Source organism: Odontesthes bonariensis, chromosome 19 (genome assembly GCF_027942865.1).
Source record: "Odontesthes bonariensis isolate fOdoBon6 chromosome 19, fOdoBon6.hap1, whole genome shotgun sequence".
Lineage (NCBI taxonomy): Eukaryota > Metazoa > Chordata > Actinopteri > Atheriniformes > Atherinopsidae > Odontesthes > Odontesthes bonariensis.
This window is the reverse complement of record NC_134524.1, coordinates 24,711,450-24,854,788: the sequence shown is the minus strand read 5'-3', so window position 1 is coordinate 24,854,788 and position 143,339 is coordinate 24,711,450. Positions and strand designations below refer to the sequence as shown.

General features: G+C 44.0%; 2 protein-coding genes and 1 long non-coding RNA gene across 4 annotated transcripts; all 3 read left to right on the top strand.

The window, feature by feature from the left end:
• The first annotated feature begins 54,141 nt into the window (after window positions 1-54,141).
• On the top strand, window positions 54,142-57,570 carry LOC142368742 (uncharacterized). The gene is made up of 11 exons (XM_075450924.1): window positions 54,142-54,224; window positions 54,301-54,456; window positions 54,551-54,830; window positions 54,932-55,065; window positions 55,205-55,324; window positions 55,404-55,451; window positions 55,555-55,632; window positions 56,806-56,850; window positions 56,957-57,021; window positions 57,110-57,206; window positions 57,403-57,570. The coding sequence occupies exons 2-11, from the start codon at window positions 54,331-54,333 to the stop codon at window positions 57,568-57,570; spliced, it is 1,161 nt and encodes a 386-aa protein (XP_075307039.1). The 5' UTR covers window positions 54,142-54,224; window positions 54,301-54,330.
• A 13,657-nt stretch (window positions 57,571-71,227) lies between these two features.
• LOC142369300 (uncharacterized) lies at window positions 71,228-134,527 on the top strand. Its single transcript, XM_075451638.1, has 3 exons — window positions 71,228-71,481; window positions 111,029-111,249; window positions 133,559-134,527. The coding sequence occupies exons 1-3, from the start codon at window positions 71,310-71,312 to the stop codon at window positions 134,174-134,176; spliced, it is 1,011 nt and encodes a 336-aa protein (XP_075307753.1). The 5' UTR covers window positions 71,228-71,309; the 3' UTR covers window positions 134,177-134,527.
• On the top strand, window positions 100,018-102,227 carry LOC142369311 (uncharacterized). 2 transcript variants are annotated; one of them, XR_012767573.1, is made up of 4 exons: window positions 100,018-100,415; window positions 101,226-101,916; window positions 102,005-102,046; window positions 102,134-102,227. It is a non-coding gene; the product is annotated as an uncharacterized LOC142369311 (long non-coding RNA). The 2 variants fall into 2 exon arrangements; XR_012767572.1 differs by lacking the exon at window positions 100,018-100,415 and having other exon boundaries at window positions 101,024-101,916.
• Window positions 134,528-143,339: the final 8,812 nt, after the last annotated feature.

Genomic DNA, 143,339 nt, shown 5'->3' with positions numbered 1-143,339 from the left:
TGATTTGATAAAACACTCACCAGGTGCGAGGCTGTAACAGACAAATGGTAATCGTGATTCGCAGGATAAAAATCTCCATCTTCCTGATTTATCCACTGATGTAACACCACATATGACTGTCATTGACTGGATAAGGTTTAGAGCATCGTCCCACTCGCTGAATAGGAACCTGCTCCTATCAGACCAATAAAAATTTGGATCTCTAAATAGACCAATCCATGTCGATGCTGCACTTGGTAACACGCTGCTGACTATCTGGTTCTCTGTGGAGTTCCTCACAGTGGCCAGGTCTACGTGGTTCTCCCTGCAGTACCTCTGAGCACTGGTCCAGTTCATTCTCTCATTTACAAAAATAAATACAGGATCCAGCTGTGTTCCTGCAAGTGATAGGACATATGCTGAGATCACCTTCTTTTTCTGTTTAAAAAAATAGGCTTTTCTAAACTTAATGAAATAAATCTTGCTTGATAGTCTTACCTTTGTAGCAAATGAAGGGGTAGGATGTCATGCAGTCATAATCAATCCACATTCCATAATCTTTCGTTACCACACAAAACTGGTTTGCTGACTTAAAGTTGGGCTCATTAACAGAAGTGTACCAGTTCCTGTACTGAGCCCCACTCCCTGTGAACCCATCAGACCACCTCCAGTCGATTTTACTGTAAAGACCAAGCCACACGTTAGAGTAGTGACCAGCAGATGAAACCGTGTTGATAAGTTGTTTCAGTTCTTCAGAGTTTTCAATGGTGGCCAGGTCTGTGTGTGTCTGTCTGCAGTAGGTCTGAGCTTCAGTCCAAGTCAAAGGTTGATTGACAAAGTGGTACTGACGGAGGACGCAGCTGCAGAGGACGAGCCATTCTGAGAGGAAAAACACGACAAAGCAACATCTCAGAATAGGTCAACATCTCATACATTACAATATCACACAAGAGAATGCTCTGCCAAAGGTTAACAAAGGATTCTACCCGAGAGAAACAAGACACCCAATAAGATCCTCGCCATCAGGATGCTGCTCTGTGAAGGCTGAGGAACACTTTCCTTATGGAAAAAAAATGCTTAAGTACATGAGAACTCCTCCTCCTCTTTCCCTTTATGTAAAAAGCGATGAATGACTTCATGCTCCTTATGGAAATTAAAGGGGAAGTTGTTTTTTTTAAAACCTAATTCCATGAAGAAAACACTGTTTCTATTCAATTCAATTCAATTCAGTTTTATTTATATAGCGCCAAATACAACAAATGTCATCTCAAGGCACTTAGATAATAAAGTTCAATTCAAACCAATTGGAATTCAATTCATTGTATTCATAACTATTTATAAAATAATCCAATTCATTCATATAGAGCCAATTCAAAAACAATTTCCTAGCTAAGGAAACCAACAGATTGCACTGAAACTTGTCTTCAGTCCAATCTCCCGTCCTGAGCGTGCCTGAGGCGACTGTTGAGAGGAACGACTCCCTTTTAACAGGAAGAAACCTCTGGCAGAACCAGACTCAGGAAGGGTGGCCATCCGTCTCCACCAGCTGGGGTTTGAGAGGACATAAAAGAGGGGAAAAAAACCACTGTAACACCATTCAAAGGATATCTGTTGGAACAGGGAAGCACCAGTTAATGACCACAATAATGTCACATGTAAATCATATAATTTGAGAAATTGAAGAGGGGAAAAAGAGAGTAAAGTGAGGAAAGGTGTGACAGATGAGCTCCCCCAGCAGTCTGGGCCTATAGCAGCTTAACTATGGGATGTTTCAGGATCACCTGAGCCATCCCTAACTATAAGCTTTATCAAAAAGGAAAGTTTTAAGCCTGGTCTTAAAAGTGGAAAGGGTGTCTGCTTCCCGGACATTTACTGGCAGCTTATTCCACAAGAGAGGGGCCTGATAACTGAAGGCTCTGCCTCCCATTCTACTTTTAGAAACTCTGGGAACCTCAAGTAAACCTGCAGTTTGGGAGCAAAGTGCTCTGTTAGGAAAATATCTTATGATGAGATAGTAAAGATATGATGGAGCTCGGTCATTAAGAGCTTTATATATGAGGAGAAGAATCTTAAATTCTATTCTGAATTTAACAGGGAGCCAATGAAGAGAAGCTAAAACTGGAGAAATATGATCTCTCCTGTTAGTTCTCATCAGAACTCTGGCTGCAGCATTTTGGATCAGCAAGGCTTTTCAGAGAATATGTGGGACAGGCCAATAATAAAGAATTACAGTAGTCCAATCTTGAAGTCACAAATGCATGGACTAGTTTTTCTGCATCACTCTGAGACAAGATGTTCCTGATTTTAACAATATTACGAAGACGAAAGAAGCACAGAAAAAAAAGATGCTGGAGCCTGATGTGTACACATGATGGCCCCTTCAGATTTCTGACTGCCCCCTCATATATGTCGGCCTAGAACCGGCCCTGCTGAGCCCCACTCCCTGTGAACCCATCAGACACACCTTAGAGTTGTGACCAGCAGATGAAACTGTTCTTCAGAGTTTTCAATGGTGGCCAGGTCTGCGTGTGTCTGTCTGACCTTCAGTCAAAGTCAAATTTTGAATAACAAAGCTGTACTGACGGAGGATGCACCTTCCTTCCGTCAGTACCACTTTGTTATTCAAAATTCGACTCGGTGCAGAGGATGAGCCATTCTGAGAGGAAAAACAAGACAAAGGAACATCTAAGAATATGTACATACATTACAATATCACACAAGAGAATGCTCTGCCAAAGGTTAACAATGGATCCTACCCGAGAGAAACAAGACACCCAGTAAGATCCTCGCCATCATGATGCTGCTCCGTGGACTGCTGAGGAACACTTTCCTTGTGAAAAATTTGCTTTAAAGGGATAGTTCGCCTCTTTTGACATGAAGCTGTATGACATCCCATATTAGCCACATCATTTATGAACATTGACTTACCCCCTGCTGCGTCCTGTGAGCCGAGTTCCAGCCTCGTTTTGGCGTTGACGAAGGTAGTCCGGCAAGTTGGCTGGGGTCCCGAAAATAAAGCGTTTTGCTTCTCATAACAATATGCGTTCAAAAGAGTAATACATTTGCCTCACAAAATCGTTAGCCAGAAAAAGTCAGACCTCACAATCGCTTGGCGCTATTTTTGCCTCCCTTCATATCAATGCGTTCAGCCACCTAGCGATAGCCGCACCTGTTACGTGTTTACTGCTCGGAAGCAGGGGACTGCTCGGTCTGCACTTCGGTCTGCAAGGTTTACACAGCCCGTAGTGATACGAAGGGAGAGAGAAATAGTGCCAAGCGATGAACTTGAAAACTAAAGCTTAATTTATGGTCGTCACCATAGGCTACGGAGAGCCCTTTCCGTCGTCCCTCACGGAGACGCTCTCTGTCGCTTGCGTGCGTCGGCCAAAATTCCTAGAACGCAAGGGTTGTGATTGGTCGGCTAACAACATCATTTCCAGAATCACTTTTCCGGTTTTGCTCCTTCCAGTCACAACAACACCGCCATTTTTGAAAAAGTTTACTGTGTTCCGGTCAACATTTGGTAAAAATTATTTGCATTTCAAAATCAATAAGCTCCAACTCCAACAACAGTTTTTCTCTCTCGGTCGCTATCGTTCACTGTGAGGAGTGGAACGGAGCCGGAAGGTAAACAATCAATCTACGACTTTCACCTTATACATCGCGAGAATAGGTCGTCTAGCGTAGCGACAAAGCGTACTGATCGGGAGGTGAATTGCCTTGTGTATCCGACGGAGAACTTCGAAAGGTTTAATAGCCTCTGCCTGACCATGGAGTCGGATTGACAGATAGCGACGGAGAAGCATACCGAGGCCTTAAGACATGACAAAACTAAAACATGGCAAAACTAAGAACTAAACATGAACTTGAAAGCTAAGACATGATCAAACTAAACAAGAACTAAAAACATGAGGAAAACCTCCTGGATGTGACAGCCACTTCCACGATCTGAGCTTGCTGTCTCTCTCTTCTCTTTACTTCTATTTGACTGTAGCTGTTAATTCAGTGTTAAAATTTAAGATTCTTTAACTTTCTTTCCCTCCACAATGAATTAGTTCCCATGAAAATTACTGTTACACCCATCATTTGTTGTTTATCTTTTACAGAGGTGTCAAGTCAGGGCCGGGGTGGGCCATTTTCTCAGTCCGGGAATTTAAGTCAAATTCAGGCCACTCTGATATGGAGTGCATTCTCCTTCAGACTGCACCTGATCCTCTGAGGCTACAGAAAATGTTCATTAAGAGTTGTCTATGTTGCTGGAAAACATGACACACTTTATTTATCCTTTCATTCACTGATTAATTCATTTATTTATTTAATTGTGGTTGTGTTAAATGATTTGCATGATTTAGTCTACCACCCTACCACCTTATGGTTTTCTTCTCTATGCCAATATTTTACACCACAAATCTCTATCTTGACTAACTACAGCATCTTCCTCTACCTGGCCTTTCAGTAGTCGTGCCCTCCTTGGGATCATCAGTAGCACTGGAAGTGGTCTGCTGATCTGATGCTAGAAAGGCTTGAACATGAAACATGATGCTGATTCCCGCGGATAGAACGCGCGTGCAGACTCTCCAGTAATTAAAAAAGGCAACTAAACACCCCAACGTGCTCGCGCTGCCCCTGCCCATGCTGCCCCTGTCCCTGCGCACGCGAACCATGTACAATATTTGCATACAGCCCTTCTAAATAATTATATTTCTTTTAATTGCATGTTTGAGATGCATTTAATAACAAATATCAACAACAAATGTGATCGCCCCTATTTAATATTGCGTTAGTAACCACATGTGCGCTCCTGTGGGAATGCAGGCTACAGTTGATGAGGAGATAAAGCGTGATAAAGCGTTAAGCAATTATTCATCAGAACTGGAATGTAAAGAAAGTGTTTGGTTCTTCTTTGAATATAGGAATACACTTCTAAATCATATAAATTGTGAGATTTTACATATTTAACAACAAAAGCTGTCAGATGACAGTTGAGTTGACATTGCAAACGTTCGCCACGTTATAGCCTATTTGATCAAATTCACAACCAGGCCTATTATCCATATCTCTCAGTAACCTACCAGCTTGTCTTGAGAAAATATCTGTCAATTTGGCACATTTGGGTGCCACCTCCTGTCTTTTTTTGAGCTTAGCCCTCTCTGTTCCACTTGGCCTCTTTCTACCCTCCATCACTGACGCGCTCTGTTTCGCACCATTGTTGTTTAAAAGACGAGCCATGGGCCAAACCATCTGAAACATTTGGGAGGAGAGAATTCCCTTACATGGTAGAACCTATGTAATCTGCTGTGATGCAGCAGGCGGCTGCGTTCCAATGGTGAAGTTATGCAGACGACAGTTGAATTGATATTAATGCAAGAATAAGATAAGTGACAAAAATGAGTTACAACTATTTTCCCCATGGGCCAAGCAGCCCAGGTCGATGGTTTGGGCCGGGATAGGTCCCGGATAATACCAAACCGGCATTGTGTCAAGTAACGAAGTACAAATACTTCGTTACTGTACTTAAGTACACTTTTTAGGGATCTGTACTTTACTCCATTACTTATTTTTCTGCCTACTTCTGACTTCTACTCATTACATTTCACACAAGTATCTGTACTTTCTATTCCTTACATTTTCAAAACAAACAGCCTCGTTACTTTTTTTTTTAACTCTTGGCTTCAGTTTAATGTTTATGTATTTCACGTCATGTGTGCCAGCCAATACAGATCAGTGGCACCATCCACACCTCGTGAGAACGAGTGTAATTGGATGAATCATATGATGCAAACACTCATCGGTTAGGCTATTCATCAAATTTGTGCTGACACACAAGGAAATCGTCATTCGTCAGAAGCAAGCAGGTGTTCTACAAACTGCAAACGCGAAGCTGCGCGAAGCGTCTAACACAATCTTAGTATTGTTGCACTCTCCTACTCCGTGCCATTTTCAGACCGTTTTAGGTGCTCTATATGTAGTGATAAAGAGCTCATTTTCGTTTCAGTTTTTGTCTTGACTGTCAGCTATGACAAAGGGAGAACGTGCGTGTGTATATCTTTTTTCTTTGAATTTTTCAGGCAGTAAGACTTTTTTTTTGTTTTTTTGATGGGACGAACATGAATACCTCTGGACCTACCTCTTGAATACTACATCACGTGTAATTGAACTCCAATAAAGTTTGAGAAAGAACATGCTTGAGTGACTTTGTCTTTGAGAGTAATGGATTCATGATTGTTGTCTTGGGCCACATGTAGAACTAATAAGTTTTCAAATTAAGCTTGCAATTCATATAGTGGCATCTACCTTTTTGTGTTTTTTTTGTTTTTTTAATTTTTTAATTCATTTAAAGGTTACTTTATACTTTTATACTTTAAGTAGGTTTTGGAGCACATACTTTTTCACTTTTACTTGAGTAAAGAGGTCAAGTTGATACTTCAACTTTTACCAGAGTGTTTTTAAACTGCAGTATCTATACTTCTACTTAAGTAACAAATGTGTGTACTTTTGACACCACTGCTGGTGTCCTTCACTGCGAGGGGAAATTGAGGGTCAGACCTGGAACTGAATGATTCTGCTACAGCTGAAATTACAAAACATTTGTCATATTCACTCATCGCTTGGCAGATCAAATCGTTTTTACAGGTTTCTTTTAATTACAGATCTTGAAGCTAAAGGGCGTTCGACTTAATGAGCTCTGTGACACCTGGTGGTTCACTCACTGTCACACATTTTCAGTCAGGTCACTGTGCATCAAGGGTACTAATAATGCTACAATATATTTGTGAGAAGGGCTGGAGTAAATTTGATCTTTTTTCCAACATGGTGAAATAAAAATAAAAAGTTCTGATATGTCAATGGACGTACATTTTTCCCCCTTTTTTAATGGCAGTTTATAACAAAGGAAATACACTAACTGAGACGGCTTATAAATGTTCTAATTGTAAATGGTAACACACATTACAATTCCCCTTCAAATGAAATTACAGAGCCATAACACCAATAATACACACACAATGTACCAAACAACACCCAATATTTGTACCCATAACCTGGTTTCCCTCCGAGGTCACCATAGATGTCACCACTAGCAACTTGCCGCTTCCTGTGATAGGCATAGCTTAGTGACGGGACTTCCAAGATGTTTGTCTTCAGAGCGTACCAGAACCTTTTTGTGGGGGAAAGTTACCACAACTCTGCCAAGAAGCCAAGATCCACGCGGAGCAGCAGAATCCATCACGGCAGATGCTGTTTGACTGCTTTTACCACAGCGTGTGCTTTTTTTCGGTGAGAACGTTTACAGGCAACGTTTGATATACCGTCATCAGGATGTACCACATCAACAACATTTTCATTATTTCTCAACCATTGTTTAACATCATCAATGAAAACATTTTCAATCAACATTTTTTTTTGCAGCAAACCATATATTTTGTTTCTCACTTTCTTCAGTGGGCTTTAAAGGCACCAGAGAATAATGAGCATTTTTTGCTTCTTCACAAACAAATGATTTTTTCCAGCGCGCCTTTTACCTCTGCAACTCTGCTTTTATGCATATACTCTGTCATACTCTGTATACCATCTCATCCTGGACTCCACCCTTTAATTTCGGTCCCACATCAAGAGTATCACTAAATCTGCCTTTTTTCACCTCAGAAACATTTCAATACTCCGGCCCTCATTATCCGACTCAGTAACAGAGACCCTCATCCACTCATTTATCACTACTGCAATGGTGTCCTGTCGTATTTTTTTTGTTTTTTAATTTTTTTATTTATTTAAAGGTTACTTTGTACTTTTATACTTTAAGTAGGTTTTGGAGCACATACTTTTTCACTTTTACTTGAGTAAAGAGGTCAAGTTGATACTTCAACTTTTACCAGAGTGTTTTTAAACTGCAGTATCTATACGTCTACTTAAGTAACAAATGTGTGTACTTTTGACACCACTGATCTTTTATATATTGTTACTTTTGTTGTGAATCGGTATGATGCTTACTAACCCTACCCCAGTACTAAACTAACTTACTAATTGAGACCATCTGTAGATGCAGTCTTATAATTTATTCTTATTGTTGATTATTTCATTATAATATTATCATGTAAATACTATATTTGTCTTTTGTGACCGCACTATTGCTTGCTGCTGTGACAAAGCAATTTCCTTCGTGGGATCAATAAAACATCTATCTATCTATCTATGAGTAAGCCTTTATACTAGAGGCAGGAAGAATTTGTGTGTAGGAACCTTTAAACCTTGAAAAAAAGTGTTTGTTTCTTTGTTTTGGCACTCCTGTCGCCCCAAAGTGATATCTTTTATGCAGGTGAGAAGAGAAATTGCTCTGTGGTTTTTGTGCCACAGTCTTATTTAACCACGCACAGAAGAGGAAATGCAGCCCGTGCAGTTCAAACCAAATACCAGTTCAACAAGAAGAATGCAACAGATTAAAGCTGCAGTCTGCAAGATTTGTTGTTGTCATACGTAAAGTCCTACTTTTTGGCATTTTAAGAGTTTACATGATCTATCAGAACGCTTGAAGTTGAAAACGGTGACCTCCGTAGTCGCAAAATGCAAGAAATGCTTATTTTTTAACCGAAAAATAAAAAGTTATTCAACTTCCTGTCCCGCCCCTTCAAAACACATGAGAACTCGTGCACGTAGACGTGCACGCCAGATGCGCCTACACGACTCCTCATTCATCAACTCACCTGTCATTTGCGATCATGGAAGACACAGTAAGTAGACTAGCCCGTAATGAAGTTCAATAGTCCAGATAAATAAGCGTGGGGACGAGCCTACCTTGTATCGCGCGTGCACAATCGGTGATTGACAGGCAACAGAGCCCAGCTCGTAACCTGATTGGTTACCTTTTACCGGTCCGGTCTGCAATTTTGTAAACAAACCTGCTGGCTTTGGAGGGACCTAGCGGGACATATAGGGGACCTAGAGAACTCTTTTTTTTTTTGTATTGGGGTATTTAATGTACTACTTTCAGAATCCCCGGACAGTTCCAGGCATTATGCTTGAAAAAGAGTTGCAGACTGCAGCTTTAAGCATTAATAATTAGAACTCTGCTGCAGTTTATGATCCTAAAGGAGGAATATTTAGGACCACGTTTGCAACAACAATCTTTTTTTCTTTAAGCAAAAAATAATTCATTTGTTTCTGCAGTAGTTGGACAGGAAGTGGTCTGTTTCACCAACAGCCTGCTGGGCTGTGAGGTGTTTTTAGAAGGAGAAGGAAGCAGCCTTTGACTAAACTCAAGTGAAGAGGTCCTGAACGACACCTGATCTCATATCAAAGTCAAATGTAACTTTCCACTCGCAGTCGGGTTTCTCTTCATGGTGCTGCTGTTTCGGGGTTCACTGAAATATTTCTCAAAAGCAGAGGGATACATCACCAGGACTGGATGTGGGGGATGGGGCCCACTTTGGCTCTGTGGTTATTCGGTAAGTGCATCACCTTGTCTGTTTCAATTGTTCAGGGGAAGGAAAATGGAACAATGAGAAGAACAAAATGTTCAAGCTTGATAAGAGCGGGTTTGTGGCTAAATTTGCAACTTTTTTTTTTTTAATTGAATTTTTAGTGTCTGTTTGATGATATTTGATGAAGTATCCCTCTTCATTGTAGTGCTGAATAGGCGACTGAACAACTTTCATTCCTTACTGTTATCCATTACCTATCAGAAACTATGTTTTAAATATATCATGATTATTGCAATATTGAGACATAATTACATTGGATATATTTATATCCACAACACTGACACAGTTTTTGGCCCTGAAATAGATATTTTTAAAAACTCCATTTGGCTGAAGAGAAATAAAAACTCAGTGTTGTCAGGTGGACAGGGCATATCTTGAGACTTTGGCTATTATAGGCTGAAAACAATGAAATTGTATTGTATTTGTGAAGCAATGGTTCACTTTTGAGTAGGGCTGGGCGCGTTAACTCGTTATTATCGCGTTAACTTGTTAATTATTTAACGCCGATAAATATTTTATCATCACATTCACACAGTTACAGCAAACACCACGAAGCATGGAGTAATAAAATAACAATAAACTAGCAGGTAACATCACCATTACAGGTGCTCCTCGGTCTCTTTGTGAAGCTCACGGAGCTAACCGGCGCTACTTCCTGTTTTACTTGTTTCAACATAAAAGCATGTATTTCAAAATAAAATTTTAAAAAAACTCCTGCATTTACAGCCAAGTTGAATTGTCTTATCACCGTAGTGCAGGGCTACCCAAATCCGGTCCTCGAGGGCCGACGTCCTGCAGGTTTCAGATGTTTCCCTGCTTCAACACAGCTGATTCAGATGAAATGGAGCTCTTCAAAAGGTTGTTAAACCAGCTGATGAAGCATCGATCTGAATCAGGTGTGATGGAGCAGGGAAACATCCAAAACCTGCAGGACGTCGGCCCTCGAGGACCGGATATGGGTAGCCCTGCCGTAGTAGTTCCAGTCTAAAATATCCCTTCAAGGCAAAACACACAACTGATAGCAGCAAGTCATTCAAGGAAACAGACAGTGGAGCGAGGCTTCTACATAAAAACCACATAAAAATGCTGATGTTAGAAGTGTGTTTGCACAACAAATGTTATGGCACTTTCATTCATATGGCAGCACATTTAAAATAAAACTAAATGCTAAAGGCTACACACTACTTTTGAATAAATTTTTGGATTTTGCGTACGAATGCGATTAATCATGATTAATCAGGGAAATCATGTGATTAATTAGATAAAAAATTGTAATCGTCGCCCAGGCCTACTTTTGAGAGAAAAGTGGAGGAGCCAAACTTACAAGGGGCCTGTGCCTCAATACCTTTTGATATGTTTCCACTTTATTGACTGTCACGCCCATGGACTCATTTTTAGTTTTCATGTTTTAGGTTATGCTTTTGTTTTCAGTCCATGTTTAGTTTTGCCTTAGTTTCCCTTCACTCTGTTCATTAGTTCACTCACGTCACCTGTGTTTTTTCCTCAGCTGCACTCACTCTCCAATCACTCCCAGCCCTCTATTTAGTTTCCTGCCTCCCCTGTCAGTTTGCCAGATCTTTGTTTAATGTCAGTTTGTATACCCATGCCAGGATTCCTGCTTCCCATGATTACCACGTTTTCCAAGTTTTCCAAGCTAAGTATTTATTTTTCCATGCCGTGTGAAGTTCCTTGTTTTTGTTTTCAACTACGTTTTTTCCAGCTCAGCCGTGTTTTATGTTGATACTTTGTTTTTCTTAGTTATAAATCTACCTTTTTTGAAAGTCCGCATCCGTGTCCTACCTTCCACCCACAAAACCTGACAAAAAGATCCGGCCACAATGGACGCGGCGGATTTAGAAGCTGCTTTGCGGCTGGCCGACGACCTCTGTTCCTGCTTGGAGCAGAACAGCTCCTCCTGGAAGAAACTGGACGTGGCCAATAATATCATTCAGACCTGGGCTGTGGACCTGTCTCGCGTCTGGGGGAAGGCGAGGACTGTGCAGCGAGCTGCAACGCTGGACATCTTTGGCATGGAGCCACAGCAGGTAGCTGCACTGTACTCCTCCCCCCTCACCTGTTCAACCTCTCAGTCCACAGTGTCCAGAGACCCAGCAGCCACAGTGTCCAGAGACGGCCTCAGCCGTCCCAGAGCTGGCCTCACCCGACCAAGAGGCCTCCGGGCCTGACCCCGAACCCGACCAAGAGGCCTCCGGGCCTGACCCCGAACCCGACCAAGAGGCCTCCGGGCCTGACCCCGAACCCGACCAAGAGGCCTCCGGGCCTGACCCCGAACCCGACCAAGAGGCCTCCGGGCCTGACCCCGAACCCGACCAAGAGGCCTCCGGGCCTGACAAAGAGGCGGCAGGGCCGGACAAAGCCTCAGAGCCCATGCAGTCCCGGCCCATGGACTCACCTGTTCGAGCCCCTCCCTCCCACCCCCAGACGTTGGGGAAGTCTGGGATCCATCCCTTGAAGGGGGGGCTCCCCCCCTGCCGGATGTCTGGTCAACCGTGGGACGGTCCCCGGCTCCTCCTCCCGCCACGCAGATGGAAGTCTGGGTGCCAACCAGACCACCGCCTGCTGCCACATCATCGGGGGTCCGGGTGTCTGCCGGGCCACCTCCTCCCGCCACGCAGATGGAAGTCTGGGTGCCAACCGGACCACCGCCTGCTACCCCGTCTGCGGTCTGGGCGTCCGCCGGACCACCGCCTGCTACCCCGTCTGCGGTCTGGGCGTCCGCCAGACCACCGCCTGCTCCTGCTACCCCGTCTGCGGTCTGGGCGTCCACCAGACCACCGCCTGTCACGCTGTCTGCGGTCTGGGCGTCCGCCAGACCACCGCCTGCTCCTGCCAACCAGTCTGCGGTCTGGGCGTCCGCCAGACCACCGTCTCCTGCCACCACGCCGACGGAAGTCTGGGCGTCCGCCAGACCACCGCCTGCTCCTGTCACGCTGTCAGAGGTCTGGGCGTCCACCAGACCACCGCCTGTCACGCTGTCTGCGGTCTGGGCGTCCGCCAGACCACCGCCTGCTCCTGCTACCCCGTCTGGGCGTCCACCAGACCACCGCCTGCCACCCCGTCTGCAGTCTGGGCGTCCGCCAGACCACCGTCTCCTGCCACCACGCTGACGGAAGTCTGGGCGTCCGCCAGACCACCGCCGGTTCCTGTCACGCTGTCATAGGTCTGGGCGTCCGCCAGACCACCGCCTGCTCCTGCTACCCCGTCTGCGGTCTGGGCGTCCACCAGACCACCGCCTGTCACGCTGTCAGAGGTCTGGGCGTCCACCAGACCACCGCCTGCTCCTGCTACCCCGTCTGCGGTCTGGGCGTCCACCAGACCACCGCCTGTCACGCTGTCAGAGGTCTGGGCGTCCGCCAGACCACCGCCGGTTCCTGTCACGCTGTCATAGGTCTGGGCGTCCGCCAGACCACCGCCTGCTCCTGCTACCCCGTCTGCGGTCTGGGCGTCCACCAGACCACCGCCTGTCACGCTGTCAGAGGTCTGGGCGTCCGCCAGACCACCGCCTGCTCCTGCTACCCCGTCTGCGGTCTGGGCGTCCACCAGACCACCGCCTGTCACGCTGTCAGAGGTCTGGGCGTCCGCCAGACCACCGCCGGTTCCTGTCACGCTGTCATAGGTCTGGGCGTCCGCCAGACCACCGCCTGCTCCTGCTACCCCGTCTGCGGTCTGGGCGTCCACCAGACCACCGCCTGTCACGCTGTCAGAGGTCTGGGCGTCCGCCAGACCACCGCCTGCTCCTGCTACCCCGTCTGCGGTCTGGGCGTCCACCAGACCACCGCCTGTCACGCTGTCAGAGGTCTGGGCGTCCGCCAGACCACCGCCGGTTCCTGTCACGCTGTCATAGGTCTGGGCGTCCGCCAGACCACCGCCTGTTCCTGTCACGCTGTCATAGGTCTGGGCGTCCGCCAGACCACCGCCTGTTCCTGTCACGCTGTCATAGGTCTGGGCGTCCGCCAGACCACCGCCGGTTCCTGTCACGCTGTCAGAGGTCTGGGCGTCCGCCAGACCACCGCCTGTTCCTGTCACGCTGTCAGAGGTCTGGGCGTCCGCCAGACCACCGCCTGTTCCTGTCACGCTGTCAGAGGTCTGGGCGTCCGCCAGACCACCGCCTGTTCCTGTCACGCTGTCAGAGGTCTGGGCGTCCGCCAGACTACTGCCTCCTGCTGCCCGAAGCCGGTACCACATACCCGTTTCTGGTAACCAGCCTGACCGGCTTCGAGCCCCTCCCTCCCACCCTCGGATTTCTTAAGGGTTGTCTGGGATCCACCCCTTTGGGGGGGGCTCTGTCACGCCCATGGACTCATTTTTAGTTTTCATGTTTTAGGTTATGCTTTTGTTTTCAGTCCATGTTTAGTTTTGCCTTAGTTTCCCTTCACTCTGTTCATTAGTTCACTCACGTCACCTGTGTTTTTTCCTCAGCTGCACTCACTCTCCAATCACTCCCAGCCCTCTATTTAGTTTCCTGCCTCCCCTGTCAGTTTGCCAGATCTTTGTTTAATGTCAGTTTGTATACCCATGCCAGGATTCCTGCTTCCCATGATTACCACGTTTTCCAAGCTAAGTATTTATTTTTCCATGCCGTGTTAAGTTCCTTGTTTTCAACTACGTTTTTTTCCTGCTCAGCCGTGTTTTATGTTGATACTTTGTTTTTCTTAGTAATAAATCTACCTTTTTTGTAAGTCCGCATCCGTGTCCTACCTTCCCCTTCACACAACCTGACATTGACCGCTTTATGGGATTCTAGTGTGGATGTTAGGACTTTTGTCTTTTGACTTTTGTCTGAAAATTTGTCTTAGAAGAGATTAAGCATATTTTGAAGATGTAGTGAATAGTGATGATCAAAAACCTGAAAGATTTTGAATGACACTTTACTTTGTTATAAGTCCATTGTCAAAAAAAAGTTGTAAATATAAATAAATCAGAATGCAGTGATTTGTAAATCTCAAATCAATATTTTATTTTAAAAGTTTTTTAAAGTACGGGGCAAGAGGCAACTAAAGACTGTAAAAGTAACTAGTTGTAACAAACAGTGGGAGGAACATTTTTGCAACGCAGGATGATTGACAATATGTGAGTCATGGAGCTGGTTATAAAAGAACTCTTTAGAGAGGTAGAGTCTCTCAGAAGTAAAGCAGAGAGCAGAGGTTCAGTAATTCGCAAAACACTGTCTAAAATTGTGAAATCCCATCATCTACAGTAATGTTATCAAGTCAAAAGATTCAGTGAATCTAGGAACATCTGTGTGCAGGGAACACAGCTAAAAATCAATATTGGATGGCCACCATCTTTGGATCCCCAGGCAGCACTGCATCAAAAACAGGCAGAATTCTGTCAATGAAATCCCTGCATGGACTCAGGAACACTTCAAGAAATGATTGCCTGTGAATACAATTCCCTGTGCAGTCCACAAATGCATGTTAAAGCTCTGCCGTGTTCAGAAAAATGATGATGAATTGGAATTTGAACATCTTTTTCAAAGTCATGGACGCCATGTCCTCTAGACTAAAGAGAACAGGGAGCATCCAGCTCATTATCAGCACTCAGTTCAAAAGCCTGCATCTCTGACGGTATGGGGATGCATTGCTGCCTATGGGACTGCAGTCCAGACCTTTTACAAAATATGACAAAGAAGACCTAGAACTGTTGAGCAGCTAGAATCATGTATTTGGATTTGAATAGGGAGAAAATATGGAGGATTGAAATATAATCCGAAATGCCTGAGGTGGCTCAGTGTTAGCCTCTTAGTGTTGTTAGCAGCCTACATTGTTGTTCAAACTATATAAACAACTGATATTTTTTAAGCAAACCACTTAGAACGTAAGAGAGAACCCGCTTTTGTACCGGAAGTACCATGTTTTTCCACTCTCTGTTTCAGGCGCCATCCGACAATCCTTCAATAGCTGAAAAGCTGAGCCCAATCAGAAAAAGCGCTCCCTCATTTGCATCACGAGGCAGAAATGCATATCGAAATGTAAAACAGACATATGGAAATAGATTGGCTGGGGAACAAAACAAATCAGAATTCATTTTAAAAGTAAATGGTGAAATCAAAATGAAATAAAGAATTAATACTGAAAAAAATACAGGAACACCAAATTAACAAAGAAAGAAATTAAATATATTCCAAATTAAAAAAAAATTGAAAATTGACTGTCAAAATAAACAATTAGTAGCCATATGTGTGGCCCTGTGATGGACTGGCGGCCTGTCAAGGGTGTACCCCGCCTCTTGCCCGATGACTGCTGGGATAGGCTCCAGCCCCCCCGCGACCCGGCCGACGGATTCAGCGGGTATAGAAAATGGAGGGATGGATTTTTTCACATTTATTTCCTATTATAGCAGTTTGACTTCTACGTACGAAATGATGGAATCACACACACACAAAAAAACATTAATACTTTGTTAAACCTTCTCTTGCTTGAATTCTTTAAGAAATTCAATGAAGTAACACAATATTCTTTATCAATCAGGTTCCAACTCTCTTGTATAACAGTTGATGGGTCAGGTTTACAGGATAACATCTCGACATAAGAATTGATTTTCAATTTCCTCTGGTAATTAGTCAATTAGTTTGCTGGTAATGTCATTGAGTTGATATGTCTTTATTGAAGAGAAGTTTGAACACTCTTTGCTCTGGAGCAAGATGTACCATCACCTTGAAAAATAACCTCAACATCACCAATCCTCCTTTTGATTAATGGAATGAGGAAAAAATGTCCAAATGTAGATCTATAGTTGAGTCATGACTGCTATCTTCTTTTGTCCTTTACCTGACATCAACTATACATCAGTGACTGTGGAAATATGCCGGTTTTCTTTAAAGCAGTTGTCAGGTTGGGTGGGTGGTGCGAGGCGTGGAAGGATACGGATGCACATACTTCAAAAGAAAACTTGATTTATTTTCAAGGAGAAGGTCAACATAAAGCGCGGCTGAGCCGGATAACAAAACTAAACTGTGGCAAAACAAAAGACTAGACTAGACTTAAACTTTACTTGACTTGGCTTAAAGCTGCCGTCAGCAGGTTTTCAAAATTCTGAGTCTAAAGTCGGAATATTTGAACCGATACAACTTTCAGGTCCCTCCCCCTCTGTGGATGAGGTTGTGCACGTGAGTTCACACCAGTGTGCGCGCACACAAGCTGGGGGCAGACTCACGCTCAGCATGGAAGACGTGGTTGGTGACTGTTCTGCTCAGATAATAGATCAATAATAAACCAAACGTGATTGGTTAAAAACAGCCGGGAGCGCTCGATTTTTGCAAGCACGAATACAGGCTTCAGAGGGAGCTACAGAATTTGGGATTTTTCCTAAACAGCCTATTTAATATTCTACTTCCAGAATCCCATGACAGTTCAAGCTAATATGACTAAAAAAAAGTTGCCGACGGCAGCTTTAACTTACTGGGACAGTGACGGGTAGGATCTGGCAAAGAGAGTGAGGAAACCTGGAAACTAAATACTTACGGAGTGATAGGCGAGTGAGTGCAGCTGAGGGGACAAACACAGGTGGCGTGCATGAAGGTGATGGCAGAGCAACAGAAACTATGGGGAAAACATGTCAAAACTAAATACTGGATCTGGACTAGAAAACTAAGGCATGAGAAAAAACTAAAACATGGCAAAACTAAAAACCAAGGCATGAACCCACAGACATGACAGCAGTCATCTTTATGTGTTTCATTGGACCTGCGTCACACTTAAGTTTCAGCATCATCTCCTTGTCCAATGTAGATCTGTGATTCATCACTGAATATCACTTTTCACCTCCACAGTCCATGACTGCTTCTCTTTAGCCACCTGTGACCTTGTTTTACTCTGTTTAGCTGTCAGTGATGGTTTACGCTTTTCTGGATGTAAATCCCATTCTACCTCAGCCGGTTTCTTACAGGTTTCTCGTAGATATTGACTCCTGTTTCTGCCCATTTGTTTTTCGTTTCTTTTGTTGAGCATTTTTGATTTTCCGGGCACAGTACTATGAGTTTTCCGTCCTGATGCTTTTATGTCTTCCATAGACCACCTGTGTGTTTCCCTTTTGCTACCGTCCCATTTTGTTTGTACACCAAATTTTAGACACAGCTGACTGGTAAAATCCCACATCGTTTGCCACACTCCATGTAGAATTTTCTTTTTGAAGGAGTTTTTTTTTATTTTTCTCCATTATTTCCATTGACACCTCTCTTGTTGGGCCATGTGACCTGCAAATCAGCCAGGTGCAGCAGCTCCTGCAAAAACTCTTTCAACTGCAGACTAATTTCCATATTTAGACTTGTGCAGGCATTCGTTTTAAAAATGCAAATTACAGTGATTCCATACTTCTTTCTTTTTCGTCTGATTCATGCCACAACATTTTTTCTTATATTTAATCTGAAGAAAACTTAAAGAAGAAACATTAAAACAATTCTATGGCATTTTTTTGTATGTTTTAAAAAGCTAGAATGCTCAGATATTAAGTACAATTGTTTTCTGTTATACCTCTTCCCAAGAACTAATAGTTCGAGATAAGATGAACTTCATTTAACCCTTTTGGCATTTTGTTTTTTTATTGAAAATTCTTGAACATGAGTAGTTTCAAACAGGCCTGTTGTGAGTCTGCATCCCAGCTGGCCTGAGATGTACAAAGGGGAGTCAGTCACCATCAGATGTGAGATCCATGGAGATGTCGAGTGGGAGTACGAATGGACAACAACCAGCTCATATAAACCCCCAAAACAAAATGAGTACAGGATCCATTCTGTTCACTCGTATCACAGTGGAAACTACAGATGTAAGGGCAGAATGAGAAGTGCAACGCTTAATACAACAGAGTGGAGTGCTCAGGTCACACTGACAGTTTCTGGCAGTAAGTCGAATCAAACTCAGACAAACTAATAGAAATATCATGTTAGTATTTTTTTCAGATTTTAGGTTTTGAAATTTTTTTATTTTTTTTATTTCTAATACAGAAGAGGCACCCCTGCCTGTCCTCGCTGTGTCTCCATCATGGGTGAGTCCTGGAGCCTCAGTAACTCTGAGCTGTCCGGTTAAACATCTGTCTGCAGGTTGGAGCTTCTACTGGTACAGAGCAGTCCCTGATCTGATATCACACGCCCAACGGCCTTACAACGTCAAGCCATTACCACATATCTCCAGCGCCACTGCACAGGGCAGCCACGTCATTCCTGGGGGGACGCACACCGCAGGATATGTGTGCAGAGCTGGAAGAGGAGACCCAGTGTATTTCACAGATTATAGTGAACCGACGTTTGTCTGGTCTTCAGGTCAGTTCTGCTGGTTTCTGACGTTTCACAAAGCAGATGCTAGAATGTCCCCTTGCTTAATGCGCTTATCGTTTTATGTTGACAATTACTTTGTGATTCATGCTCCCTGAATATACAATAAGAACTGAAATGAGCTTTTCTCTTGTTCACTTAACCTGATTAAGAAAAAAGGTAAAGAAGCAAGATATAAGAAGAAAGCACTGCTTAGGTGAAGCCAGGGCTGTAGCGATAAACGAATCTCACGATACGATTCGATACACTTACATCTTACATCAAAGAGCTATGCACTTTATATAACATTTTTCTGAACTAATTTATCACTGTTTTGTAGAATGTGACCCCCTGGCAATGTTCCCTCTAATTTTTCATGTGTCTGGGCATACACACAAGCTCCCTGAGCACACTGAGGAGCACTGTGAGCAACATCAGATGTGCACGCTGTGGCCACACACCAGTATCACACCTGTTTAAAACCTTGGATCATAGCAAGTTACATGGCTTATTAAAAGAATCAAATCACAGCAGCAATTTTCATTAGTTTACTTTTAATATAAGCGATTTGGCCCACTTAAAATGAAAAAGACAAAAAAATTGTTGTTCATGAGATGTGTAGTATGTTATATGTTATATGTGAGAGTCAGGCTTGCAAGCCTGCAGGCAGCCTGCCTGTTTTGCAGAATAGACCTTTCTCACTCCTCGCCCATTGACCGCTGGGATAGGCTCCAAGCCCCCCCGCGACCCGACCGACGGATTCAGCGGTATAGAAAATGGATGGATGGATGGACCTTTCTCACTCGAAAAAGAAAAAATCTGACCCAGTTTCACCTCTTGTTCTTCTATTTGCACATACTCAGACAGCCATTCCATCCTAAAAGAACCACATTTCTTTTTTTCTTTGGCTTGCTGAGTGGATGTGTCGCTGGCGCTGCCCGTTCGTTTCGCCATGATAAGGGGTTGCGTCTCACTGTTGTTGGCTAGCTAACCTGCCCAGCGCGAATGGGCAGGTCACATATGCAAGCACTATCAATGCTCTGAGGCTGCATAGCGTTAGTAAACCGTATCAGACATTCTCAGACATTAAACACCTGTCACTCACTGCGTTACATTGAAAAATGGTACAGAAAAACACATTATTGGTCTAATTAATTAGATTAGATTAGGTCTAGTATTAGATATTAATTAATACGTTTATGGTGAATTTTATTTTATGCGCTGCATAGATTTTCTTGTGCGCTGAGATTGCGCAGGCGCGCAGCTTAGAGGGAACATTGTATTGTATTATATTAATGTTCTGTGTTGTCACTAATTGGAACGTCTGACTTTTCAATAAAGTTTGCTTTAAAATAAATAAATAAAAAATTTGAAAAAATTTAATAAAAAAAAATCGATACTCGTGGCTGAAAAATTGATACTTTATCGGGAAACAAAATATTGATATATATCGCAGTATCGATAAAATTGCTCAGCCCTAGATGAAGCAGTGAAATACTGATAAATAAAGATGGCAGGTAGTTTAGAGCAATTAAAAAAAACTGAAATATACTGAAACGATCTCAGTAAATACATCATGTGTTCCAAAACATTGATCATCGTTGTTGAAATGTTTGCTCTGGTCTTCAGCAGCAAAACAATTGAAGCCAAGAGGCATTTGCACAGTGGAGGCTTAACGTTAATAACTGTGTGTTTTAACTTCTTGCCACGTGTTGAATTTCAGATTTTCACTCAGCAGCATCGCTCACAGTGGCTCCCAACAGCGTGCAGCACCACATCTCTGACACTGTCTCGCTAAACTGTGAGGGAAACTCTGAGCGGAGACTGAGCAGGTTCAATCATATAGGCTACCTGTCACACTACTACTGCATGGGGACAGGAACTGGATCCACATGCAATATGAACAGTCAGTGGCCCCAGAATTCAGTGTACTGGTGTGAATCTGGTCTGGAGACTTCAGGTGGGAATGTCTAACGGAGTCATCATTTTCTGTTGCTTCACCATCAACTCGGTTATTGTATTCTGACGAGTCATAACACTGCAGAGTGTTTCAACTGCATGGTCATCTGCTACAGGTGTAGCCGTAGGCTGCCGTGTGCCAGTAAGCTGAGGCTGCTGTGCACCAATGGGACTGAATCTGTTGTGCAGCAATAGGCTGAGGCTGCTGTGGCATGAATTGACCATGAGTACTTGTATTGTCAGTGACTGGATTTCGACTTACAGGCAGTTGAATATATCCAGACTCACTTGTTACTGAATTGCGTGATGAATGGCGTGATGCATGGCGTGATGCTTGGCTCACTTGAGAAGAGCATTCATTTTCATAATATTTCAAAATTTGTATTTTTGCCTCCGAAGCTGCAATGAGCGTTTGCAAATCCAATTGTTCTTTTTTAGCCTTTATTTCAGCTTCCTGGCGTTTTAAATCCGCTTCTAATTGTTCCTTTTAAGCTTTTAATTCAACTTCTTGCAACTGTAAATCTTGTTTTTGTTGCAAAGTCGTTGCCTGTGCAAGCAATGTAGCTTTCTCCATCTCTGCTTTAAGCTTAAGCTTTGAGGAAGTAGTGGACAATGGTTACATGTTGCCATTCTGACATACCGACATTCCGACATTGACGTTCAATTGTCGGAATAGTGACATTTTTTTAAGAAATGAAATGTCCCGTCATTCCGAATTTCATTTTTTCTTTTGTCGGAATGGCGGTATGATTTTTTCTTTTCAACATACCACCATTCCGACACGCGATTTCAGCACCACACGCGTGGACAGCTCGCCATGCAATAATAGGGCTGCACCAGCTACAAATGCCCGAGAGAGAGACATTCCAACACGCAAGTCAAGCAAGACTGATCGCACCCACTCAGATATTTATTGATGATGAGGGCTGACGAGGGGCTCGTTGTGTAGCCAATATTTCATTTGGCAGTGTAAAACGGATGCTATTTGTTTTTGTGACAATTGCCTCAATTTATTTTACCTTAAACCACTGAGAATGCTGTCAAAGTGAAGCCTCAAAACAGCTGGTAGGCTAGATCTTTATCAGGACAATGGACACTTGGGTTCACCGGCAGATAAAATGTCTTAAATGTCGCCAATTTTCGAAGAGTGGCATTAAATTTCATCTGGGCGGAATGAAATAAAGATATGTCTGGAGAGAGCTTTTGTGTGTGCGCGAGTACTTCCGGTGAAAACTTCCGGTGATTTGACAGCTAGGGCGTCAGGTTAGGGCCAGTGGCCGTAAACAAAGGTTATAGCCGAGAAGAAAGATGATAATATAACGTAGCTAAAAAGACTAGCTTTCTTCAGTAGCCTAATGCTTACCGATTTAGCAAGCCTAGCAGCCTCGTTGCTAATGCTAGCCGCCATAACGTTACCAACCATACCCGACGTCAAGGAGTTGGCTGAGCAGGGGCAAGAGTATGGGGCTGGCAGAGTTAACTTCATAATGGGTGAGTGCAGGTTTCATTCACTTGTTTTCATTCTTTCACAGGATTGATTCATTTCATTGGTTTATCCGATTGCTGGCCGCCGAGCCATTATGTGTCTGGGTTTGTGTAGGTTACTGATAATTGTTAGCAGTCGATAGTCAGGTTGTGTGATGTGTGTGTATTTTTTCTATGGGTACATGCCATTGACTGAGCGGTCTGTGCTCGTTTTTTATTTTTATTTAATTAGATTGGAGATACTAATTAATACTGGGGGGGGGCTGGTCCCGGGGAAAATTGCCAGGGACGATTTTTTTTTCCCAGTCCGACCCTGACAGCTCCCAACAAGTGTCGGAATGGTGGTATCAAAGTGTCGGAATGGTGGTACCAAACTGTCGGTATGGCGGGATGTCGCAGTGGCGTCATGTCTGAGTGACGGGATGTCGGAATGCCGGTTGCATACCGTGGACAATCTGCTTCCAACTACTGTAGCCCTCTACTCCTCCTGCTCGAGGCAACCGATACAGAGGATGCACTGTCTGAAGGACGAATTTCAGCGTCACAGCGTCTTGCTTGTTCAGCGCGGGCCGCCGCTGCTTTAATCCATATTTCCACATGTTCAATGAACCCCTGCATTCGGCTAGCATTTTGGTCCCTCTCGTACTCTTCCTCATCCATTAATTGTTGCAGACCATCATTTATCTTGCACAACTCTTCAAATGAATCTTGAAAATCTACACGCAATTTCTGTTTAACTGTGTCCACGTTATTATCGAATTCCATCAGCGTTTCAATCCGGTTAACTTGGCTAGTTAGATGGCCTAGCTTAGCTTTCCTTGACTGTGTTAAACGATGTAGCTTGTCTTCAACGGCTTTCTCGGTCATTTTCGATTCTCTTTTTCCACTAGTTAATTGTTCAGTAACTTCATCCATAATGGCAAACTTCCGAAAGAGCAAAACAAGTTGCAGCTTACCAGAATGATCATCCACTCGTCTCGTGGCTAGTCACCTTCCATCCAGTGTTCACAGATAATCTTCTGACCTTGATAAACGTTGTCCACGGTTCCACGAGTCCTTCCAATTCCTTTTCCACACAAAGCAGAAGGTTTTCTGACTAAATGTAGGGTATTTTCAAAAAACTAAACCAAATTCTTAATAGGTTGGAGCTTTGTGGCTGACGCGTGTTCCAGGATCCAAAGAAAAAAGATAACTTATCTTCCACCGAAGTCACGTTTTGTATTTTTTATTTTAAAACAAATAAAACAACATAAATGAATACAAACGAAAATATGGTTTCTAAACTTTTACAAATCTAAATCTAAGGCTCCACAGACCACGCACGGTAACGGCACGGTCAGAAAACCGTGAGGAACCAACCTTCCACCTGCCGTGTCAATCTAATAATGCCTACCGTCCCAGGCAGTAGACAGTCCAACCCTTTTTATCCACAGCCCCATTTATTTGTTCAATTGCAAATAAATAATTGGATTAAAAATTCACTGTATTGTGTATTTATTTACATTTTACTCAACATGTAACACTGTGAATATGTTTGATCTCAGGATGTTGAGAGACTTTAGTTAAATCTAGATTACAGCAGATTATCAGAAATGATTCAGCTGAACTCCAACACAAACAGCTGACAGCTACAGAAGATCCCGTCTGAGAAAAGCAGATGTATTTCAGTTCTATACTGATTTATTTATGCTTTACATGCAGGTTTTATGATAATAACATGTTTCCATCTGCGTGCTTTCATCCTTTTACAAACTTTTGTAAACAGCAACATGCAAAGAGCTCGTGGGCTCTCAGAGTCGTTATAAATGACTAAATGAAATTAGTTTTAATGGACTTCTGAACACTTTGAGGGCTTATGAAGGTGTCCCTTTAGAGGTGGACATCCTTTAATCATTTTAAACGCAGGTTAAACAGTCATAAAAATAACCTTTTGTCTGTTCCTCTTGACCTCATTGATAAATGCTGCGGGGTTAAAGAAAGATGAAATTCATTTATAATACAGCTGTGATGTGGCTCTGCAGCTCTGACTCGACAGATGTTTTAAAGATACTCCATAAAAAGTGTGTCAGGGGCTTTGGATAATTCACCGTATACAGGCCACCATCAGGAGTTATTAAAGATCCGATCATGATCAGGGCCTGTTGTTCCACATGATAAAGAAAAAGATAAAAACCTTTACGGATGCTGTCAGAGGCTCCTCACACATTAAATCAGTGAGTTTGGCAGCACGACGACAGAAGTATGTTACTTTAAAATGTGTGGGACAGACTCATGGTCACGATGATGCTCGGCTGTGCTGGTGCCGTGGTTTCTGGGCCTCAGGTGGAGCTAGGAATAAAAGTCCACATGGAAAGGTGGTTATTTCAGGCTCTGTCTTGTGACTCTCTGCATAGGGACAGCCACCCCTCACCTCCATAACACATCTGATGTCGATACTCTTTAAGAAAGACACACGTGATGACCACATGCCAATTATTGTTGTGGCTGCTTAACCTTAAAGGAGAACTGCGGTATTTTCAACATTAAGCCTCTTTTCTGAGTCGTCTGCAATGTTTTAGAACCCCCTCACCGCTTTTTTGATGTTTACTGCTGTCTCCGGTATTTGCCTAATTTTGATTCATCTCAACCTGCTTCAGAATGGCAAGTACGGTGCATGTCCTAAAAGTTCCGTAAAAGCACCATGTTAGGGACATATAGGTTTAAATTTGAGGAGCACAATAAGTTTGAGTGTGTGTGTTGCAGAGGGGGTGGTTCATATGGGAGTGGGCGTGTGTGCGTGCGGAGGTGTGTGTGCGTAAAGGTGTGGACTCACCTGTGACACAGATGATAGAGAGTCAGGGTTGGGAGTAGCCATAATTTTGTTGACCGCTACGCCTCGCCACGCCACATTTATTCACTCATCACCTTATGTATCCGTTTAATCCGCTGGTTTTCATCTTTACAACAATTCATCCTTGCTGCGCTGTGATAACTCTGTGCGGTTTGTTAAATAAAAGCAACAAAAGCATATCTTGGATCTCAGCGTATCTCTTGCAATAAACCAGTAGCGCGTCACAAATAAAGGAACCTAAGGACCCAACCTCAAACTCTGAGCGGCTAAAAGGTTTGTGTTGGAAGCCGCACCATTTGTCAACAAAAACTGGCGTAAAAGAAAAAAGTGAAAATCATCAAGCCGCTCCAAGGAACCAAGGAACCAAGTCACCACGCGCCGACAAGCCAAACAAGAGTCACAGCTAAGTGCCACACCACGCCATCCATTCACCTGGGAACAGGTAGGCCTGAACCTGTTAATTGTTTGTGGATTAAGGAATCCGCTTCGATTGGAATGCATTGTGTGAAATGAGGACAATGTATTAAATGGATGTTACGCTGGTTGCAAGACGCATTGATGCTGGCGCAACTTCTCCGTGCTCGATTGGATTTTGATGTCGGGACTTGGTTGCATAAGTGGCGGCTGATGTTGTCTAAAGGAAGGCCAATTGCTTGTTGAAATTGCTTGGATCGAATCTGCACTGTCAATGAATTTAAAATGCAATGTCTATGGATGGATTTGAATACGCTCTTGAATGAATTGTGATTGTTGTTGCTTCATACAAAATACAATCTAAAGGAAATGAGTCAAATAAACGCTGTTGCTGAAAGTTCCAACATGGAACGTGAAAAAAGGGAAAGCAAACTGACGGTCAAAGCTTTGGAAAATAAAATCGCACAGTTGCAGCATGAGCGCAAAAGTGCCGTTAATAAAATCAAGGAGCTTATCCCGCAAATAAAAGCGAACATGAACTCAAAAGAAAATGTAACCGGAATCTCCTCACAACTGAATAACTTGACTGCACTGTGTAAAAAGGCTACACAACTGCACAACGAATTATTGCCACTACTTCCTGATGATGAAGATAAAAAACAAAATGAGTGGTTTTCAAGTATTATGGATTACAGTGATGCATTCAAGGAACAAGTGGAAAAATGGATAAAGGAAAATCCGCATGAAAAATCAAATGAATTACCACTACAGACAAATACTTCTGAACAACCAACAAAGGAAATAAACCATGCAGTACAAATTCCTGTCGAAAAAAGCAAGGATTTGTCTGTTTCTGATCCTCAAGATGAACTACAGCCCTGTGACAGCATCTCAAATGCAACCAAGAAATCACGCTCATCTGTTCGCTTAACAATGGAAACAAATCTTGCAGTTTTGGCAGCAAAACAAAAGGCATTAAAGGAAAAGCATGCATTGGATGAAGAGGAGTTAAAGCTACGCAAAAGAAGAGAACAATTTGTATTGGAAAATGAAATTGCTGAGGAAATGGCAAAAATAAGTGTTATAAAATCACAAAGCGGCGTTGGCAGTAAAGCAAAGTCAAAGGTTTCGGATGGGATGAACTCATACTATGAAAGGACATGCTCAAAACAACAGCTTAATGTCAAAGCCACTGAATTTGTTCCATCACTGCCAGTTAAACCAAAACCCATTGCAATTGAAACCACACAGATAGCTGTGAAGCCTAAAGTCACTCATTTACCTGAAATAAAAGATCTCCCAGGTCCTTCGTACATGCTCCAACGATATCTAATGGCTCCTGAAGATCCTATGACCAATGTTACACAAACTGATGCATCCCAAAATGACAGTGTGCTGGACATAATGAGGAAACAAAATTAAATCTCAACACTTTTAATGCAACAACAATGCCTTTCAGCACTTCCAAAAAGGGAAATTACCATTTTTGATGGTAACCCACTCAAGTATCATTCGTTTATTAAAGCTTTTGAAAATGGAGTTGAGCGAAACACCAATAACAACTGTGACAGACTCTACTTCCTTGAACAGCACACCAAAGGGCATGCAAAAGGGCTAGTGAGGAGCTGTCAGCACATTGAGTCGGGCAGAGGTTATGTGAAGGCAAAGGCTCTCCTGAAAGAGCACTATGGTAATGAGCAAAAGGTGGCAGCAGCGTACATGGAGAGAGCCTTGTCATGGCCCACTATTAAAATGGAAGATGTGAAGGCCCTCCAGGAGTACGGCCTCTTTCTGCATGGATGCTGTAATGCTATGGAGGATGTGCAGTATTTAAATGATCTGGACACACCCACAAACATGTTGGAAATCATCAGAAAACTACCGTACAAACTCAGAGACCGCTGGAGGTGCCACGCATGTGACCTGCAGGAAAGTCACAACAGAAATTTATGGATATTGCCAACCTTGTTGGAAAACAGGTGAAAATTCTGACTGACCCTGTGTTTGGAAACATTCAGGACACTGTTATAACAACTAAACAAATGAAACACAAACCTCACCCTTGCTCCAGCATCAGAGGAACCAGCTTCGCTACCACAGTGAATCGTGTGGAGACACATGTGAATAAAGCTACAGACATGCAACCACCAGCCAAGAAGATTTGTCCCTGCTGCACTGGAGGACACACATTGGATGTGTGTGCGCGGTTGGAAAAAATGGCACACAAAGAGAAAATTGACTTCCTAAAGGAAAATGGTGCTTGTTTTCGCTGCCTGTGTATAGGACACATCAGCAGAAATTGCCAAAGGAAGATTTCCTGCTCAAAGTGCGGCCAAAGACATCCAACTGTGCTCCATAAGGACAGTGTCACTGCAGAACCGTCTGAGAGAAGCACCAAGATTACAGTGGATGACACCTTGGTTTCCAGTGGGCTTACAGGGGCTGGTGAGATGGATTGCAAGCTTCCTATTGTGCCAATCCAGGTGAAGGCGAAGAAGGGCAATAAAATCATTCTCACATATGCCTTTTTGGACCAGGGAAGTACTGCAGTGTTCTGTACTGAGAGTCTGAAGCAGAAGCTCAATTTGTCTGGGAAGAGAGCCAACATTCTTCTCAGGACCATGGGACAGGAAAAGGTGGTCAGTAGCTACATCGTACCAGAGCTGGAGGTGGCAGCACTTGAAGAGGACAGCTTCATTGAGTTGCCAAAAGCATACACTCAGTTATCAATGCCAGTACACAAAGCAAACATACCCACAAATAAGGATCTGACAAGGTGGCTATATTTAAAACACATCTGCTTACCACAGATTGAGGCTGGAATCGAGTTGCTGATTGGAACGAATGTCCCACGAGCCATGGAACCGCTGGAAGTCATCCGCAGTGAGCATAATGGACCCTACGCTATAAGGACAGTGCTGGGCTGGACGGTAAATGGACCACTGACAGGAAACGGTGGAGGGGCCAATTACTGTGAGCAGTCAGTAACTGTGAACCGTGTGTCCATTGTGAATTTGGATGAACTGTGGCAACAGCAATTTAAGATGGACTTTCCAGAATCAGCTGTGGAGGAACAAGTGGGTCCGTCCAGGGAAGACCTGAGGTTCATGGACATGGTCACAAAGTCAGCCAAACACCTCAATGGTCATTACCAGGTCGCCTTGCCGTTGAAAAATTCAAACCTCAGCATGCCAAATAACAGAAAAGTGGTGGAACAGCGTCAAAACCATCTGAAGAGGAGGCTCCAGAGGGATCCAGCATTTTACAGGGAGTATAACACTTTTATTGAGGATCTACTTGGCATTCCCGCTTATCTTACCTCTTTTGTTTCTCCCCCTACCCGAACCAGGGTTTGCATCCCCACCCCGCTGTGACTGGTGTGCAGTTGGTGAGAGGCTGAGGTAACTTGTGGCTGTAAAAAGATGGTTGTTGTGGTGTGAGGAGCAGATCTATATAGGGAGTATAGGGAATTACTCACTGAGTCTGGTCCTTTATTTATTTATTTTTTCGTTAGCACAAGTTTCTTGTGTTTACCTTGAATAGGGATGGCTCAGGTAATCCTGAAACATCCCATAGTTAAGCTGCTATAGGCCTAGACTGCTGGGGGGCCTCATCTGTCACACCTTTCCTCACTTTACTCTCTTTATGTATATGTGATATTATTGTGGTCATTAACTCGTGTTTCCCTGTTCCAACAGATATCCTTTGAATGGTGTCACAGTGCCGCCGCCGCCGCCCCCTTCCCCCCCCCCCCCCCCCCTTTCTGTCTTCTCAAACCCCAGCTGGTCGAGGCGGATGGCCACCCTTCCTGAGTCTGGTTCTGCCAGAGGTTTCTTCCTGTTAAAAGGGAGTCGTTTCTCTCCACAGTCGCCTCAGGCACGTCGCTCAGGCTGGGAGATTGGACCGAAAAACAAAAAGTTTTCAGTGCAATCTGTTGGTTTTCTTAGCTAGGAAATTGTTTTTGAATTGGCTCTATATGAACGAATTGGATTATTTTATAGAACATAGATTGACCGGTAAATCGAGAGCTTCGCCTTCTGGCTCAGCTCCTTCTTCACCACGACGGGCCGGTGCAGAGCCCGCATCACTGCAGACGCCGCACCGATCCGTCTGTCAATCTCCTGTTCCATTCGTCCCTCACTCGTGAACAAGACCCCGAGATACTTGAACTCCTCCACTTGGGGAAGGATCTCATTCCCGACCCGGAGAGGGCATTCCACCCTTTTCCTGTCGAAGACCATGGTCTCGGATTTGGAGGTGCTGATTCTCATCCCAGCCGCTTCACATTCGGCTGCGAACCGCTCCAGTGAGAGCTGAAGGTCACGGCCTGAGGACGCCAACAGAACCACATCGTCCGCAAAGAGCAGAGACCCGATTCTGAGATCGCCAAACCGGACCCCCTCAACGCCCTGGCTGCGCCTAGAAATTCTGTCCATAAAAATTAGGAACATAGGTTCCTACCCTCACCTATGGTCACGAGCTGTGGGTAGTGACCGAAAGAACGAGATCGCGAATACAAGCGGCCGAAATGAGTTTCCTCCGCAGGGTGTCTGGGCTCTCCCTTAGAGATAGGGTGAGAAGCTCGGTCATCCGGGAGAGGCTCGGAGTAGAACCGCTGCTCCTCCGCATCGAGAGGAGTCAGATGAGGTGGCTCGGGCATCTAGTGAGAATGCCTCCTGGACGCCTCCCCGGTGAGGTGTTCCGGGCCCGTCCCACTGGGAGGAGGCCCCGGGGAAGACCCAGGACACGTTGGAGAGACTATGTCTCTCGGCTGGCCTGGGAACGCCTCGGGGTCCCCCCAGAAGAGCTGGAGGAAGTGGCCGGGGACAGGGACGTCTGGGTCTCTTTGCTCAAGCTGCTGCCCCCGCGACCCGATCCCCGGACCAGCGGAAGATGATGGATGGATGGATGGATGGATTATTTTATGAATTATGACTATTATTAATTAATTGAATTCCAATTGGCTTGAATTGGACTTACTATCTAAGTGCCTTGAGATGACATTTGTTGCATTTGGCGCTATATAAATAAAAATGAATTGAATTGAAAATTGAAAGGCTATGCTGAAAGAGTTCCTGATTCAGAGCTGGAAAGAAATGATGGCAGAGTCTGGTATATACCACACCATGGTGTTTACCACCCAACAAAGAAAAAACTCAGAGTTGTGTTTGATTGTGGGGCCAGTTACAAAGGACAATCTCTGAATGAAGAGCTGTTGCAAGGACCCGATCTAACCAGCTCACTAATTGAAGTTGTGACCAGGTTCAGGAGGGAACCTGTGGTCATCATGGCTGATATAGAAACTATGTTTCACCAAGTGCAAGTGCCCCCAGATGATGCTGATCTGCTGCGATTCCTCTGGTGGCCACAAGGAGACTTGAACCAAGCACCATGTGAATTTAGGATGAAGGTACACCTTTTCGGAGCTACATCCTCTCCTAGCTGCGCCAACTTTGCCCTCAGGAAATGTGCAGAGGATTTTGGTCATGAGCATGAGGAGGAGGCGGTAGACAAGCTGCAGCACTGCTTTTATGTGGATGATTGTTTGGTGGCAGTGGCAACAGAGGAGGAAGCACTGACCCTCAGTCATGAGCTCATGTCTCTGTGCGCTAAAGGGGGATTCTGTTTGACCAAGTGGAACAGCAACAGATCTGAAGTGCTCAAGGCCATCCCAGAACCCCGCAGAGCTGAAAGCGTGGAGCAGTTGGACCTGGACCGGGAGTTTGTGCCCATGGAAAGAGTGCTGGGTGTAGAGTGGTGCATCAAGTCAGACACCTTCAAATTCAAAATTGTATGGAAGGACAGACCACTTAACCGTAGAGGCATCCTTTCAACTGTAAGTTCTATTTATGACCCTCTGGGCATGTTAAGTCCCCTTGTTCTTACAGCAAAAAGGATCTTGAGGGATTTGTGCAGAAGAGGAGTTGATTGGAATGACCCCATACCAGAGACTGTCTCCAATGAGTGGCTTAAGTGGGTGCAAGGGCTTTACCTTTTGGACAACTTTGAGCTACCCAGATGTCTAAAACCTCTGGGGTTTGGAGATGTTATTACTGCGCAACTACACCATTTCTGCGATGCTTCTGAGGAAGGCTATGGTACAGTCACTTACCTGCTTTTACAGAATGAGCACCTCCAAATGCACAGTGCTTTCATTATGGGAAAGGCTCGTGTTGCCCCACTGAAGACCGTTACAATTCCAAGAATGGAACTGATTGCTGCAACAATGGCCAGCCGCATGAATATCCTGTGGGAGAAAGAGCTACACATGAGTCTTAAGGAATCTGTATTTTGGACTGATAGTGCTTCTGTGCTGAAATACATTAACAACGAAAGCTCCAGGTTCAAGGTGTTTGTTGCTAATCGTGTTTCGGAGATACTGAAATCATCTCGCCCTGCCCAGTGGAGGTACGTGGATACAGCTTCAAATCCAGCAGACGCAGCATCCAGAGGTGTCAAAGTGGAGGCATTTCTGAAGGACAGACTCTGGTTAACGGGACCTCCGTTTCTTTGCCAACCTGAAACAGAATGGCCTGTGAACCCCGAGCCTGTGAGCCATCTCCCCCAGGAAGATCCAGAGGTGAAGAAAAGTGCTCTTGTCAATGCTGTACAAGCTGGAGAGGATCCCACTACTCACCTGATCCATCATTATTCCTCATGGATCCAATTAAAGAAAGCTGTGGCGTGGTGGCTGAAATACAAGGAATGGTTGTGGTCCTGTAGGAAGAGAAAAGGCCTGATAGTCAATCACAGTGAAGAGAGCATGCGGCAACAGAGAATAATGGAGAAGGAAAGGAGCAAAAGCACAGCTGTCCTGGGAGCTCTTACAGTGGAGGACATTGACAAGGCTGAGCTGGCCATAATTCAGTTTTGCCAGAGGAGAAAGTTTTTGGACGAGCTTTCGTGTCTGGAAAAGGGACAAAATGTCAAGAAAAGTAGTCACCTGTACAAGTTGTGTCCAAGGCTGGAGGATGGAGTCTTGCGTGTGGGAGGACGACTTAGTAAAGCAGCACTGCCTTTGGAGTCTAAGCATCCTATTATTCTCTCAAAAGACCTTCATATTTCTACCCTGCTGCTGAGAAATATACATCAAGAGGTAGGACACAGCGGCCTCAACCACATGTTGTCCAAGCTCAGGGAGAAATACTGGATGACAGGAGTAAGCACTGCCATTAGGAGAGTTCTGTCCAAATGCACCATCTGCAGAAGACTTAATGCTACTCCAGTTTACCAGCAGATGGCAGATTTGCCCACAGACCGGCTCAAGCCTGACGAACCCCCATTCACTTGCGTGGGAGTTGATTATTTTGGACAAATTTTGTGGGTGCAGAACGTGAGCTAAAAACAGCAATTGCGCAGTGGAACCAGGCACAGGTGCATGATGTGTTACTCCAAAAGGGCATTAAGTGGACGTTCAACCCCCCTGCTGGATCACATCATGGAGGAGTGTGGGAAAGGCTGATAAGATCGGTGAGGAAAGTCCTGAACTCCACCCTAAAGGTACAGCGCTTGGATGAGGAGGGACTCCACACAGTTCTATGTGAAGTGGAAGCCATTATTAACAGCAGGCCCATCACCAAGGCCTTTACGGATCCTAACGACCTGGAAGCACTGACACCGAACCATCTGTTACTGCTTAAAACCCGGCCTTCATTACCACCTGGAGAGTTCCAAGCAGCAGACCTGTATTCACAGAGAAGATGGAGACAAGTCCAGTACATATCTGATCTGTTCTGGAAGCGCTGGACAAAGGAGTACCTGCCTCTGTTACAGGAACGACAGAGATGGACTGGGGTCCAGAGAAACCTTGTCGCAGGAGATCTAGTTTTGCTAATGGACAGTACAGCACCTCGTAATTCTTGGATTATGGGACATGTTTTGCAAACCTTTCCGGATCGAAAGGGGTTTGTGCGTCAAATTCGGATTAAGACAAGAACCAGTTGCTTGGACAGACCAATATCCAAGGTGTGTCTGTTGCTGGAGAAGGAGGAGGCAGCATGAGGATGTTGGTGACCTCTATGGATTTTGTGTTTTCCGGACTTGAAATGGACTTTGTACTAATCGGTCATAGAAATGACCAGAAGAAGGAATATTTTGTGATGGCTTATTCATGGACTTGAGCAATTTATTTGTCATTTTTTGCATTTTCTGAAAATGATGTGATTTATTATGTCCCCTATTGTGTTTGAAATGGGAATTATTATGTGTGACCTAATAATTCGGGGCTGGTGTGTTAGGGACATATAGGTTTAAATTTGAGGAGCACAATAAGTTTGAGTGTGTGTGTTGCAGAGGGGGTGGTTCATATGGGAGTGGGCGTGTGTGCGTGCGGAAGTGTGTGTGCGTAAAGGTGTGGACTCACCTGTGACACAGATGATAGAGAGTCAGGGTTGGGAGTAGCCATAATTTTGTTGACGCCTCGCCACGCCACATTTATTCACTCATCACCTTATGTATCCGTTTAATCCGCTGGTTTTCATCTTTACAACAATTCATCATTGCTGCGCTGTGATAACTCACATGCGGTTTGTTAAATAAAAGCAACAAAAGCATATCTTGGATCTCAGCGTATCTCTTGCAATAAACCAGTAGCGCGTCACAAATAAAGGAACCTAAGGACCCAACCTCAAACTCTGAGCGGCTAAAAGGTTTGTGTTGGAAGCCGCAACACACCATAAACGTCCGTTTTCAAAATCATCAACTCACCGGAGTGGTTACTGGTGTGTACTGGTAATCCATATAAAATTTCGTTGCAAAAAGTTGCTTCTGTCGTGTTTTATTTGGCAGCTCGTTCATGCTCGAACTATTTTCTTAGCGGTGGCGGAGTAATATCAACGAACATCCAGTACAAAATATCTTTCCATCATTTATTCCTTCCTGGACGACCCGACACTCATATGTTCCTCTGTCCTCAGTCGTCACTTCAGAATCAGAGACACGTCTCCATCCTTCATCTGTCTGTCCTGCAGATCCACCCGCTTCTTAAAAGATGGATGCTGGCCTTCTGATAACGGCTGACCATCCCTGTAGACAAGAGCATATTCTTTACCCCAATCAGTTCTGCTCCAGTCTATAACTAATACCGCAGTTCCCTTTAAATGGAAGATGTTTTTGAAGCCTCGAGCCGGATCGTCTCTCCTCTCCAGAGCAGCTGAAGGTCAACAGAACCAGATGGAACCCTGAGGTTCCCAAAGCAGATGCCTCCTCCCCCCGACTACACATCCAGATCCTGTCCATGTAAACCACAAACAGGGTCGGAGACGAGGGGCAGAACTGGTGGAGTCTCCGTAAACCAGAACCACTTCCGAACCAGAATGCAGACACAGCTATGACTGCTCTGACTGCGTTATCCTGTAAAAGTGACTTCTGCGGCACCCCCCCACAGACTCCCTGGGGGTCCAGAGTCCAGAAAACACATGTAACACAACCCTAAAGGCTGATTTATTGTCGGAAACCAGGTCATCTGCGTGTGTGTCGCAGTTAACGCAGACATGCCCCGGCGTTACGGTAAAAGGATACAAAATAAAAGTAACTGTAATCCGTTACAGTACAAGCAAAAACGATGTACTCAGATTACAGTTACATTCAGTGAGAATGGGGGTTACTTAACAGGATTACAATTTGTGCGAGATTGCAGTGACAGAGGTACAGAGCGGCAGGGTCGGACTGGGGAAAAAAAAAAAAAAAATCGGCCCTGGCAATTTTCCCCGGGACCAGCCCCCCTCAGTATTAATTAGTATCTCCAATCTAATTAAATAAAAATAAAAAAAACGAGCACAGACAGCTCATACAGTCAATGGCATGTACCCATAGAAAAAATACACACTCACACACACATCACACAACCTGACTATCGACTGCTAACAATTATCAGTAACCTACACAAACCCAGACACATAATGGCTCGGCGGCGAGCAATCGGATAAACCAACGAAGTGAATCAATCCTGTGAAAGAATGAAAACAAGTGAATGAAACCTGCACTCACCCATTATGAAGTTAACTCTGCCAGCCCCATAATCTTGCCCCTGCTCAGCCAACTCCTTGACGTCGGGTATGGTTGGTAACGTTACGGTGGCTAGCATTAGCAACGAGGCTGCTAGGCTTGCTAAATCGGTAAGCATTAGGCTACTGAAGAAAGCTAGTCTTTTTAGCTACGTTATATTATCATCTTTCTTCTCGGCTATAAGTTCACCTTTGTTTACGGCCACTGGCCCTAACCTGACGCGCTAGCTGTCAAATCACCTGTAAATTTTCACCGGAAGTACTGGCACACACACACAAGCAAGGGTGTGCAAAGAAAAATAAAATGTGATGTAAAAGTCTTACTTTGCTTATTTATTACTAAAGTAGAGCACTTCATTGTCATTGCACATGTATTAATGAAATGCAGTTTGGCATCTTATCAAGTGTAACGCGTGCAGATTGTACAGCATGCAGTATTTAGAGATAAAATGCAGTTATTTACAGCTAGTGTAAGGAAAGATGGTTAATAGATATGTGCAGAATAGATCAATTACCTAGGGAAATGCATGTATGTGCAGAGAATGTATAATGTAGTTATGGCAGTACAATGAAAAGAAAAATAGCATGGTATAAATAAATGTGATAAATACAGATGGAATCATACAGATAATATACAGATTATCCTATACCATAAATAGGTAAAAGTAATCCAAAAGTAATTAGTTACATTACTTTTTTAAGTAATCCAAAAAGTTACACTACAATTACATTTTAAACAAGGTAACTTGTAACTGTAACGGATTACATTTTTAAAGTAACTTACCCAACACTGATCCCTACAGTAACTATGTGAGGGTAAAGATCTGGTCCACTGTTCCATGACCGGAACACCTTTCTCTTCCTGAAAGGTTTAATAACCAATCAGAGCCCCCTCTTCAGCTTGTCTCTGCGAGTCAAATAAATGGAAAAACATGAGTTAGAACGGTAAAGAAACTGGTTAATCTGCTGCACTCAGTAAAAACGCTGAACAGGGTTTCGGGCAGGGAACAGAAAGGACAGACATTAACAACACTACGATGAAACTTTGACAAAAAGGCGTTGGTCGCGATGGCGCCATGGAGAATTCTCCACTGGAGATCCCCTGTCCTCTTTTTTAGAGGTGGTTTGTAGAGGACCCTCCATTGTGGCCTCAGCCCACCCAGCCTCCCGGTCCACACACACACCGGCCTGTCGCACAGGCCCCTCTGGTGGATGGCTTTAACGCAGTGTGCGTACAGGGCCTTCTTATCCGCCGAGTGCAGGCTCAGCTGTACCGCGCTGCAGGACTGTAGCAGAGGCCCGCTCAGCTCCGCCAACACAGGCCTCAAGTGGACGTCGGGGTACGGGTCCCTGGGGTCAGGTTCCGCCTCACCCCTGCCGAATGCGAGGAGAAGGCCTCTCTCCTTCTCCGTCAGCCTCCCCCTCCACAGCTCCAGGCACTTCTCCACCAGGCGGAGGGAGCGCACTCCCAAAGCGGAGCCCAGAGCCCGGCTGTCCGCGAGCGCCGGTCCAGCAGCACTCACCAGCTGATGCAGGCGGACGACCTTGGAGCTGCACAGCGCCCCCTGCAGACCGGGCACAGCGCTGCAGCAGACGTCCAGCCTGGCACCGCAGACCAGAGGCTCCTGTAACAGCCAGTGCAGAGAGTTACACGTAGCACTTCTTTGAGTGTGGAACAGCGCCCAGGACTTAAAAGCACCACGATAAAAAGGAGGCAACCCACTTAACTTTAGAGAATTAAAATCAGTTAAAAACAGAGCAGCATCCAGCCCCAGGTTATTAACACGCCTGAGAATGCAGCTGGCCGCGTCCCGCCACACCAGATCCTCCGGTCCAGTCAGATACCTCTGAAAGAACCGGAGTCTGAAGGTGGCAGTTTTACTGGCCAGGTGGACCAGGCCCTGGCCCCCCTCGTCTCTGGATAAAAACAACACAGACTGAGGCACCCAATGGAACTTGTCCCAGAAAAAGGAGACCATCTTAGCCTGAATCTGGGCTAGCAGGTCAGGCGGAGGGTCCAGACAGGCCAACCGGTGCCACAACAAGGAGGCCACCAGGTTATTCAAAACCAGGACCCTCCCCCTGAAGTACATCTGGGAGCGGAGCCACCGCCACTTAGCTAGCTTGCTCTCAACCTGGTCTAAAACAGCATCCCAATTCCTACGGACAATGTCGTTGTTCCCCAAATAAACACCCAGATACTTGAAGCCGTCCCGTGTCCAGGTCAGGCTTTGGGGGAGAACAGGGAGGCCTTCGCGCCACTCGCCAACAGCCAGGGCTTCGCTCTTCCTCCAGTTCACCCTCGCAGAAGAAACAAGGGAGAACTTGGAGATGATGGAGGTTAAAACGCACACATCCTGTTGGTCTTTAATAAAAACAACGACATCGTCGGCGTAAGCCGATAAAACTACACTGCTGTTAAAACCAGGTAAAAACAGGCCTCGGACAGACGAGCGTAACATGTTTAGGAGGGGCTCCAGGGAGAGCGCATAGAGCATCCCAGACAGGGCGCAGCCCTGCCGGACGCCTCTATGCACCCTAAAAGGAGCACACAGGCTACCGTTAACCTTCAGCACACTCTCAATGTCACTGTACAGCACCTTGATCTTGGCTATGAAACCAGCGCTGAACCCAAACCTCTCCATGACCTTCCAGAGGAAGTCGTGTTCAACGCGGTCAAAAGCCTTTTCTTGATCCAGTGAGACCAATCCCGTGTTCAAGCCTAATGAACTGGAGACCTCCAAAACGTCCCGAATGAGGTAGATGTTATCTACCATAGACCTGCCGGGCACACAGTACGTCTGGTCCCGGTGGAGAGCCTGCTCCATGGCTCCTCTCAGCCTATTGGCTAAGACCTTGGACAGGAGCTTATAGTCGGTGCAGAGCAGAGACACAGGACGCCAGTTCCGCACGTCCTGCAGGTTGCCTTTCTTAGGTAACAGAGTGATGACGGCTCTCCGGCACGAGACGGGCAGTGACCCAGTCGTCAGGCTCTCGTTAAAGACATCTAATAGATCGTGGGCAAAGATGTCCCAGAAAGCCTTGTAAAACTCGGCCGTGAGCCCGTCTATGCCCGGAGCTTTCCTCCCCTGCATGCTTTGCAGAGCTGCCTGCAGCTCCTGAGGAGCCAGAGGCCTGTCCAGCAGGGAGTTGAGCTCCTCAGACAGCTGAGGGAGGCCAGCACAGACCTCGTCCATCAGCGCGTCATTTTCTTTAAAATCACTCTGATACAGTGAGGCGTAAAACCCAGCAGCCCTCTCTCTGATTGGGCCGGGCTCTGTCAGCACCTGCCCCGTCTCAGAGGGCAGGGAGTGGATCTGTCTGCTCTGCCCTTTTTTCTTCTCCAGCCCGAAGAAGTAGCTCGTCGGAGCGTCCATCTCCGTGATGGCCTGGAGCCGGGACCGGACCAGCGCACCCTGTACTTTAGTGTCCAGCAGGTTGGCCAAAGCCATCTTTTTAGATTTGAGGATTTCAATATATCCTCGATTTCCTGTGGACTCAGTTGCACACTCGAGATCCACAATATCAGTCTCCAGATCCCTGACAGATCTGGTGATGTCACGTGTGACATTGAGCGTGTGCTGTTGACATAAAAGTTTGATTTGCACTTTGCCATGGTCCCACCACTGTCTCAAGCTGACAAACTCGTGTTTCCTCCGTCTAAAATCACTCCAGAAGAAACTAAAAGCCTCCCTGAAAGATTTGTCGACAGCTAAAACCGAGTTAAAATGCCAATAGGCGCTTTTGGGTAAAATGTTATTAATAAAAACCTTACATAAAACCAAAGAGTGGTCAGTAAAACCTACAGGTAAAAATCACGCACTGTTTTAAAACACCAACTCTATGCTTAAAAATATAAAAGCGATCGAGTCTAGCTGAGGAGATTCTGTTCTCACAGAGGTGGGACCATGTGTACTGTCGGCAGCCCGGGTGCATCCTTCTCCACACGTCCACCAGGCCATGGGAGCAGACCAGCTGCCCCAAGGCGCGCTGGGATGCTGGATGAGGCTCTGCATGGTTTCGGTCTAAAACTTCATTAACAGTACAGCTAAAATCCCCCCCCCATGAATAAAAAATCTTCCTGGCTGCAGCCATTTAAAATGTCATTCATGTTCTCAAAGAAGTGTTTTCTCTCTGCACCGTTGTTCGGAGCGTAGATGTTGATAAAAACCACCTTAAAATGCTCAAAGTGAGCTGTGACCGAGAGGCACCTCCCCGCCACAACATGCTGAACATCCAGGTGAGTAGGAGTGAAGCCTCTGGAGAACAGCAACCCTACTCCACCACTGCGGGTGGTGTTGTGGCTCAGCAGCAGCTCCCCACCCCACCCGGTCCATCTGCCCCACCTAACTTACCTCCCATGTTATAAGCTCCACTCACCTGTCCAGAACCCTCACCTGACACACCCGTGGCACCTGGTACCCCCACATCCTCCACCAGTGTACCTGCTGACTCACCTGAGGTGTTACTACACATCTCACCTGCTTCTCCTTCCACCTTCTCCCTCTCACCGGGTACCTCAGTGGTCTCTGCAGCCCGGCTCTGCACCTCGTCAGCCTGCCGCTTCCCTGTAGCTCCTGTGTCCCTCTCCTTCTGTGCTGCACCGGCTTTTCCAGCAGCGACCGCCGCCCACGACCCCGCGGTGGCCGCCACCTGCGGCCCCGCAGCCGGCTCAGCGGCGGTAATGGCCTCCGCCCGCCGCTCCGCGGGTGCGCCCGGCTCAGCGGTGGCCTCCGCCGGAGCAGCGCGGCTGGGACAGGCTTTAATTAAGTGCCCCTCTTCCCCACAACCAAAACACTTCACAGTGGACGACGATGCAAACAGAATGTATTCAAAGTCGTCCACACGGACACGGAAGCGGTAGTCAAACTCTTCGGTCTTATTATTGAGGATCATGAACAGCTGCCTGCGGTGAGACACCACGTGTCTCAGCAGCGGGGACTTACAGCCCGACATCACCTTCCTAATGGGCGACACCACCTTACCGTGCCTGGACAGCTCTTTCACCAGGAACTCATCGGTGATGAAGGGAGGCACGTTGGAGAGGGTGACCTTTGTGGCCGGCTGCGTTAGCGGCATGACCGGCTCAAACCTCCCGTTCACCGTGATGCCCGCCTCCACCCAGGCTGTGCACCTGCTCCACCTTTGCCAAAAATAAAACGACCGCGCTGTTCATACGGGCAGCGGACTTTACCGACCCGTGCCCGATAACCTGCCCCACGGCCAGTGCTACTTCCTCCACGCTGCACGGAGAGCCGGCACCAACTCGGATGCCGTGCTTCCGGGACAGCATGGAGAAGCCGCCAGACGCCATTGCGGCCGGGAAGCGCACCAAACAATTAAGAAAAAAACGTCGAAATTAACCTAACAAGACTACACAAAGTACGCAAAACTAACACAACTAATGAAACATTAACCAGAGAAAACAAGGATAGCGAATAAAGGTTAGAAAAAACACTTTTACACTTATCCTTTTACTCAGCTCTTCCACTCACACTCCTCTCACGCAAAGAAGAAGAAGAGTTGTGGACTAAAACAACGTGAGCAGCGCGACTGAGAGCATCTGAGATTACAGCAGAATGTCTGTTTGGTAAATCTGCTCAGTACCTGATTGTGTGAGTAACTGAGCAGTTGTAGAAGCAACAAACAGATCAGTTCAGTTTTCTCGTGTTAAACGGTTCAATTCAAAGTACCGTTAGCCTGCATAGCTGCCTTTTCCCTCAGTGCAGCCATGACGTTTGGACTAAAATCCGTTCACACATCTGATTCAAACACAACAGACATTTGAAAGAGTTTCACAGCTTGAAGTTGAGCCTCGTGCCCTTTTAGTGTTGGAACAGCCTTAACTTTCAGCTTCAGTCATGAGCATCATACAGCTGTCTGGGAAGTACAGGGAACAACTCCAAACCTTTTTCAGACTGCGTTAAAGATTTCTGGGTCTTTGGGGAAGATGATAAGGGTCAACTTTCCCTCGTAACCAAACACACATTTTCTTCAAAAATATCTGTGTAGCAAGAACATGAAAAGCATGAGAAAAGTTAACATCTGACCTTTAATGAAATGCAGAACAATGAAATACAGACGAGTGTAAAGCTCGACTTCAAATCAAACTGAAATGATATATTGCTTCTTCAGATGTTTACATAAATACCCACAGCTGGTGCAAAGCTACTTTGTGGATCTTAACTTTAAACAAAACAAATATGTTCAGTATAACAGAATAAACATGTTTCTACTTTCAAACAGACTGCATTTTGTTCTGTCCATCAACTCACAATTGATGCCATGTTTGTCTTGAACGTCGGGAGATCCGTCCCCAGTTAAAGCAATCCCAACAAATTATAAAGCAGTTTCAATGGTTCTTCAAACATGTGCTCCCCACAGAACATTCAGAACTAAAGTCCTGACAAGAGAAGATGGTAATCCACAAAGAAGATTTTTAATCTGAACAAAGGCAAGGCTTCTGATTGGTAGTTCCTGCTGCTGCTCCCAGGTGAATGTTTGCTTTAGAGTTCTCAACGGGCCTGAAAATTACAACCCGACCCGACCCGGCCCGTGGCTTTCAAAGCCCAAGCCCGATGTAACCCGACACATCAATATGAATTATCTACCCGAACCCGGCCCGACGCCGGGGGTCGAGTTTTCCCATGTTATCCTATGGAGACTGACGGGCTGTGGGTCGTTACGGCACTTCTGTGCAGTGGCCTAACCCACGTAAAAACCTAGTGAAACGATATGAAACTTACTGTTCTATTTTGGGCCATGAACTTCGTCATTGGCTGCTTCTGCGTCGTGGCGGTGGCCGAATGCCCACAGCTTACTGTATGGCGGCTCAGGCTCCCTGCTTTTTTGCTGTCATATTTTAACAGCACCTTGATAGATAGATAGATAGATAGATAGATAGATAGATAGATAGATAGATAGATAGATAGATAGATAGATAGATAGATAGATAGATAGATAGATAGATAGATAGATAGATAGATAGATAGATAGATAGATAGATAGATAGATAGATAGATAGATAGATTTTTCGGGCCGACCCGACGCGAACTATAGTTTGCTTATCTGCCGTAAAACTTGTTGATGATTTATGCCAATCATTTCTCTGCAGTGTGACTACGTTGGTGTCTCTTTAGACTATCTAATCGAGTGAAAGCTGCCCCACACTGACCACAGATTAAACGTTTCTGTCCTGAGTGACTACGTTGGTGTGTCTTTAGATTAGATAAATGAGTGAAAGCTGCCCCACACTGACCACAGATATAAGGCTTCTCTCCTGAGTGAATACGTTGGTGTCTCTTTAGACTAGATAATTCAGTGAAAGCTGCCCCACACTGACCACAGATATAAGGCTTCTCTCCTGAGTGAATACGTTGGTGTTTCTTTAGATCAGATAATTGAGTGAAAGCTGCCCCACACTGACCACAGCTGTATGGCTTCTCTCCTGAGTGAATACGTTGGTGTCTCTTTAGACTACCTAATTCAGTGAAAGCTGCCCCACACTGACCACAGATATAAGGCTTCTCTCCTGAGTGAATACGTTGGTGTGTCTTTAGACTAGATAATTGAGTGAAAGTTGCCCCACACTGACCACAGATGAAAGGTTTCTCTCCTGTGTGACTACGTTGGTGTTTCTTTAGATGACCTAATTGAGTGAAAGTTGCCCCACACTGACCACAGATGAAAGGTTTCTCTCCTGAGTGAATACGTTGGTGTGTCTTTAGATCAGATAATCTAGTGAAAGCTGCCCCACACTGACCACAGATGAAAGGTTTCTCTCCTGTGTGAATACGTTGGTGCGTCTTTAGACTAGATAATGCAGTGAAAGCTGCCCCACACTGGTCACAGCTGTATGGCTTCTCTCCAGTATGAAGCCTCTGATGATACCTCAGATTTGATCGTTTGATAACTTTCCCACAGTCCTTACAGTAGTGCCATCTGGATCCCTCTTGGGCTCCATGTTTCTGCAATGACAGAGAGGAAGAAGACTTAGATCCTTTTGAAGTTCACACAAAAGATTTCTTTAAGCTAACCTATGCTAACCAACATATTCTAACTGGACCTGGACAGACCGAGCCACACAGTTCTCAATATCTCAGCTCAAACGTGAACGCTGAGGGTGCGTTTATAAGCACCCTCAGCACTATATCAGCACTGTGCTCTGATGTGTTCTGCACACGTTCAACTTTTTAAGCAGTAAACTCTTGCTTTTTGCTCTTTTACTAATTATTTTTGTCATGATGAAACTGAAAAGGAACTTGAGCTACAATATTTCTAAATGATGGAAGGAACCAGAGTCTTGTCCAAGTTGTTCACTTAAACACCATGTAGAGGTTGGGCTGAAAAAGGTTGATGACCGCTGGTTTAAAGGAATAAAAGCAACAGTGGTGGTAATACATGACATTCTTTACACTAACCCTCTGTTCCAGCTTACAACTCAGAGGTCTGCAGCCATTCAGCTCAACAGCCATCAGGGAAACACAGTCCGTTATAACTCAACCTTTGTTTCTCTTTGTTAAAACAACTCTACAAACCTGTCATCTAACCATTAAAGACCCAGAATATTACCACCACCAGGTTTAATTCATGTAACCAAGAGACTTTAAACAAAAATAATGAAGATTAGCTCCTGAACCTCTCAAATCTGCAGACTGAGAGCCAGAAAACGTCCCACCACAACAATCTGCCCACTGATTTTCTTCCAGCAGATCATTCAGCCTGCAGCACATGTTGAGTCTAAGCACATCTGGATCTGCAGCTCAGAGAGAGGAGATGAAACCAGGAAACACTTTGTTGTTTTTAACCAGGAAAAACACAAACTGAGCAAATGGAACATTTAATAACCCCTTAACGTTTTTATGTCCCGCCGGCGGGACGTTGCACACTTCAGCGCAAAACCAGAGATTTCCTCAGCCCGCCTTTATATGTACCTACATGTTATATACCGTTGGAAAGCTAAGGGTCTTGTGATTCCAATGGTGTATCCAGGATACAATCAGAAGTGTGGACACAGTAAACACTTATGTAAAACCAGTCGCAAAAACATAAAAGTATCAAAGTCACCTATAAAGCCTCACAGTATTCTAAGAAAAGATACAATTCCAATAAAAACAGTCCTGTCACGTTGGCAAGGGTCCAATTAATGTACTCCAGTGAAATAGTTAGTCTACAACAAGTATTTCACCCACAAACACACAAAGTCTGCGGCGGCTAACTTTCAGAATTTCTGTCAGAAGCATATTTTTCCGCACATTCTTGATCATAACTTGAGTTAGCATGCATGTATTAGCCCCAACGTCATACCGAAACAGCTCTGGTCTTTTAGCTTTTGAATGACATCTTACTTGTTCCAATAGATGACTGTTTACCCTGTCTGCTGGGGCACAATAGTCAATTACTCACTGATGTGTCAAAAGTATCTGCACTACTTGTTTTGTGTGCGGCTCGAACCAGTTTACTTTGGAGTGGCGCATTGAATAGCAAATGACATTCTGAAAAAAACAGCATGACGCGCAATGGGTGGGATTTCTCCCATAAACAGCCACAGGTGTGCGCAAACATTTCCTGTGCAAGTAGTCGCTGATTTCAGGAGTTGCAAATTACGCATCGATGTGCGTAATTCGAAATTCTGCAGTTATTCGTCTTCTTGTGTCTACAAAATGGCTAAACGGACTTGGAAAACTAAATACACTATGGAGGAAGCCTTGGAGGTTTGTCTACGGCGGGACAGTGATGCTTCTGACGAGTGTGTGTCAGAGGAAGACAGTGAAGTGTCGTTCATTGACTCTGAAGAAGAAGAAGAAGAAGCATTTTCTGACGACGGAAACGTTACACTTGACAAGTAAGTATCATTTACATTTTATTGTTATTTTATTTAATATTATTGTACTCATAGATAGACAGTTAGATACTTAATTGTTACCGAAGGAAATTGTGACTCAGTGTTATCACTCAGCAGCATTCTCATTAGTAAAGCAAACATCCAAAAAGAGCCCAAGATCATGATTGAAGGGTTCAGGAATGGCAGCCTTTTTTCACAAGGCTCTCCAAATAGCACAGCTTTGGCACAGCTTTGGCACAGCTTCGGCACAGCTTCGGCACAGCTTTGGAAAAAACTGTACAAAATACTAATTTTTTGTTGTATTACAGTCACATTTGAAGTGGGAATGGGTAAGACTTCAGGCTGTAGTCCCATTGTGTTTTTCAGTCCGCAGCCCTATGCTAAAGTCACTTTTAAGACACATATTTGGGAAGAAAAAATTTGGCAGGCATAAAAATCCGTCTCTTTCACTGTATTCAAGCTCATATAACTTTGTGTCAATAGCACTTCTGACTGTTGTAGGTGACAATTCAGAGTGTTTTCTTTCAAAAGAGACCTTAACCAGCCCTCTACTCCAAGTGGTTCATGTACAGCTTTCAATTTATTTTGGGTATGCATTTTTTAGGAGTTGCAGGCAAAAATTGCCCACCTGTTAAGGGGTTAAGTGACTCTAATATTGATATACTTGGAATATGTGAAAGTTGGTTGACATATTCATCATCATCTACAGCAGCTACCAGCATTCCAGGACATAATGTATTTGGAAAGGCTAGAGAAGCAGGGCGAGGTGGGGGAGTATTAATCTATGTCAGAGAGAAGTTTCAACATGAACTAATAAGGTGGGCTAAAGACGTTAACGCTGAGTGTATTGCAGGGCTCCAGAGTAACTTTTTACACTGGTGCGCCTAACTTTTTTTCTTAGGTGCACCAGCACAAAAATTAGGTGCACCCAAATTTTCAACCACATTGCATTTAACACTGCAGTTTTACAGGTTCACTTTATTTATTTTTAAAATCGCTGTCCATATATGTCTATTAACTAGCAATCTGGTGAAAAATAAAGTTCTTTATTTGTAGCACAATTCTACAAACTTACTGAACTTAACTTACTAACTACTTACTGAAACTTACTGAAAAAGTGTTGGTGCTTAAAGTGCTTCTCTGGCCTGAAATTTAAACTTAAAACGTCTCGAGATAAATGAAATAAAAAGAAAATCTAAATTAAAATTGCAAGTGTTTTAAAGGCTTCAAACTGAACATCTCATGGCTCAATGTCTTATGGATTATCCTCCATTGCAGTCACATGCCCCTCGGATGGCCAACTCCTGTAGTTGGGTTAAATCAGTATATTCACCGGTCTTCCTCTCCTCAAGATACGGCCGTACACACTGACGCATTCCTGAACGATCAGGTGCTTTCAGCTGCTGCCTGCCGCTGAAAGGCAGCAGGGAGAGGGGACACTGAGCAGATGCGTTGTGCTTTTTCAGCGTTTCAATTCGAAATGTATTAGAACCAGTCACAAATGCACTATTGCCACACTTTACAGTACACACAGTGCATTATATTATCGGCTTTACTGCATCTTAGCCAGGGAAACTGCTCAAGGCACTCTCTTACAAATGTATACACTTTACCCCTTTTAATTTCAGTTGGTTCTGGCTCAGAGTCGATCGTATGTTGCTCATTATCTGATGCTAGCTCCGGATGCTAGCTCTGGACCTGTGCCTGACATAACGTGGGAGGTTGATGGCTCCGTGTCAGAGCATTGGTTGTGATTATTTTCGGACGAATCAGGCCTTAACTTAACCAAAAAGTTGTCAATCGTTCTTTTCATCTTATCACCTGCGGCCAGCGTCGGAAATTAGCGAGGGCCACGGGCCATTTGGCCCCCAATTTAGCCTAAAATGCCCCCAAAAATCATGCTCGAGGGGCCAAAATTGCCCCCAAGTTTTTGAAACAAATATTTGTACATTATTATAATGTCACATTAAACTACAATTTTTATTTTCATTAATTTACCGTCGCGTCTCTTTATTCTCCTGATGGAATGAAAATAAACGATTATTAAGCGAGCGGCGGGAGTAGTTGGGTTTCCATCCAAGTCGTATCGAATTTAAGAGCGTATTTTGTGAAAATGCTCAAAAAGCAAAGGTCAAAAAAACCAATGCACACCGTCACCAGACTACGAAACGCCACCGTTTCGCTTATGGTAAGTGACAACAGACGCTAACTTTTAAGACTTCATCACATCTTTTGTGTGGCTCGTTAGCTAAGGTGTCGAGTTGATAGCTATGGTCACCGTCTACATCCTGCAGCAACATACGGCTCTTAGGCAAACACTGAGAGCCGTATGTTGCTGCAGGATGTAGACAGTGACCTTAGCGTCAGGCTAGCATCAACTCGACACCATAGTTGAGTTGTGTAGTTTGGACTGTGTCACTTCTCGTGTTCCTCGTGCAGAATGTGCAAAAAAAAAAAAAACGACCTGTACTCTCGCTTTGTCATGCACATTATATCCTGCTCCGCTCCCGAGTTTTAGCTCTGGTTTTAGTAGTAGGCTATTCATGGGAAACACATGAATGGCACGTTAAGGTCTCGGCCAAGTCGTAATTAAAAGCAGTTCTTCATTATTTAAGTAAAGACCGTGTAATCTATAGAGTCGATTTGGAGTCGGAGGGGGTGCTCAGCCCTATAGGTTTTCAGCTTACTTTTATGTTTATGAGGGGCCAGGCAGCCTATTAGTATTGTTCTCATTCTCATAGAAGGCTAAAATGGTTTAAATCACATTTAAATCATATACTGATGTCAGTTTGCTTACGGCTTTCTCCTGTTTTCTGTCTGTAGCTACTACTTCCACACTTCTCTCTGTAAAAGAAATGGCAAGTTTTACATTTATTTGGGTTGGCAGACGGCAAAGTAATGATGACGTTGTGCATTTAAATCTAAAAATAACATGAAGATCTAAGTTTTTTTTTTTTTGATGGCCCCCAAACATTTTGAAAATGCCCCCACTTTTGGGACTGTGGGGGCCAAAATTGTCCCCAAAATATTTTCTTAATTTCATACCCTGCCTGCGGCTACATCCACTGTTTATCTAACGAGCCGAGGTTCATCACCTCTCTGTCTGACTAGCAAGCACGTTTTCAAACGTACACACGTACACGGGCCAATCAGAGGGGGGTCCCGCCCTTCACCATCTCTGATTGGTTTAGACCACGATATGGGTCTAACGTGTGTCTGTTGTTGAACCACAGGGAGACTTTCAGTCGCGTAGACTTTTTTTTTTTTTTTTCCTCGAACGGGTGGTTGCAACCTGAGATTTTTTTTAGGCGCACCATTGAGAAAATAGGTTGCATGTGCGACTCTGGAGCCCTGTATTGGTCTAAATGCATCACTCTGCTCTGCAATGTCTTTTACTGTGATTTGTGTGGATCCACCTCAGCAAAGGATGTGTTTTATGATCATCTTCAGACAATCTTAAATCACTGCAACTCGAAAAAGGAAATCATCCTACTCGCTGATTTTAATATCAACTGGGACATCAAGTCAGGAAAAAAATTAAACAGCTGATGGATGAGTACAATTTGAGACAAATTATAAAAGGAGCGACAAGAATAACTAATACGTCAAATACAACAATTGATCTAATATTTACTAATAATCCTGAAAGAATCTCTAAGACTTTTAATCTATTATCTGGCCGGTCAGATCACAATTTTATCTTGTGCTCATGGAAAATTAAGAGGATGCATTTAATGGCATCCACCAGAGGTCACCAGTTCTACTTCATACCCAAAAGCCAGCAACTATTCCTGAATGAGGAAATCCAAAATCTAGAAGGTCTAATATTCTGGAAAATAACAACATTGAGGCTAGCTAATATAACTTTATTAAAAAAGTCAATGATATTATAACGATTCACAAAACAAAAGGTAAATCCAAGCAACATAGAAATAATCTGCCCTGGTTGAACAATGAAATTATAAAATGAATGAAAAATAGAGATAAAGTCTTAAGGATGACCCGTAAGGTGAAAGCAGATTCTATATTGAGGCCATAAATGGGGCAAATGGTGATTAAAAGCTAATATGGAACAATCTAAATGAGTTATCTCCCCATCTTAGTGATCTACAGCTCCAGGTAAATGATGAGCTAACTGACAATCTGGAGATTACTGTGAGTTATCAATAGATTTTTCATTGGCTCAGTTGAAGAACTTGGACTAAAGCTACTTTGATAGCTATAAGCTGTTTTTGGATGTCTGTCTCATCTTTAAAGGCATGGTAGGTAATCCTGTTCAGAAACATATTTTGTAATACTGGGTGAAATGGTCCGTCTATCCTGAGAGAAATCTATACAAGATGTATTTAGAAAAAGGGACGAAAATAATCAGACCTCTGTGGCAGCTGCAGGACTGAGAAAAAGCTGACCAATCCCGCTGATCTCGGATTGGTCGCCTACAAAAAACCAATCAGATGCCTCTGCTTTCTGCCTACGCCCCCCTCTGCCGGCTCCCTGCTCCATGTGCGCATGCGGTTCCACCGGCTTTGGATGAAGCACTGACGGAATGGGGAGGGGGGGGTGGAGCTTAGAGGAGTGGACACTTTCGAGTCTTGCTAGCTCTCTTGCTAGCTCTCTAGGATTACCTACCATAGCTTTAAGGTTTCCAAAGGATTAGCCCCTCCACTATTACAGGATTTCATAAAGACAGAATCCTCTAGAGTAAACCCCAGAGCACTAGAGGAGACTGATGTGCAATGATGCAGGACTAAGTTTGGCCAAATGGTGGAGTCCATCAGAGGAACAGTGCTGGAACACACTGCCAACTCGTGTTAGAAACTGGGACAATTCCACCACCTTTAAAAAGAGCCTTAAACAGTGGTTGAAAACAGCCAGAGCTGCTCTCATGGGTCACCTCTCCGTCTTTTCCCTTTTGTGTACGGACTCTTAACTTTGATGTGAATCTTTCTAAATATTTTCTGTTTGTTTGTTCTTTAGTTTTTTGTCATGGTGTATTGTCTGTATGTTTTTATGATACCTGCCTGAGGACAACGGATGAAATTAAGCAACTGTGCTAACTCCGGCATATTTACATGGATGCTTTGCTGATATGTTGATTAATGTGCAGAGTCCTCACCAAATAAATAAGAAATAAAATAAAAACCTCCTCCACACTGACCTGTGGCCCGGTGGACCCAGAGGATGAGCCGGCTCTGTTCCTGGTGGAGGGGTTCAGCTCCTGGTTCTGCTCCTGGTTCAGCTCCTGGTTCTGCTGCTCCATTCTGGTCTGCACAGTTTTTAACCATCCAGTCACATTCCATTAAACTCATTACTTCAGATTCTCTCCGTTTCTAAACCTGTTCTCATTTCCAGAACCTTTTTATCATGTGCTCAGTCCTTGTTGGTTCGTGGATAACAGAAAATATTGGATATGTAAAGGAAAGTGAATAATGAAGCTTTCATGAGACACTTCTGAAGAGGACAGTCAGACTGTCTTTTAATGGGCTTCTGAGTGTAAATCTGAGAAATCACACACTGATACTGAGGAGAACTGGATTTCTACTGCTCCTGTGATACTTTCCTGGATCACCCACAAGTCTTTGTGCTATGCTCCTCTTCACACAACTTAAACTCTTAATGTCATTAAATTATTTATATTGAGCATAATTAAGTCCCATTTTAAGATCTAATCATGAAATATGGCATATTGTGTACGTTAAACACATCAAATCACATGTTTTGGCTGCACACTTCTATCAAGCGTTAGCGTTAGCGTTAGCAGACCGGGCTAACTGTGAATAGCAGCCAGGTTATCTGAACTTTTTACTCTCTGCTGCATGTTCTGACTGCCCGTGTCCAGGAGCAGGAATCAAACCAATGACACAGAGCACTTTGAAGACATTTCTGCTAACGTCTGACCGCTAAATTCATTATTTTCTGGACTCACCTGCATGCAGCTTTCTGTTGCTATGTTATCACGTGTTCAGAGTCGGGACTGTAGCGAGTCGCGACCCGACGTGAGTGCTTACCGGATGTGAGTACTCCGGATATCCGGGCGCGTATTCCGGATATCCGGGCGCGTATTTGGCGCGTATTTACGACAGTTTTACCTCAGCTACTTAATATGAGTAGCACAGACCTAGTTGAGTAGGAGGAGAGAATCTGTGGTCTGACTCCTGACAGAAGATGGAAGGCTTTTATGAGAATGTAAAAACGTTTTTAGAGACGGGGCAAGTTTTGCCCCTCTGGGGAAAGGAGGAAAGATGGAAGGTTCGCCGCGCATCGAAAAACTTTGTACTGAAAGGTAAGCCCAATTTCATCACATTCCCGACTTGACATTTTTTTCAATCTTACTTATCTTATAAATAATCTTATAAATAATAAACTTAATATATGTCAGCAATTATAGGCCTACCTATCCGCTTACTCGGAAGCGGAGGCGCATTTATTGCTGTCATTAATCATGTTATTACATTTTGTTGTTTTACTCTGTTTTGTCAGAATGTCAATGTTTGTCAGAACTGTCGCTTGATGCTTACTAGCACTTATAAAGGCAGCGTTCACGACAGCGAGCCAAGGAGATGATGTGCGATCAAGACTTTTTTGTTGTTTTACTCTGTTGTTTTGTCAGAATGTCAGTGTGGAATTCACTTGATGCTGACTAGCACTTGGCAGCGAGCCAAGGAGATGATTCGCGATCAGGACTTAACCTCACGTAGCCTTATCAAAAAGTCTAAATTCGTTGGGCCTATAATTTTTCTTGTTTTAATAGATTGTCGCATATTTTATGTCGGACCGAAGCGGCAGTACATGCGGCTGGTGGTGACCAGTGACGCAGAAAAAACTGCCGTCCTTAACGAGTGCCACAATCTCCCTGGGTCTGGCAACCACAGAGGTGTAAGGGGTACTAGAAATAAAACTATTGCTGGCTATTTCTGGGACGGCCAGGCAAAGGACGTCGAGAGCTGGGTAAGTAAGAAGCCTACTTATATTCAGAATTTTATTCATATCATCTTGTATGCCTAGTTCCTCATTGTGTCTGATTTTGTCGTCACACGCAGTAAAAATGTGAGTGGAAAGAATTCTCCTATGTGTTGTTATTATTTGTCTAAGGTGAGATGCTGCCACAAGTGTCAGCTCAATGACCCCATCCAAACGGATGCCCCAGCCCTGCATCCCATAAAGGTAGCGAGTTTGTATTCAATTCAAGCAGGCGGTTTGCATTCTTTCAAGAAAAAACATACACAATGGCCCTCATTTATCAAACTTGCGTAAGACGAAAAACGTGCGTAGGTCGTGTGTACGTTCTTTTCTGCGCAAAGGTTGGCATTTATCAAATCCATCGTGAGCGCAGGAAAGATGAAATCGCCACGACAGGTCTGAGGGCGTGTACGCACTTTTCCATTTTGACTTGCGGTGACTGCAATAGCATACATAAACAGCAGCGTCACTAGTGCGTGCCTTATGAGTTGCAACAAATCCCTTGGTTAAAATTACAGACTTATCACTTCAAAGAAGGCCCATGTTTTATTTGACTTCAACATAAATATAAACATAAACGCGAATTAAATAAATTAAACAAGTACAACTCCGTAATTGGAAGAGTGATGGCTCATTATTCAACCGCGCACCCTCACACCGAACAGGAGAGGCGCTTTAACACTGCGCACTGTGGAGAGGTTAGGGTACCTAAAGGGCAGGTGGATCTGTCTCTCGGCTGCGGGGGAACCCTTCTATATACGCCTGAAAAGGTATGCAATATTATTATTGCATGCGGGGTTCTCCATACATTGCCCAAAAAAATGTGCAGGCTGGTGGGACCCCGTACCCAGAGATCCCACCAGCCTGCACATTCTGTTATTCAAGGAAAAAAGACGTAGCTCCGATCAGGCCAGCCACCCTCTCCTCCAAGGCACTCAAATCCAAACCTGGATCGGAGCCGTCCCAGCTGTCAACAGCGTTGACAGCGTTTCTTTGCCGCCTTTCGTCTATCCATGTCGCAAATCTAGAGGTGCGGCCCTTTTGTAGAAGGCGTGGTTAGGATCATTACGATGGATTTCACCCGCCGGATTTATCAACAGCCGCTCTGTCTTACGATGGGATTGGTGTGGTACGCATGTTCTGTAAATCTCACTTGAGCCTCTGGGTACGACGAGTTGTCCGCTCATATCAATGATGCTTTCTACGACGGCTTGATAAATGAGGGCCAATGTGTGTTACTTTTATGTATCCATCTGCAAAATGTAGGAGACATAAATATGAGGCATTTTTGTCAGGTTACAGATCCCTGGACCGTCATCGGGCTGGACCTTGTTGGTCCACTGAAGGAAAAGGAAAGAGGACATAAGTACATTATGTCCATGACCGACCTGTACAGTAAGTGGGTTGATGCCTCCCCTCTTCCTTCAAAGACAGCGGTGGAGGTATGCCGACCACTTGTAAAAATCATGTACACGTTCGGTATGGTCCAAAGAATAATAACTGACCAAGGGAAGGAGTTTGTAAACGAGGTGAGAAGCTTTTTACATCAGTAACAGTGTTGGTGTCTGCATCTGTAGAACTGCCTTCAATCCAGTTCAGTTGTTGTCATTCTGGCCCATTTACAAACTTGTGGCTCATCATACTTCTCCATGAATGAAATCATTCATGGAACCATAATCTTTTTTACATAATTTGTCCACAGTTAAATGAGAGAATTTTTGACATGCTCCACATTAAGCATTCGGTCTCCAGTGCCTATCACCCCCAGACGAATGGCCAGGTAATAAAAAATACAATGTTTTTTTTTTTTTTGTACATACCGTGCAGGGAATTTATGCTTTAAAAAAATAATTTATTTCATTTTGATTTGTACTTTTTTATTAATGTGAAGGATGAGCGGACTAACCAAAACATCAGGCGTGCCTTAAGGAAATATGTGAACGATGCTCATGATGACTGGGATCTGCACCTCGATGCTGTCATCTATGGCATCAACACATCTTCACAGGTGGCTATTCGTTCTAGCTTTTTTCTGTTTCCTGTTGTCTATTTATAATCCTAATGTAAATGTGCTATGTGTCTAGGCATCCACAAGGCATACACCTTTCTATCTGATGTTCCACCGCCATCCAGTGTTGCCCGAGGTGCATAACGCCTGTCCCCTGACAGACTTTGAATTGGGCAATCCAGAGGAGGACATTGACAGTGCGGTCAATAAAATGAAAGCGGTGAACGAGAAGGTCAGTTCTTAAAGACAATAGGTGATGATCAGAATAGGTGTGTTTTAGCCAGGCCTACAATGACTATTGTATTGTGTCCACTACTGTATTTTAGGTTTTGCAAAACATTGAAAGGGCACAGCAACGCCAAATGAAGGGATTTGCCACCCGCAAGGGCAAAAAATTGCCAGTCCGTCCAATTGGTGTTGGTGATCAGGTGCTGGTGTCGCAGAACCCGAGGAACAAGACCCTCACAGAAGGCCTGTCTGCCCGCCACAGAGGGCCATATACAGTTGTAGGCCTGTCGGGAAAAGGTGTTGCCACAATCACTACAGAGAAGGGGACACGGCAAAAGCACAATATCTCTCGTCTCAAGCCATATCATCGAGTGGAGAGTAAGAGTTATCTTATCTTTTGAAGCTTAATTTGTGGAGGTGATCTGTATGACATTAAAGTTAATTTCTCTTTTATTAATGTTTTGTTGGTATGTTAGCAGGCCACGATTGTCAGAGGCTGTCAGTCTATCATGACCACCATGGTTACAATTCCTGTTCCCTGAAGCAAGACCATGGATACGCCTGGTTGGGTGACAAATGGGCCAAAGACGCAGGTCCTTTTCAGGATGCCCTGGCAAGTGACTTCTGAAAAGATTATTTATTATTATTTAATTATTAATATATTTTTTTTGTCACTGACCCATAGTACTGGCATGCTGTGTGTTAATTATGGCTTACTCCTGCCATAACTGTGAGTATGACATGCATTGTAGCTGAAATATGTCCTGGACACCATCCGCCCAGCTAATGAACTCCTCGTCAAAGATGGAGAGGTCTGCCTTCTCCGTGAGGATTTCTGGAGTTTGGGTCTCAACAGGTGCATGGATTCGACCGTGAGTATGACCTTTCGATCATTTAGGTAGCCTATATTATGACCAGACCGCAAGGATGACAATTTTGTTTTCTTTTTAGATTGGAAATGCCTGTCTGAAGTTGGTGCGCGAGGCTGCTCTAACGCATGTAAATCTGGTTTTGATTCATTTATTTACCTTTCTAAATCTTTAGTGTATGTGTTATGAAGGTGTATTTTGTTAGAAGTGGTTATCAGTATGTCTCTGAGTAGGGAAAAGATGTCCATATTGTGGACATGTTCGTTGTCCCTACATGGAAAGCGGATGCGGACCCCCTGTCTAACCTGCCGGTAAGTGTCTTTGCAGCAGTATGTGTATGTTTATATATATACACTTCCTCCGAAATTCTGACAATGTTTATTGACCTATCCATATCAATGCCCCATAGGACAGTAAGTGTGTATTTCTGTCTGTGAAATTATTCCCGAAAAACAGGACAACGTGCGTTCAAGGGATGCCATACTTTTTCCTGCTTGGAGCAGGCAACCAGGCCGAGGGGATCACTACTTGTTATGTGTTGAGTGAACATTTGAGTCTTTCAGACCCATTTCTGCCCTATTTAACAATTTACAAATTAACCATGTTGATGGGTCACACAAAATGTATGTCTGCAGGTGTTAAAAGTTCAAGACAGGCAGATGATCTTTTTGGACTCTCTTCTTCCTGAAGGTTTTGGAGATGAGGCATACAGAGCAATATTTAGGTTTATACATGGGCCTAGTTGGCCTAGTTCCACTGATCTTTTCAAAGGTTTTCAAGCCTTGTTCTATGGCTTTAGGTTTTCAAGCCTTGTTCTATGGGCAGTCATTGGTAAGCGGTTAAGTTGTCAGACATGTAGCCCAAAGGTTGCTGGTTCGACTGCTGACGCGAGAGTTGGTGGGGTCCTGTCCCACTGCACTGCTCCCTAGGGCTGCCCCCATGCACGTGTGGGTAAGGTAATTTTGTGTGAAGGGAGCACTGTGTGCTGTGCAATGTTGTGTCACAATGACAATAGGAGTTTCACAGGTGGGCTTTCACTTTGGGTTCTTTCACTTTTATGGCTTCAGTTTTTCGAGCCTTGTTCTGTGGTTTCATATCGCTATAGGAACACATTTGCATTTTCAATCACTGGTTTGTTCTCAACTGGTTTTATTTATTGTACTTTAGGAACATTGCACAGTCCATTCAGCCAGGACAATGGACTGAGAAGACTGGCTGTGACTTCGACGTAAATATTTAAAATCAAGCTTTTATAGGTGTTGTTGACATGTGTTGTTATGTGTTTCCATCATGTCGATTGTACTGTAGTTACACCCCCATCATATTCACAGTCTGATACTTTGTTATTCAGGGTTTCCCACAACAAACCAGCTGAGTTAACTGTGGAGTCTTCATGCTCATGGTAAAGTACAAGTTTTAGCTGGTTCTGATACACTTACACTTACAGTTACTGTTTGTGTGCTTTTTCCCCCTTTGTTTTGTAGTATGCGCTCAGCTTTTGCATCAGCTCTCCATTAAACTTCTCAGAGGTAAGTTGTATATTCATCATTGGCTGACATAATTAACATTGTCCATATGTCTAGTCTTCACAGATACAAATGTTCACAGTGGTTTCACATAATTGGTTTTATGTAGGAGGACATGCCATCAATCCGCAAATGGTGGTGTTTGGAGGTCATGGAGCGGTTCTCCATTGAAGGGTAGGACCATTTAAAAGTGGATAGACATTTTTAAACTTCTTGTTGATTTCACATCACTATATATAATATTCATTGATTTTCTCTGCAGACACGGGCAACGCTTTGCATTCTGGACGCAGGAGGCTAAAGATCTGCTCTGCGGGAAGCTGGAGTCTCTTTATAGGCTTCCTCGTCGGAAAGTCAAGGTATGGCCAAACCAGAGGTGTGAAAAGTAAATTCATGGTTTAAGTACAACACTTGCACATGAAATTTCATAGCTGTTACTGTAACACACTAAAAACCTTACAAGAACCCACCACAAACTTGATCCAACCAGTCAGCTGATTGTAAGACAAGTACACAGGTGTACTGGTTACCCGGATAAGTTACCTCTGTTGGAAGGAAAGACTGAAGTGTGTGTGCGCACACCTGACCCTTTACTGTCCATTTGTGTGTATGTCTTCCTCTCGGACCGGTGATCCCTCATTCAACCTGGTGACTGAAAAGGATCCTGTGGAGGACCACGTGAGGGAGGCCGAGAACATGCCAGTGGTAAGCAAATTGGCATGAAACTACAATAGTCCACAATTTAGCAATGTGAAGCTATAGTTCCCCTGTGCCCTGCCCCGTTGTGTACAAAGTGTTTTTAGGGGTCAGGGGTCTGTTTTATTTGCTGTGCTTTTATGGTTATGGTATGCTTTTAATATGGTTGCATGATACCTCTACATTGCGAACTTTGTGCTGTAAACATCTGTGTGCTGTGATTACTGTGTAGAGGTGTGCAATTATATATTATTTATTTATTAATTATTTATTTTCTTGTTTGTGTTGGTTTTCTTTGTTTGCTGTGCCTTGATTGCTGTGTTTTTTTCCCCCTTTGTTTGGAGTTTGTTTATTTTCTTATTTGTTTTAGTTTTCTTCGTTTGCTGTGCAGGAAGTTCGCAATGTAGTTGTTTCGTTTTTCCAATTCCTGTCCACCTCTTAGTGTTCATCATCTCCTGTTCTGGCAGGCCTACATTGGCTGCGTGTCTCCTATAGAATTGACTTTATGATTCTGCTAACAGTGTTTAAAGCATTACACGGTCTTGCTCCCTGTTACATCTCTGACGTGCTCTCTTTTTATGCCCCTGCCCCTAACCCTAGTGACTGTCTCAAATGTATACCTCTACATTGTGAACACAGTCCACTGCTATGCAGTAAGATCATGTACTAACTTCTGTGTTGGTTTTCTTTGTTTGCTGTGCTTCAAGTTCGCAATGTGTACTATACATGTTAATATCAGAGTAGCACTGTGCTTTTATTACTCGCCTGCCCTCTCTGCAACTCTGCACATTTAGAATGTTTTATACAAGAAGAAGAAAATAAAGGAAAGTATATGTTTTGCAACAACTGTGTCCTCAAGTTCTTTCAAACCTGCAGGGGAAATTGTTTGTGTACAGCAGCCCTAGTGATGCCTCACCCTTAATGAGACTGGCGTAGTCAAAGTTTTGACCTGTGTAACATCCCCTGGTTACACATGCACCAGGTTTTCATAAATTAGACACTTGTTGATACTTAACGGTTAGTGGAATTTCAAATAGCGTTAATTTTTCATTTTTTTTGTAGCATACAGAAGTAAAGACAGATTGCCCCCAAAAATGTCAGGTGGCACAACAACAGAAAATTGTCTTTGGTGTGGCTCCGGTCTTTCTCACAGACATTAGACGGTGCCCAGGTACCTAAAAACTTCCACGTGCTCCACTGTCTGCCCTTGGATGGAGTGGCTGGAACAGAGAGTGAGTGTGTATGTGTGTGTATATATATATATATATATATTTTTTTTTATATATATATATTTTTTTTTTGTCATTCACCAATGTATGCAAAAGTAATCATATAAAACCAGTTAGTCTACTGTTTATGTCCCCTTAATTTTGAAATGGAAAATGTTTTGTTTTTTTTTACTACTATATTTCAATATTGACTATGCGCATTCAGCTCTTGGTTGGTCTTGTGCTTGACTCCCAACATAGATTAGTGTAATCCTAAAGTTTTAAAACCATGGTGTTTATAAGACTTTCAGTCCAGTCTGCTTGACAGCGCGTGTGTAGTGGTAATGAAGAATCATTCACGGCAGAAAACAGGTAGGCTAATGATAGACAATAGCACCAAACGGCGTTGTACTAATCTTATATTGTTATTGTTTCGTGTCAACCGTGAGATTACTTCAGCACAACGGTGTGCTCATTACCAAGCCTTGGCTTGGTAATAACAAAAAATATCAGTGATAGAGAGAATGCCAATATTTCTCCCAGACTAAAAACAATACAAACAGTTTTTAATCACTGGTTAACGCGTGATCTTTCAATACTAGGTCGCATATTGCTGTCCAAAGCTGAGGGTCTGTCAAGACTTATTTATCCCTGTCACTCAATGTTTATCTCTCCAAAGGCAATAAAGTTGTCCAACTCTATCATTTTTAAGTTCACTTGGAGAAATAAAACTCATTATATACGCAAATCACAATTAGTTAAAGATTATAAAAATGGAGGTTTGAATGCTTTAGACTTTGAGTCTATTGTTGCAGCTTTCAGAATCAAATGGTTGAAAGAATGCATTACCCAGCCTCAATCGATGTGGTTTCTGTCACACCCATGGACTCACGTTTTTAGTTTCATATTTTAGGTCATGTTTGTGCGTCACTCCATGTTTAGTTTTTGCCGTTTTTGACATTTCCAGAGGCCACAGGGCCTGACCACGAGGCTTTAGAGCCTGACCACGAGGCTTTAGGGCCTGACCACGAGGCTTTAGGGCCTGACCACGAGGCTTTAGAGCCTGACCACGAGGCTTTAGGGCCTGACCACGAGGCTTTAGGGCCTGACCACGAGGCTTTAGAGCCTGACCACGACCAAGAGGCCGCAGGGCCTGACCTTGACCACGAGGCTTTAGGGCCTGACCACGAGGCTTTAGGGCCTGACCACGAGGCTTTATAGCCTGACCACGACCAAGAGGCCGCAGGGCCTGACCTTGACCACGAGGCTCTAGGGCCTGACCACGAGGCTTTAGGGCCTGACCACGAGGCTTTAGGGCCTGACCACGACCAAGAGGCCGCAGGGCCTGACCTTGACCACGAGGCCGCAGGGCCTGACCACAAGGCTTTAGGGCCTGACCTCGACCACGAGGCTTTAGGGCCTGACCTCGACCACGAGGCCTCCGGGCCTGACCTCGACCACGAGGCCTCCGGGCCTGACCTCGACCAAGAGGCCTCTGGGCCTGACCACGAGGCGGCAGAGCCCGACAAAGCCTCAGAGCCCATGGGGCCCCAGCCCATGGACTCACCGGTTCGAGCCCCTCCCTCCCACCCCCAGACTTTGGGGATGTCTGGGATCCATCCCTTGAAGGGGGGGCTCCCCCCCCGTCGGCGGTCCGGCCGACCGTGGGACGGTCCCCGGCTCCTCCTCCCGCCACGCCGACGGAAGTCTGGGTGCCATCCAGACCACCGCCTGCTGCCACGTCATCGGGGGTCCGGGCGTCCGCCGGTCCGTCTCCTGCCGCCACGCAGAGGGAAGTCTGGGTGCCAACCAGACCACCGCCTGCTGCCACGTCATCGGGGGTCCGGGCGTCCGCCGGATCACCGCCTGCTGCCACGTCATCGGGGGTCCGGGTGTCCGCCGGATCACCGCCTGCTGCCACGTCATCGGGGGTCTGGGCGTCTGCCGGACCACCGCCGTCTCCTGCCGCCACGCCGACGGAAGTCTGGGCGTCCGCCAGACCACCGCCGTCTCCTGCCGCCACGCCTATGGAAGTCTGGGCGTCCGCCAGACCACCGCCGTCTCCTGCCGCCACGCCGACAGAAGTCTGGGCGTCCGCCAGACCACCGCCTGTTCCTGCTGTGCCGTCTGCGGTCTGGGCGTCCGCCAGACCACCGCTGGTTCCGGCTATGCCGTCTGCGGTCTGGGCGTCCGCCAGACCACTGCCTCCTGCTGCCCGAAGCCGGTACCACACACCCGTTTCTGGTCCCCGGCCTGACCAGCTTCGAGCCCCTCCCTCCCACCCTCGGATTTCTTAGGGGTTGTCTGGGATCCACCCCTTGAGGGGGGGGCTCTGTCACACCCATGGACTAACGTTTTTAGTTTCATATTTTAGGTCATGTTTGTGTGTCACTCCATGTTTAGTTTTTGCCATTTTAGTTTCCCTGCACTCTGTTTATCAGTTTCACTCACTTCACCTGTGTTTTTTCCCTCAGCTGCACTCACTCCCCAATCACTCTCACTCCCTATTTAGTTTCCTGCCTCCCCTTTCAGTGTGGCGGGATCTTTGTTGTTGATAGTCACGTTTGCCAGCCTATGCCAAGATTATTTGTCATCCATGTTCCATGTCGACATTACCAAGATAAGTATTTATTTATGCCATGTTGAGTCCTTTGTTTATTTTGTCAAGTTTTGTTTTTTGAATCCGGTTTTGCCGTGCCTTTTGTTGATACTTTGTTTTGTTCCATCCATCCATCCATTATCTTCCGCTGGTCTGGGGATCGGGTCGCGGGGGCAGCAGCTTGAGCAAAGAGACCCAGACGTCCCTGTCCCCGGCCACTTCCTCCAGCTCTTCTGGGGGGACCCCGAGGCGTTCCCAGGCCAGCCGAGAGACATAGTCTCTCCAACGTGTCCTGGGTCTTCCCCGGGGCCTCCTCCCAGTGGGACGGGCCCGGAACACCTCACCGGGGAGGCGTCCAGGAGGCATTCTCACCAGATGCCCGAGCCACCTCATCTGACTCCTCTCGATGCGGAGGAGCAGCGGTTCTACTCCGAGCCCCTCCCGGATGACTGAGCTTCTCACCCTATCTCTAAGGGAGAGCCCAGACACCCTGCGGACGAAACTCATTTCGGCCGCTTGTATTCGCGATCTCGTTCTTTCGGTCACTACCCACAGCTCGTGACCATAGGTGAGGGTAGGAACATAGATTGACCGGTAAATCGAGAGCTTCGCCTTCTGGCTCAGCTCCTTCTTCACCACGACGGGCCGATGCAGAGCCCGCATCACTGCAGACGCCGCACCGATCCGTCTGTCAATCTCCTGTTCCATTCGTCCCTCACTCGTGAACAAGACCCCGAGATACTTGAACTCCTCCACTTGGGGAAGGATCTCATTCCCGACCCGGAGAGAGCATTCCACCCTTTTCCGGCCGAAGACCATGGTCTCAGATTTGGAGGTGCTGATGGTCATCCCAGCCGCTTCACACTCGGCTGCGAACCGCTCCAGTGAGAGCTGAAGGTCACGGCCTGACGACGCCAACAGAACCAAATTGTCCGCAAAAAGCAGAGACCCGATTCTGAGGTCGCCAAACCGGACCCCCTCAACGCCCTGGCTGCGCCTAGAAATTCTGTCCATAAAAATTATGAACAGAATCGGTGACAAAGGGCAGCCCTGACGGAGTCCAACTCTCACAGGAAACATGTCCGACTTACTGCCGGCAATGCGGACCAAACTCTGACACCGGTCATACAGGGACCGAACAGCCCATATCAAGGAGTCCGGCACTCCATACTCCCGGAGCACCCCCCACAAGAGTCCCCGAGGGACACGGTCGAACGCCTTCTCCAAGTCCACAAAACACATGTAGACCGGTTGGGCGAACTCCCATGCTCCCTCCAGGATCCTGCGGAGGGTATAGAGCTGGTCCACTGTTCCACGGCCAGGACGAAAACCACACTGCACCTCCTGAATCCGAGATTCGACTATCCGGCGGATCCTCCTCTCCAGTACCCCCGAAAAGACCTTACCAGGGAGGCTGAGGAGTGTGATCCCCCTATAGTTGGAACACACCCTCCGGTCCCCCTTTTTAAAGAGGGGGACCACCACCCCGATCTGCCAGTCCAGAGGCACTGCCCCCGATGTCCACGCGATGCTGCAGAGACGTGTCAACCAAGACAGCCCCACAACATCCAGAGCCTTGAGGAACTCAGGACGGACCTCATCCACTCCCGGGGCCTTGCCACCGAGGAGTTTTTTGACCACCTCGGCAACCTCAGCCCCAGAAATGGGAGGTCCCACGTCCGAGCTCCCCAACTCTGCTTCCTCATCGGAAGGCGTGTCGGTAGGATTGAGGAGGCCCTCGAAGTATTCCCCCCACCGACTCACGACGTCCCTAGTTGAAGTCAGCAGAGCCCCGCCCTCACCATACACGGTGTTGACGGTGCACCGCTTCCCCCCCCTGAGCCGCCGGATGGTGGACCAGAATCTCCTCAGCAACCGCCGAGGCTGCGTTCCGCTTGGCCTGTCGGTACCCATCAGCTGCTTCCAGAGTCCCACTGGCCAAAAAGGCCCGATAGGACTCCTTCTTCAGCTTGACGGCCTCCCTCACCACTGGGGTCCACCAGCGGGTTCGGGGATTGCCGCCACAACAGGCACCGACCACCTTGCGGCCACAGCTCCGGTCGGCCGCCTCAACAATGGAGGCACGGAACATGGCCCATTCGGGCTCAATGTCCCCCACCTCCCCCGGGACATGGTTGAAGTTCTGCCGGAGGTGGGAGTTGAAACTCCTCCTTACAGGGGATTCCGCCAGCCGTTCCCAGCAGACCCTCACAATACGTTTGGGCCTGCCAGGTCTGACCGGCTTCTTCCCCCACCAGCGGAGCCAACTCACCACCAGGTGGTGATCAGTTGACAGCTCCGCCCCTCTCTTCACCCGAGTGTCCAGGACATACGGCCGCAAGTCCGACGATACGACTACAAAGTCGATCATCGAGCTGCGGCCTAGGGTGTCCTGGTGCCAAGTGCACATATGGACACCCTTATGCCTGAACATGGTGTTCGTTATGGACAATCCGTGACGAGCACAGAAGTCCAACAACAAAACACCACTCTGATTCAGATCGGGGGGGCCGTTCCTCCCAATCACGCCCCTCCAGGTCTCACTGTCATTGCCCACGTGAGCATTGAAGTCCCCCAGCAGGACGAGGGAGTCTCCCGGAGGAGCACTCTCCAGTGCCTCCTCCAGGGACTCCAAAAAGGGTGGGTACTCTGAACTGCCGTTCGGTGCATAAGCACAAACAACAGTCAGGACCCGTCCCCCCACCCTAAGGCGGAGGGAGGCTACCCTCTCGTCTACCGGGGTGAACCCCAATGTACAGGCGCACAGCCGGGGGGCAATAAGTATGCCCACACCTGCTCTACGCCTCTCACCGCGGGCAACTCCAGAGTGGAAGAGAGTCCAACCCCTCTCGAGGAGGCTGGTTCCGGAGCCCAAGCCATGCGTCGAGGTGAGTCCGACTATATCTAGCCGGAACCGCTCAGCCTCGCGCACCAGCTCAGGCTCCTTCCCCAGCAGAGAGGTGACGTTCCACGTCCCAAGAGCCAGCTTCAGTAGCCGAGGATCAGACCGCCAAGGTCCCTGCCTTCGGCTGCCGCCCAGCTCACACTGCACCCGACCCCCATGGCCCCTCCCACGGGTGGTGAGCCCGTAGGAAGGGGGACCCGTGTCGTTTCTTCGGGCTGTGCCCGACCGAGCCCCACGGGCACAGACCCGGCCACCAGGCGCTCGCCGGCGGGCCCCACCCCTGGGCCTGGCTCCAGGGGGAGGCCCCGGTGACCCGCGTCCGGGCAAGGGAACACGGTGTCCATTAATAAACCTTTGTTTTGTTAAATAAATCTAATTTATTTTTTGAAAGTCCGCATCCGTGTCCTCCCTACACCACATTCCTGACAGTTTCATATTCCCAATAAAATTTTTAACAAGGTTGGAGGGCTAGAGTTTTTGTTTAATTGTGATTTTGAAGTTTCTAAGATACCGTTAAAGTTGTCAAGCTTCTTCAAGCAAGCATTAGATTTTGGGAAGTTGCTTTTCACTCACAACTTCTCCCCTCACAATTCCTTATTATGGAACAACAGGGTTGTAACTATCAACAGGAAGTCTCTGTTTAAATCTGATTGGTATGATAACGGCATATGTTTTATTCATGATTTATTATATACAGATGGAATGCTGTTGTCATACGATGACTTTATAAAGAAATATAAGATAGAGAGTTCACGTAATAGTTATAACAAGGTTTGTAAAGCAATTCCCATACCATTACCATCCAATATTCTTCAATGAACACTAGCTTGATCTCGCTGACAATTGATAATGTATCGCTTCAAGATAAAAGATGTAACAGATTGGTCTCCCTAGCATTTAAACAAAAAATATTTTGTCATTTTAATGTCAACAATAAAAGACAAGACCTAGATAATGCCTTTAAAAATAAGTCATTTTCTCTTTATATGAAATATCCAATTCCTCCTAAGGTAAAAGAAACCCACTTCAAAATTATATCTGATGTATACCCCGTTGGAGATTTTTTACATAGAAGATTTAAGTTTGATTCTGATCCATGTGTCTTCTGCTCCTCTGAAATAGAAACTACAGATCATCTTTTTTACAGCTGTCAACATGTTAAAGTTTTCTGGTCTTATATTCATAGTTGGGTCTCGCTTAAAATTTCTAATATACCTTTTTTCACTTCTAAGGACATTCTTTTTTTCATGGACAACCTGGACTCTGATGTCTCTGATGTCATTAATCTTGTGATCATTTTGAGCAAATATTTTATTCACACATGCAAATGGAAATATACTGTTCCGCTGTTTACTGTCTTTCTAAACTACTTTGTTCAATATTTTATATCACTTAAATATGTCTCTAATCCAAACAAGAAAACAAATGTGATCTATCAAAGTATTGCTAAATCCTTGCTGTTTAAAATATGATACTCAGCCCACGCCACGTTTGTTCTTATTGTACTTTTTTTTCCCTCCTTCTTATTGTACTTTTTTTTCCTCCTTTCTTTTTCACTTCACGTTCGGTTTTGTAAACACTGTCAAGAATACTTCCCTGACTTGTTTTGTATACTTTTGAAGAGCTCTAATAAAGTTTGTTAAAAAAACAACAACGGTGTGCTCATGCGCGACTCACAGCGCTACTTTTTTTTTTTTTTTGACTCACAGCGCTACTCACATCGGGTGGCAGTGGTACCGCAAAGCATTTGTGATGTTCGAAAAGCACGTAAATACTCGCCCGGATATCCGGAGTACTCACATCCGGTAAGCACTCACGTCGGGTCGCTACAGCACAGCCATTATAACGAACAGCCTTGCCACTCTCTATTAAGCCCCATTGTACTGGCTTTTTGGCTGCAGTTCCACCAGAATTCCACTGGGGGCGTCGGTGGAGACCAGAATGAATGGGGCCCAATGGAGCTAGATGCTACAAATGGTCAGTTTCACATAAGTCTCCTCGAGCGCTCAGATTTTAATGTAGTTTCTGAGAGCTCAACATGGGTTTCAAGTCAAAAATCTACTGAACGAGTACATATATCCCTTTGATTTCTTACAGGTTGGCTTCTTGTTGTCCACAACGCGCTAGCATTGTGCTAATGACAGCTGGTCGACCAGCTATGTATGACGTCATATACACTTCAAATCCTTTTTTTAAGCAAATGAGTGGCTCTAAAAATCTAAAACTCTGCCATGGGTATTTTCTAAACACCCTCTTTCGAAAACAACATTCGAATTACTAGAGAAAAAATTATATCTTGAGATAAGGGCACGATAGGGCGTATAGCTCCATAGGACTCCATTCATTCTGGTCTCCAAAATTGAGCGCCCCACGTGGAAAGAGGGTGGAACTGCAACCAAAATCGCCTCGTTGGAAACCGGAAATGCACCGTGAGTGGCGTATCTTTTTTTTTTTATTTTTTTATTTAAATAATATTAGTATACAACAAACCAACAGATTGAAGTATACAACACAATACAACAACCATTCAAACAAACAACCAGGGGTGATAATTAAATAAGAACATGCAAAGACGTACATATTGAAATTGTCCTTAGAGCCTTTTCATTTGTAGAGTCTGTTATTGATTTGATATATATTTCCATATCTTTAATGAAAACAGAAAAACATGGTGTTTTATTAGCAAATTTACATTTATGAATATAAAATTTAGCAAAGAGGATTAGCAGGTTTATTATAAAGAAACATTTAGCATCCTTTTTACGAAATCTATAGAAACAAAATAAAACATTTTCCCAGCATAAGGAAACTTTTTTTTAAATATGGTCATTAATAAACCTGCTAAACTCTGACCAGAACCTACGTGTGAAAGAGCAGAGCCAAAAGAGATGTATTAAAGTTTCAGGAAGATCCTCACAGAAGCTGCAATTAGTATTTATGTCTCTTTTAAATTTGATCATATAGTGTTTAGCAGGGTAAATTTTATGGAGAATTTTAAATGACACTTCCTTCACCTTGTTTACAATTAAATATTTATGGGGGATCATCCAAACTGTTTTCCAGTGAATATCTGGGATATAACGGCTCCAGTAAATTTCTACCGACGAACGAGAAATAATAGATTCTTGGAACAACCTGCGTATTCTTTTATTGCTCTTCCTAATCTCCTGTGAAAAACAGATTTTCCCCACAGATGACTCGGCTGGATCAGGGATACTGGGTGGAACAGATAGAGTAAAATTAATGTTTTTAAACAGCATTAAAGTGCCCGAAGGTAAAGCATCAACCACCATGGAGAACTCCTGGAAATTAATTGGAAATTTGCATATTGAGCAAAATTTGTTGTAACTGAGAATTTTACCTTCCTTATTAACCAGCTGAGCCACCAGTAGGATCCCATTTTGAACCCAAGTTTCAAGATAGAGTGACCTGTTTATAAATAAAATATCTCTGTTGTTCCAGATGAGGTATTTGTGAGGTGAGAAGTTATGTTTATAAATGAGCGTCCACGCTAAGAGCACCTGCTTATGGAAAGATGAGAGTTTTACAGGAAGTTTCTCAACATTGTAATTACAATTTAAAATGAAGTTAAAGCCACCAAAGCGCGAGAAAACTTGATCTGGTATGAGGTTCCAGATAGAGGTTGGATTTTTAAGGAAGTGTTTAGCCCATTTAATTTTGAATGTGTTATTTAAGGTAGTGAAATCGAGAAAGTTAAGACCACCTGATTCATAATTATTCATGACAACAGTTTTTTTTATATAGTGTGTACGATTTTTCCATATAAAATTAAGAAGCATATGATCAATATCTTTACAGATTTTGTTGTCTAAATGTAAGGGGAGAGCAGCATATGTCAGTCGGGATAATCCTTCAGCTTTGGAAAGCAACACTCTTCCTTTTAGAGATAAGTCCCTCTGAAGCCACTGGTTTAGCTTCTTTCTGGTTTTCTGTATAATTGGTGTAAAATTAGAGGAGCTTCCTAACTTTTGGTCTTTAGAGATTAAAATTCCCAAATAAGTAATTTCTTGTTTAACAGGGATATTGCAAATAACATTAGCAGTACAATCTTTAATTGCTAGCAATTCACATTTTTTTAAATTTAAAAATAAACCGGAGGCCTTGGAAAAAGCATTAACCACCTCTAAGGCAAGAGTAATCTGGTTTGCATTCCTTAGAAATATTGTGGTGTCATCAGCCAGCTGGCTGATTATAAGCTCTTTATTAGCGATGCTGATTCCTTGTACAGGACTACTGGAAACATGAGTTGTAAGGATTTGAGAGCAAAGTAAGAATAAATATGGTGAAATGGGACATCCTTGGCGAATGCCACGTTTTAGGTCAAATCTAGGGGTGGTGCCATTTGGCATTTTAATAGCACTGTTGCAATTGGAGTATAATGTTTTGACAGCGTTACAAAAAAAAAAGGCCAAAACCAAATTCTTCCAAGGATTGAAAAATGAATTGATGTTCGATTGTGTCAAAGGCCTTGTAAAAATCCAGGAAAAGAATAAAACTATCATCAGGCACCAAATATGAATAATCAAGTAAGTCTAGCACAAGTCTGATGTTGTTAGAAATGTGTCTGTTTCTCATAAAGCCTGACTGTGTCTCGTCAATAACTGTATCCAAAACCTCTTTAATTCTGTTAGCAAATATTGAAGCCATAATCTCATAATCATTATTGAGCAGACATATAGGTCTCCAATTATCAATAAAGAGTGGGTCTTTGTTTGGTTTTGGAATGAGTGTTATTAGGCCTTGAGTGAGGGTAGGAGGGAGAGTGTTGTTCTCTATACTTTCTAGAAATACCTGTAAGAGAAATGGAGCTATATGATTAGAGAAGGATTGATAAAACTCAGCAGATAAACCATCTGTGCTGGGGGATTTATTGGCCTTCAGTGCATTGATGCATTTAGAAATTTCCTCCACTGTAAATGGGCTGTCACAGTAGTTTCTATCTTCTACAGCAATAGGTTTTAAATTTTTAATATTGTTAAGAAATGATACTGAAATCTCTTTATTATATTTTGAGCTGTATAAATTAGAGTAAAACTTGGCACAAAAAGTTGCAATTTGCTTAGGATTTTTGGAGATACTGTCATTGATATTTAGTTGGTAAATAGAGTTTATTTTTGATCTGTATTTTTCAAGCCTAAAAAAGTAAGCAGAATTTTGTTCTCCTTCTTCCAGCCATCGTTTCCTAGATCTAATAAAGGCGCCTTCAGCCTTGTGTTTATATAAGGCATCCAGTTTATTTTGCTGTTCTATTAAATTTAATTTATCTTCCTCCGAAACTTCTTCTGGGGATTTTAGGTAATAGGAGGTGATCTTGCTTATGACTTCTTCCTCTTCAGCTTTCTTCAATTTAGAAATCTGACTTCCATATCGTCTTAAAAATTTGCCAATTTCAAATTTGGAAAGTTCCCAATTGCTGCAGAAAGACCCTTCCTTGTAAGCCTTCTTCCAATAATAAATAATTAATTTATTAATATGAGCTTTAACTATTTCATGCTTTAGCAAAGAGTTATTTAGTTTCCAGTAAGCACATTTATTAGGTGTATTATCAGGAGTATAAATTTGGATGCTAATGTGAATAGCTCTATGATCAGTCAGAGGGGTGGCAAGTATGTTGACAGCAATGTTGTCTTTATTGATACATTTGGAAATGAGCCAAAAATCAATTCGGGATTGTCTGGATCCTGTTTTATTGCTCCATGTAAAGATTTTGTCATCTGGGAATTTTTCTCTCCATATATCTATAACATTAAATTTCTCCATAAAATGTTTTAAAGTGTCACAGTATGAGGTCCGCCGCCCTGGAGGCCATCTCTCGATCGTATTGTCTAAGGCAATGTTAAAGTCCCCACCAATTAAAATGATTGAGTCTTGGTATTTGGAGAGCCATGAAGTAATTCTTTCTGCTAAAGATTCAAATAGTTTGTTGTTTTCCGTTTTATTATTATAACCATATAGGTTAACTACAATAAAGGTATTGTTAAGGCATTCAATTACTGAGCAGATGTAGTGACCTAGGGTGTCGCAATCAGTATGTAATATAGTTCCAGAAAAAATATTTTTAAGTGTAGCGACACCAGCGGAGCGCTCAGATCCGTGAGATAACCACATTTCATTTCCCCATTGTGATTTCCAGAAATTACTGTCAGTAGATGTAGAATGACTCTCTTGAAAGAAACAAAAATCTGTTTTAAGTTGTTTGGCAAATAAGAATGACGCTTTGCGTTTAGCTGTTTGTCTTAACCCCCTAGGGTTGAGAGATACTAATGATACGGACAAAGTTACTTGATAAGAATAACAAAGAATAAAGAACAAGATCTAAACTTTTAAAGGGTGTGTTAACAAAGAAAGGGGACCGAGAGCTGCACGCTTTAAGTAGTAAAGCGGTAAATAGCCTGACTAAATAATTACCATAAAAAAACAAGGGAAAAATAGCACTTTGCTATCTATTTTGGTTTAACTATAGTATTTTAGACTTTTACACCAAGAACAAGGTAAGTCTTTATAACTAAATTATATATTGACTAAAGGTGAATATAAAATGTTAAAAAGGAACTAAAAGTGAAAGCAGAGTGTAGACCAGGCTCAAGGTGTAAAAGAATTCGCGAAATGATCATTTTTAAGGTTTAGGTGAGCATGAAGGAGGGAAGACTTCAGTTCCACTGATAAAGCCACGACCTCCACCGAAGTAAGCTGGTTTGCCCTCCTTGCGAGCTTTGTCTATCATGGGCCACAGTTTATTGCGTCGTTCCCTGTCATCCTTGGACAGGTCCTCAGTGAATCTCAGTCGGTTGTCCCTCAGGAACGAAGATGTCTTGGCTGCTTTCCATGTCGCATCTCTGAGGACTCTGGGTGAGTGGCGTATCTGTCCTATTATAGAATCTGTGGCTGCAGCCAGGACCTCTGGGCCAGAACTCCACCCTGTGACCCCGGAAGCAAACACCGCAGCCGGCCGCCAGTTTTCTCTGTGTGGGACTCAGCTGCTGGACGGTGTGTTAGCGTGTCTGAGGTGAATCTCTGATTGTGAGCAGCAACAATGTCTTCAGTTCAGCATCTGAGAGAGTTTATCAGCCAGCGACTAACTGCTGCCGCCGAAGAAATATTCTCAGAGTTTGAGAAAACCATCGTCCAGTACGAGGAAGAGATCGGCCGTCAGCGCAGACTGCTGGATATCAGCTGGAAACCGCAAATAAAGCTCCACAAAGTGGGTAAGTAAGGCTGTGTGGAGGAACAGGGCTGCAGCTCTGAGCTCCGCTCCGGTTCTGTTGGCCTTTAACGGGCCTCATCCTCAATCCACTTTCTGTTAGCCTCAACGGCTTTTACGTCCTCCGCTCGAGGCCTGCCGTGATAATCACGAGCATTTAAAAAAAAGAAAGTCAACATTGAGATCGCGATTATTCCCAAATTTCATTGAAAAACAAAGTTTTTATTCCACTTCTCTGCACGGATGCAGTCTCCACGCATAACTCAGCTCATGTTACGGACCTGTGGTCCAGCTGGGGTTGCCACATTTTAGAAATGAAAATAAAGGACGTCCACCATGGCTCGTCTGGGCTATGCCCACCACCGCCGGTGTTCTGTCGATTTTTCCTACTTCGTCGAGAAATGCTACCGCAGCAAAAACCGATAGACACGCCTATCGGTTTTTGCTACCCTATCAAAAAATGCTACTTTATGGTTTTCTACCTCTGTATATCAAATAAAGTCATAAAGTAAGCGTTTTTGTCTGTCATGTGTGTAATTATAAAAAGTGTAATGAAATTGATTTATTTAAGAGGGTAGCAAATTTTGATAGGCCAATATGACCCTGTCAAATAATGCTACCCCTTCTCAAATCATTCTTGTAAGACAACGTATCTCCTCACTGCCACTGTAGGATGACTGGCAGCATGTTCATAACATTATCTAATCAATTTTTAAGAGGGTAGCAAATTTTGATAGGGCAATATGACCCTGTCAAATAATGCTACCCCTTCTCAAATAATTCTTGACAATGATGGAGCAGAGTCACCTAAATAAAGCCTGAAGTGTCGCAAATACAAAAATCATATGGCGAATGACAAGACAGGAAGGAGAACTAGAACAGAGGTTTTAATGGTTACATAAAACGAAAACGAATGAAAAATTTCTCCTCGATTTCTTCTACCTTAGTAGGAGAAAGGGTAGCAAAAAATGATGGGCGGGACAACGAAAACTTAGAAAATTGTCTCTGCGCATGCGCGCGCATGCGCGCGCATGCGCAAAAACACAAGGTAGCATTTCTCGACGAGTAGGAGAAATCGACAGAACACCGGCTCCTTTGGCCGCTGCTCGCAGCAGTAATATGTTATTTTGTGCCAGTGTCTTTAGTACAGTGGTGATTTAAAAAAAAAAAAAAAAAAAAAAAAAAGCAACTTGATTGATACTTAAAGCTATAATGTGTAATATTTCACGGACAATGAATGTCTCCATTCATTTTGAGCGTCACTATCGCATTAAAAAGGGTCTGAACCTCGCGGCACTTCGAGGGTTTTGAGTTGGCGTTTGGTATTGGTGAGAGGTAGAGTGTGCGTTGGTTGTATCAGAGTTAGTGGTTAAGTTCAGTTATTATATCAGTCATATCATCTATTATTATTATTGTACTGCATTAGAATATATCGTAATTAGGTTAGAATAGTGTTAGAATAGTTATATAGGATATGAACCCTCGTTTTTCGCGGGGGTTACGTTCCAAAAAGAACCCGTGATAGGCGAAATCCGTGAAGTAGTAACCTTTATTTTTTTTTTACAAATAACTACTGTACTGTAAAATAATAATTTTAATCAATACGAACTGAAGGCTTCAAATTGCGGAGATCAGCACCGCGACCCGAGTCATTGGATTAGAACGGGAGAAAATGAAAAATGATTATGAAAAAAAAATACAAAGTAGGCTACAGTAGGACAAATAGTGACTCGCGTGCATTTCACTGCTCTTCTGACTGAGCCGCTGCATCCTGACTCAGCGTTTTTTTTTTCTTCTAAAGCCCGCGGTGCACTGTGTGTTTTTACGAGAGAAGAACATAGTTATCGGTAGTTGTTGTCGCTCTTTTTTCTTCTGGGCATATTAAACCGCAACGTTATTGACACACATTTTTTTAAAATAAAAACCAATAACTTATACTTGTCTTGTTGCCCATACTGCTCTGTTACAGTTTATTCCTGACTCCCGGTCCCATAAGCACTTTCATACTCCCAGTTCCATAAGCACTGTAGTCAGTGTACATCATTGATATATCTCATTTGAGTTATCAACACCATAGCACTCAATAATACTTCCATATATGCAGTTTTCACACATTTATTTTCATTGAGACACAGTGACAACAGTTGTTTATTTTATATTGCAGGATGCTCTAACTCAGGGTTAATTTAGTCTGTCATATATTCCTTTTGCACAGCAGGTGTCACTAGAGAGACCGTTTCAATGAGGCTTCGGGTAAGGCCGATTTCAGACCAGAGCGTGGCGTGGCGGCAGCGAAACGACGGCAGTCTTAACGCCGGTTATCAGGCGGTGTGTTCAACTTGGCTTTTCACACCGGACAGTCCGCGGCCGCGGTAGTTCTGCACCAGCCCTGTCTGCATTCCCCATTCATTTCAACGGGACACCGCCGGCCGCCGCCGGCCACTGCCGGCCGCTGCCGGCCGCTGCCGTCCAAATTCCGCTCGAGTTCTATTTTCCAAAAGCAGCGCGGGACGGAGGCGTCTCCGCGCCGCTACCGCCCGACTACCGCCGCGTCGGTGTGCAAGGACAGATCTGTTTCCATGTATTTTCACCTCCGCCGGTGAAAATCGCTTCCGTTCCGCCACGCTTTGCCGCCCTGGTCTGAAATGGCCCTAATGAACCTTTTGGCGAACCTTTGGGCTGGAAAGCCTCATTGGTTCACAAAGCCTCATTTTGCCATCACTACTGCTCACACTCAGATACTCAGCTCAGACACGCTAACACACCGTCCAGCAGCTGAGTCCCACACAGAGAAAACAAGCGGCCGGCTGCGGTGTTTGCTTCCGGGGTCACAGGGTGGAGTTCCGGCCCAGAGGTCCTGGCTGCAGACCCACAGCCCTTTTACAGACAGCCGTTCCACTTCCTATTCGCCCCATTATAAAAAAAATTGGCTGCAGTTCAGTTGATTTTCTCTGGGGGCGCTGGCGAGCGAGTGCAGAATGACCATTTTCCATAGGGCTGGCGCTAATAACTTAAAAAATGTCCCCGCTAGCGACTGAAACCTGAAAATAATACTGTGATTTCTGACAGAGGGATGTGGATTCATATCGAAAGTACAATAACCTGGGAGTTATAGCTTTCTGTTTTCTTACAGGTCTGGCATTTGCGAGTCAGTATCTGCTAGCATCTAGCTAACGGAATCTGAAGAACGCACGGCTGATTACGACCGGCTGCTTTACGGCTCTCGTCCACTGTGCCAGAGTGCTAACCTGGTGCCGCTAACAACAACCAAAGCTAAACCAGAGGCTAGTCAGAGAGTATGTAAAAGGGCTGTGCTGAAATCTGTAACTATTTGAGTTAACACCTCTCTGCTAGCTCAGCGCTAGGACAGACCATGCCGTAAAGTGATGCCACATGCGTGACGTCACTCGGAATGCAATACTGACAATAAATGTGTATTTTAAACAAATCTAGTGAGTCTAAAAAAATCAAACCAAGTGCCGTTTGAAAGGATCATTTATCCTGCCTTTAGGAAAATTAAAATGAAAAAATATAAAAAAATTATATCCAAAGCAATGGCTGGATCTAAGGTGGATTTCATAGTACCACCATAGAGTTCGGCGTGCTCTGCACTGCTTTGTTGGCGCTCCTAGAGTGCAGTACCACCCGGAAAAAGCCGCCAGTTTTCCCTCTCCTCATAATGGCAGACCTCCACTGTCAGGCTCGGAAATGCACGGCGTATATTTCAAAATAAAATCGCGAATGCACTTCCGGTTTAATCGTTTTCCTCACAAATTAATTAATTAGTAAACAGTATGACATAAAATCTATCAATTCCCGGTCTATTGTGTATATTGTTTTTATTTGTACAGTAAACTTTTGTTTGGTCAGTGCACATTTTCTCTTAAGCTATTACTCATATTCATAAGCCAACATCTCATAAGATGCCATTGGCCTATACATTTTATTGTGTACCATAGAGTACGTCACTGCCGTTTCATTATCATTTCATTTTGACTTTATTGGACAGCTCTTTTTCTATACATTTGTTTCAATTACTTTTTCTGTTGTATTTTTCTGTAAATTTATTCTTAATGACCATAAATTTCATGTTTGGTTCTTTGTCTATGCTAATTATGTTGATGTGCTGCTGGAACACCTTAATACCACTAAATACTACCCTAACTCTTGATATCTACAGTATCATCCAAGTCAAATTATTAAGTGATCAATGAGAAAACATCAAAAACATACCAAGTCACAACATGATCAAATGTTCTGGGGCGGTCTGTAGCGTAGTTGGTTAAGCAGCCGCCCCATGTACAGAGGCTACAGTCCTCGCCGCAGTTGGCCCTGGTTCAAGTCCCGCACTGAGCGGCCCTTTGCTGCATGTCTTCCTACTGTCCTATCATTAAAGGCATAAAAATAAAGAAAAAAACATGATCAAATGTTCTGTAGACCTTTACTCAGTGAGACATTCACAATAGGCCCAAACTTTTTGTTTTTGTCTACTACTTCTGCACAAAATCTCAACATGTCGTCAATGTTGTGAAATATGAATTTGAATGGCTCCAGGATCGCTCCAGATGGTTTCTTCTGTTCTGAACACATCCCGGTTCGTTTGAAATAAATGCCATTTGCTGATATTGTTGTGGACACATGACATCCTTGGTTTGGCATAAGGGCAATGCCATGTGTTTGCTGAGGAATTGTGCGTTACAAAGATTCAAGATTCAAGATAGTTTCATTTGTCACATACACAATCATACACAGTACAATGTGCAGTGAAATATCCTCCCAAATGCGACTGTAATAGTGCAAAGTTGGCTCATGGATGGAAAAACAGAAGTGCTTTGAGCTTTCCACAAATAATACCTCAACACAGAGAGGGACATGTGCTGCTTGTGCACATTTTTGCCTTTAAAGGCAGGTTGACTTTTTTTAATCACAAAAAAACTTTAAGTGCACCATTTCTGTTAACATATCTTCTCTGAGGCATTCTTCTGTGGCTATATCTGTGCAGCATTGTAAAGAACGGATGTGTTCGCAGTGTGTGAAAGTTAAGAGTACTGTTTGCAATCTTCCAACTCACACTGCACCTTGTGTACTTGGCCCCAGGTTTTGTCCTGTACGTGTATTGGGACTGAAAAGCCATGCCCTCCTTTTTGGACTGTGGAAATGACATATTTGGCATCCACACAGACACTCTTTAAATGGTTGGTTTGAGTTACATCATTTCATATGTTTGGCCAAGTTTTTCAGATGGCAAGTTAGTGAACAGAGGGGACATTCAACCTTTTTCAGTTTCAACAAAAGAGGAAATAAAATGAGATGACAATTGTGTGTCTGCTGAGGAGTGGATGATGGAAGATGTTTGAATTGATTGTTGCACGAGAAGCTCTGGAGATGGGGATGCAGATGGACTTGGTTGCAGGGAGAAGAAGGATGAATCTTGACTCGGATTGGACTGGGCAGCAGCTGAGGTGGATGTTTGTTGTATGGAACAAGACTTTACATGCGCTTCCATGTCTGTCCTAAGGACAGTTGTGTCACAGATGGGACGATGATAATGTCCCCCATTCCTACAAGTCAAATTGCAGCAGCAGATCTTCTTATCTAAGAGCAAGTCAAGAAAATGTTTATGTTAGACAATGACAAACAAGTCACATGAACATACATAAGGATACACATTTGTATGTGTGCGTGTGCACGTATATCTTTAATCTAAAATGCAATGGCATTACCTTCAAATGTAATGGCGTTTTTGATGTGGACCTCCAAATGCTGCCGAACTCGGCCTGGTTTGGTTGGTTTAAAGAGGTGTTTGGGACGCAGGGGGCAGTGGACCTGACTGCAGCATGTTGTGCTAACTCAAGTGAAAGTGGATAAAACAAGAGGGGAGTGGACACTAAAACAGGTCAGGCTGAGGTCGGATGGAAAACACATGATGATGAGCTGCTTCAGGAGGAACTTTACACAACTAAGAGCGGACAGAAACTAAGTGAAAAGAATGCAAAATAAATGTTCAGTTTGATCCAAACTCCTGCAGCTCCTCCTCTAATCAACTAACTGGAGTCGATTCATACAGGGAGGCTGTGAACAGGGTTTCAAGTCATGAGAATGCTCCATTGTTTTACCACATGACCATCAAGTATGAATCATGTGTAGCTAATTTTAGGAGGGGTGGGGGAGAAAGAAACAATCTATGTTAATGGCATGCGCATGTCCATCTATGCGTTGACCCTCATACTTTGCTACTGTGCTTCTAAAAGATTTATTTCTCTTCAGTTGCACAGTGGAAAGAACATTTTCAGGAACCATGTTACTCATCCTTGTAACTTACTAAACATCTAATTAGCTATGTTCAATATGATATGCTGTATCGAATGCAATTTGTTATTAATAACGGTAATCACATAGGAGTCTGCATACCTATTAACTAACCCAGAGAGAATAAAAGTTTTTAAAAAATAAAATCCTCTTCTGATGACATTGAGGGTAGACAAAGCATACGCTTCATATAGTGAGGCTGTGAACAGAGTTTCAAGTCAAGAGTATGCTCCATTGTTTTACTTCATGAGCACCAAGCATGAATGGTCTGTAGCTAATTTTAGGAGGGGTGGTAGTAAGGCTGGAGAGAAAGAAACAATCAATCAGTTGAAAAAGAAATGACTTCCTAAAGCATGTTTCCTTTACACTTCAGCTGTCTCTTCTCTTCATCGTATGTGTTTATCAGCTTCCACATCCCAGAGCAGTTTATGCATGACTGTTGGTTGCATGCACACGTCCAGCAGCCTTGTTACGAAAGTCTCATCCCATGGTCTAAGAGACAAGACAGCCACAAGTGGGAAAGGTCACATGCAAACATTCAGTTGAATAAGACACAGAGAGTGCGTCTACTCTTCTTTTTCTTTTTTTTTTAACATCCATCTAATTATGACATATTAGTTCATATGAGATAAGAAACATAATGAAAAAAACAAAAAACTCACTTCTCTGACAGAACAATGTGATAATTTCACCCTGTTTCTTACAGAAATCAAAGTAATTATGTAAAATGTTAAAAAAGGTTATTTGAGAAAACCACTGAAACAGGTTCATATGCACAAGGAGCTGTTAATATAATCTCACACCAACAGTATATCTGCATCTCCACCGGACAAGAATAACATGTGTATGTTACTCCTCATACATTATGTTACTTTGCTGCTTAAAGATTTATTTAACTTCAGTTGAGCAGTGTAAAGAACATTTTCAGGAACCATGTTACTCATCCTTATAACTTACTAAACATCTAATTAGCTATATTCAATATGATCTGCTGTATTCATTGCAATTTATTATTAATGAAGGTAATCACACACACACACACACACACACACACGCAAACACACATAGCCAAAGACAAACAACTAAGTTTTCAGGAGTGCTGACCGTTTTCTAAGTGTTAAATCTCAGGGAAACTTCATCCGAGAGCAAATACTAAACCAGACAGATTTGTCAGCCTACTTCAAGCAGGCTACTTCTAAATAGGAATCAGCACACCTATTAACTAGCTCGGAGTGAATAAAAGTTTTAAAAATGAAAAAACAAACAAACAAACAAAAAAAACCTTATTCATCCCCTGTGCTGCAACAGCAATGGTAGGAATTTTCCTGAGTGACTATGACTGTTGTACAACAACCCAGAAGTTGATCTCCTAGGGGTGTTTAGAGTTGATATTAAGAGTTATTTAAGTTTTAAAAAATTTAATAAAAAATTTGAAAATTAAAAAAAAGGATGTAAAAACCTCCTAACAACATGCAAATAAATAAACTACAGTCAAAATAAAGTTTTCAAACAGAGTGGAACATGTTCCTAAAGCACCTGAGCACCAAGTTACCTGCGAAGTGATCAGAACTGATCTCAAGTGTAAAGAGATAGATATTCCCTTGTGATTAATTAAAGTCAACAATTAATAAACTTCAGAATTTGATTTTCCACAGTGGGGAAAATGATCACCATCACCTGTATGAATGAATGAACAGTTTAGTCACAGAGGCACTAAGTATGTTCTCATGAGAACAGGGTACAGCCAAGTGATTTGGCAACTACAGACTGAGAAAAAATTGATTTGGAGCTAGTGGTAAGTCCCTTTTCCAGCAGGGTCAGGTTCTCAGCGGTCACCCTGAGAACTACCAATGTCTGATTCCATCTTTTATTCTGAGATCTCGTGAATGTCCAGTTAAACATTTATATTAGATACGTGTAACAGATAGTTAGATGTACAAGTCATATCCTGCATTTGCTGTTACTGGCGAGCTGTTAACTCAAATATGAATTAAATTTTCATGGCAGCAAAAGACTCCAGCGCGCACACACACACAGAAATGTAGTCAAGAGTTATCTTTCCACAAAACCTTTTAAGGGGTGCATTGCAATTGTCCAACCAGGAACTGTAGAAAATAAGCCAACTTTCTGATGAATCACACTGAAGCCACTGTAAAGTTTTTTTGTTTTGTTTTTTTGTTGTTGTTTTTTTTTTACAAGCATAATGCCTCACTGTATAAAACATGTTTAGTGCGATAAGTCAAAGGTGAAAGTGGATAACATTAGAGTCTGCTCTTAAAAACTTCAATAAAACAATTCACATATACTCCTGATAAAATAATGTTACTATTGCAACATTCCAAAATATTGGACCTGGTTCTGACTTAATGTCTGATTGTAGTTAAGCTGTTAACCAGCAAACAAGGCCTGACTTCATTTAGCCTTAAATACTTCAGACTCTGCTCAATCCATCCTTCATTTGAAATCAAAACACAATAACCTGGCTTTGTGGTAAGATTCAAACACGAACAATTGTTCGATTTGATGAGTAAACACACGAACAAGTGAGCATGCAAAGAAAATATACTGATCTCCCGGAGACTCAGGATTAAATATAATAAAAATGATCAAAGTCTCATCTTTCTTGAACTGTTTAAGACATATTGGTTACTGCCTCAGCTCCGTTTTGTGTTATTTTTCTGATAGTTTAAGCGCCACGAAAGATTTGATTAAGCTGAAATTAAAACTCCATGCTTTAGGTCTGCATACAGACCTTATAAATTGTAAATTTTGTGTCCACCAAACTCTTTTATGCTCTGAGATTTTACATGAATGTAACCTTAAAACGCCCTGCTAATATTATTCTTAAGCTTGATTCGTAAAAGATTTTGAACCCGAACACCTTTCTTGATCTTATGTGCTAATGATTTGTAAATCTTAAATTAACTTAAGCTGAAGGCGCTAAACAGGTTCTTTAACCCCATTTCCCCACCTTGGTTTATTTAAGACAGCTACGTATTTAAAACTGCCGTCGGCAGGTTTTCAAAATTCTGAGTCTAAAGTTGGAAAATTGGAACTGATACAACTTTCAGTTCCCTCCCCCTCTGTGGACGAGGTTGTGCACACCAGTTTGCGGGCACACAAGCTGGGGGCAGACTCACGCTCAGCATGGTTGGTGACTGTTTTGCTCAGATAATGGATAAATAATAAATCTAACGTGATTGGTTAAAAACAGCCGGGGTGCTCGATTTTTGCAAGCACGATTACAGGCTTCAGAGGGAGCTACAGAATTCGGGATTTTTCCTAAACAGCCTATTTAATATTCTACTACCAGAATCCCATGACAGTTCAAGCTAATATGACTAAAGAAAAAAATTTAAAAAAAAGTTGCAGACGGCAGCTTTAACTTAAACGGAATACCGGCACACACTCGATTCTTGTCTGGAATAGCTACGGACAAAAGAAGAAAAATAAATAAATTGGCATACAAAATCTTGGTGATGGGTGAGGACAATGAAGACAGGCAATATTTTGCAGACAATGAAAACCAAAAATATATATGTAGCCTAGGTGTCTCTTGCAACTGCAGTAAAGGTAATATTTAAAAAGCGAAACGTTGTTTAATTTAACTAAAAGAGGGCAGGAGGGCTAAATTAACCACACAATATTAAATATTCTGCATCTAATGATTCAATTCTCACATCTTTGAATTAATACTCGTGCAGAGTTCAACACATGCATGGTGGATAGTGCGATGGTGATAATGGTTCTACTGAAACAGAACATTTCATGACACAGAAAATGTATCCTAAATTGTATATCCAACCAGCATGAAAATTCCATCCACTGTAGGTGATGGCAGCATTATCCAGTGTTTCAATCTTATTCTACTTTTTTATTACCATTATAATTATTTTTTTTAACCAAAGACAAACTATGCCTTTCATCAAATTTAAAAACTAGATTGGATACAAATTAGCACTTTCACCAAATGCAGTCTAACACAACAATCTAAGGGAGGATAGATTCATTTCAGAAGTTGGGTATAGGGAGACTTTCCAATAAAGAATGTCAATTTACTATCTGGAGAGACCAACAATGGATATAAATCAGTAAACTTTACGTGTTGAGGGTCGACTAAGATAAAAGAATCCTAGTTTACCCCTGTTGTTCTTAATATCTGACCTCCCCACATCCGCACTAAACATAGTGTGACATGATGTGGGAAGTTTGAAATGTAATGAAATTACACACAAACTGTTAGACTGGTCTTACAATTACAGCATAGCTATGATACAACAAGTGAAGTAACACATTACAACTCTGCATCTCTTGTTTCGTGTGCATCACTGTGTGTCATCCTGTTCAGGGATGGTACCATATCTTGTTCTTTGACCCTAAACTCGAGATTTCACATATAGTGTTAATAATGTAAGAGGATACAAAGCTTAAAACGTGCAGAAATTAAATAGTGGTATGCTAATTAAATGTCATGTCAAGAGAACGGCTGCATATGTTCTTACGAGTGCTAGGATTTAAAAAATGATTTTGCTGTTGTTAAGATACAACATCAATGTAGAACTTTAAAGAAATCAAGAAGCTATCAGGAAGAGACATTTATATAAATATATATATGTATATATATTTATTTATTTTTATTTTATTTCATTTGTTTAGTAGGACAGATTCTCAGTAAACCCAAAATCAGTGTCACAGGAGAAGGAATTACAATATCTATTTCTATTTCATACACACACACATAAAACAAGCACAAAAGAAAAGAAACCCCATCCACCTTCCCCACCCCCATTGGTCTGTAATTATAATTTTACCCAAGCAAACCTAAGCATTTTATAGTCTATATAATGTGCTCTAATCTATGGCTAGTACTTTACAAGTTTAGCTAAAAATTACGGGTTGGAAACTGCAGATACTTTGTCAAAATAAAAGAGGAAAGGCCGCCATGTAGTGAAAATATTCTCAACTGATCCTCTTAAAGAAAATTTGACTTTTTTTCCAGTTTTAAGAATAACATCATATCCTCTATCCAGGTATGCAGTCCTGGACCAATTGGTGACTTCCAATGTAGGAGGATACGTCTACGGGGAATTAGAGAGGCGAATGATAGTACATTATATTTTTGTGCGCTGAACATAGGGTAGTTCAGAGGCACCCCAAATGAAATGAATCTACCTCCCTTAGATTGTTGTGTTAGACTGCAATTGGTGAAAGTGCTAATTTGTATCCAATCTAGTTTTTAAATTTGATGAAAGGCATAGTTTGTCTTTGGTTAAAAAAAATAATGATAATGGTAATAAAAAAGTAGAATAAGATTGAAACACTGGATAATGCTGCCATCATCTACAGTGGATGGAATTTTCATGCTGGTTGGATATACAATTTAGGATACATTTTCTGTGTCATGAAATGTTCTGTTTCAGTAGAACCATTATCACCATCGCACTATCCACCATGCATGTGTTGAACTCTGCACGAGTATTAATTCAAAGATGTGAGAATTGAATCATTAGATGCAGAATATTTAATATTGTGTGGTTAATTTAGCCCTCCTGCCCTCTTTTAGTTAAATTAAATAACGTTTCGCTTTTTAAATATTACCTTTACTGCAGTTGCAAGAGACACCTAGGCTACATATATATTTTTGGTTTTCATTGTCTGCAAAATATTGCCTGTCTTCATTGTCCTCACCCATCACCAAGATTTTGTATGCCAATTTATTTATTTTTCTTCTTTTGTCCGTAGCTATTCCAGACAAGAATCGAGTGTGTGCCGGTATTCCGTTTAAGTTAAAGCTGCCGTCTGCAACTTTTTTTTAAATTTTTTTCTTTAGTCATATTAGCTTGAACTGTCATGGGATTCTGGTAGTAGAATATTAAATAGGCTGTTTAGGAAAAATCCCGAATTCTGTAGCTCCCTCTGAAGCCTGTAATCGTGCTTGCAAAAATCGAGCACCCCGGCTGTTTTTAACCAATCACGTTAGATTTATTATTTATCCATTATCTGAGCAAAACAGTCACCAACCATGCTGAGCGTGAGTCTGCCCCCAGCTTGTGTGCCCGCAAACTGGTGTGCACAACCTCGTCCACAGAGGGGGAGGGAACTGAAAGTTGTATCAGTTCCAATTTTCCAACTTTAGACTCAGAATTTTGAAAACCTGCCGACGGCAGCTTTAAATACATAGCTGTCTTAAATAAACCAAGGTGGGGAAATGGGGTTAAAGAACCTGTTTAGCGCCTTCAGCTTAAGTTAATTTAAGATTTACAAATCATTAGCACATAAGATCAAGAAAGGTGTTCGGGTTCAAAATCTTTTACGAATCAAGCTTAAGAATAATATTAGCAGGGCGTTTTAAGGTTACATTCATGTAAAATCTCAGAGCATAAAAGAGTTTGGTGGACACAAAATTTACAATTTATAAGGTCTGTATGCAGACCTAAAGCATGGAGTTTTAATTTCAGCTTAATCAAATCTTTCGTGGCGCTTAAACTATCAGAAAAATAACACAAAACGGAGCTGAGGCAGTAACCAATATGTCTTAAACAGTTCAAGAAAGATGAGACTTTGATCATTTTTATTATATTTAATCCTGAGTCTCCGGGAGATCAGTATATTTTCTTTGCATGCTCACTTGTTCGTGTGTTTACTCATCAAATCGAACAATTGTTCGTGTTTGAATCTTACCACAAAGCCAGGTTATTGTGTTTTGATTTCAAATGAAGGATGGATTGAGCAGAGTCTGAAGTATTTAAGGCTAAATGAAGTCAGGCCTTGTTTGCTGGTTAACAGCTTAACTACAATCAGACATTAAGTCAGATTCAGGTCCAATATTTTGGAATGTTGCAATAGTAACATTATTTTATCAGGAGTATATGTGAATTGTTTTATTGAAGTTTTTAAGAGCAGACTCTAATGTTATCCACTTTCACCTTTGACTTATCGCACTAAACATGTTTTATACAGTGAGGCATTATGCTTGTAAAAAAAAAACAACAACAAAAAAACAAAACAAAAAAACTTTACAGTGGCTTCAGTGTGATTCATCAGAAAGTTGGCTTATTTTCTACAGTTCCTGGTTGGACAATTGCAATGCACCCCTTAAAAGGTTTTGTGGAAAGATAACTCTTGACTACATTTCTGTGTGTGTGTGCGCGCTGGAGTCTTTTGCTGCCATGAAAATTTAGTTCATATTTGAGTTAACAGCTCGCCAGTAACAGCAAATGCAGGATATGACTTGTACATCTAACTATCTGTTACACGTATCTAATATAAATGTTTAACTGGACATTCACGAGATCTCAGAATAAAAGATGGAATCAGACATTGGTAGTTCTCAGGGTGACCGCTGAGAACCTGACCCTGCTGGAAAAGGGACTTACCACTAGCTCCAAATCAATTTTTTCTAAGTCTGTAGTTGCCAAATCACTTGGCTGTACCCTGTTCTCATGAGAACATACTTAGTGCCTCTGTGACTAAACTGTTCATTCATTCATACAGGTGATGGTGATCATTTTCCCCACTGTGGAAAATCAAATTCTGAAGTTTATTAATTGTTGACTTTAATTAATCACAAGGGAACATCTATCTCTTTACACTTGAGATCAGTTCTGATCACTTCGCAGGTAACTTGGTGCTCAGGTGCTTTAGGAACATGTTGCACTCTGTTTGAAAACTTTATTTTGACTGTAGTTTATTTATTTGCATGTTGTTAGGAGGTTTTTACATCCTTTTTTTTAATTTTCAAATTTTTTATTAAATTTTTTAAAACTTAAATAACTCTTAATATCAACTCTAAACACCCCTAGGAGATCAACTTCTGGGTTGTTGTACAACAGTCATAGTCACTCAGGAAAATTCCTACCATTGCTGTTGCAGCACAGGGGATGAATAAGGTTTTTTTTGTTTGTTTGTTTGTTTTTTCATTTTTAAAACTTTTATTCACTCCGAGCTAGTTAATAGGTGTGCTGATTCCTATTTAGAAGTAGCCTGCTTGAAGTAGGCTGACAAATCTGTCTGGTTTAGTATTTGCTCTCGGATGAAGTTTCCCTGAGATTTAACACTTAGAAAACGGTCAGCACTCCTGAAAACTTAGTTGTTTGTCTTTGGCTATGTGTGTTTGCGTGTGTGTGTGTGTGTGATTACCTTCATTAATAATAAATTGCAATGAATACAGCAGATCATATTGAATATAGCTAATTAGATGTTTAGTAAGTTATAAGGATGAGTAACATGGTTCCTGAAAATGTTCTTTACACTGCTCAACTGAAGTCAAATAAATCTTTAAGCAGCAAAGTAACATAATGTATGAGGAGTAACATACACATGTTACTCTTGTCCGGTGGAGATGCAGATATACTGTTGGTGTGAGATTATATTAACAGCTCCTTGTGCATATGAACCTGTTTCAGGGGTTTTCTCAAATAACCTTTTTTAACATTTTACATAATTACTTTGATTTCTGTAAGAAACAGGGTGAAATTATCACATTGTTCTGTCAAAGAAGTGAGTTTTTTGTTTTTTTCATTATGTTTCTTATCTCATATGAACTAATATGTCATAATTAGATGGATGTTAAAAAAAAAAGAAAAAGAAGAGTAGACGCACTCTCTGTGTCTTATTCAACTGAATGTTTGCATGTGACCTTTCCCACTTGTGGCTGTCTTGTCTCTTAGACCATGGGATGAGACTTTCGTAACAAGGCTGCTGGACGTGTGCATGCAACCAACAGTCATGCATAAACTGCTCTGGGATGTGGAAGCTGATAAACACATACGATGAAGAGAAGAGACAGCTGAAGTGTAAAGGAAACATGCTTTAGGAAGTCATTTCTTTTTCAACTGATTGATTGTTTCTTTCTCTCCAGCCTTACTACCACCCCTCCTAAAATTAGCTACAGACCATTCATGCTTGGTGCTCATGAAGTAAAACAATGGAGCATACTCTTGACTTGAAACTCTGTTCACAGCCTCACTATATGAAGCGTATGCTTTGTCTACCCTCAATGTCATCAGAAGAGGATTTTATTTTTTAAAAACTTTTATTCACTCTGGGTTAGTTAATAGGTATGCAGACTCCTATGTGATTACCTTTATTAATAACAAATTGCATTCGATACAGCAGATCATATTGAACATAGCTAATTAGATGTTTAGTAAGTTACAAGGATGAGTAACATGGTTCCTGAAAATGTTCTTTCCACTGTGCAACTGAAGAGAAATAAATCTTTTAGAAGCACAGTAGCAAAGTATGAGGGTCAACGCATAGATGGACATGCGCATGCTATTAACATAGATTGTTTCTTTCTCCCCCACCCCTCCTAAAATTAGCTACACATGATTCATACTTGATGGTCATGTGGTAAAACAATGGAACATTCTCATGACTTGAAACCCTGTTCACAGCCTCCCTGTATGAATCGACCCCAGTTAGTTGATTAGAGGAGAGTGGTGCATTTTTTTTTTCTTTCTATTCTGAAAATAACCAACTTGTATTATATTTGCTCTAAAGGGGTGAGGATCGGCGACGTTATCAATCAACTATTTTTCTTAAACCCAAGTTTATTAGCGGAGAGTGGTGCATATTGACTACTCACAGGATATCCTTATTAACCTACGGTCACTTTTTTTTTTCTTTCTATTCTGAGAATAACCAACTTTTATTATATATTTGCCCTACAGGGGAGAGGATCAGCGACGTTTAAGAACAATCAACTATTGTTCTTAAACCCATCCACCCTTCTATCATCTCATTGGTTCTCAAAGTCACGGGCTTTACATGACCTAATCACTTTATTATATTATATGAGGGTCTGCAAAGCTGTCAAACAGCTATTTTTTTCGTAACTCATAGGATACTTAAAATGTTGTCAGCTTTGCTCCTAAAACTTAAACTTTCCCTATTCTGTAATTAAACAATCTCTCAATAAATATTTAGACTTAATCCGTAACTCCACCCCTAACACCACTCCCCCTTACCCCTCCTCCCCCTCTCCCCTTTAGCACCCCCCCCCCCCCCCCCCCACACCTCATGACCAAGGGTCACTAGAGTTCACCTCGTGACCCAGGGGTCAACTAGAGTTCACCTGTCACGCCTGTCACATCCAATTAACTCATTAAGTTTTTTTGTTTTTTTCCCCATGTATTTTTATTGAGCTTTTATAATACAAGGATACAAACAAACATTCATTACAGAACGCTTAAACAGAGACAACAGAAACAGGTTGACAAAAAAAAAAAAAAAAAACACCCCCCCACCCCGTGGAGAAGACCCGCAAGGAAAATATCACAAGAACCCTGCTATGCTTATAGGAGATCAGGTATCAAGTTGGGTTAGCATTAGCAAGCTACTGTATGAGAGGTTGCCAAGTTGCGTCGAAATGTTGGAGTCTGTCTTTTAGAACATATCGAATTCTTTCCAAGTGGAGTGTATTAGTTAATTCCCCTAGCCACATCTTAGCTGTTGGTGTGTTCACACTCTTCCATGACATAAGGATCATTTTCTTTGCTATTATAAGACCATATGAAATAAAACATTGTCGTGTTTTGTTTAATTTTTTAAAGGTTTCAGACACCCCAAGAATAATAAGAATGGATTCTGGCTTTATCACAAATTTCATAACCTCGGACATTATGTTAAAAACCCCAGACCAGAAAGAGGAAATCTTAGGGCATAGTACATAACTATGAAGATGGGTTGCAACGGAAGACTTGCATTTATCACACACAGGTGATACTTCTGGATAAATTTTATGTAATTTTTCCTTTGAGAAGTGGAGCATGTGTATAATTTTAAATTGAATAAGGCAATGTCTTGCACTGTGTGAGCAGGTGTTGATCTTCTCAAGAGCACTGTCCCATAGATCCTCTGAGATCGGTTTGCCAAATTCTTTCTCCCATTTGTGTCTATGTGTATGGGCAGGGGGAGGACTTAATGACAGGAGATTATTATAGATACGTGTTATCAATTTTGGTTCATTTACTGGCAATTCCAGACACTCATCTATTAATGTTTTGGGTTCAGTCTGAAAATCCTCCAAATGCCTACGTATATAGTCCCTGATTTGCAGATATTGAAAGAAATTATTATTTTCCAATCCAAATTTCTGCTGTAATTGAGAAAACGAGGCAAGTACACCTTGTATATACAGATCTTTAATACATTTAACACCTTTCTGATTCCACTTAGAGAAGGCTCCAACCAAACCAGGCAGGGCAAAAGTGGGGTTTCTATCTATGGGTAATGCAGAGGATAGGGATTTAAGATTACAACTGGATTTTATTTGTTTCCAGATACAAATCATATTATGAATAATAGGATTGTTGTTATATAATAATCTACTGACCTTGGTTGGTGCTAATAGAATTGTAGCCAGTGAATATGGATGGCATTCCTCCTGTTCCATCAGTAGCCAATTAGGTGGTGAGTTTGTGGTGTTTAGCCAGAAAGTAAAAGTCTTGATCGCTGAGGCCCAGTAGTAAAACAAGAAATTTGGAAGTGCTAACCCTCCTGCAGATTTAGGCTTGCAGAGATATTTCTTACCTATTCTGGGAGCTTTGTGTCCCCACAAAAAGGGAGTAATTAAGGAGTCTAGTTGTTTAAAAAAAGTTTTTTTAAGGAATATTGGAATATTTTGAAAGATATAGTAACTGTGGGAGTAAGACCATCTTAACCGCATTTATTCTCCCGATCATCGAAATTGGGAGAGTATCCCAGAACAATAACCTAGACCGTAGTTTTTCTATTAAGGGAGAAAAGTTTAGTTGAAAGAGAGAAGTATATTGTCTTGTCACTTCTATACCCAAATAGGTGAGATTTTCCGAGGAGATTTTAAATGGAAAATTAATCAGGAACGTCAGATCATCCCTGTGGACTGGCATTAAGACATTTTTTGTCCAATTAATCCGATATCCTGCAAAAGTGCCAAATAAATTGATTTTATCTAAAAGTACCGGAATGGTAATTTGTGGACGTGTTAAATAAAGAAGAATATCATCTGCATACAATGATATTTTGCTAACTGTTCCTTTAGTGGTGTACCCATGTATCTGAGGGTCAAGTCTAATACTTTGAGCCAGCGGCTCAATAGCAAGAGCAAAGATTAAAGGGGAGAGGGGGCATCCCTGCCTCGTCCCCCTACATAACTTAAATGGGGAGGATAGTGTTCGGTTAGTTAGGATTTGGGCTGTAGGGTTTTTGTAGATAAGTTTAATTAGTGATAAAAAAACATCTCCGAGATTGAATCTATTGAGAACTTCAAATAAATATCGCCACTCAATCTGATCAAACGCCTTTTCAGCATCGAGTGCAAGTATAACAAGATCAGAGTTTGGTTCTCTTTTCGTGTACATGATATTAAAAAGGCGTCTCAAATTGAAAGTAGAGTTTCTGTTAGGTACAAAACCCGTCTGGTCAGGATGGATTAATCTCTCCAGCAGGGGGCTCAATCTGTTAGCAAGCAATTTGGCAAATAGCTTCCCATCAACATTCAGGAGTGAAATAGGGCGATATGCACCTACTTCCTGTGGATCTTTCCCTTTCTTATGAATTACAGTGATCACAGGCTTCAGTTAAAGTCGGTGGTAGAGCCCCACTTTCCTGAGCGTGTTTAAATACCTTCAACAAATAAGGAGATAACTTTTCACTATACGTTTTATATAATTCTCCAGGGAGTCCGTCAGGGCCTGGTGATTTATTACCCTTTAATGAGGCAACAGCAGATTGAACCTCTTGGATTGTGAGCTCCGCATTTAGCGATTTACAATCTTCAAATCCTAACCTGGGTAGATTACACTTATCTAAAAACATATTAATAATCTCGGGCTCTGAGGTGGATCTAGGAGTATACAAATCTGTGTAGAATTCGAGAAACCTGTTATTAATATCTTTGGGTTTTGTGAGTATTTTGTTATCACAGGCTTTTACCTTATTTATTGTCCTATCATTCTCCATTTTTCTGAGTTGACGAGCCAATAATTTATGTGGTTTATCTCCGAATTCAAAGAACCTTTGTCTGGTATACAGGAATGCTTTACTTATTTTCACAGACACAATTTGGTTATATTCATATTTTAATGTTGTTATTTTCCTGTGCAGAACTGTAGATGGGGATCGAGCATTTTCCTGATCCATTGCTTTGATCTGTCCTTCCAGGTCTTTCAATTTGGACATGTTTTGTTTCTTCCTTGATGCTTCAAATGAGATGATGCTACCTCTAATGTAGGCTTTAAACGCCTCCCAGAGAGTGGAAGGAGAAGTCTCTGGGATATCATTCATCTCAAAATAAAATGAAATTTGATCTTTTAGGTACTCACGAAATATTTTATCTGTAAGTAGGTGAGGGTTTAGTCTCCAAGAGGTATGCGGTTTGTCTAAATGGTCTAAACATATTGAAAAGGAAAGTGGACTGTGATCTGAAATCACAATACTATGATAACGAGCATCCACTACAAAAGGTGCCAGTTTGGCGTCAACTAGGAAATAGTCTATCCTACTGTAAGAGTTATGCACAGGTGAATAAAATGAATAGTCCCGACCAGAGGGGTTCATCATCCGCCATATGTCTAGGATATTTGCGTTATTTATATATGTATTTAAGAATTCACTTGAGGCATTTCTGGGAGGTGTCTTTGTGGAGGATCTATCCAGATATGCATCCAAAACGGTGTTAAAATCTCCTCCGATTATCAAATTAGTCTGTGACATATCTGGAATTAATGCAAACATTTTCTGAAAGAATACAGGGTTATCAGTATTAGGTGCGTAGATGTTTACTAGGGTGAGGGAGATATTCTGAGTCTCTCCAATCACTATAACATAGCGACCCTCTTTATCGGTTATTGTTTTTTTCTGCAAAAAAGGTACACCCTTTCTAATTAAGATTGCTGCACCTCTTGCTTTGGAAGAAAAAGCCGAGTGATAGATCTCACCTATCCACTTTGCCCTGAGCCTGCCATGTGATTTATTATTCAGATGGGTCTCTTGTAAAAACATAATATCCGAGGCCAGTGTTTTAAGATGGGATAAAACCTTTCCTCTTTTGACTGGATTATTTACTCCACGCACATTCCAACTGGAAAAAGTGAGGTCTTTTTTTCACCTTGGTGGTATCATTCATAGTATCTTGCATATTGGTAATCAGTTTTTGTAAGGTCTTCTGTCCCCAACCCAGCTCTCCCTCCCCAAGTCAACCTGACCCACATATTAACAAAACTAAACAAAACAAAATAAACTACTCTAGCCAGTTCAAGTGAATGGCGCGAGCCTTCTTAGGGAAGCCGAAAAACAAACAAATCGATAACTAAGGTTACTTCCACACCTATTGGTGGCCTGTTAACTTCAAAAACGGCTCCCGAGCTCTGAAACTTGATAATCAAGAACTTAAAATATTAGAAAGGGAACGAGCGATCGCACAGGGGGTGTACATGTGGGCACACACACCCCCATTTATACAAGTGCATCTATCATCATGTATCACATGTACCTGGGAGACGCAGAGTAAAACACAAATGTACTCCCCAAACCTGAACATCTATTCTACAGGGTAAGAGTGGGTCACAATGGGCATCACACTTAGACATAAAGCTGAGTCTAATCACAGAACTAAATAAAATGGATAAATGAATAACGCTTATACTGAGAAAAAGGGATTGTTGTCAGATAGTAACAGTACAGTATCTAAATTATAAAGGATATGGTGTAGTATCCCACGACTTTTACACCTTGCATATTTCTTCTCACCGTCATGCAGTTGTGTGTCCATTGTATGTTTTTTGGCAGGTAACAGTTGTTGTGCTGATGTCAGCTGCCGAGGCAAACTAGCCAGTCACAGATAGAAAAGGAAAATAATTCCCAAGATCATGTTTAATCAGTCCGCTGCTGCTGTAGATGACTCTGGTCCGAAGAGTCGCCCCGCGTATTCTTCGGCTTTTTTCGGGTCTGTAAAGGATGTCTGTGTACCATTGTGTGTGACCAGGAGTCTCGCGGGGTAAAGTAGTCAATACCTGACGCCGGGCTTGTCGCGCAATAGCTCCCTGGCACGGTTGAAAAGAGCCCTTCGTTTAGCCTCGGCCGGAGGATAGTCGGGACATATTTGAATCCTCTTGTCTCTGAAGTAAAGTTGTTTCGCCGCGCTGGCTTTCCGTAGGATGTCCTCAAGCACATGATAATAGTGTAGCCTCAGGATGAAGGGCCTGGGGGGCTCTCGAGGGTCGGGGGTTCTCCGGAGGGTCCGATGCGCTCGGTCAATAAGTGGCTTTTCATCCAAAGATAGCGCATCTTTTAGCAGGTCAGCTACGAAGTCCCGCGGTCTGGGTCCTTCTACCCCCTCGGGAACTCCGATTATTCTAATGATGTGCCTCCTAGATCTGCCTTCTAGATCCTCACATTTTTCAGTCAGTTTCCCCACTTCGGAGTTCAGCCGTGTTACCTGGCGTTGGAGAGCGGTAACATCATCGGAGTGGAGTGAGGCTGATTTCTCCAGCTCTTTAATAGTCTTCTCGTGCGAGGCCGTGGCTCCTTCAAGTGTTTCAATGGATGTCTGAATTTCCTTTTTAGTTGTAGCCAGCTCCTCTCTCAATTCTGTGCAGACAGTCTGTATGCGTGCATCTATGGAGGCACATATATCGTCCTTGATCTGAGTGACTTCATTTCGTAGGTTAGCGATAGCGGCTAATATTGCACGGTTAGGTGGGTCCGCCTCGTCACTCATATCCTCAGGTATGGGTGTGTCACTCGGGTCCGAGGGCTGGTCGGGGCCTGCTTCTTGTTGGTCGTATTTCCTCGTTTTCCCCTTTTTTGACATAGTTTTGTTTACATTGGTCTTTATAATGCACTTTTGTGTGTCTTCTTACGTCGTTCCAAGGATCTTAAGAGCGGATTTGTAAAAGTTTAGTGTATTAATAAAGAAAAAGTTATCAGAGCTCGTGGGAACACGTCTTACTCCTCCATCGCTCAACAGCGCCCCCCATTAACTCATTAAGTTTGACGAAAGGGTGTTACTTTAAGTGTGTGTGGGGCGGCAGCAGGGCTTTACCACTGCTCGCCCCACCTTGTTTCAGCTCATGTGTTTTCTGCTAAACTCGACAACAGGAAATGTTTGAGGAACTCTAAGAGACAGTGGTGTCAGATAGAGATGGGCTTTAGGCCACGCCCACACAGAACCTTATCAGAAAGTAGAAATGGACTGTTCTTGTACAGCACTTTTCTGATCTTAATGACCACTCAAAGCTTCAACACTACATGCCACATTCAGCCACACTCACACAGCACATCTTAGTCTGTAACTACAGGCTTTCTACTCAGTCACACATTCATACACCCATGGATGCGTCGCTAGGCAACGTGGGGTTCAGCGTCTGCCACCTGTGGCCGGGGAAGCCGGAGTGGAACCACCAACCTCCCCATTGGCGCCTGCTCTTGCTCCTGAGCTCCAGCTGCTCTTTCTCTGCATATCAGAGAATAGCACAACCTACTGTGTTTGGTATATTACAGTTCTGTGTGAGCTCCTTCTCTAGGCCTGACCCCTCGGGTGTGTCCCAGTTTCCCTTTCCTGGGAGGTGAGCTCCTTCTCTAGGCCTGACCCCTCGGGTGTGTCCCAGTTTCCTTTCCTGGGAGGTGAGCTCCTTCTCTAGGCCTGACCCCTCGGGTGTGTCCCAGTTTCCCTTTCCTGGGAGGTTAACTCCTTCTCTAGGCCTGACCCCACGGGTGTGTCCCAGTTTCCCTTTCCAGGGAGGTGAACTCCTTCTCTAGGCCTGACCCCTCGGGTGTGTCCCAGTTTCCCTTTCCTGGGAGGTGAGCTCCTTCTCTAGGCCTGACCCCACGGGTGTGTCCCAGTTTCCCTTTCCTGGGAGGTGAGCTCCTTCTCTAGGCCTGACCCCTCGGGTGTGTCCCAGTTTCCCTTTCCTGGGAGGTGAGCTCCTTCTCTAGGCCTGACCCCTCGGGTGTATCCCAGTTTCCCTTTCCTGGGAGGTGAGCTCCTTCTCTAGGCCTGACCCCTCGGGTGTGTCCCAGTTTCCCTTTCCTGGGAGGTGAGCTCCTTCTCTAGGCCTGACCCCTCGGGTGTGTCCCAGTTTCCCTTTCCTGGGAGGTGAGCTCCTTCTCTAGGCCTGACCCCACGGGTGTGTCCCAGTTTCCCTTTCCTGGGAGGTGAGCTCCTTCTCTAGGCCTGACCCCACGGGTGTGTCCCAGTTTCCCTTTCCTGGGAGGTGAGCTCCTTCTCTAGGCCTGACCCCTCGGGTGTGTCCCAGTTTTCCTTTCCTGGGAGGTGAGCTCCTTCTCTAGGCCTTACCCCTCGGGTGTGTCCCAGTTTCCCTTTCCTGGAAGGTGAGCTCCTTCTCTAGGCCTGACCCCACGGGTGTGTCCCAGTTTCCCTTTCCTGGGAGGTGAGCTCCTTCTCTAGGCCTGACCCCTCGGGTGTGTCCCAGTTTCCCTTTACTGGGGGATGAGCTCCTTCTCTAGGCCTGACCCCTCGGGTGTGTCCCAGTTTCCCTTTCCTGGGAGGTGAGCTCCTTCTCTAGGCCTGACCCCTCGGGTGTGTCCCAGTTTCCCTTTCCTGGGAGGTGAGCTCCTTCTCTAGTCCTGACCCCTCGGGTGTGTCTCAGTTTCCCTTTCCTGGGAGGTGAGCTCCTTCTCTAGGCCTGACCCCTCAGGTGTGTCCCAGTTTCCCTTTCCAGGGGGGTTAGCTTTCACAATCTGGTGCTGCTCCATCAAGGTCTTTGTCTCAACCCCTGAGACAAGGTGCCAGGGGAGACCCCACCAGGAAGGTAACCCCCGACAACAAAGCTCTCAGGTTCCTGGGAGAACTCAAAGCCCTCCATCACGTTACGGATTCTATTCGTGTTGTGAATGATGGAATCACGGTTTACACTGAGAGCCAACAGGACAGCAGCTCTGTTGTTTAGAGCCGTGAGACGGTTGTTGGACACTTCTTGCTCTCTTAGATATATTTGGACGATGGGAGCAGTTCCTCTGCAGCAGTCAACCAAAAACTGTCCAAAGGTGGATGAGCAAAGCGTCCTGTAGCTTTAGACCTCGGTCTCGTCTTAGTTCAGTTAGCTCCTCCCAGCTGAGCTGTTAGGATCCGTAACCCAGTCGAGGCTTTTTCAGGTGCTCACCTGTTATCTATTATCCCCCAAAGTGCTGCAACACTTCATTTCAGTCATTTCAGAGGGGGAACATGTCCAGGTTGGCCCGTTCCAGGTGTTGTTTCCAAAGGTGCATCTTTGGGCAGAATCCATTGTCGGTGCTTGTGAGCGGGTTTTCATGTCGGTGTTCAGTTCATTCAGATGCTCTAAAACTCCGTCATCAATATGTCTGAAACTGTGTTCTCTGACGGAGGAACTTTAGCTGCTTGTTAAGCAGCGTTAGGCCCTAGCTTCTCATTACAAAGGCTCTGCAGGTGTAGCAGTGTAATGTTGTTACATTAGATTGTCAAGCGAGAAGCTATTCCAATAGGAAATTATGTGAGCACCGTTAGCTTTTATTTTGAAAAGACGACTGACCCTACTAACAGAGAACGGAAATATAACGTTTGACTTTGGTTCTCTAAAGGTTTGGTTATAACCAAACCAAAATCTACCACTTAAAAACGTTCCCTTTCGGTACAGTGAAACCCAAACATTCCTTGGATGTTTAAGGAACCACCCATATGAAACGTTAGCCAGTAGTTACACTGCTACCAACCAACAACGTTATGCTTAGTTGTTTTTCGGTTGTTTGCAGAACTTAAGGTTAAATGTCACAAAAATGTCACAGGCTGGCCATAATGACATTGACATTGACATTTTTCATTAATTTCTTACAATGCATGAATTGCTCATTATTAGTATTATTGCACAAAAAAGAAAATATTAAAATACAAAATGTATGATATATTTGTTTTAAAGAAGGGACACAAAGGTCACAAAGAAGTTATTGTTTCATTCCAAGTGGGCCCATTTATTGTTTGTGTGTGCGTGTGTGCGCATGCATGTGCGCGTGCATGTGCGTGTGTGTTTTGTAATGTTTACAAAAAATAAACCAAATATATTTGGTTTATTTTTTGTGGAATAATTGTTAATATTGCATACAATATTAACAATTATTCCCATTCCGGTGCACTGTGTAAGATGGTGGCCAGAGTAGGTATTAGCTGCAGATTGAAACTGTGCTGTCTACTGCCAAATTTGATCTTTTCATGAATATTTACTAAATAATGATCTCATATTTACTAGTACGACCAATGAACATTATTTTTTGCAGGTAAAAATGTATATTTTTGGAAATTGTGTGTGTGTGTGTGTTTCTGGTAGGCACGCGCTGCTATTAAAATTCCCCATAGTAAATGGCAGATTAGTTGGCCACTGCATTTTATCTTCTGCAAACATGTTTAAAGACAACATTATTGGATTTGTCCCTTCCAACAGTATTTCCCCTTATGATTGGTATGCATTCTCCTTTACTCTTGGACTGAACATACCCCTTTATTAGTGCAGCTTTCATTCATTGTTTCTCCATTCATTGTTTATAGCATATCAATTGAACCAAAGATTACATAGAAAAAGTAAAGTTGGCTACAGTAGAATAAGTTGGCCTAATCTCAACTTGTTTTAAATTCAGTTAAATGCACATACTCAAGTAAGTCAAGGGCCTACTTGATAATGAGTGCCATTGTTAGCTACTGCTTTTCAGATTCCACACATTAAATGGCTGATTAGCTGCTGCAGTTATTGACCCCCACCCATCCTGACCAATATTTAGTGGACCATTGTGACTGACTGGAAGCCAGAGTAAAGATTTTAAAGCTGCTGTGATGTGTTCAGATCGCTTAGTCCGGGTTAAAACTCCAGCAGCAGCGTTCTGGATGAGCTGCAGATGTTTAATGCTCTTTTTGGGAAGTCCAGTTAAAAGAGCGTTACAGTGATGGAGTCTGCTGGAGATGAATGCATGGATGAGTTAGCAGGAGCGGGGTACTGTGAGACAATTTTTACATGAGCTCCTCCACAAAAAAATGTGAAATTCTGTAGCCTATAAAAATTAGCATGCCTGTTTCCGATGAGCAACGGTGAAGCCATTGTGCGCATGTACAGGAATGCCAACCATTTCAGCTATGAATAGAGAAGTACTAGGTGATAATGGGGTGGGGGGTGGCTTGATTGTCACGTGTCATCTTTTTCTATGTACACCGGTGAATGTGCTACATACTCATGGATGGCAACCATTTACATGAAAGACACCTGCCTTCCGAGCGCCCATGAATAGAGAAGTGCTCGGTGATGATGAGGGGCTGTTTATAAGAATGCCTGTTTGTGTTGCATGCAAAACACCACACTTAAGACAGGCACACACATGAAACACACAGGTGTTTATATGAGATGACTGTACAGCTATTTTTTTTTAAGTCTACACAGCTGTTTATAAGAAATGACTACACAGCTGTTTATAAGAGATGAATGTATAGCTGTGTATGTGCTACACTGTGTATGTGTTACAAAAGACAGGAAACAAACTGCAGTTACTTCTGTATTAAAAATTCTGTACAGTAAATGTAAAGCTGTACACAACACTGAATGCAATGTACAAACAATTTGAAAAGCTTCCACACACACACATCTTAAGGTATCCCTGGGCTGGGCAGGACATATTTTATACACAATGATTGGTGAATTAAAAGACAAGTGGCAGTGTATACAACACAAAATGTTCAAGGGTCAAGGAACTTTGTAAGCACCCTTCTAACCCTTTTCCCCTCTGCCTCGTTACAGTCAGTCAGGTAGCTGTTTTGTGTGGGAGGCTGTACTTTTCGTGTAGCCGCAGCCTCAGGCTCAGGCTGAAGATGTTGTGGAGGACTCCACATAGCTGGGGGGCACAGGCTTGAGCACCCAGGGGCTCATCCGGGCCTGCAGACTTGCCTGAGTGGAGTCTGCTCAGCTGTCTCCTGACATGATCAGGGGTGAAAGTCAGTGTAGCGGTGAGGCGTGGAGGTGTTATGCCGGAGAGTGCAGTCAGCCTGGGAGCCGGGGGAGGAGGTCTGAGGGGGGCCATCACAGGAAGATGAGGCTGTGGGACGGGGGAGGTTCACAGAGTCTGTTGAAAAGCAGATTCATCTCGTTGGCCATGTCCACAGTGCCTTCCAATCCTCTGTTGCTGGATGGTCTGAAGCCAGTGATGGTCTTCATTCCACTCCAGACCTCTCTCATGTTGTTCTGCTGGAGTTTTGACTCCAGAATTCCTCCTGTACTTATCTTTGGCCTCTCTAATCTTCCCTCTCAGCTCCCTCTGGATCGTTCGCACCTCCTCTCTGTTGCCAGCTCTGGCTACGGCTACACGAAAACGAAACGAGGTTTTTTTTTTAAAACGGGTACGAAAATTCTTGCGACCACACGGAAACGCGCTGAGGTCCAGACGAAAACGGATGAAAACGGATGAAACGATGCAGTACACACGCCACTGTGTCACGCCACGCTGTGAGACAATAGAGAAGTGTTAAAATTGGCTCACAGCGTCAACGTATGACTGACGCAAAAACGTTTTAGCTGTAACAATGGAAACGAAACGAGGCCGTTTTCAAACTTTCCCACTCTGGAACCCGTTTTCAAAAACTATCGTTTTGGGGTAGTGGGAACGCCGGCTCCGTGTGGCCGCGACAGCGAAACGATAAGAAAAAGTATCGTTTACAGTGAAAAACGTTTTCGTGTAGCCGCAGCCTCTGAAAGCCCTCTTCTTCTTGTTCAAAGCTAAAATAATAAAGTTGTATGAAGTAAATTAAGTAGACTGCAATACAAATTAAGATGTGATGTCTCAAAGTAACCTATTACAAACTGAGTTTTAAATTCACACAAAAATAACTAGACATGATCCATTTGGCCTACTTTAATGCCTTGCCAGGGGTAGGCCTACATGAAATGGCTGGGCTATTAAGGTCATTGTGTGCATTCTGGCTTTTGGGAACTGGTTTGACTAGTTTTGTTTTAGACAAAGCAGCTACAGCAACACTTTGCAAGTCCAGCACATTGCCTTTCTATATAAAGTCCAACAGATTGCATTGCCTTGTGTGTAGCAGTGGACTGAAATTAATAATTATAATAAAAAAGAGGTATGCCTTTAAGACTTTCTCACGTGTATGTGACGTCATGGCCTGCTCAGGCCTGCGTTATGTACAATAGAAGTAAATGCTATAGTTTGGATTAAAATAAAGAGCATAAGCTTACTACAACAGCTCTGTACTTTAATGCAGAAAGCAATTTTGTGGACAGGGAACACTGCCGTCCTGCCAATAGGAAAAAAAGTGTTGCTTCCACATAAGGGATATACTCTATTTACTAGAATAAAAGGTTGTTGTTGCAAACTTTATGGCTACTGTATGTGGATAGAACATTTAAAAAAATGGTTTTATTTATCTATTTTAGTCATTTTAAAGACTTTACCATCTAAAGTTTAGATATCACAAAGACCGCCCCAGAGCCATGGCTCTGGACCGCCCTCAGTTTGAATTCCAAATAGTCTGCTGATTGGCCACCAGGTTAACTGACGTTGTGGGGGCGTGGCTGTGGGGACAGGTATGAATGGGCTGAGCACAGTGAACAGGGTCATTCCCTTTGGACGCAGCCGGGCACCTTTTGGATTCTGCTGGAGGACCTGTTATTGACTATTGAAAAGGTAACATTCATTTTTGTTGACTAGTTAAAGTTGCACTATGTAGAATGGCAGCAAAGGCGTTTTTTTTTAATCTCTTGGACTGAGCATACCACATTAGTGCAGCTTCCATTTATTGTTTCTCCATTCATTGTTTATATAGCATATTATTGAACCACAGATGAAATGGAATAAGTAAAATAGGCTACAGTAAAATAAGCTGTTGTTTTAAATTCAGTTAAATGCAGACACACTCAAGCAAGTCAAGGGCCTAATTACTTGATAATGAGTTCCATTGTTAGCTGCAGTGCCTGCATGTTTTTGTAGTCTTCCTTTAGCAACGTGCCCTATGCACCAAATCACCAAAACCCATGTTTTGGGTTCTTGATGATCTGGGGAAGTGGAAAGACAACTGGAGCATTCTTAGAAATGTGTTTATTACTAGCTTATTTAAAACAGCCTCAAAAAAAATTTGCTCAAATAAAAACACCCATTTACTGCAATTTATTATTGTAAGCTTAGTGTGTAACATTCAATTAACATGAAATTATGGTACTGCAAAGGACACTGCAAAGGATTTTGCAAAATTGTTATTTTCAAGAGGGGTTTGATGCTATCTGTTAAGCAATTGTTTTGTTACACATTTTGTTTTGCTTTCCTGCTCGATTGAATGCAATGCTACAGTCACACTGTGTGTAAATTAATGTCGGTGCTGTAATGTTGTATTTCCCTATTAATGTTGTGATGTTGTATTTTCCCTATCCCTCAATTTCCCTATTTTTCATTACACAGGTACACATTGTTTGCATTGTATTGAATGTTATTGCATTGCAGATAATGACTTCAAAGAGGCTGGCCAGACAGACTTACATAAAGGAATGGAAGAGGGCACGGCGAGAGGTGTTGAATGTGCGAGCACTGGTGCGTGCCCAGATAAATGCAGCAGATGCCGCAGACAGGGCTGAGAAGTATGCACAACGTGCAGGACGCACTTTATCAGATCAACAACCTCATGGACCTCTACACAACCCAGATATACAACCAGTGGAGATGGAAGAACAACCAGACGAGCTCATGGGAGAGCCAACAAGTTCAGTTAGCAGTTCGGAGCAGGACAGCAGCAGTGATGGATCTGCATTGGACACTGAAATGTGGGACACACCCACCAACGACGCCTACAACAAGGACAACAACCCAGAGAGCTCATTTAGGAACATGTTACAACAATGGGCCTTGAAACACCACATCCCACACTCTGCACTTGATGAACTTCTTGTCGGATTAAAACTCAATGGTCACCCAGAGCTACCCTCAACAGCCAGAACCTTGTTATCAACCCCAACAGATATCAGGTCAACAACAGTGTCAGGGATGGAGTGTGTCCACTTTGGATTGAAGAGAACCATCAAAGATCAACTCAGACACTACCCTGATGAGGTTCTGAAAGACCTAAACAGGCTAACAATTTTCTTTTCAAAAACTTCAGGAATGACCCTTGGCGAAGGCATGGCTGTCCTAATAAAGCGTAAGTACTTGATACACAATTGATGTTCACACAGCAAAAGTGTTTTGAGTGTAAAACTAAATGAATTTTATCTCAATTCCACCTTTAGTTATGAAGGAACAGAAGGCCATACAATTTCAAATAAGAAGAAGTAAGTACTACATGCACACATTTTCACATGTAACAAGTATATTAATTTAAAAAAAACTAAAATCAATTCTATAATAAATACACCTAGCAATGGAAGAGCACATGGGGCGTGTGACGCGAAGGATGGAGGCGATCGAGAGGAGGATTGACGGTTTGGAGGCTGCTGTTCTCTCCAGCCAACCTCAGCATCAGGCTCCTCAGCAGGAAGAGGTCCTGCTGAGTCAATGTAAAACAGTGGAGGAGCTGGAGGAGCTAGACAGGAGTCTGGCCCAACCAGAGACAAAGAACCAAATGGTAATTAATTGGTTATAATTATATATGAAGATGTATGCATGTAATGTGTTTAATTTGAATAATGAAAGTAGACCACATAAGCTTTTCATTTGTTTTCACTTCATTTAATTTGTTTTGTCTTTTTCTAGAAACGTTTCCTGGGAAGCCTGGGTGGGGCGAATCCGGGGGCCGCCGTTCGGCGCATGTCACGCCAGGTGGCTACAAACCAGGTCCTGGGGGAGTACAGCCTGAGGGGGAGGAGGGCAAAAAAGGCCTTCCAGGGCCTGGCCCTGTACAAAGTTGTTACCGGTAAGTTTAACAGGTATTTTTTTACAATTCAGTGTTATGCCAAGTTTGATTGAGGTTTTAAAGTGTAACTTTGTTTAAACTTTCATTTAACTTTCATTTGTAGAGGCCTGCATGCAGAAATACCCGCTAACAACGGTTGCTGACATAGAAGAGTGCATTAAGCATGCACTGAAATTTGCACCGCACAGAAGGTAAATGTAAACTTTAGTCTGTCATATCAATCTCTGAATAGTCACATTAATGAAATTAAATATTGGTACTAAGTTGGATTAAACCGTTTCGTATTCTTTTTAGGCCAGCTCCTCAAGACGGAACAGACTGAACCATATCACCATCAGCACCAGCACCCACACCCATTTTTTTATTATTGTAGTAAATTGTATTTTATTCATACTGTTTTTTTGTTTATATTTTATTATTATTGTTTTATTGTAATAAAACCATGCAAATACACCCATTTTTTATGTTTATTCTTGTATTTAACAGTATTGATTTGGTAAACATTCTCGTCCTGCAACATTTGCCATCACTGCTTAGCTCTGAAGTAAATAGTTGTCGCGCATTTTTACAAACTAGAAATATGACAACATTGTGGGAAAGAACCCAAATATGTACCATGTTACTAAAGTGCATAATAACCTTGTTACAGAGAACTGAAACGTTTTGACTTTGGTTCTCTAAAGGTTTGGTTATAACCAAACCAAAATCTACCACTTAAAAACGTTCCCTTTGGTTGTATAGGGGAACCAACACATAATAAACAAGGTTGGGGGAACCTCATGAGAACGTCTAGGGAACCAAATATCTAACCAACTACGTTGTGGGAACCATATGGGAACGGCAAGGGAACCATATGGGACCCACAAACATAACGTTCTGGGAACAAAAATAGGTGTAACCTGCTAACCAAGGGCTCACGTTCCAGGAACATTCTCGGAACGAAAAATTGTTAGTAGGGGATCCATTGCAATACAGCAGGTAACTTCCTGTGTCAAAATTATTATTTTTATTAAAATTTGTGCTGTGAATGAAAATGTGAATTATTATCGTTACTGTTGAACATTTTGAGTTCATGGACTTTTGTTTTGAGTGTCAGCTCGGGGTCAAGAAAACGAAATTAATGGATCATACTATTACAGTCCGTGAAAGGTTTTCCCACGTTCTCCGTCGCTTGTTTCTGTTCGGATTCTGTGGGAGAAGGTATGAAGTTTTGTTTCTGTGTTCTATTAAGTGTATTTTAAGCCTAATAAGTGATAGTTTTACTACTGTTCTTGTAAAATAGTGTGTTTTGGAGCACTTAAACTTTGTTAAACAGTGATAGAACTGTGTTACCAGATATTTAGCTGATCTATGCTACATGAAACATTGCTAATAAAAATGCTACATCCACGTGCTGAAAATAGTACTGTTCATGGTTAAACAGGCTCTGTGGAACACTGTTGAGTAAAGCCTGTCTCTGCTTACTATTTTCTGCTATTTGAATGCAGGAATGTGATGTTTCATTATTTTTGGTCTGGGATTATTTTGTTTAATTATTACTTTTTTTGTTATTCATGTACTGCTTAAGACTATTATACCCATTTTTGGGTTTAGTTATTAATTATTGTACTTATTTTAGAATAGAATAGAACAGAATTGCCTTTATTGTCATTATAATTTGCATTACAATGAGATTTGGTTGCAACTCCAAAGGTGCTTATAAGACATCAGAAATTATAACAAGACTAAGTAAGTTTAAATATATTTAAATAAAATGAAATAAAATGAAGGCACAGTAATAAAATATAAAATATTGCACATTTTTCCGAAATTGCACATGAGGTGTATTGCACAGTTCTCATTATTGCGTGTGGTGATGAATGAACTGTAAAGATTTGGTATCTATTTATTTCTATTGTTCAGTAAAGTGATGGCTCTTGGATAGAAGCTGTTCCTGAGCCTATTTGTCCTGGACTTGTGTGACCTGTAACGTCGTCCAGACGGTAGCAGGTCGAACAGGTAATTTCTGGGGTGGGATGTGTCTCCTATGATGCTGTCCGCTCTGCTGAGGTAGCGAGAAGTGGCAATGTCCTCCAGGCTGGGCAGGGAGCAGCCACTGATCCACTGGGCTGTGTTGATCACCCTTTGTAACGCTTTCCTGTCTGCTGCTGAGCACCCTCCGTACCATGGTGTGATGCCGTACGCGATGATGCTCTCAATGGTGGCACCAGAAGCTTTAGCTCCTGGTTGTTCCTCCTGAGAACCCTCAGGAGGAGGGTGTTATTTTACACAAGTCGCACGCTTTTCCTTTCTGTTCGGATTCTGTGGGAGAAGGCGCTGTGGAACACCGATGAGTAAAGCCTGTTTCTGCTTACTATTTTCTGCTATTTGAATGCAGGAGCATTAAAGGTGCCTTCAGATCAGCTATTGTCCGGCTGTTAATTCCCACAAGACACAACGCAGAATCAAGTACGCTACACAGGCAGGTAGTGTTCACGCCTCTGCTCCTGTGTTGCTGTTTTTATTTGCTTTGAGTTCAGCTTCCACATAGAAAACACGTAGAGGTTTTTCTCATGAAAGTTGTCTGTTTCTCAGTGTGTTGATGCAGGCAAACTAAATACTTGGTGTTCTTGTTCTGAAGTGACGGATGTTTAGTTTGGAGATGAAGTTTGAGCTGGTTTGGGACCACGTTAGACGGTTTATTTCCACACAACAAGCAAATGTTACTGTATTGCCTAAAGTTGTATTCTGAACTCTGACAGAATAGTCCTGTGGAGTTAGAAAATGTGCATGTGAAAGCACAGCTGCAGCTTCCTCCTGCAGTCTGTTCTCTGATGCTGAGACTTCTCTCTGCACAGAGCTCTGCTGTGGTTGCTGATAGTGTGACAGCAGATCTGTTTTCCACCCTGTGCTCAAAGCTGTTCTCTTGTAGAAACAGAAGCTGAAGCTTCGTGGTCGTCCACTCTCCGCTTTCAGGCTGATTCTCACCATCTATATTTGGTTATTTACTGCTCTCAGCAGAGGTGTTAAGAAGAGGAGCAAACTGTGCAAAAGTGTTGCTGTTTGTCACGTCTTCTTCATCCTGCTGCAGGAGGAAAATCTAATGTTTTCCCCAGCAACAGTGATGTTAAAGTTTTACCTGCAGGGATATAATTTGGATGTATTTCATGTTGCAGAAAGCCATCCAACTGCAGTCTACTCTGCAGTCAGTACAGACCACCTCCCTTCTGGACAAACAGTCATCAGATCCAACAGGACCAGAGGTACAGCTGCTCTTTATTCCCAACTCTGGACAGAAGCAGGTCAGCTGTTAACCCTGCTTCCAGCCTCTATGCTCAGATAACCCAACCTGACTCCAGCTCAGCATTCAGAGTTTGGGTCCTGTGCAGTGTGCTGGCAGCACTTATTGATTTCATATCTAAGTATATGTGTCTCCATGATCTCCGTGTGTATCAGCTGCTAAAACTCTGAATGGGTTATCTCTATGCTTTGGAACATTTGTACTCTTTCATCCGGCTGAAGCCCTTTTCACTGGGGAACTGAGGCCGTTCTATAAGCTTCCAAAGTGCATTTAGGCCTTTAACACGCTGCAGGTGCAGGTCCACCTCTGCCTCTGCAGCAGCACAGAGTAAAGCTGCAGCAGCTTCAGTTCACTGTTACAAACAGCTGCTTTGCTGTGGCAGTTCTTCTCTTCAGAGATCCGTTTCACGTAGCAGGTTTAGTGAAAACTCTGAGTAGGTTAACCCTGAAATGAGGGAAACCCTGAGTTTTCCGTTTCACAAAGGGAGATAACTCAACCCTGAGAAAGAGGGGTAACTCTAGCCTGTTTCACAAAGAGAGGTAACTTAACCTCACGGTCAGTTACCGGAGTAACAGACTCTCTGAACCTAACCTGGTCGGGACCAGGTTTTATTCAAGAAACCTTGAGTTTCTTTCTGTCTCCGCCCTCTTTCAGCCACACACGCCATTTGATTTCCTCATTCATTCAGTGTTCTATAAGTCCATTAGGCACAGTAGGAGGCAACTTTTTTCACCAACATGTCCTTTTGACAACGATCATGTGGATGAAGGTGCAGCATTATTGCGCAGAGAAATAAATATTCGTCGGAGATGGTTATCAGACCGCGCATAGATTTTTGCATTTACAGACAATTATCTTTTTGAGCGGGACCATCAGAATGTGTTGGGACAAAAGAAAAAAAAGACATAAAAGACAAATAAATATTTGTATGAATAGGCTTAAAAAAGACATATATAGGCCTATTATATTTTATAAAGGCACTCGTGTGTGGGGGGTGGATTCCCTCCGGGGATTCCCTCAGCTGCCACTGCCCTCCCGTTAGAGGTGGTGGCCACCACCCGTTTTATGGGCATCTGCCTTCTTTCTGTTGGCTCAGTAGAAGTCTGTGTTAGTTTAAATAGGCTTAATTATTTAACAGAACATGATATAGATGACGACTCAAAATTGTCCTTCTGAGTGACTGTGAGTGTGTATGGTTGTTTGTCTCGTTTGTCTCTATGTGGCCCTGTGATGGACTGGCGGCCTGTCCAGGGTGTACCCCGCCTCTTGCCCATTGACCGCTGGGATAGGCTCCAGCCCCCCCGCGACCCGACTGACGGATTCAGCGGTGTATAGATAATGTATGGATGGATGATATAGATGAGAAGACATAGTTTATGTGTGTGAAAACAGCATTATGTTGGGAATAAAATAACTGCACAGTCAAATAGCCACTTAATATTTATTTTACAGTGTAAAACATGATCAAAATGAGGTACCTCCATGCCGAGGTCTCACCTGTTTGAACAATGTTTTTATATTTCATCTTAAACTGCTGCCAAGAGCGCTTCTCCCCTGCGGGATTGCACCTAAATGAAATAAATGAATGGGCTACCATTCAAGCAGTTTCCCTGTAATATTATTGTGATTGCAAAGGACTACATTTAAACTTACACTTTTGCTGCTGCAGCGGTGTTCCACTTATTTCTAAAAACGTATTGAAACTCGCCGTATGAGCGCATTAAGATTTCCAATCCGAGGTTGGTGAAAAATTTAGCCCCTCCTCTTCCCCGTTGCCAAGGTGACTCGTCGAATCGGGGCTCCATTGATGCTGGCTTTTTAAAGTTGTGGTGCACGCGCTAAACTCAAGGTGAACTTACTCAGAGTTGATTAACCTCACTCAAATCAGCGTTTCTGGAACCGAAAACTCAGGGTTTTCTATCTCAGAGTAGATCAACTCAGAGATGAGGAATAGACTCAGAGTTGGTTGAACCTGCTACGTGAAACGGACCCCAGGAGGCTGAAACACACACTCCCAGCAGACTCTGGGAGCTTCTGTGCTGCTCTTCCTTCTGCTTCTTTAGGTCGGCTGTAGCAGGTTGGTCCTTTCTCTTCCTCTGCCGGCTCATGGGGAACTCAGCCGGTGTGAGGGGACGCCGGGCTTCCGTGCTCAGTCGCCACTGAATATAAGAAATCAGTTGCTGTACAGGTGCACACGCTTTCATTCCATAATAAGGTTAACAAACCTAATAATCAAATCAATAATCACATTAAAAGACAAAGAACTACACAAGCAAAACAAAAGTAGAACCAACCAAACACTGCACAGCAGAACAGTACAAACAAACTAATAAAGACAAAGCACAGCAGCAAGTGAACCACCTGAATGAGGTCGCAACACAAGCTCAGCAAGAGGCTGAAGGCAGCCATTTTGAGGCTTTATATACAGCATGGGGAGGAGCTAAAGAGGTGTTTACAGGTTGACTACCTGGGTTGTTTAAGACCTATTGACCCTTCCCAGTCGCGTGACTTTCGTAAAGCAACCGCCATTTTGGACGTATAGAAGACAACGATTTGCGAGTAACGATAGTAACAGTAACGATACAGACAGACTGAAAATTGAATAAAAGAAGAAAGAACAAGATGCAGAAAAAAAACTCCACAATCCAGCGAGGTCGGGCATTTAGTGGGCCAGCAGAGGGAGAGGTATTTGGAGAAGCTGAAAATTGGAGGTTTAGAAAACGACGTGTACTTGCTTCCACTAGGGCTGTTTACAGACGTCCGACAGCATGCCACCGCCTCGTCTTTACCCGACTTCGGCCCCCACGACCTTTATATTTATGTTGTAAAAAACCCATCGCCATACACGGGAAAGGATCTAAAGGATCTAAAGGCATACATATATATATATATGTATATATATATATGTGTCTAACACCGTAAGAATGCTCAGCCTAAACAGCATGGTCTGCTAGGTCGGGTAGCTAAGGAGCTAACTCCTAGCAAAATAATGTGTATACATCACTTCAACCTGGTCCCGTTAAAGTGATGACCTAGCGTCATTTCCACCATGACATCCAGCCAAATACCCCATCAGAAGCATCTTTAGCAATGGTCAACACTGGTCAAGATAGGGCTATCCACCGAATGGCTTATTACTGGCGCTAATGCTAAATAGATTTTATCTCATAAATTATCCGACTAATAATGCATTGATTGTTACCAAACTTCTGCCGTAGTACACATAGGCTCTTAACTCACAAAACGAGGCATTAGAAAGTTTGTAAGTTTACCGGGAGTTTATTTAAAAGAACACTTTCCAGACAGCAACAGTGCTGCTAACGCTAACGCTGCGTCGACGTCACTTCCGGTAACTCCCGGAATATGACTAATTGCATTGCTTGCACACCAAAGGCTATGTCAACTTCTGTTATCTGACATGTTATCTGTCATCTGTATTTATAGTGTTATTGTATGTGTGTTCTGTAATCCTTTTTACTGTGTGTCTTGATGTCTTTTTGTTTGTATGGACATTGAGTCTGAAGCTATAGCTTCTTGAATCTTGACACATGCCGCCTGCCATAGTTCAAGAAGTTGCAGCGCACATTTGAAAACGCGAGGCGCTAGAGAGCAAATTCATTCGACTTTGCAAAATAAAATTGCACCACTAGATGGGGGAAGAAATTACATAATGTCCCTTTAAGAAAGATACTTATTTTATTCAGTTGATTTTGTATTAAAGTGAATTCCTGAATAATAATTTGTTTTCCATGTGTTCATGTCACTCAAAAAATATGCATCTAATTCAATTCAGATTCGAGTTAAATAGTTAAAAAATCGTTTCACTCACAAAAAAAGGGGCTAAAAAATTCATCAGGCCAGGAAGGGAGAAGGTAGGGGTGGGCGATATGGAAAAAATGTTGTATCACGATTTTTTTGCATAAAATCACGATTTCGATTTTTTTATCACGATCTTCCATCCAAAAAAAAAAACAGACAAATTACAGTAGAGTTAAGTCGACATGCTGAACCACAGAAGAGCTAAGGAGTAAAAGAAAGAATTTGGCAATCAACACATTGTAATTCAACTGTAAGCCAATTCAACATGAAAAATAATGATCTAATTAATGACATCAGACATAGTGAGAGTGAAGCAACTGGAAATAGAAAAACGAACCACTGATGACGACTTGACTCCACCTGTTAGAAAGCCCATGTTGTTTGGTTATTTTCAGTTAAATACATTAATTTATATTGTGTTTTACGGTGAGTTTTCATACGTCCAACGTTCGTGAACGCACCATAGACGTTCCGATGTTCCTGAATGTACCGCACCTGTGCGTGAGACGATGTCGCTGTAAAGTTTCGTTTCTCCTCCCGATGCAGCAGTGAACAGCTTGTAATTTCCCTTTGCTGTTTTCACCTAACATTAGCCTGTACACCCTGGGTTTATTGTGTGTAAATGCCAGAAGAACCACAGCCAAATAAATCCACCACAAACTGGACATCTGTATCCGTGTCTTTTAACGGGGACACACACCATACACCAGCATTAAAAAAAAAAATTAAAAAAAATCATTGCGCTGATTGGCAAAGGCGATCTATACGGTTTCTCTAATTTGGTAGATCGCCTGCGATTCTCCACTCTTCCTCGCCAGTCACGATTTTATATCGTCAGATCGCGCACCCCTAGGAGAAGGCAATCGGGTCGGCCGGCCCTTCTAATAAGGGGTCCCTTATTTATTTTTCAGGGAGTTGGCAACCCTAATTGGGACCCTTTCCTCAAACAGGATCATCGTCTTAATGTAGTAAAATGATTTAAGTTGATGGTGTTCCACTGACTCAGATGAGATTTATGGGATATTGCACACAGTGGGTGTCGGTCAACAGAGTTGTTATTATTAAAAAAAAATTCTGAATTTGATCAAAAAGCTACAAATATTTTGAACTGTGACCTTAGTGGGTCTTTAAAGAAGCATTTTAAAGTTCACAGGGATTTAAATAAAAAGCACAGTAATGAGTTTAATGGAATGTGACTGGATGGTTAAAAACTGTGCAGAATGGTTATCAAGAGAAGAAGTAAAGTGGGTGTGGTTTAACACGCTGCACGCCACAGCTGGATCTTATCGTATGTGCTGACAGTTGCAGAGTCCATCAGTCGGACCAGAATGGAGCAGAACCAGGAGCAGAACCAGGAGCTGAACCAGGAGCAGAACCAGGAGCAGAACCAGGAGCAGAACCAGGAGCTGAACCAGGAGCAGAACCAGGAGCAGAACCAGGAGCTGAACCAGGAGCAGAACCAGGAGCAGAACCCCTCCACCAGTAACAGAGCCGGCTTATCCTCTGGGTCCACCGGGCCGCAGGTCAGTGTGGAGGAGGTTTTTATTTTATTTGTTATTTATTTGGTTAGGACTCTGCACATTAATCAACATATCAGCAAAGCATCCATGTAAATATGCCGGAGTTAGCACAGTTGCTGAATTCCATCCGTTGTCTTCAGGCAGGTATCATAAACACATACAGACAATACACCATGACAAAAAAACTAAAGAACAAACAAAGATTCACATCAAAGTTAAAGGGATAGTTCGCCTCTCCTGACATGAAGCTGTGTGACATCTTATATCAGCAACATCATTTATGAACATCTTCTTACCCCCTGCTGCGTCCTGTGAGCACAGTTCCAGCCTCGTTTTGGTGTTGATGAAAGTAGTCCGGCTAGTTTGCTAGGGTCCCGAAAATAAAGCGTTTTACTTCTCAAAACAATATGCGTTCAAAAGAGTAATACATTTGCATCACAGAATCCTCCCTCCAGAAAAAGTCAGAGCTCACATCGCTTGGCCCTATTTTCTCTCCCTTCGTATCACTGCCTGCTGTGTAAACCGTGCAGACCGAAGTGCAGCCCGAGCACTCCCCTGCTTCCGAGCAGCAAACACCGTAACAGCTGCGGCTATCGCTAGGTGGCTGTTAGCATTGATATGAAGGGAAGCAGAAATAGTGGACGTCATTGACGTATACTCCATCATACTTAGCTGCCTTCCCTCTAATTTTTCATGTGTCTGGGCAAACACACCAGCTCCCTGAGCACATTGAGGACCACTGTGAGCAGTATCAGATGTGCACGCTGTGGCCACACACCTGCATCACACCTGTTCAACACCTTGGATCATAGCCAGTTACATGGCTTATTAAAATAATCAAATCACAGCAGCAATTTTCATTGGTTTACTTTTAATTAGTGATGCTCCGATCAGCATTTTTTGGACCAATCACCAAAATCATTATCTGCCCGATTGCCGATCACGGAAGGAATCTGACATTTCCATGCCTTTCATCTAGCAGAGAGTGCACCATTTATAGAAATTAAACCGCCAGAGGTAGCTGGGGACATGTAGAACAAGAATCTGGTGGAGTTTGCAGAGAACATTTTGATTTGGTTCTAAATAAAGTTTTCAAATCTGACTATGCAGAAATGAGTTTGATTCTGAATATGCTTCAATAATTTTGTTCTATCATTTTGTTTTAATCATTAAAAAGAATGTAGTAAAAAAACAACCAAGTAATGACAGGTGTATGTATTCCAACAAATGAAAAATCAACTTCGATATAGATTTTTGAGTTTACGGGGTGCACTTGAATGCACCATAAATCCGCTCACACGCTTTACCGTACGACGCGATGTAAACGGGCACTCGATTTTCAAGTGTAGCTAGCGCGACCGTGCCTCTCCGAAGCGCAGATGGCGTGACCGCAGTAAGTTTCACATCTTTCTGACACACTTTGAAGAAATTCCAGACAGGAGAGGTCATGTTGTCGACATGCACTGTAGAGGTTTTGCCTGTTCGGTTCTGTACACACGTCATGTACCACATTAGAAAGTGGTCGCTAGTAATTTACGTCAAAAAAAAAAAAAAAAAGCTAGTAATTTACGTCACGTGATCGGTTTTTCTATCGGCATATTTTTCCGATCGCCGATCAGGTTATTTTTGGGCATTATCGGCCGATCATGATCGGCCGATCATTATCGGCCGATCATGATCGGCAGCCGATCGATCGGAGCATCACTACTTTTAATATAAGCGATTTAGCCCACTTAACACATTGACTCCCAAGTCACGTAAAACTATGTTTTTACTGCCCATGCGTTGGCTCCCACATGGTAAAAATACGTTTTTACAGGTTATTTTTTATGGATTCGGAATCTATACATTCTAATGCACATTCTGTGTGATTTTTGTAATTATGTGATGAACAGAACTGACATAGATGACAGTCAAAAACTGGTGTCATCATTCAATTCATTTTCATTTTTATTTATATAGCGCCAAATATAACAAATGTCATCTCAAGGCACTTAGATAGTAAGTCCAATTCAAGCCAATTGGAATTCAATTAATTAATAATAATCATAATTCATAAAATAATCCAATTCATTCATATAGAGCCAATTCAAAAACAATTTCCTAGTTAAGAAAACCAACAGATTGCACTGAAAACTTTTTGTTTTTCGGTCCAATCTCCCGGCCTGAGCGTGCCTGAGGCGACTGTGGAGAGAAACGACTCCCTTTTAACAGGAAGAAACCTCTGGCAGAACCAGACTCAGGAAGGGTGGCCATCCGCCTCGACCAGCTGGGGTTTGAGAAGACAGAAAGGGGGGGAGGGGGGGAGGGCCGCGGCGGCGGCGGCACTGTAACACCATTCAAAGGATATCTGTTGGAACAGGGAAACACGAGTTAATGACCACAATAATATCACATATACATAAAGAGAGTAAAGTGAGGAAAGGTGTGACAGATGAGGCCCCCCAGCAGTCTAGGCCTATAGCAGCTTAACTATGGGATGTTTCAGGATTACCTGAGCCATCCCTATTCAAGGTAAACACAAGAAACTTGTGCTAACGAAAAAATAAATAATAAAATAAAGGACCAGACTCAGTGAGTAATTCCCTATACTCCCTATATAGATCTGCTCCTCACACCGCAACAACCATCTTTTTACAGCCACAAGCTACCTCAGCCTCTCACCAACTGCACACCAGTCACAGCGGGGTGGGGATGCAAACCCTGGTTCGGGTAGGGGGAGAAATAAAAGAGGCAAGATAAGCGGGAATGGGATTCAAACCCTGGTTCGGGTAGGGGGTAATGAAAGTATAGAGGGTGCCAGAGGTGGAGGCAGGACAAGACACACTAGCAGACACACTATCAGATTCAACAGACCTAACTATAAGCTTTATAAAAAAGGAAAGTTTTAAGCCTGGTCTTAAAAGTGGAAAGGGTGTCTGCTTCCCGGACATTTACTGGCAGCTTATTCCACAATAGAGGGGCCTGATAACTGAAGGCTCTGCCTCCCATTCTACTTTTAGAAACTCTGGGAACCTCAAGTAAACCTGCAGTTTGGGAACGAAGTGCTCTGTTAGGAAAATATCTTACAATGAAAACTTTAAGATATGATGGAGCTCGGTCATTAAGAGCTTTATATGTAAGGAGAAGAATCTTAAATTCTATTCTGAATTTAACAGGGAGCTAATGAAGAGAAGCTAAAACTGGAGAAATATGATCTCTCCCGTTAGTTCTCATCAAAACTCTGGCTGCAGCATTTTGGATCAACTGAAGGCTTTTCAGAGAATATGTGGGACAGCCCAATAATAAAGAATTACAGTAGTCCAATCTTGAAGTAACAAATGCATGAATTAGTTTTTCTGCATCACTCTGAGACAAGATGTTCCTGATTTTAACAATATTACGAAGGTGAAAGAAGGCAGTCCTAGAAACCTGTTTTATATGCGAGTCAAATGATAAGTTCTGGTCAAAAATAACTCCAAGGTTCCTCACTGTAGAACTAGAAGCCAAGGAAATACCATCTAGAGTAACTATATAGCTAGACAATTTCTCCCTGAAACGCTCAGGTCCAAAGATAACGACTTCAGTTTTGTCTGAATTTAGAAGCAGACAGTTCTGAGTCATCCAGGTCTTTATGTCTTTAAGACATGCTTGTAGTCTGACCAACCTATTGGGTTCATCTGGTTTTATAGATAAGTACAGCTGAGTATCATCAGCATAGCAATGAAAATTTATGCCATGCTGTCTAATAATGTTACCTAATGGAAGCATGTATAAAGTGAAAAGAATCGATCCAAGCACAGAACCCTGGGGAACTCCATGACTTACTCTGGTGTGTGAGGAAGATTCTTAATTTACAAGAACAAACTGAAATCTATCAGATAAATATGACTTAAACCAGCCTAATGCAGTTCCTTTAATCCCAATAACATGTTCAAGTCTGTGTAATAAGATACTGTGATCGACCGTATCAAATGCAGCACTGAGATCCAACAGGACAAGCACAGACACAAGTCCGCTATCAGAGGCTAAGAGGAGATCATTGGTAACTTTCAGCATTGCAGTTTCTGTGCTATGATGCACTCTGAATCCTGACTGAAACTCTTCAAACAAATTATTTCTGTGTAAGTGATCACAAAGCTGAGCTGCAACTATTTTTTCAAGAACTTTAGACATAAAAGGGAGATTGGATATAGGTCTATAATGAGCCAACACTTCTGAATCAAGAGTAGATTTTTTTAAGTAAAGGTTTAATTACAGCAACCTTAAAAGTCTGAGGTACATATCCTGTCAACAAAGACAGATTGATCAAATCCAATATGGAAGTGTCAATTAATGGGAAAACCTCCTTGAACAGTCTGGTTGGGATTGGGTCTAAAACACAAGTTGATGGTTTAGAAGAGACTGTTGCTGTTGTTAGCTCAGAGAGATCAACTGGGCAGAAGCCGTCTAAATACAAATCAGGTTCTAAAGATACTTCTAAAGCTGCTATACTTGATGATACATCACTGATAATAGTGGGAAGGACTCCATCAATCTTCTCTCTGATAGAAACAATTTTATTAATAAAAAAGCTCATGAAATCATCACTGCTCAGAGTTAAAGGAATAACTGGCTCAGCAGAGCTCGGACTCTTAGTCAGACTGGCTACAGTGCTGAAAAGAAACCTGGGATTATTCTTATTCTCTTCTATCAATGATGAATAATAAGCAGTTCTAGCTTTACGAAGGGCTTTCTTATACATTGTTAAACTATCTTTCCAGACTAACTGAGACTCTTCTAAATTAGAGGAACACCACTGTCTCTCCAGCTTTCTTGCAGTCTGCTTTAAAGCACGCAGCTGTGAATTATACCAAGGAGCTAACCTCTTCTGACTGATCACCTTCCTTTTCAGAGGGGCAACATTGTCCAGTGCTGTACGCATTGAAACTATAGTGCTGTCAACAAGAGAGTCAAGTGCTGCTGGAGTAAAGTTTAGGTAGTCGTCCTCTGTCATATCTGCACATGGCAGTAAAGAAAAGGATGATGGAATTAATTCTTTAAATCTGGTTACAGCATCCTCTGATAGACACCTTCTATACGTAAATTTCTTCTCAGAAACTGTATAGTCAAGTAATGTAAACTCAAAGGTTATCAGAAAATGGTCAGATAAGACAGGGTTATGAGGGAACACTGTTAACTGTTCACTCTCAATGCCATAAGTCAGCACAAGATCAAGGGTGTGATTAAGGCAGTGAGTCGGTCTGTGAACACTCTGAGAAAATCCAATAGAGTCCAATATAGAATTAAAGTTCATATTCAGGCTGTCATTTTCAACATCTACATGAATATTAAAGTCACCCACTACAATGACTTTCTATTTCATCCTTACTGACCGCCAGAGGCGGTGCTTTCAAGCACTGGATGATACATCTTGCGCATGCGCAGGTCGAGTGTTAATACCAACAACGTCACTCGTGACCCCCTGCTGACCCCGGAGAGCCTATATACTTCCGGCAACATCAGCAGGTCAGTCCTTTTTCATCTTCTCGCTGCGCAAGGTAAGTACTGCGTCTGCATATGAGACGAATTCTAAAACCAATTCTACTTCATCGTTCGCTGCTGGTGGTCTCGCGACGTCCCGTCGAGGCTGCGAGCTGCTCGCCCTTCAGAGACCGCGGCGAACTGCCGAGAGGTATGTAACCTTTTTTTCCCTCGGCTGATGAAGTTTACTGACCAGCTGTTACAAGCGCCGGTCTAGGTAGCATGCTCGCTCCTTCTCCCGGTGCTGTGCGCTGCACGTGAGTAACAGTCTGTTTATAGTTGCATTGTCGGTGAAGCTATATTGCTAGCCCTCTCCCGGCATCTGTAACCTACTTATGTTAAGCGGCCAACTCGTTGTGCCGGTTCTTTGATTTTGTTGCTGCTATTGTTCTGCCCCTCTCCTGGTGCACGGCGGCGTGTGCGCCCCCCGCTCCCAGAACAGGTGGCCTATAGTGGTTGTCGGTGAAGGCACCGTGTGCGGCTCCCGCTCCCGGCATCCAGCTATAGCTAACAGAACTTGCACTAGCCCCTCTCCTGGTGTAAGGCGGCGTGTGCGCCCCCCGCTCCCAGCACAGGCGGCCTATAGTGGTTGTCGGCGAAGGCACCGTTTGCGGCTCCCGCTCCCGGCATCCACCTATAGACGGTGTATAAATACAGCAATAGCCCCTCTCCTGGTGTAAGGCGGCGTGTGCGCCCCCCGCTCCCAGAACAGGTGGCCTATAGTGGTTGTCAGTGAAGGCACCGTGTGCGGCTCCCGCTCCCGGCATCCAACTATAGACATTGTATAATTACAGCAGCCCCTCTCCTGGTGCACGGCGGCGTGTGCGCCCCCCGCTCCCAGAACAGGCGGCCTATAGTTGATTGTTGGCGAAGGCACCGTTTACGGCTCCCTCTCCCAGCATTCATCTATGAGTACAGGATTTTCTTTTGTATGAAAATCTATAAGTGAAGAATTTTCTTTTAAAAAAATAAATAAATAAAACCTTCACTTGCCCCTCTCCAAGGGGCCTATAGTTGATTGTTGGCGAAGGCACCGTTTACGGCTCCCTCTCCCAGCATTCATCTATAACTAAGAAGAAGACATATATGAATAAGAATTCATAAATACATACTATCGTCATATACACTGTGTGTGTGTGTGTGTGTGTGTGTGTGTGTATATATATATATATATATGAGCTAGAGGTGGTCCCGACATGGATCACAACCACTCCTGCTCGGCCTGTATGGCTCCTCTACAGCTTGAGGATGGCCATGATCTGTGTCCTTCGTGCCTCGGCCTCGGACATCTGAGGCAGGGTCTCTCAGACGAGTCCTGCATGAATTGTGGCATTTTGCCTCATGCTGTCAGGGCTGCAAGGCTGGCCGAGGTAGAGCGCCTGTTGGGCCCTCCCTTGTCTCCTCAGTTGACCCCTGACCAGCGGCTGGCCCCGTCTCGGTCTACCCAACCACGGCGTCGGCCTGCTGAGACTACAGGCCCCACCTCCGGGAAGAGGGCCAAGGGGTCCGGGCTTACTTCTAGAGTGGATCAGCTGACAGCGGAGCTTGACAGCATGAAGTCCCTCCTCCTGGCTCTTCAGCCTGGGGCTGGAGCAACCCTGCCAGGTGCCCTTGTTCCTCCAGCGGCCTCCTTCGGGCCGGAGGAGGATGCGTTTTCCATAGCAGCTTCGGCTACTATGTTTCAGGACTACGCTCTGGACGTGCTCCTGGGAGATGAAGCCTCCCATCCTTCTGCAGCGGGCTCCCTTTCTTCAGCCCGCGGCTCTGCGGGTGGTAGTGAGGACGGCTCTGTGGGAGCCGCCATCCGTACAGCTCTAGCCAGGCTACAGCTGGACGTGCCGCAGGCTCAGCCAGCTTCGGCCAGTGCCTTTTTCAGGCGCTCCTCAACCCCCGCTGAACTAACTGTACCTCCATCAGAAGAGTATCTGAGGGAATTACAGAAGTTCTGGAGGGACCCTAGGGCCCCTGCCCGTCCGACAGCTGATGCTCGGACCCTGGCAGCCATGCAGGACGCCTCCAAGTTCGGCCTGGACCGCATGCCAGCGGTTGAGCCCACTATTGCCGCCCTGATCGTCTCATCCAATGAGGCTCTGAGACAGGAGGCGAGGTGTCCTCGCCCCCAGTGCCGGGTTACGGACGAATTGCTGTCGAAGGCCTATGAGGCGGCAGCACGTATGGCTCGCATGGGTAATTCCATGTCCCACCTGCTGCTCGCCCTGTCGTCATCCCTGCAGGAGACTGAGCTGGACACTTCTGTCCACGGTATTACTGACGCCTCTCTACAGGCCTTTGCACTGATGTCCAGGGAGTTGGGACGAGTAATGGCTACTCTCGTACAGGCTCGCCGCCAGGTTTGGTTGGCGCAGTCCCCTCTCTCGGAGGCCTGCAGGAGAACCCTCCGCAGTGTTCCGGTGGAACCGGGGGAGCTGTTTGGTTCCGCGGCTCTGGAAGCCCTCGAGCGCACGGTCCAAGCTGGGAAGACCCGACAGCAGCTGTCTGAGCTTCACAGAAGCGCGCCTGGCAACCCTAGGGGTCGTCCAGCTGCCCGGCAGCGCGGCACCCACTCACGGGCCAGGGGCCTCCTTCGGCCCCAGTACTCACGCCCACAGCCTGCTCAGCGGCAGGCGCAGCCCTTTCGGGCACCTGAGCGACTGCCCCCTGGGCGTCCTCAGGTCTCACGTACCGACCGTCGTGCCCCTGGAGCCTCTAGAGGTCGGGGGGCCCGACGCTGAGGCCACGGGGCCGACCGTCGGCGTTTTTTCCCAGCAGCAGCTCAGCTACTGGGCTGCTTCCACCAGGGACCCGTGGGTTCTTTCCACCTTGACCCACGGGTACGAACTTCAGTTCCGACGTCGGCCCCCGATCCATGGCCGAGTCAGGATGACTGTCATCCGCGACCCGGCGAAAGCCCTCGCCCAGGGGCTGTACGCCCTCCTGGGCAAGGGTGCTATCGAACCGGTAGACCCCCAGGTGCACCCCGGGGGGTTCTACTCGACTTACTTTCTGGTAGCAAAGAAAGATGGCGGATTCCGACCTATCCTCGACCTCAGGAACCTCAACAGGTTCCTGAAGGTCTTGAGGTTCCATATGTTGACCACTGCAGAGGTTCTGCGTACGGTCTCCAGAGGGGAGTGGTTTACCTCCATAGACCTGGAGGATGCCTACTTTCACGTTTCTGTGGCGCCACACCATCGGCAGTTTCTGCGATTCGCCTTTCAGGGGCGTCATTTCCAGTTCAGGGTGCTCCCGTTTGGTCTCTCCCTCTCCCCACGGGTGTTCACCAGGTGTGTGACGGCAGCCCTCTCGCGTCTACAGTCGCGGGGCATGAAGATCTTGCCGTATCTGGACGACTGGCTCGTCTGTGCGCCGTCCCAGTCTCAGGCGGCCCTCGACACGACGTGTCTTCTTTCCCATGTGGCCCGTTTGGGCCTCAGGGTGAATTTTACAAAGAGTGGCCTTGTCCCATCACAGAACACAGTTTTTCTTGGGGTGACCCTCGATGCGGTCACCATGATGGCCTGCCCGTCGCCGCGGCGGGTAGACGACATCCTCCGCCACCTCCTCCCGTTTCGGGAAGGCAGGCGGTTCCACTACGTGGAGTTCCTACGCATCCTGGGGAAACTGACAGCTGCGGCTGCTGTGGTCCCCTTAGGATTGCTGTCGCTGCGTCCCCTCCAGAGGTGGTTGCACAGCTTTCACCTGGACGCCAAGAGACACCGGCACAGGAGGCTCGCGGTGTCCCACCGTTGCCTTCTTGCCCTGGCCCCGTGGAAGAAGCGCTCGTTTCTCCTCCAGGGCATGCCCATGGGCTCCATTGCATCCCGTCGCGAGGCAGTCACGACGGACACCTCCCTCTCGGGGTGGGGCGCCGTGTGGCAGAACCGGACAGCTCAGGGGCTGTGGCCGGCGCGGGACCGCTCACAGCACATCAACGCACTAGAGCTGCGGGCTGTACACAGAGCGTTGCAGGCTTTCCTCCCTTTCTTGAGGAGCCGACATGTACTCGTGCGGTCGGACAATGTTTCGGCCGTCTCCCACATAAACCACCAAGGTGGCACCAGGTCTGCACTACTACTGCAGGCATCCCGGGACCTCCTGCTGTGGGCAGCACCACGCTTAGCCAGCCTAAGGGCAATGTATTTGCCCGGGGAACACAACCAGACGGCGGACTTGCTCTCCCGTGGCAAGCCTCCGCCGGGGGATTGGCAGCTCCATCCGGAGGTGGTGCTCAATATCTGGGCCACCTTCGGCAGAGCAAACGTGGACCTCTTTGCCTCAGAAGAGTCGACCCATTGCCCCCTCTGGTTCTCCCTGACAGAGGAGAGCAGTCCCCTGGGACAGGATGCTCTGGCCCACGACTGGCCAGAGGTTCTCCTCTATGCTTTCCCGCCGATCCCTCTGATAGTCCCTACGCTACAGAGGGTCCTCCAGCAGGGCCACAGGCTGCTGTTGGTAGCCCCCTTTTGGCCAGGGAGGACGTGGTTTCCACTGCTGCACAGGCTCTGCAGCGGTTCCCCATGGCGCCTCCCCGACAGGAGGGATCTCCTGTCTCAGTGGCAGGGTCGGATCTGGCATCCCGACCCGTCCTGCCTGCAGCTGTGGGTCTGGCCACTGCAGGGCCCGACCCGATGCTGACTGAGTGCTCTGGCGAGGTATGCCATACCATCCTAAACGCGAGGGCGCCTTCTACCCGGGCGCTTTATGAACAGAGGTGGCGGCTGTACACTACATGGTGCTTGGACAGGGGTGAGGACCCTGTGCACTGTCCTGTCCCTAGGATTCTGGAGTTCCTCCAGTCACTCCTGGATGACGGCCGGTCCCCCGCTACCCTGAGGGTGTATGTGGCGGCCATTTCCTCTCGGCATGCTCGAGTGGATAACGGCACGGTGGGAAGCCACAGGTTGGTGTCCCTTTTCCTGAAAGGTGCGCGGCGGCTGCGCCCCCCACGAGTGCGGCGCACCCCGCCATGGGATCTGCACCTGGTGCTCGGCGCCCTGTGCGCGCCTCCCTTTGAACCCCTTGCTCAGGCAGGGCTGAGGTGGGTCTCCGCTAAGACCGCCTTTCTACTCGCTATCGCGTCGGGGAGCTGCATGCTCTGTCGGTGAGCGACTCCTGCATGAGGTGGAACTCGGATGGCTCAGGGGTTTCCCTATGGCCGAACCCCGCTTTTCTCCCGAAGGTGCTGTCTTCATCTAACAGACCTATCCACCTGGCACAGTTTGTTCCCCCGGAGGGGGAGGACAGGTTACGCCTACTGTGCCCTGTGCGGGCTCTGAGAGCCTACGTGGCCACGACTGCCGGTATCAGGCAGTCGGACCAGCTCTTCCTCTGCTACGGTGGCCCTCGGAGAGGCTGTGCGCTCTCTAAACAGCGACTGTCTCACTGGGTGGTGGACGCCATCACCCAGGCATATGAGGGAAGTGGGCGCCCCCAGCCAGCTGGGGTGAGCTGCCACTCCACCAGAGCTGTCTCGACCTCATGGGCAGCCCTACGGGGCGTTCCCCTGGAAGACATTTGTGAAGCAGCGTCATGGGCGTCACCGAGTACCTTCTCCAGGTTCTATCGGGTGAATGTTGCCACTCCCAACCCGTTGGCTGTGGTCCTGCTGCCCGACCAGTGCTTGAAAGCACCGCCTCTGGCGGTCAGTAAGGATGAAATAGAACGAAAGTTACGTATGTAACTACGGTTCTATGAATCCTGGATGACCGCCAGAGCGTTCTGTCACTCCGAATCCTCGTATACTCGCGAGAAGATTCTGTAAGGACTGACCTGCTGATGTTGCCGGAAGTATATAGGCTCTCCGGGGTCAGCAGGGGGTCACGAGTGACGTTGTTGGTATTAACACTCGACCTGCGCATGCGCAAGATGTATCATCCAGTGCTTGAAAGCACCGCCTCTGGCGGTCATCCAGGATTCATAGAACCGTAGTTACATACGTAACTTTCGTTATCTGTACTCAGCACTAACTGGGATAAAAACTCTGAGAATTCAGACAGGAACTCAGAATAAGGGCCAGGTGGACGATACACAACAACAAACACAAGAGGTTTCTGGGATTTCCACTTTGCGTGGGAAAAACTGAGAATCAGAGATTCAAAAGAGCTCAAACTAATCTTGGGTCTGGGACTGATTAGTAACCCTGATCTGAAAATAGCTGCCACTCCTCCTCCTCTGCCTGTGGTTCGAGGAACGTGAACATTTAAACAGTCAGAGGGAGTTGCTTCATTAATGCTAACATGATCCTCCTGCTGCAGCCAGGTTTCTGTAAGACAAAATATATCAATATGATGATCACAAATCAACTCATTCACTAACAGAGACTTCAAAAGGATAGATCTGATATTCAGCAAACCACATTTAATAGTTTGATGTTTTTGTTCAGTTAAAGTTTTTGTTTTAATAATTTCATTTTGTACAAGAGGATTTGCTCCCTTTGTGTTAATCGATTGGGTGGGTAGCAGCAGGTGGGAAGCTGCAGAGAATTGTGTAAGACTACAACTCTGCATCCTGGTCTGAACCCTGGGTTGTCATGTTTTAGGGTGGCAAATAAATTCTTCCATATTTCTAGAAATGAGAGCTTCTCCTTCCAAAGTGGGATGGATGCCGTCTCTCCTCATCAGACCAGGTTTTCTCCAGAAAGATTGCCAATTATCTATGTAGCCCACGTTGTTTGCTGGACACCATCTAGACAACCAGCGATTGTAGGACGACATGCGGCTAAACATGTCATCACTGGTCAGATTTGGCAGGGGTCCAGAGAAAACTACGGAGTCCGACATTGTTTTGGCAAAATTACACACCGATGCAACATTAATTTTAGTGACCTCCGATTGGCGTAACCGGGTGTCATTAACGCCGACGTGAATAACTATTTTACCATATTTACGTTTATCCTTAGCCAGCAGTTTTAAATAGGATTCTATGTCGCCCGCTCTGGCCCCTGGTTTGCATTTGCTATGGCCGCTGGTGTCTCTAATGCCACGTTTCTGACTATGGAGCTGCCAATTACCAGGGTTTTGTCCTCAGCGGGTGTGTCGCTGAGTGGGGAAAATCTGTTTGAAGCGTGGACAGGTCGATGGTGAACAACGGGCTTGACGTTAGAGCTATGCCTCTTCCTGACAGTCACTCAGCCACGTTGTAATCCTGGCTGCTCAGATTCTGCTAGGGGGAGGCTAATTGAGCTAGCTACGCTAGGTGGCTCCACACTGGCAAAAGGGACCTGGCTCGCTATCGGTTGATTTTCAACAGTGCAGAGCCGAGCTTCCAATTCAGATAACCTCGCCTCCAAAACTACAAAAAGACTACATTTGTTACATGTACCATTATCGCTAAAGGAGGCAGAGGAGTAACTAAACATCTGACACACGGAGCAGGTGAAAGCAGGAGAAGGAGGAAGAGAACCGGTAGCCATGCTACGCTAGAGAACCAGACACACCGTTAAAAACAAAGCGTCACATCATCTGGACATTTTGATCATTACGCCAATGGCTTTGCGTCAACTCAAGAACAATTTACATAACGCTGCATTGTAGCAAAATTCTCTGTTTCTAAATTATGTTACATACACCATATGTGTTCTATATACCATTGTAATCAGGAGAACCAGAGCTACAAAAGGATATAAATTTCAGCATATAGTTTGATTGAGTAATGAAATATCTTGACAAAAACCAGTAAGTACTTGTACTAAAATCCGTCAAAAAAATGTAAATTCCAGACAAAAATCCCTTTTTGACATATTTCTGTACTATATAGACAAAAATATAGAGTGTATCAAATGATCAGAATTTTGTGTGCTGCATAAATGTATAAAGTTTATGTGGCTAGGACATACTGTTCAGAAGATATGATACATTTAGTTATGGGAGCAAAATACAGTTATATCAATTTAGAATGTTGCGAGGATTCTTTTACTGACATAAATATTACCATTAGAGAGAACTAGCTATGCACTGGAAGTGAATACAAAAATACAACAAAATCTGATGCAATAAACCATTTCTTTATTATTTCTTGTTTGTAAAGAATGTATTTGAGTATTTGGATTGAAACAGGACAATTTGGATGTATGCAAAAGTAGTGATGAATACTCTAGGTCATCTGCTGGTTCCGGATGAAAGCTAGAAGGGAAGCAGACAAGGACACTGGTGATCATACAATCATAAAAAACAACTAATCATGGTAGCTCACTCAGACAGCACACACCACTTTTGAGCACATTGTGTTGGACAAATATAACACATGTACCAAAAATATTTACAGTATACAACTTGCACAATGATTCACATAGGACTAGAGGTGCACCGAAATGAAAATTTGTGGCCGAAACCGAATAATAATTAATCACTTGGCCGAATACCGAAACCGAATATTACAGTTCAGTTAAGTAATCAAAAGTTAGATTTTTCACCATTTTTAAATATTGCTTAAATCTACGTCTTACAATAAATGTTTAGACATGTTTTTCAAAGAAAATAAATGTTTATTTGAAATCTTCAAAAGTTATTAATAATAACTATAACTAATAACTAGAGATAAGTTTCATTAATTCCCATTTTCAATTCATTCTGGGGTTTTTTCCATTCATTTCATACAACAACAAAAAATACAACATATTATAAAACTTTTATAATATGTTGTATTTTTTGTTGTCGGAGCTCCATATATCAGTCGTGAAGCTAATGTAAGGTAGATCGCTGCCTTTGGCCAAGAGCTCGTGCACACGACTGGCGATGCTGTTGTACAGCTCTGGCAGGCAAACATCGGCAAAGTAGCGTCAGCTAGGTATGGTGTAGCGGGGCTCGATGTGTTGAATTAGTCTCCGAAACCCCACATCCTCCACAACACTGAATGGTTGGTCATATAAAGCCATGTATTCCATTACCTTCTCAGTAATTCCCTTTGCCTTGACACTGTCCTTTGTGAATTTCCTGCTCTTTTCAAAGATGTCAGCCACTGATGGAGTTGTGCAAGCTGTTTTAGCTGTGTTAGCTTTCCTCTTGGTCTCGCTCGCGTACTCCTCATATTTTGAAGGATGGTTGGACTTCAAATGATTGATCAGACCTGACGTGCTGAAAGTTTTAGCACTGAGACCCCCTCTAGACACTTTAGTCTTACACTCCTCACAAACCGCAAATCTATTCTCGCCCTCATGAACTTTGAAATATTTCCACACCAACGACATTTTTAAGGATGCGCCAGTTTGTAGCTCACTCGCTTGTTCGCCTCTAGCTTAGTTCCCGCGGTTCTGTCATTGGACGTAAGGTAGGTGTGTGTGTGTGAGTGTGTGTTTGAGAGGGAGAGAGAGCTGTCTGTTTTACGCGTCACTCAGTCACTGCACGTTGTCTGCTTGGATAATTTTGCTTCACCACTATTCGGCCTCCGATTCGGCCACTCATTTGGTTTTCGGCCGAAAGCCGAATGTGTTTTTTTTTTTTTTTTAGTTTTCGGCCGAATATTTTCGGTTGCCGAATATTCGGTGCACCTCTACATAGGACTATAGGCCTACATAATCATATTTATAAATTAGGCAAAGTAAACATAAACATTGTCCATTCATGAAGTGTGCATTTAGATGGTGTGTAGGCTTCCAGTAAAGTGGCCCTTTTTTCCTCCACATAAATTAAGATTTGTATAGTCATGCGTATGAAAAAGAATTACAGTATATAAAATCTACCATATGAGCCTATACAAAACTTACAAAAAGATTCACAGGGACTACACAATGCTTATATGGCACATAGGCCTTACAGTATAAAATCAAATGTATAATAAGGCATAGTAAACATTAGCATAACCCTTCATGGAATGTGTAGAGAGCTACTTAGATGACACAGCTACTATGAAAGTGGCCCATTTCGGTTATTATTTTCCTTCTTTATTTTTTGAACATGTAAGATTTGTATAGCCATGTAGTTTTAGTATTTTTCGAATGGGATACCACAACAATGGAATCGAAGTTTGGACATTACATCTCTTCTGAATAATTTGTGAGAACAAAGAAAATAACGTCATAGCTTGGACCTCTTGAACAGAAAAGCACAAGATGTGCTGATACATCTAATGAGCTAAATCGGGGCTTCAGAGATACCACGGTTCCTTTACATATATAATTCATGAAAAATATTCATTTTCCTGAGGTAAATAAGTGAGCGGGCCAGGAGTAGCGTCAGAATCTTGACGCGTCTCACAGACTGAGGTACTGACTGACAGATTGAATGAATGAATCGCTACCAGTAGTAAATAGACCATTTATACTCGGTCAAAACCTTTTCAAACATAATTACATACTAGAGGAGGGAATGGGCCACATACTGGAACAAAAAACAACGAGATCCCTTCAAACTTCACCGGAGTTAGCTAGCCAAAAGTTAGCTAGCTTATTAGCTAAAGTTGTTATGATACGTAGCTGTCACTTGACTTACCTTGCTTCAGAATCACTCCGACACAACTCCTCGTCCAAGGCCAACTCCTCCATCACTGGACATACCACCGGTTTCGCTGTCAATGTCTCTGTCAGCATTATTTTCAGTCATCATTTGTACCACTTCATCCCGAGTGTGGCGAACGCGCTTGCAAGGTGGAGCATCCATCATAAAAAGTGAACGGAATGTCAATACGGCTGAGCGCAGCTGGACATTCGCAGCTAATTGAAGGATTGAAGGCAGCTGTTGAAGGCGGTACTTTTAACATGACAGATAAACCTACCAATCACAACTAAGCATTTCCAAGTCTTTCTCTTTTGATTGGTTAGGCTGTAGTAATGTCAGTCAAACATTTTTTTTATCGGCAGATGTATATTTTGTTGCCATAACAACCACAACGCCATCGTTCCCCAGTGAACGATATTTCAATGCGCCGTCTCCAAGGGGTTAAACAGCTTCGTTATTGCTCTAACAGCCCCCGTCCCATTCCAAGTTTCTTGGTGAGTTCTTCCGACACTAAACTGGTGTTGGCTCCTGGATCGAGTAATGCGTACGTGACAGAACTGATGCTGCTAGCCTTGCTTCTAACCACAACAGGAACAATAGGTACGCAAACCTTACCATTTCCAGCTCCAGCAAATCCACAAGTGACATTAGGTGATCTGGTAGGTTGTGTTTGTTGGGTAGTTTTACTGTCATCAATGGCGTCCTGACTTGCTGTAGTATTCTGTTTGCTCGTGTGGTTAGGCTGCAACCATTTGTTATGTTTCTGTCCGCAGCCAGGCACATTACGTACCCAATAGCGTGTGCAGACCTCAGTGTTGTGCCCCATCATGAAACAGTTTTGGCACAGGTTTTTCTCCTGAACGAACACGAGGCGATCTGGCACAGTTAGTGAGCGGAAAGCTGGACATGGGTTCAAGAAGTGGCGCTCTGAGCACTTCAGACACTTTAGATTAGCTGGTTGCTTGGTACGTGTAGACTTGTTCTCCTGAACAGCAGCTGCCTTAACACTTGTGGGGTAGTTTTGAAAAGGTTTTTTGAACCCCTTTGTAGTCAATGTAAAATTGTTTGGTTTCTCCTGTTTCTTATAGCTAACTAACCCACCAAAGACTGGATCAGACCTCTTTTCAGCCTCTGTCTCTACGAAGCTGACAACGTCATCAAGTTTCGGAAGATGTTCTTCTTTTGTAATTTCATAGTTCTTATTTAACCATTTGGGCCATGAGGTCTGATGGTAGCTTGCCAATGATCTCAACCAATGTGCGGTGAAAGTAGCTTGAATACAGTGAAAGAGATGGATTTTTATGCCTGCCAAATTTTTCTTCCCAAATGTGTGTCTTAAAAGTGACTTTAGCATAGGGCTGCGGACTGAAAAACACAATGGGACTACAGCCTGAAGTCTTACCCATTCCCACTTCAAATTTGACTGTAATACAACAAGAAATTCAACAATTTGAACAGTTCAATATAGAGTCATGATCTTGGGCTCTAATGAAAGGTTACACTTTGGACTGTCTAATCCCACATCCAGATGATCTGTCAGTATTACTGAGTAACTGAAGCACAAACACATTTTGTCTATAACCAGAGCTTTTTGCATACAATAAAAGTCCAAAAAAATAGATTGTTCTAAATGCAATTACTTTATATATATAAGTAATGACAAACAACACTGAACACTATTTACAATTTTTATTTACATCATTTGTTGTTGGCAACATGCCAATCATTATAGCAGTCTCTGCCTGGCACAAAGCACAGGGGCACATCCCACGTGGCACACTTCACGGGAGTCTTGGCCTGCTTCGCCCAGCTGTGCTGTGCCCTGATATGTGCACAGGTCTGTGGTGACTGGCTACAAATGGTGCAGCTTCAGCAGTGGTGGTAGACCCTGCCTCTGCCAACTCCAAGGCTAAGGTCTCCCTGAATGCCTTCTGGTGCATTGGAACCTCACCTCCCCTTCTGGCGTGTTCTTTAAATTTGTATTTTGTACAGTTTTTTCCAAGGATAGGACCTTGGAAAAAAGCTTTACTGATGAGAATGCTGCTGAGTGATAACACTGAGTCACAATTTCCTTCGGTAACAATAAAGTATCTAACTGTCTATCTATGAGTACATCCATCCATCCATTATCTTCTGCTTTTCCGGGGGTCGGGTCACGGGGGCAGCAGCCTAAGCAGAGAAGCCCAGACGTCCCTGTCCCCGGCCACTTCCTCCAGCTCTTCTGGGGGGACCCCGAGGCGTTCCCAGGCCAGCCGAGAGACATAGTCTCTCCAACGTGTCCTGGGTCTTCCCCGGGGCCTCCTCCCAGTGGGACGGGCCCGGAACACCTCACCAGGGAGGCGTCCAGGAGGCATCCTAACCAGATGCCCGAGCCACCTCATCTGACTCCTCTGGATGCGGAGGAGCAGCGGTTCTACTCCGAGCCCCTCCCGGATGACCGAGCTTCTCACCCTATCTCTAAGGGAGAGCCCAGACACCCTGCGGAGGAAACTCATTTCGGCCGCTTGTATTCGCGATCTCGTTCTTTCGGTCACTACCCACAGCTCGTGACCATAGGTGAGGGTAGGAACGTAGACTGACCGGTAAATCGAGAGCTTCGCCTTCTGGCTCAGCTCCTTCTTCACCACGACGGGCCGGTGCAGAGCCCGCATCACAGCAGACGCCGCACCAATCCGCCTGTCAACCTCCTGCTCCATTCGTCCCTCACTCGTGAACAAGACCCCGAGATACTTGAACTCCTCCACTTGGGGAAGGATCTCATTCCCGACCCGGAGAGAGCATTCCACCCTTTTCCGGCCGAAGACCATGGTCTCGGATTTGGAGGTGCTGATTCTCATCCCAGCCGCTTCACACTCGGCTGCGAACCGCTCCAGTGAGAGTTGAAGGTCACGGCCCGACGACACCAACAGAACCGCATCGACCTGATTCTGAGGTCGCCAAACCGGACCCCATCAACGCCCTGGCTGCGCCTAGAAATTCTGTCCATAAAAATTATGAACAGAATCGGTGACAAAGGGCAGCCCTGACGGAGTCCAACCCTCACAGGAAACATGTCCGACTTACTGCCGGCAATCCGGACCAAACTCTGACACCGGTCATACAGAGGCCGAACAGCCCATATCAAGGAGTCCGGCACTCCATACTCCCGGAGCACCCCCCACAAGAGTCCCCGAGGGACACGGTTGAATGCCTTCTCCAAGTCCACAAAACACATGTAGACCGGTTGGGCGAACTCCCATGCACCCTCCAGGATCCTGCCGAGGGTGTAGAGCTGGTCCACTGTTCCACGGCCAGGACGAAAACCACACTGCACCTCCTGAATCCGAGATTCGACTATCCGGCGGATCCTCCTCTCCAGTACCCCCGAAAAGACCTTACCAGGGAGGCTGAGGAGTGTGATCCCCCTATAGTTGGAACATACCCTCCAGACCCCCGTTTTAAAGAGGGGGACCACCCCGATCTGCCAGTCCAGAGGCACTGCCCCCGATGTCCACGCGATGCTGCAGAGGCGTGTCAACCAAGACAGCCCTACAACATCCAGAGCCTTGAGGAACTCAGGACGGACCTCATCCACCCCCGGGGCCTTGCCACGAGGAGCTTTTTTAACCACCTCGGCAACCTCAGTCCCAGAAATGGGAGGCCCCACATCCGAGCTCCCCAACTCTGCTTCCTCATCGGAAAGCGTGTCGGTAGGATTGAGGAGGCCCTCGAAGTATTCCCCCCACCAACTCACGACGTCCCTAGTTGAAGTCAGCAGAGCCCCGCCCTTACCATACACGGCGTTGATGGTGCACCACTCCCCAACTCACCACCAGGAGGTGATAAGTTGACAGCTCCGCCCCTCTCTTCACCCGAGTGTCCAGGACATACGGCCGCAAAGTCGATCATCGAGCTGCGGCCCAGGGTGTCCTGGTGCCAAGTGCACATAATGGACGTTCTGGACAGTCCGTGACGAGCACAGAAGTTCAAAAACAAAACACCACTCTGATTCAGATGGGGGGGGGGCGTTCCTCCCAATCACGCCCCTCCAGGTCTCACTGTCATTGCCCACGTGAGCATTGAAGTCCCCCATCAGGACGAGGGAGTCTCCCGGAGGAGCACTCTCTAGTGCCTCCTCCAGGGACTCCAAAAAGGGTGGGTACTCTGAACTGCTGTTCGGTGCATAAGCACAAACAACAGTCAGGACCCGTCCCCCCACCCTAAGGCGGAGGGAGGCTACCCTCTCGTCTACCAGGGTAAACCCCAATGTACAGGCGCACAGCCGGGGGGCAATAAGTATGCCCACAATTGCTCTATGCCTCTCACCGCGGGCAACTCCAGAGTGGAAGAGAGTCCAACCCCTCTCGAGGAGGCTGGTTCCGGAGCCCAAGCCATGCGTCGAGGTGAGTCCAACTATATCCAGCCGGAACCGCTCAGCCTCGTGCACCAGCTCAGGCTCCTTCCCCAGCACAGAGGTGACGTTCCACGTCCCAAGAGCCAGCTTCAGTAGCCTGTCAGAAGGGGGACCCGTGTAGTTTCTTTGGGCTGTGCCCAACCGAGCCCCACGGGCACAGACCCGGCCACCAGGCGCTCGCCGGCGGGCCCCACCCCTGGGCCTGGCTCCAGGGGGAGGCCCCGGTGACCCACGTCCGGGCGAAGGTACACGTTCTCCAAAAATCTTCTTCATCATGGGGGTTTTATGAGCTGTTCTTTGTCTGGTCCCTCATCTAGGATCTGTTTGCCATGGGTGACCCTACCAGGGGCTTAAAGCCCCAGACAACATAGCTCCCAGACTCATTGGGGCATGCAAACCCCCCCACCACGGTAAGGTGACAGCTCATGGTGGGGCTATGAGTACAATAATATTAAATAAAATAACAATAAAATGTAAATAATACTTACTTGTCAAGAGTAACGTTTCCGTCGTCAGAAAATGCTTCTCCTTCTTCAGAGTCAATGAACGACACATCACTGTCTTCCTCTGACACATACTCGTCAGAAGCATCACTGTCCTGCCGTAGACAAACCTCCAAGGCTTCCTCCATAGTGTATTTAGTTTTCCAAGTCCGTTTAGCCATTTTGTAGACACAAGAAGACGAATAACTGCAGAATGTGCAGAAAATGTGTGGAAAAATATGCTTCCGACAGAAATTCTGAAAGTTAGCCGCCGCAGACTTTGTGTCTTTGCGGGCGAAATACTTGTTGTAGACTAACTATTTTACTGGAGTACATTAATTGGACCCTTGCCAACGTGACAGGACTGTTTTTATTGGAATTGTATCTTTTCTTAGAATACTGTGAGGCTTTATAGGTGACTTTGATACTTTTATGTTTTTGCGACTGGTTTTACACAAGTGTTAACTGTGTCCACACTTCTTATTGTATCCTGGATACATCATTGGAATCACAAGACCCTTAGGTTTCCAACGGTATATAACATATGTAGGTACATATAAAGGCGGGCTGAGGAAAACCCCGGATTTGCACTGAAGAGTGCAACGTCCCGCCGGCGGGACATAAAAACTTTAAGGGGTTAATAAATGTTCCATTTGCTCAGTTTGTGTTTTTCCTGGTTAAAAACAGCAAAGTGTTTCCTGGTTTCATCTCCTCTCTTTGAGCTGCAGATCCAGATGTGCTTAGACTCAACATGTGCTGCAGGCTGAATGATCTGCTGGAAGAAAATCAGTGGGCAGATTGTTGTGGTGGGACGTTTTCTGGCTCTCAGTCTGCAGATTTGAGAGGTTCAGGAGCTAATCTTCATTATTTGTGTTTAAAGTCTCTGGGTTACATGAATTGAACCTGGTGGTGGTAATATTCTGGGTCTTTAATGGTTAGATGACAGGTTTGTAGAGTTGTTTTAACAAAGAGAAACAAAGGTTGAGTTAAAACGGACTTCCCTGATGGCTGTTGAGCTGAATGGCTGCAGACCTCTGAGTTGTAAGCTGGAACAGAGGGTTAGTGTAAAGAATGTCATGTATTACCACCACTGTTCATTTTATTCCTTTAAACCAGTGGGCATCAACCTTTAAAGTATCTATCTATCTATCTATCTATCTATCTATCTATCTATCTATCTATCTATCTATCATTTAGAAATATTGTAGCTCAAGTTCCTTTTCAGAGTTTCATCATGACAAAAAGAATTAGTAAAAGAGCAAAAAGCAAGAGTTTACTGCTTAAAAAGCTGAACGTGTGTAGAACACATCAGAGCACAGTGCTGATAGCTGAGGGCACTTATAAACGCACCCTCAGCGTTCACGTTTGATCTGAGATATTGAGACCTGTGTGGCTCGGTCTGTCCAGGTCCAGTTAGAATATGTTGGTTAGCGTAGGTTAGCTTAAAGAAATCTTTTGTGTGAACTTCAAAAGGATCTAAGTGTTCTTCCTCTCTGTCATTGCAGAAACATGGAGCCCAAGAGGGATCCAGATGGCACTGCTGTAAGGACTGTGGGAAAGTTATTAAACGATCAAATCTGAGGTATCATCAGAGGCTTCATACTGGAGAGAAGCCATACAGCTGTGGTCAGTGTGGGGCAGCTTTCACTACAGTAGCTAGTCTAAAGACACACCAACGTATTCACACTGGAGAGAAACCATACAGCTGTGGTCAGTGTGGGGCAGCTTTCACTACAGTAGCTAGTCTAAAGACACACCAACGTATTCACACAGGAGAGAAACCATACAGCTGTGGTCAGTGTGGGGCATCTTTCACTCAATTAGGTAGTCTAAAGACACACCAACGTATTCACACAGGAGAGAAACCTTTCAGCTGTGGTAAGTGTGGGGCAGCTTTCACTCAATTAGGTCATCTAAAGACACACCAACGTATTCACACAGGAGAGAAACCTTTCAGCTGTGGTCAGTGTGGGGCAGCTTTCACTCAATCATCTGATCTACAGAAAAACCAACGTATTCACACTGGAGTGAAACCTTTCAGCTGTGGTCAGTGTGGGGCAGCTTTCACTAGATTAGATAGTCTAAAGAAACACCAACGTCGTCGTCACACTGCAGAGAAATGATTGGCTTAAATCAACAACAGTTTTTACGGCAGATAAGCAAACATTCAACTGGCAGCAGCAACAGGAACTACCAATCAGAAGCCTTGCCTTTGTTCAGATTAAAAATCTTCTTTGTGGATTACCACCTTTTGTTGTCAGGACTTTAGTTCTGAATGTTCTGTGGGGAGCACATGTTTGAAGAACCATTGAAAGTGCTTTATAATTTGTTGGGATTGCTTTAACTGGGGACGAATCTCCCGACGTTCAAGACAAACATGGCATCAATTGTGAGTTGATGGACAGAACAAAATGCAGTCTGTTTGAAAGTAGAAACATGTTTATTCTGTTATACTGAACATATTTGTTTTGTTTAAAGTTAAGATCCACTAAGTAGCTTTGCACCAGCTGTGGGTATTTCTGTAAACATCTGAAGAAGCAATATATCATTTCAGTTTGATGTGAAGTCGAGCTTTACAGTAGTCTGTATTTCATTGTTCTGCATTTCATTAAAGGGCAACTTTTCTCATGCTTTTCATGTTCTCACTACACAGATATTTTTGAAGAAAATATGTGTTTGGTTACGAGGGAAAGTTGACCCTTATCATCTTCCCCAAAGACCCAGAAATCTTTAACGCAGTCTGAAAAAGGTTTGGAGTTGTTCACTGTACTTCCCAGACAGCTGTATGATGCTCATGACTGAAGCTGAAAGTTAAGGCTGTTCCAACACTAAAAGGGCACGAGGCTCAACTTCAAGCTGTGAAACTCTTTCAAATGTCTGTTGTGTTGGAATCAGACGTGTGAAGGGATTTTAGTCCAAACTTTGGGTTGAAACTTACTTTTTCAACCTCCGTAATGATCTGTAAAACTAAAGGTTGTTGAAGAACACAGTGCTGGATCCAAACAATAGTGTAATGTTCCAATCTGACCTCCTGGTGGCAGTGTCGTCTCACTGGGGGATTTCTCATTGATTCTTTTAAAAGCAGGAATCACCATCAGATATTCATGATCTGAAGGGGATGAACTCCTGTGCTTCTGCAGAATACCTGAGTTTCCTCCAGTGCGACCATGAAGTTAGTGTTTTTCGCCATATATATTTATATTTACACTAACTTATAGATTTAATCTGCTGTAACTCCTGGTTAAATGGAGGTTTTTCTCTTTCTTTAACTGCAGAATTTCACCGTAATATAATTCTAGTTCAAAAAATAAAATGATAAACTCATGTGTCAGCTTTAGTTATTTATAAATGTAGATCGATGATACAAATTGGATGGAAGCTTTTGGCTCCGGATGAAATGTTTTGGGTTCAGGTGGAACCGAACCAGGGCAGCACCATTATTCCAGAATTCTTTGCATCTTCTTCAGATTTTCTCTGTGAAAACAGAGAGTTCTGAAACATGTTTCTGAGCTGGTGTGGATGCTGCTGGAAGGACCTCTGCTGGTCACTCTGGTAGTTTTTCACATCTGTTATGATGCGTAACCGTAGCAACGGGAAAGTTGTTCACCTGTTGGTGCAGCTAACTGAGCTTCACAAAAGCCCAAGAAATGGCTGGAAAAATACCCCAAATCTGGATGAGCTGAAGAGGAGACGTCTAGGATGCAGAGCAGGAACAACCTGGAGGAAAAGGAGGAGGAAGTTTAAAGCATTTCTTCCCTCGATCATCAGGGGAAATGTGAGGTCACTGGTGGATAAGACAACTACATGGATCAACTACACACTGAAAGGTTGAATCCTAAACTTTCTCTTTTCATTTTCTTTTCATAGGGACTGAGTTCAAGCCTTTTCCAGGTTCCACTCAATTTTTCTCAGTCTTCAAAGTTTGAAACCAACAAGTCTGAGACTTTATTGGGATACAGAGCATGAGACAGAACACCCAGCAGCTGAACAAAACCAGAGACAGTTGATGAGCAAAGCTGCTTCACAGGAAACATGTTGGAAGACTAAAAGATAGTGTCTGTGGTCATCAGTCTCAGGTAAAAAGTGCCAAGAAAGCAGCACAAAGCAGCAGAGGCATCGCTCAGAGGGGCAATAAACTGCTTTGGGACTCGGCAGGGGCGAATCTAGAAAAATATTTATGGGGGGGCGAGGGGGGACATGAATTTTTGAGGGGTGGCAACAAATGGCAGATGTATATAAACTGAATTTAATCAGTTTGATCTCCAACCATGTTATCCAGAACCGGATAGTACACAGAGACACAAAACGTGTGTTTGCTATCTGGAACTACATGCTGTCCCAAGGTGTGGTGGACGACAGTATCCTGAAGCGCCTTCGTTGTCTGTCTCGGTCTCGTTGGTTTTCGCTGAGTCGTGTCAATGTTACTTTGTTGACATAAATCAAGTGTTTCACTCCACATTTCCCCAAAAGAGGCTTGACTACGGTACTGGACTGGTATCTGCAGGTTATCTGCTGCTGGTTATCTCCTGGTTATCTGCTGGTTATCTGCTGCTGGTTATCTGCTGCTGGTTATCTGTTGGTATATCTGCAGGTTATCTGCTGGTTATCTGCAGCGTATCTGCTGGTTATCTGTTGGTTATCTGCAGGTTATCTGTTGGTATATCTGCATGTTATTTGCTGGTTATCTGCAGGTTATCTGCTGGTTATCTGCTGCTGGTTATCTGCAGGTTATCTCCTGGTTATCTGCTGCTGGTTATCTGCAGGTTATCTGCTGGTTATCTGCAGCGTATCTGCTGGTTATCTGCTGGTTATCTGCAGCTTATCTGCTGGTTATCTTCTGGTTATCTGCTGGTTATCTGCTGCTGGTTATCTGCAGCTTATATGCTGGTTATCTACAGGTTATCTGCTGGTTATCTGCTGCTGGTTATCTCCTGGTTATCTGCTGCTGGTTATCTGCAGGTTATCTGCTGGTTATCTGCTGCTGGTTATCTGTTGCAGGTTAGCTGGTTATCTGCAGGTTATCTGCAGGTTATCTGCAGGTTATCTGCTGGTTATCTGTTGGTTATCTGCTGCTGGTTATCTGCAGCTTATCTGCTGGTTAACTGCTGCTGGTTATCTCCAGGTTATCTGCTGGTTATCTGCTGGTTATATGTTGGTTATCTCCAGGTAATCAGCTGCTGGTTTTCTGTTGGTTATCTATTGCTGGTTATCTGCAGTTTATCTGCAGGTTATCTGCTACTGGTTATCTTCTGGTTATCTGCTGGTTATCTGCTGCTTATATGCTGGTTATCTGCAGGTTATCTAATGGTTATCTGCAGGTTACCTACCTTCTGGTTATCTGTTGCAGGTTAGCTGGTTATCTGCTGGTTATCTGCTGCTGGTTATCTGCAGCTTATCTGCTGGTTATCTCCAGGTTATCTGCTGGTTATCTGCTGCAGGTTATCTGCTGGTTATCTGTTGGTATATCTGCATGTTATCTGCTGGTTATCTGTTGGTTATCTGTTGGTTATCTGTAAGTTATCTATTGCTGGTTATCTGCAGTTTATATGTTGGTTATCTGCATGTTATCTGCAGGTTATCTGCAGGATATCTGCTGGTTATCTGCTGGTTATCTGCAGCTTATCTGCTGGTTATCTGCTGGTTATCGGGCTTAACTAACCCGAACACTGGAGATGTCAGTGCTCAGATGTTCAGATGTCAGACTGTGTTCATGTGTAAATCAATAAGAGGATGGATATCAGTGATGGATCATTAAAACACTAGGAGATCTGATCAGTTTTTATTTTATTTTTTAGGTTTTTATTCATGTGCTGCTGCTGGTTTATTCTGCTGAGAAAGTTTCATTCTGCTCGGTTCCATGGATGGAAGAACAAGGACCTGACAAAGAGGGAAACAGCAGCTGGACACAGACCTTTGTCCTCTCCGGTGTCTCAGGTGTCAGGGAAATGTGTGGGCTCACTTCGCCCCCTGGTGGCAGAAATAAACATCACAAAAACAAAGACTTCTAAAGGATTGTTTCCCTCAGTTATAGCATGTTCCCCCTTGTGTTCTCTCAGGGTCCTCCCAGTATCCTTAACCTGCAGATTAGGTCAGCTGGTCCCATGTCCAGGGTGCACCTCACCTCCTGCCCAGAGGCAGCTGGGATAGACTCCAGGCCACCAATGGATAAAGGAGGCAAAGAAGATGAATGAATGAATCATTTAGGTGAACACATTGTTCTTTTTACCCAAATAAAAATCAAACAGGAAACATCAGCTGTTGTCAGTTATTGTTCTCTGGTTCTGCTGTAATACAGAGTGGGACCAGCACATCTTATCACGTCTTCTTCATCCTGCTGCAGGAGGAAAATCTAATGTTTTCCCCAGCAGCAGTGATGTTAAAAGTTTTACCTGCAGGGATATAATCTGGATGTATTTCATGTTGCAGAAAGCCATCCAGCTGCAGTCTTCTCTGCAGTCAGGACAGAGCAGCTCACTTCTGGACAAACAGTCATCAGATCCAACAGGACCAGAGGTACAGCTGCTCTTTATTCCCAACTCTGGACAGAAGCAGGTCAGCTGTTCACCCTGCTTCCAGCCTCTATGCTCAGATAACCCAACCTGACTCCAGCTCAGCATTCAGAGTTTGGGTCCTGTGCAGTGTGCTGGCAGCACTTATTGATCTCATATCTAAGTATATGTGTCTCCATGATCTCCGTGTGTATCAGCTGCTAAAACTCTGAATGGGTTATCTCTATGCTTTGGAACATTTGTACTCTTTCATCCGGCTGAAGCCCTTTTCACTGGGGAACTGAGGCCGTTCTATAAGCTTCCAAAGTGCTTTTAGGCCTTTAACACGCTGCAGGTGCAGGTCCACCTCTGCCTCTGCAGCAGCACAGAGTAAAGCTGCAGCTGCTTCAGTTCACTGTTACAAACAGCTGCTTTGCTGGGGCAGTTCTTCTCTTCAGGAGGCTGAAACACACACTCCCAGCAGACTCTGGGAGCTTCTGTGCTGCTCTTCCTTCTGCTTCTTAAACTGGAGCAGCTGACTGCCTTCACTGACTCTGAAGAAGTGTCTCACCAATCCTTTCTCCTGGAGTTGTGTTTCCTGCAGCTGGAACTGTGTGTGTTTGTTTTCAGAGTCTCCAGCAGAGCCAGATGTCCTCTACTCTTCACTGAGGTAGTCCACCAGTCCAACCACTGATGTGCAGCTGCTGGGACCAGTTTGAGGCCAGCAGCCTCTCACTGAACCAGTTTACATTCACTTTTTAAACATTTTGAGTTCTTTGATATTTTCATAAACAACAAATGTGCCAATCTGGCCTCATGAATCTATTTCTGTCTGACAGAATTAAAGACAAATGAATGTCTTCAGTGTCTTTCCTGTTATTTATGTTCACGATTCCCTCGAGAGCAGCTGAGATCTGAACCTGGAGAAGTTTTTATTCCATAGATTTGTTTTAGTTGAAATATCAAGAAATGAAATATTTTCTCATGTAAATCAGGAGCCGTATAAACCAGAAATGTTCCATGAAGTTTGTGTTTTAACTCCATCTGTTTTAATACAGAATAGATGTTTATTAATAATAATAATAAATAATCAGCTCGCTCCATCAGGCTCTAAATCCACAAGATGTTTCTACAGGAGATCTTTGGCGTGTCGCCGGCTTTTGTATTTGGAAATATGCGCCAGGCCTTGAACGCTGCTGGTTCGCTGGGGCTCACGTGTGCCTGAAAACGTCATCAACACGCGACTCGACGCACGCTTTGAAGAATCATCAGCAGTTATGTCTTCGCTTTCTGACACCTGTATGTCCCAGAGACGAACAGGAAACTGAACAGTTCCCTCTTCAGAATAAAAACTCTCCTTTTCGGCTTTCGGTCACGTGACGTTTTTCTTAAAGCGACACGCCCACTGAGCCCGACTCAACGGCACGACGGGCGGCGTGCAGAGCTCTGACGTCTTTTGCATTTTAGATTCTTGATTTTGTGGCTCCTAAATGAGGTGACACACGCTGACAGGTGTCCATGAGTCGGGACAGATGTGGGTTCTGATGGTTCTTTTCCTCAGAGACAGCCAGGATGGCCCCTTTTATCAAAGCTTTGCTTTCTTCTCCTGAACCTCGTTGGTTCCTCTGGGTGCAGGCAGGCTTCAGAGCTCAGCGTTCACTGTAGATCTCGGATCATTGTTCTCACTCTATAAGCAGACAACTGTTTGCACCTGGTTCAGCTTTGTAATGTCCCTTTAATCCTCTGATAAAAGCTGATCCTGAAATTAGCTGTAGACTGGAGCAGAACTGATTGGGGTAAAGAACATGTTCTTGTCTACAGAGATGGTGATCTTTATCAGAAGGCCAGCATCCATCTTTTAAGAAGCGGGTGGATCTGCAGGACAGACAGATGAAGGATGGAGACGTGTCTCTGATTCTGAAGGATGTGACGACTGAGGACAGAGGAACATATGAGTGTCCAGTCGTCCAGAGAGGAATAAATGATGGAAAGATATCTGATCCCATCAGCATCATCCTCCTGGCAGTTGTTGAACCAGGTGAGTGTGAGTTTGTCTCTGGATCAGAGCTGAAGCAGCTTCCTGGTTGTTGATGTGAGAGTGAAACATCTCAGATCAGATGTTTCAGGTGTTTTCTAAAGATGTTGTTGATGAGACTCTGTAGAAAGCAGCTGGTCTGAGTGCAGGAGATGATGTGGGACAGCAGTTTGAAGAGGAAATGTTCTTCAGTCATCACCCACCTGACAGCTGGTAACCACACCTGTTTCTGACCTGCAGGGAACAGTCGGGGACATCATGGACTGGCTGCAGGTCTGTCAGCTGGGATCATTATTACAGCTGCTGCTGCTCTCTGGATCTCTCAGAGACACAAGAAGAAGAAATCAGACTCTCCTCCTGATGAAGCAGCTGTCCAACAGCTGCTCTGACTTAGAGTGTCTGATACTGGCTGTGTTTCAAACTGCATACTTCTCCTACTACTCATACTAACTTTCTGAGTTAGTATGCGAGTTTGAGTAAGCAGAAGTTCCCGGATGCATACTAGATTCTCCGATATGTTGGGTATGCATCATGAGGTTACTACTCACACTCAAACTACCCAAGATGCAACGTAACGTGACGTCACCGATCGTCATTTCCTGTCAAAACGGAAGTTTCAAGCTAGCTACAACGAGGGTAGGTTCACTTCCTCTTTTCAAAACAAAAGCACCAATTGTATCGTAATGGCTTTCCCTATGATAAAAAGCAACGGGTATTTTATTTTGTGAAAACAACCGGAAGTGCGTTGTTCACTGCGGCTAGCTTTAGTAGCGCCGAATTCGTGGGAACAAAACTGTATATAGCCGGTATTTTGTCAGGTTTTCAACACGTTGGGGATCTAAACGACTACTTTCTCACCTGAAAATGTTTCAAATGTTGCTAAAGTTTACAGAGTTTAGAGCTTAAGGGAAATCAGCTTCAGGCCGGCTGATTTCGGCTCGGGCAGATTCCACTTTAATTTAAAGTCATTTTCCTCCGTCTCAGCTCCATCATGTAGACAGTCCAACCCTTTTTATCCACAGCCTCATTTATTTGTTCAATTGCAAATAAATAATTGGATTAAAAATTCACTGTATTGTGTATTTATTTACATTTTACTCAACATGTAACACTGTGAATATGTTTGATCTCAGGATGTTGAGAGACTTTAGTTAAATCTAGATTACAGCAGATTATCAGAAATGATTCAGCTGAACTCCAACACAAACAGCTGACAGCTACAGATCTCAGATCCCGTCTGAGAAAAGCAGATGTATTTCAGTTCTATACTGATTTATTTATGCTTTACATGCAGGTTTTATGATAATAACATGTTTCCATCTGCGTGCTTTCATCCTTTTACAAACTTTTGTAAACAGCAACATGCAAAGAGCTCGTGGGCTCTCAGAGTCGTTATAAATGACTAAATGAAATGAGTTTTAATGGACTTCTGAACACTGAGGGCTTATGAAGGTGTCCCTTTAGAGGTGGACATCCTTTAATCATTTTAAACGCAGGTTAAACAGTCATAAAAATAACCTTTTGTCTGTTCCTCCACACTTGGCCTCATTGATAAACGCTGCGGGGTTAAAGAAAGATGAAATTCATTTATAATACAGCTGTGATGTGGCTCTGCAGCTCTGACTCGACAGATGTTTTAAAGATACTCCATAAAAAGTGAGTCAGGGGCTTTGGATAATTCAGCGTATACAGGCCACCATCAGGAGTTATTAAAGATCCGATCATGATCAGGGCCTGTTGTTCCACATGATAAAGAAAAAGATAAAGACCTTTACGGATGCTGTCAGAGGCTCCTCACACATTAAATCAGTGAGTTTGGCAGCACGACGACAGAAGAATGTTCCTTTAAAATGTGTGGGACAGACTCATGATCACGATGATGCTCGGCTGTGCTGGTGCTGTGGTTTCTGGGCCTCAGGTGGAGCTGAGCAGGTTTCCAGGAGGTCAGAGTCTGGATTGCTCCTGCCCTCACACCTGTTCCCCGTCTGTCCTCGTTCCCCTGATAGGAGCTGCAGGAGAAGCCGGCCTTCACCAGATGGTCTCCCTGCCCCTGTGGTAATTAGGCCGACTCCTGTGTGCACAGTGAGTGTATCTGCCATTACTCATCCTGCCTTCTTGTCCTCTTCAGTGCCGCCTCCATCAATGATTCTCCTGGCTTTGGATTCCCACGCTAAGGAAGAGCATTCAGTGTTCCCCGACACCTTCCTGTTCACCTACCGGCCTGCTCGGCCCGCGGCCGGCTCCCAACCACTGCAGCGCAGCCAGCATCCTCCCCTCTGCTCTGGATATCCACCTGGAATCAGTAAGAACAGGTCATTCCCATTTGTTTCTCCCTGCTCAGAGTTTCATGATTACCCACATCCTCCCTCTGGCTTCCATCACACCCCACCTGTAAACACTCTGTTCCAACCAAAGTTCCTTTCATCAGGGGTTCTTCACGAATATGTAGAAGATGAAAGAATATTTTCCCCATTTAAAAGTTGAAAGTCTTCATGTGGAGACATGAGAGTAACTCTTCTTCCATCCAGCACTGTGGACTAGGGCTGGGCGGTTCTGGAAAAAATGAGTATCACGTTTTTTTTGATAAAAAATTATATCACGGTTTTCTGCACGTTTTTTTTAGAACAAATTTAAATCTTTATTTAACTCAAATCCAAAGTCAATTTCTGCTATTATTCAGTTTGCTTAACAAAAATATTTAACATAAAATACAGCATGACTAATAACCTCCATGAAGTTTACCTAGAACAGATATTCACACAT

What these genes read in the sequence shown, in the direction of transcription:
- LOC142368742 (XM_075450924.1), top strand. Translation starts at nt 54,331, where the DNA reads ATGTTCCACCGCCATCCAGTGTTGCCCGAGGTGCATAACGCCTGTCCC. An exon ending in TGAAAGCGGTGAACGAGAAG is followed by an intron (nt 54,457 to 54,550) that starts GTCAGTTCTTAA and finishes ACTGTATTTTAG; the next exon opens with GTTTTGCAAAACATTGAAAG. An exon ending in GCCATATCATCGAGTGGAGA is followed by an intron (nt 54,831 to 54,931) that starts GTAAGAGTTATC and finishes GTATGTTAGCAG; the next exon opens with GCCACGATTGTCAGAGGCTG.
- LOC142369300 (XM_075451638.1), top strand. Translation starts at nt 71,310, where the DNA reads ATGTCTTCAGTTCAGCATCTGAGAGAGTTTATCAGCCAGCGACTAACT. An exon ending in AATAAAGCTCCACAAAGTGG is followed by an intron (nt 71,482 to 111,028) that starts GTAAGTAAGGCT and finishes ATGTGCTGACAG; the next exon opens with TTGCAGAGTCCATCAGTCGG. An exon ending in CTGGGTCCACCGGGCCGCAG is followed by an intron (nt 111,250 to 133,558) that starts GTCAGTGTGGAG and finishes CTGTCATTGCAG; the next exon opens with AAACATGGAGCCCAAGAGGG.